The sequence below is a fragment of the Wolffia australiana genome, chromosome 2, assembly GCF_029677425.1.
Source record: "Wolffia australiana isolate 7733 chromosome 2, ASM2967742v1".
In the NCBI taxonomy this organism is placed as follows: domain Eukaryota; kingdom Viridiplantae; phylum Streptophyta; class Magnoliopsida; order Alismatales; family Araceae; genus Wolffia; species Wolffia australiana.
The window spans coordinates 12,478,646-12,622,824 of NC_135836.1; the positions used below are offsets into that span (position 1 = coordinate 12,478,646).

At 40.8% G+C, this 144,179-nt stretch overlaps 9 protein-coding genes across 12 annotated transcripts; 8 read left to right on the plus strand and 1 right to left on the minus strand.

Moving 5' to 3' along the window:
• The first annotated feature begins 12,969 nt into the window (after window positions 1-12,969).
• LOC144716890 (bifunctional protein FolD 4, chloroplastic-like) lies at window positions 12,970-14,967 on the plus strand. The gene is made up of 5 exons (XM_078592157.1): window positions 12,970-13,283; window positions 13,352-13,668; window positions 14,134-14,370; window positions 14,444-14,611; window positions 14,684-14,967. The coding sequence occupies exons 1-5, from the start codon at window positions 13,127-13,129 to the stop codon at window positions 14,852-14,854; spliced, it is 1,050 nt and encodes a 349-aa protein (XP_078448283.1). The 5' UTR covers window positions 12,970-13,126; the 3' UTR covers window positions 14,855-14,967.
• A 4,787-nt stretch (window positions 14,968-19,754) lies between these two features.
• RMR1 (receptor homology region transmembrane domain ring H2 motif protein 1) lies at window positions 19,755-22,174 on the plus strand. The gene is made up of 4 exons (XM_078592161.1): window positions 19,755-20,042; window positions 20,118-20,351; window positions 20,628-21,020; window positions 21,905-22,174. The coding sequence occupies exons 1-4, from the start codon at window positions 19,856-19,858 to the stop codon at window positions 22,000-22,002; spliced, it is 912 nt and encodes a 303-aa protein (XP_078448287.1). The 5' UTR covers window positions 19,755-19,855; the 3' UTR covers window positions 22,003-22,174.
• A 236-nt stretch (window positions 22,175-22,410) lies between these two features.
• On the plus strand, window positions 22,411-23,689 carry LOC144716894 (thiosulfate sulfurtransferase 16, chloroplastic-like). The gene is made up of 6 exons (XM_078592162.1): window positions 22,411-22,709; window positions 22,784-22,858; window positions 22,934-23,007; window positions 23,084-23,154; window positions 23,230-23,283; window positions 23,404-23,689. Exons 1-6 carry the CDS (start codon window positions 22,702-22,704, stop codon window positions 23,485-23,487), a joined length of 366 nt encoding a protein of 121 aa, XP_078448288.1. The 5' UTR covers window positions 22,411-22,701; the 3' UTR covers window positions 23,488-23,689.
• A 1,389-nt stretch (window positions 23,690-25,078) lies between these two features.
• PSAT1 (phospholipid sterol acyl transferase 1) lies at window positions 25,079-64,303 on the plus strand. 3 transcript variants are annotated; one of them, XM_078592160.1, is made up of 16 exons: window positions 25,084-25,521; window positions 26,227-26,362; window positions 31,373-31,517; window positions 31,884-32,053; window positions 32,151-32,227; window positions 55,154-55,367; window positions 55,473-55,542; window positions 58,284-58,383; window positions 62,135-62,229; window positions 62,467-62,518; window positions 62,604-62,675; window positions 62,793-62,961; window positions 63,027-63,131; window positions 63,509-63,593; window positions 63,668-63,769; window positions 63,854-64,303. In XM_078592160.1, the coding sequence occupies exons 1-15, from the start codon at window positions 25,315-25,317 to the stop codon at window positions 63,750-63,752; spliced, it is 1,782 nt and encodes a 593-aa protein (XP_078448286.1). In that variant the 5' UTR covers window positions 25,084-25,314; the 3' UTR covers window positions 63,753-63,769; window positions 63,854-64,303. The 3 variants fall into 3 exon arrangements, 2 of the variants coding, with proteins under 2 accessions (XP_078448286.1, XP_078448285.1); XM_078592159.1 differs by having other exon boundaries at window positions 25,087-25,521; window positions 55,154-55,542; window positions 63,854-64,299; XR_013585017.1 differs by lacking the exons at window positions 63,668-63,769; window positions 63,854-64,303 and having other exon boundaries at window positions 25,079-25,521; window positions 55,154-55,542; window positions 63,037-63,131.
• Window positions 43,433-45,491, plus strand: LOC144716891 (uncharacterized). The gene is made up of 2 exons (XM_078592158.1): window positions 43,433-44,815; window positions 45,172-45,491. The coding sequence occupies exons 1-2, from the start codon at window positions 43,774-43,776 to the stop codon at window positions 45,192-45,194; spliced, it is 1,065 nt and encodes a 354-aa protein (XP_078448284.1). The 5' UTR covers window positions 43,433-43,773; the 3' UTR covers window positions 45,195-45,491.
• Window positions 64,304-70,833: 6,530 nt separating the features above from the next.
• RPN10 (regulatory particle non-ATPase 10) lies at window positions 70,834-75,372 on the plus strand. The gene is made up of 11 exons (XM_078592163.1): window positions 70,834-70,950; window positions 71,055-71,168; window positions 71,323-71,428; window positions 73,052-73,166; window positions 73,246-73,455; window positions 73,526-73,814; window positions 73,901-74,027; window positions 74,550-74,653; window positions 74,739-74,807; window positions 75,049-75,119; window positions 75,223-75,372. Exons 1-10 carry the CDS (start codon window positions 70,939-70,941, stop codon window positions 75,094-75,096), a joined length of 1,194 nt encoding a protein of 397 aa, XP_078448289.1. The 5' UTR covers window positions 70,834-70,938; the 3' UTR covers window positions 75,097-75,119; window positions 75,223-75,372.
• Window positions 75,373-77,292: 1,920 nt separating this feature from the next.
• On the plus strand, window positions 77,293-89,216 carry LOC144716257 (uncharacterized). The gene is made up of 3 exons (XM_078591363.1): window positions 77,293-77,308; window positions 77,418-77,504; window positions 88,358-89,216. Exons 1-3 carry the CDS (start codon window positions 77,293-77,295, stop codon window positions 88,969-88,971), a joined length of 717 nt encoding a protein of 238 aa, XP_078447489.1. The 3' UTR covers window positions 88,972-89,216.
• Window positions 89,217-103,432: 14,216 nt separating this feature from the next.
• Window positions 103,433-105,542, plus strand: LOC144716896 (uncharacterized). The gene has a single exon (XM_078592164.1). It carries the CDS (start codon window positions 103,697-103,699, stop codon window positions 105,461-105,463), a length of 1,767 nt encoding a protein of 588 aa, XP_078448290.1. The 5' UTR covers window positions 103,433-103,696; the 3' UTR covers window positions 105,464-105,542.
• Window positions 105,543-127,424: 21,882 nt separating this feature from the next.
• LOC144716897 (auxin transporter-like protein 3) lies at window positions 127,425-130,971 on the minus strand. 2 transcript variants are annotated; one of them, XM_078592165.1, is made up of 7 exons: window positions 130,476-130,971; window positions 129,893-130,078; window positions 129,709-129,821; window positions 129,363-129,644; window positions 129,011-129,236; window positions 127,978-128,235; window positions 127,425-127,888 (listed from the first exon to the last, which is right to left on the minus strand). In XM_078592165.1, exons 1-7 carry the CDS (start codon window positions 130,647-130,649, stop codon window positions 127,625-127,627), a joined length of 1,503 nt encoding a protein of 500 aa, XP_078448291.1. In that variant the 5' UTR covers window positions 130,650-130,971; the 3' UTR covers window positions 127,425-127,624. The 2 variants fall into 2 exon arrangements, with proteins under 2 accessions (XP_078448291.1, XP_078448292.1); XM_078592166.1 differs by having other exon boundaries at window positions 129,011-129,218; window positions 130,476-130,960.
• Between the last annotated feature and the right edge of the window lie 13,208 nt (window positions 130,972-144,179).

The window sequence follows — 144,179 nt, forward strand, 5'->3', positions numbered from 1 at the left end:
ATTGGTTTTAGTATGATGGTGTGACCTCTGGCTTAACACCCCTTGTTTGTTCCATATCAAGAAGTCAAGCTTGGTTATAGAAAGGGTTAGAAAGTGAAGACAGTGCTGTGAGCAGCATGAGTCATCTATAAATGGCATTTATGACTTGGCATCAATGGGGATATCATCCTTGATGACCAATGTTGGAGAAGGTGATGCTAGAGTAAAGATGGGTTGGTGTGTTGCATGGAATCATCCCCCCAAAACATTTACAACTTGGCAAGGATGGGGATAGAAGTGTTGTAGAATAATCTTGTAGAGGGTTGATGCTGAAGTGAGCCCAAAATGTGAGACTATGGTGGAATTTCCAACTAAAGGATCAAGTTAATTTTATGGATTAGAGAAAACATGTTGAACTGACCCTAGAGAGTAAAGGGTTAGTTCACCATCTCATTTTGGAAGTCAATCCAAGTAGTCCAAAGTATAAATCCTGGAAGAAGTAAGATGCTGATGTGGATGCATGATAGGAATCCAATTCAGAAATTATATGTTCCTTAAGACAGCCAAATGGATAGGGATTAGCTACACAAAAGAAATGTGAAGAAGATCCATTCCTAGATTATCCTCAAACTTGCGATCAGAGCCACAACAGTTACTAATGTTGGTGAGGAACTTTAGGAGTTGTGGTCAACTAAAAATCCATAATAATGGTACTCCACTCTTCAATATCATATGTTCAGATTCCTTATGAAAATGCACAACAAATATGGACTCCAAACTCCAATTTTTAACTGAGATTATGTTCCAGACCTAGAGGAAATTCAAAATTTACTAGATGAAGAAAGATTCAGGACTTATGGGAATCACACGAGTAAGACTCGAGAAAAAGGCTTAAAATCATTAGATGGGCAGAAAGGTGCAGCCACAAAAAATCAAAGGAAATAGGGAGAATAAGGTTTTAACCAAAAGGCGTGAGGTAGTAAATCACAGTTCATGTCCAAAGTGAATTATTGAATTTCTCTTATTGTAAAATAAGGAATCATACTGAGGATTATCGCTGAGCCCTACACGGATAATATCCCACAACAACACATGCCTATGTCACTGACATGAAGGAATGTGAATATAGATCTAGAAACCCAAAAAAGTGGCGTTATCAAGACTACTCCTAAACCTAACTTTGAAGGTTTCAGTAAGCGCAAGGGAGAGTTTAAGAAGCCCAAGACTATGATAGCCTCTTCATCCATGGACTGGACTGATTGGATGCCCATTTAGTCTAATAATAATTTGTCTTACTAGATCATGGATACAGGTGCAACAGATCATACAACTCCCCATTATTGAAGGTTGTTTCAATTACACTTATTCTAAAAGAGACGGAAGAGTATTCAATGTAGGGGTAATCCTATCACTCACCAATTATGGATATGTAGACAAAAACATGCGAGCTTGATTGGCTATTAAGAAAACAGAACTGGCGATCCATAAAATTCCATTAATTGAGCAGGATTCATGTACATCCCAGTGGAAAAAGTATAAAAAAGGAGACAATGATCCCATCGGGTCCCCAATCCACCCAAAAAAGAAAAAAAATATATTTGAAAACTGTTGTATTGGGACTAGGTCTCTTTAACAATATTTTTCATGTATTTATTCTCACAGCACAGCTCATATCCTCTCTCAATTTTTTTAAAGATTTAAAAATTTTATGTGACTCTAGATGGTATTTTTATTTATGATAAGCCAAATAACCAAATAAGTTAACCTTATAAATGAAAAATGGGCATTTTTACTTCAACAATGAGGTTTGGAGAAGCGTATTGCCTTACCATGCTGCACATGAAACAAATTAGAGCAGATCAGCCTGATGCATTTTCACCCTTCGCATAAAATTTTTAAATCCCATGATTAGATGCTTGTAAGTCGTAGTCAAAATGTAGTCATCCATCCATGAGATATCCTTGGTGTCTCAAGTCAATTGACCACTTATACAACTGTGACATGAATCAAACTGATTGATTTTTAGGTATAATAACATCCAGGAATTCATACGGATCAAGTTAGTGAACTCTTTCTCCAAAGAGCACCCACTGTATGTCCTTAGTGTTGACACACTTATAGCCACAAGAGATATGCAACTTTCTAAGCATAAATGACACCCTTTAATCAAAGAAGTGAACTAAGGTAACTTAGTGATTATTTACATTGTGTGAAGCTCATCCTCTACTACTGACTTAACATTAGGTAGATGGTTCATTGTATTTTTTTATGATTTCACATGTTTGATGTGGATATACCTCTTAAAGTATTAATATAATGTCTCAATGGTGGTTCTGGACTTCTTCTATATGGTGAAGAATCAATTTGATACCTCAGAAGGCTACCCTAAGATAATGCAAGGACTTTTTATGTGAGATCCTTTCCCATAATTTGAAAGCACAATAATGTGACTGGTGAGTCTTCCTATGTGTATATGCCACATCAAAATGGGGTAGCTGAAGTAGGATATGCCATGTGACCAGTATTTATCGATCATTGCCTACCCACTATTTTATGCATAAACAATTTGGGGCAAAGCTTTGTCGAGTATGTGCATAGAATTAATACTTTTTATCAATATCATCAGGTTATAAAAATTCAGGCAAACATGAAGGTAAATTTGTATCCTCATAATCGATGGAAGTCTTATCTTGCACCATATATATTTGGGTTTCATAATTCATACATATTCACAACACTAAAGATAAATTCATTCCAAGATCTATGAAATTTATATTTTTGGGTTATTCACAAAAGGATACGATTGTCTTCACCTCTATTCATAATTACCTACAGACCTCATTAGAACAGCTTCTAAATTCCCAACATTAAGATTAGGAATTACCAACCATGGAATGCAAAGAATGTGAAGATTAGCCATCACCAGATATCCCATTTTACCCCAAATGAGGACGTTCCAAATAAAAAGGTAAGAATATAATGGATTGTTAATAAAGATAATGGATTGTATAAAGCCAAGGGTCAACCATGGGTTGTTAACAAAGATGATTGTATCCAATGGCCAATAGCCTCAAGGAAATGCATGAGACAATGTACTCAAAGTATCAGGTATCCTTTCTCCAATATAGGGCATATCACCAATTGGGGCCAATTATATGTCCTTCTTTGCACACTTACTTCCTTTAATACCAAAAAACATTATGATGCCAACAAATGTAGTAATTGGAAGAAGGTAACGGATTCATAAATGGAGGCATTAGTAAAAAATGGAACATGGAGATTACCCAAGTGCCACCTAGTAAAGTCTCATGGGATGTAGATGGGTGTTTACTCTCAAGTGTAGAGAAGATGGTAAGTTTGAGCGGTAAGAAACCCAGATAGTATCCAAAGGCTACACAGAATCCTAGGTGCTGATTTTATGGTGACATTTCCTCATGTTGAGAAGCCAAATACAGAGAAAATTATTATTGATCTAGCTACTAGCCTCGGCTGATCATTGTCACAATATGATTGAAAGAATGCTCTACTCCATGGTGATCTAAGTGATTAAATTTGTATGTATCTGCCATATGGAGATTATGAGAGATAATCAAGACAGATTATATAAATTGTACAAATCTCTTTATGGACTAAAGAAATTGTCAAGAGCATGGTTTGGGAGGTTCTCATGCAACATGAAGAACATGGGCTACTTCTAAAGTATTGAAAAACTTACACTCTTTGTGAAATATCTCAATCATGCTGACATTATCATTCTAGGATATGAGGATGTCATAAACTCTTCATTAATTGATACTTGTCTACGACATCTGAAATTAAGTCGCTTGGAGAAGTAAGGTATTTGTTGGATATTAAGGCAGTTCATGCTTCCCAAGGTATATCGATCTTAGACCCAGGACTGGTGAGAGAGGATAAAACTGATATCGATGGTCCAGCATTTCAGTATGGACAGGCCAATCAATTTGGACCTGGTTTTAGAGTTGAATAATATTGGGATGAAATTCTGTCCAATCATAGCCCCCGAGCTTTCTCACCACTCCCCACCTCTAACGCTCAGGCCGCCCCTTTCTGTTCTCCTCTCCACCCCTCTCCCCCCTATCACCCCTTGCTATTCTCTTTCTGTCATCCCCCTTGCCAACTCCCCCCCCCCATTATCTCTCCCCCTTCTCATTATTTTCTTCTTGTTTTATTCTTTTGTGTTCTTCTCCGCTTCTCGCCTTTTTATTTTTTTTGCATTATTTTATATTTATTTTAACTAACATCCTTTATAGCTGGGTTGTTGAGTTGATTTATGGCTAGTCCCGGAAAATCTCATTTGCAAGCAATATATCATGTGTAATTATATTTGAAAGTTTGTACGTGTCACAATATTTTCTTTCATTGAGATGGTGGCACTAATGTAGATAGATGCTGATAAACGTTCCACTACAAGCTAATGTGCATTTCTCAATGTGCATGTGATTTCTTGGAGGTGTAAGAAGCAATCAGAAATTTCATTTTCCATTGCTAACGCCAAGTACATAGCACTAGTCAAAGGTATGAATGAAATTCCACGGATAATAAATATTATTTTAGAGCTTGGGTTGACCCAGAACAAGCCCATAGTTTTGTGTTGAGAAATTGGTATTTCTCAAAATATTGTATTACCTGACGGAATGAACCATATTGAGCTGAACAAACATTGTATCGGGTAGAATATTGACCAGAGACAACTTCAAGTAAAATCTGTTAAATAAGCTTGTTAGTTTAGGTGGCCAAGGAATAACCTAAGAGGGGGGTGAATTATGCTCTCTATTTATATTATATTTTTATTTTTAATTTACCTAGGATTTTTCAACCTAAGAAATGAGATAGGGGAAATAGGAGACAATTATTTGCCCTAACTGAGGTGATGATATGCCCTAACTGAGTTTCTGTGAATGCCCCCCTAGAAAATCACTAGGAAATAGGGCTGAACAAGGATACCAAAAAAAAAAGTTGATGAAGCTTTGTCGTCCTCAACCCTCAAAGGTTTCCACGGAATGATGTTGCTTGATCTAATTCAACTTGGCCACCAAAGCCTTCTTCTTATGGCCCCCAAAGCCTTAACATGAGTGATCACAAAGATATAGCAATATTAGAATACTTATGAATAATGAATTCTCCTCAACAGCACTTAATATTGATGGCTACTTAAAATAGTATTCAAGACAAGGATCAATTTTAAGTATTTCAACAAGAATACTTTTATGTCAAAAATTTTAATCCAGAGATACGGATTCATAATATAACTATGACTTTCCGTCAGTAGTACCTCCTTGTTTGTGGTCATTCTTTCTTCAGTCCTCTTCTCCTCCACATTTTTCTTTGGATGAAATTCTTGATTCGTGTTTGACCTTTGATGCTTAAAACCCAAATATTTTATCTGTCCTGTGCCAAATGAAATGATTCAACCTGGAACATTTTCTTAGCACAATTTCTCACAACTTTTATCTCACATAAAGTATTCAAAAATAAATCAGAGAAATATCCAGAGATCAATCTTTCAACGTCCTTTTGTCTACCGTTCGATTCCTCTATGTCCAACTTTAAACCCATGTAACTCTTTCCAAACTCAACCAAATTATGCGATTCAAATTTCTTTGATTTTGTATGGATGTTAGAAACAATTCATATTTTGAACAAAAGTCAAATTAAGTATCAAAAATATACTAAAAATTATAAACTTATCACAGGGTTGAGGATGTACGAAGTTCGGATCCCAGCCTTCTTTTCTTTGAATCTTGAAATACCGTGCACCAAAAACTACGATTCTAAATTCTATGAACTTGGATTGATGTTAGCAACAAATCATCTATTCAAAGAATGCTAAAAAACTGCTTGAAAATTGCTCCAAGAATTGAGAGATCTCTCTAGCTTTTGGACTGCAATTTTCAAAGGGCAAGGAGAAGGGGGTTTGAAATTAGGACTCAAAACTGCATATATACCTGGAAATATTTCAAAAGTCCAGAAGTATTATTTATTTATTATGATTAAGCAATATAAAATTATAATCATTTTTATTTCAATTTTTTTTATATTTATAATTTTGCCATCAATTCAAAATACCTTTCAAGAGTTAAGAGCAAAAACTAGTCGTTATGCCAAGGACTTGAGATTTAAAATAATATTAAACTTTCAGATATGTTTACCACATCATTTAAATAAAGATATCACCATTGGATACTAATATCTTCATGTAATTAATTTTCATTAAATCATCAATAAATTCAGCCTTAAGTACTCGAAGGTAGTAATTAAAATTTTGAACAAGTTATTCAACAAATCAAATGAAGAAAAATTCACACAAACACCTGAACAGTGGTTAAAACTATATTTATCTTCATTTCATAAAAATACAAGTCCTAAATACATTGACTTGTTCAATGTATGGTCAAACTAAGTAGCCTTTTAATATATCTAAGGCTCTTGTTTTATCTTCACATACAATCAGTCAACTACTTGACTGAGGGCCTATTGTGATTTGATCACAACCCATATTCAGGCATGCATCACTTTCAACATTAATCAAAACACACATTAAAGCATTGTGCTAAAAATGTCCTTAAAGATTAATCTTCATATACATTAACGAAGCCATCTAAAAGGTGATTGAAACACTAGAAACATCGTTAGGTGAGTGTAACACATAAACTAATGAAAAGAGGCAATAAGACTTTCTTTCTAGGTACCATTGATCAAAATGATATTGTGGAAATGCTGCATATACTTGTATATATGGAAACAGAAAGATAATCATCTTGATACTAAATCGGATTGAGCCCAGGATGTTCTTGGAAAAGGGAAGATCTTGGATAGGAGGCCAACCTCCAAGAGAAAGTAATGCGCATGGACCATGTGAGTACAGATGCAATTGACTATGCATAGAGGTGATATTCAAAATATTGAGGATTCTGAGATGGTTGAGGAAACAAATGCAAAAATGGAGAATGAATGTATGACCCCCCTAAGTGTAAATTATTACACGCATTGAGGAAATTGATAATCATGTGGGAAGAAAACAAGCTGGGGAGGATAATTTAGATATATATATATAGATGGAAGGACAGAAAGATGTCTGCATTGAAAATATGATGAATGTGGAGGATTACAAAATGATTCTGAACTTTGAGAATAAACTGAAGTTTTATTTAATCATCATTTGAGAAAGCACATTCCTGGTCAACCTTTAAGGAATAAACAATCTCCTCAAATCATAAATAAACCATTTAAACCCAAAACATACACTTCCATGCCAATTTTTCCATTCAAAATTAAAAAATTATCACAAAGGTGGATCAGAAAACATAAAATGTATGAAATCCAACAAACAAAGCATGCAAAAAACAGTAATGCAGATCCAGATAGGTAAATCATATCTGATCAACTCAAAAGATAGTACAGTCATCCATCCAATATAGAGATCAAAGAAGACCACTCCCAAAGAAGACAGTCACCGATGGGTTATTCTTACACAAAACATATAAAGAAGCTCTTTTAAAACCAATACAAAAGTTAGATCTAATACCAGAATAAGGGAAAGTTTGCAACTTTATCCCAAAGTTCAACACTTAAATTCCTCCTAGAGAATGCATCATGCATAAAGGGTTTGAAATGATTAGTTTTTCAGATGAGGAAATCGTCCAAATGGCCTAGCCATTTGAGCAATCAATAATAAGTAAATTTACATATGGACGACCTGAAGGTAAATTTACATTTGAGGAATCAAGTAGGCGATGGAAAAGTTGTGCATTTTCACCGATACAATCTCTGTTACTGCCTTGGATGTGAGGCATGTTTTGATTAGATTTGGAAATGCGGAGGATTTTAAGAGGGCTTGGAGTAAAAATGTTTGAAGATTGGATCACATTGTAATGATAATCTTTAGATGGACACCTGATTTCTCCTTAGAAAAAGAATCTACCCGTATTTCACTATGGGTGGGGTTCGCAGGCCTTCGTCCTCAGTTCTTCAATCCAACACCCTTTAAATCTATTGTATCGATGTTGGGAACATTTATTGCTACATATGAAGAAGTTAGGATTTTTACACGACCAGTGTATGAGAGTGCTTGTGTGGAAGTGGATCTATCACAACCAATCCCTGAATTTGTTCTAATCCAGAATGGGTCCCTGGATATAATTCAACGAAGGATAATTTACTGAAAAAATCCTTTGTTCTGTTCACATTGTCATATGGTTGGACACAACATGAATACGTGAAGGAAAACATATAAATATGGTAAACAAAAATTGTATACAATTACAAGAAATAAAAAAACTCAACCCAGATCGGCAAGTATCCTTATTACATACATCATCATACTAACACTTTTACATCTAGGGAGAAATTCCAATGGGTTCCCAAAGTTAATACCGTATCTAAAATATAAAATGACATGGGAAGAACACAACTTCAACCTTACAAACCACACTTCCCAATGGAAAAAACATACGACACAAAAAATCAAAATTCATTTTCCACACTATAAATTCCATCTGATACCGTGACTTATATTAAGGAAAACAATATTTACTATATTCCCAACTAGTCCAGTCAAATTCCTTAAATAACTTAACTGAAAAAACAAAATCTCTTCAAATATGTAATGATAGGAAATGCTTAGAGAGGTATCAATATAAGGTTGACCCAAATAAAGTCGGCAAGATCCAGAGATCTAAGTCCTTAGACATCCTTCCTGCAAAAACATTTTGGAATATTGATGAGTATTTAGGGAACATCACATTAGATGAAGAAGAAACCCCAAATACCATAGGCACCTTATCAAATTCATGTGACAACTCATTGATAACAACTCAAAATAATTGTTACTTCAATAAACCAACTCAATTAGCATCCCAAAGCAGCTTAGAGGAGAAGAGGTCACATACACAAATTACTTTATGATAAATACACTCAGTTGGAAAAGTAGGGGTATATAAAGACAGAAACCCATTTATGTATTAGACAAATGATTCTACAGTATAAGATCGCCATTGTAAGAATTATTGAACCGATAGCTGAGATAGGGAGCGTATTGACAGAAATAGAGCAGAGATTGTACTAGGTAGTTTGGCACAACTAAATTGAAAGATATGGTTTTTTTGGAAAAATGAGACTAATTTACAAGTAATAGATGAATGCTCCCAAAGTGTTACTGCATCAATCCAGAGGCATGGATTTTATGTGATGCTTACAATCATAAATGCCCTAAGATGAGAGTAGAACTGTGTAAAAATCTATTTAGTAAATTTAGTAATGTGCCTATAACATGGATGATAGGAGGTGATTTCAATATTATTAGGCATGTGGGAGAAAATAAGGGAGGAAATGTTCCCAATACTAGAGAGATGGATGAGTGCAATAATATTACTATGCAATTACAATTTTTTGAGCCCCTTCGTGAGGGAAAAAAGTATCTTGGGCGCAATGGTCGAATGGGGATACATAGGATATATGAGAGGCTTGATCGAATACTAATGAATGTTCATATGCATAATCTTCCTGCATATGACATTAACTATCTTCCAAAAAGACTTTCAGACCATGCCCCAATGATTATTAGATTTAAACAAGTTCCAACCACAATATAAAAACCACCATGCTGATTTCAGGCTATGTGGACTACACATCCTAAGTTTTATGAAATAATCACTAAAAACTGGGGTAAGTTAGGTCATTCTGAACCCATGGAGAATCTAAGTGATAAACTTAGATTTTTAAAAATGGTGCTGAAGAAATGGAATAAAACAACCTTTGGAAATATTTACACTGAAAAAACAAAATTGATATGTTGGAAATGGAACAAAATCGATATGTCGTAATGTGGAAAATGAAGCTGCCTACTAAAATCCATTTTTATTGGAGGCTTTTAACGTATACATTACCATTGGATAGATATGTTAAGAGATTAGGAATTCATATGGCATATAAATGCTTTTGTTGCCTTAGGAAGCCACAAATTGAGGATCATTAGCATCTATTTTTTAAAGGAGAATGGGCCACGCGTACTTGGGGATCGATGCTTAAAGCTTGGGAAATTCCAAACAGGTCAGAATTCTCACTCTTACATTGGATTCAACATTTTCTATAATACTCTAAGAGAGAAAGCAAAGCCACTATTCTTAAATGTTATACTTGTGTATTTTTATTATGGGAGATATGGAAGAAAAGAAATTCACAAAAGTGGGAAAATGGAAATAGAGAATATTGGTCCATAATTGAATCTGTAAATTTATGGATTAAGACTATGTATGAGATTATCAAACCTTTGAAGATCACTTCTAAGACAGAGATGGTAGGATTACGGAATTGGAATCTTCCCATTGGTCATATCATGTATATTCATCAAGTTAATTTTATTTATTGGGTGTCACCTATTAAATCCATGTACAAGTTGAATGTAGATGGGGCATCCAAAGGTAACCCAAGGGTAAGTGCATGGGTGTATTTCACGAGATTGTAATCATAATTTGTTTTTTGCTTTTTCACATTATTATTCTTCAAGAACAAATATGGCAGCAGAATGCTGGGCGCTTTTTGATGGCATGATCATTTGTGATCAAATGGGAAATGAGCATATTATTGTAGAAACAGATTTGGCAGCTTTAAGCCATATGATAAGTAAGTGAGTCTGTAAATCATGGACATTACATTCGTGGTGGGTAAAAATGATGTCTTATCTCCCGAAAATATTTTGCATTCAACATATATTTCATGCAGTGAATTCTATAGCCGACACCTTAGTTAATCATTTGATTAGACAACAAGGAAATCAATTTTTTGTGGTTTATTGGAATTACCGCCCAATGCAAGAGGAAGCTATCGTATGGAGAGGATGGGGATCCCATACATGAAGCGTACTAAAATACTGTCCTCTACATTGCTGCTGCATTAACAAGCCTAATCGGACTCAAAACCATAATACTTGACATACCAAGTTGCAATCGTTTTATGCAAAGATCTTTTTCTGTGCTTATGTTACATGCCATTACAACATGATTTCATAATTCAATTTACAGAGCTATTATATAATTTTCATGATACATTATGACTGAATTACATGTATTATTTTTGCATTAGTATGACGCATCTAAATCATGACATCATCTGGTATGCTGTAATTAACATCTGGGAGTCAAGTTCATTGGATGTTTCCTGACTAGCCCTAGTGATCAAGTATCCAAAGAAGCATGGAATAAACTGCCTTGTTTTTCAAAATGGTACACTATTTTCTTTAATGTTCGCTGTATACAGTGTAAGCTTGTAGCCATAGAGTTTTTTATCAAGGCAGATGAAGGCAACTGGAGAAACCAACATATCAGACTTGGCGAAAAGGGAGGAGCTAGTTGATAAAGAACGAATGAGTAATATGAAGCAAAAAAATGGCATAAAAAAAAAACCCCAAAGAAAAATGATGTACCAAATAGCATAATGAATGCAGCCAAAGAAAAGAATAAAATGAAGCTGATGCATAAATATCTCAATGAGACTCAAGCACAAAGGGCAATATGCAAGACATCAAAAAATGTTCAAGCTTAGTTCTCAATATTCAGATTCTCTTTACCTTGAGGCATGGTTGATGCTAACCGCCATGGACTTCAGCTGTACCTGGAACTGACTTTGGGGGAACATGAATACACTGCAAAAAAGAGATAGAAGGATAGATAGATAGATATATAGATAGATAGATAGATAGATAGATAGATAGATAGAGAGATAGATAGATAGACAAACAGACAAACAGAAAGACAAACAGACATACAGACTGACTGACTGACTGATAGACAGACAGACAGACAAACAGATAGACAGACAAACATACAGACAGATAGATAGATAAATATATATATCAACTTAGAAGAATCATATCTTTGTGAATATAATGTCAAAAAATTAAGGAAAATCATATTGTGATTCAAAAAATTATTTAATTTTGGCATTTATGGTAAAAATACCCAAAAATACTTTAAAAATCACAAAATTCAAAAAATTATTCTAAAAATGGTTTTAATCATTTTAGGCTTGATAACAATCATATATAACCAATTTAATGCAAATAAATGTGTAAACATCATCATATTCACCTATTAATACCGCTTGTTATTAATCCCTATTTCAAAACCAGTTATCATGCCAAATAGCGCAGCGTTATACACAATAAGGTTCTCCATTTAAACGTCTTTGGTCCAACCATTCTTATGGGCAAGACAGTGTTGTCTAACATAGGCATAGTTTCTAGCTAAAGTCGGGAATTATTTATTTATTGCTAATAAAGTGGAAAATGTTTAATATTTTATCCACAAATAAGGATAAAATACTCATCACAATTCAATTACAAACAGGCCACTATTACATTAAAACGACATTAACATAATACATGAAAAATGATTAACAGAAAAATAATGTTAAATAAGTCATGAATCATAAACAGACTAAAATATATGTACCTTGCATTCCCTCAGTTCCTGGCAAAAATAAGGATGTAACCTTTAGCACTTCAGACTAAAATAAATGTAAAGAACACAGATAAACAGTAATATCGAATTACCTGAAATATTTATTACCGTGTAAACATAAATTATATTTAAGAGAGATGAACCTGGATTGAATATATTCTTCAAAAGGCTCACTTGATTTAAGTTTTCCATGATGCGCATAAACTATAAGGCAGAGTTGAGGATGACAAGTTCTTAGATTACCACATATACGGGTGTCGGATACAATACAAAACAGATATCATTACCGATATCCGACACCCATATCCATTTCGATGTCGGCATCCAAACGAGTGAACCCAAATGTATATCATCCTGATCTTAGTGGGGAATAAACTGGGAGATTATTTTAAAAGATATTTTTAAGACCTATGCTCCACACCATGAACACAAAAAAATGCTCAAAAGTCTAAACCCTGCAAATTTAATTGAAAAATGTGTAATCAAGTCCCACATAAACTGCTACTGATGAATTAGCAGAGCTGCTTTCCAGCTCAGTCGAAAGAAATCAAGCAGAGAGAGAGCACGCCAGCCACCAGCTGTCGATCTTCGTCGCAGCAAAACCCTAACAAAACCCGTTTCCATCGCCCTCTGCCGAAGACCCTCTTCAGATCCCGGCTTGGAGATCGTTTATGGCATCGACGGCGGTCGTCTCGTCGGACTGGTCCGCTTCCTCAGCCACGGCTCGCCTTCTTCCCTTTCGCAGGGTCCAGGCCCAAACCTGCCGTCTCCTTCACCGGCAATCCGTCTCTTTCCATTGCAGATCGCTCAAATGCTCTGCTTCCACGGGTATGGCGATCGACCATAGCCCATAATATATCTCCCTAGACTGTAAATTTTTGTTCTTGTGGGCTCAGCGGCGGGCAATTCGGCCAAGGTCATCGACGGGAAGGCCTGCGCGAAGGAAATTAGGGGCGAAATTGCCGCGGAGATATCGAGGATGAAGGAAGCGATTGGGGTTGTTCCTGGGCTCGCTGTTGTTTTGGTGGGATCAAGAAAAGATTCGCAGACGTACGTTCGTAACAAGCAGAAGGCGTGCGAGGGCGTGGGGATCACTTCCCTTGAAGTCCATCTTCCTGAGGATTCCTCTGAGGAAGAGGTCATCGAGCATATCTCGCGCTTCAATGGAGATCCTTCCGTCCATGGTATCTTGGTCCAGCTCCCTCTTCCTCGGGTAATTTCTAAAATCCTCTCTCTTGGTCTTGCTCACTAGACATGGTTGTTCTGTTCTGATCGTTTTAAACGAACAAAAAATTTCGCTCAAAAGAACCGCACAGTCCTTTTTTTTTGTTCTGTTCTTTTTTTTTCAAAAAAGGAACAAAATTTGCTCAAATTCGCACAAAACTAGAACAAAATTTGCACAAAGCGAACAAAACAACCGCACACGGGTCTGTCCAATGTTCTGTTCGAATTTGTTTTTGTTCTGTTCGGAAAACTGAACAGAACGAACAATTTGCACAAATTCGCGCAAAAAGAATAGAACTACCATGTCTATTGCTCTCTCAAACACGATAAACTCTGTTTATCTCCCTGAACAACTTGTTCTTCTTCGATTCCTCAAAAACATCATGCTGGGTACAAATTATTTTGTTGTGATGATCTCTCCGGGTTCAATTAAGTTCAAATACTTTGGCAACAGCACATGAACGAAGAGAGAATACTCAACGCCGTCAGCATTGAGAAAGATGTCGATGGGTTTCATCCTTTGAACATCGGCAGGCTAGCCATGCAAGGCAGAGAGCCGCTCTTCGTTCCTTGCACGCCGAAGGGATGCATGGAGTTATTGCACAGACTCGGCGTTGAAATAACAGGCAAGAGAGCCGTCGTTATAGGCCGGAGCAACATCGTCGGGCTGCCTGTTTCTCTTCTCCTTCAAGTAAAACCATTGCTCTTTCTCTTCTATGAATTTCTCTTGGTTTAATTTTTTTCTTTCTTTTTCTCAATTTCAGCGGCAAAATGCCACGATAAGCATTGTGCACTCGTACACTCAAAACCCAGAAGAGATATCCCGGCAAGCGGACATCATTATATCGGCAGCTGGGGTGGCTAATTTGGTCAGAGGGAGCTGGATAAAACCCGGTGCGGTGGTGATCGACGTTGGAATCAATCCAGTCGACGTGGGTGCCTTATGACCGTTGATTTTTGGGAGCAATCATGATCTTGGCCGCTGATTCTGTGTTTTTTTTCAGGATCCTGAGAGTCCTAAAGGGTACAAGCTGGTGGGTGATGTGTGCTACGAGGAGGCTAGCCAGTTTGCCTCTGCTATTACTCCGGTGCCTGGGGGCGTTGGGCCTATGACCATCGCCATGCTCCTCTCCAACACCCTCTTGTCTGCCAAAAGGATACACAACTTCACTTGATCTCCAGACTCATCATTCTGAGACAGTTCTTTTTCCTGAGTGAGTTGGTGGAGAGGATAAATTTTGGGATTTATTCTTGAATGAGCTATAAGATCTTGCTTCATTGAGGATTAGTGTTTTTGCTCGCCCTGTCTGGGTCCTATGATCTACCCTACATGTAACCAAGATAAGGTTAGGTGTAAGGCCCCAAAGTATGCAATATTCTTGCTCAGAGGATTGTGTGCTTATTGAGGGACATGTCGTGTATTGGAGTCATGATTGGAGATTGAGTTTTGAAGTGAGAACACAATGAACATGCACTGCAGGTGGTGACGTCCGACTCTGATCTTTGACGCCAAGGCCCTGATCTTTAACAGATCAGGGCAATGCCGCGCGGGGCCGCCAAAGGTACTCGCGCGCTTTGGACACGCAAGCTGGGCGATGGAGGCGCAGGAGGTGTATGGGAGAACCGCATGTGCAGGAGGTGTAAGTGTCGTGCATGCGTGTGTGCCTTGGGGATGGCATGCGCGTAAGCTCAACAAAGCTGGAGCATATTAACACCTGCTTGACGAATATGAGTTCTTCGAAGGTGGGATGGAAGAACCCATCAAAATCTCATCCTCTATTGAACATTTCTTCCTTTTTTATTCATCTTGAAAAGAGTTCTCCATGAAGAAAGAGAGGTGTCGAGGGAGAAAGACCTAGCGAGGAAGATGGAGGGAGAGGGGGGAAGAAGGGAAGGGAGGCGAAGGGGTCTTTGTTAGCAGCGGCTTTTAAGATAGTTATGTTGATAGTCTAACATAACTATCAACATGAATTTTGTACTTTGACATAGGCTTGTCAACCTGACCAGACAAGAACCAGACTAGGTACGAACAAGGACTGATGGGAACCGGACCAAATTTCTGTAAAGTTAGGTCTTTGCTAAAACTAGGACTGAGTGGGACTATTGAAGCCTGATAGACTGAGGATGATTGTAAGTATTGACAAAATAGTTTGGAATGGAAGGCACAGAGGCTTTTGTTCTTCTTTCTGTTCCACGATCGAGAGAGATGATTAATGACAAATCAAAATTAGTGCCCAATTTTTAGTCCTGGACTTTTGTTTGGCCTATGGTGAGTCTTTTTGCGACCATTGCAAAAATCGTGCAATGTGTAGTCCAGCTCGAATTCCCTACTGCACAACAAATACTTTGTCAAAAATTCCCTACGCACATCACACATAATCTTTTTCAGTGTGAAAATGTGTGAATTTTTCCAATTTTTTAAAGGAAGATAAAAAAGGAAAACAGCTTATGCGTTCAAAATCCTACATGACTTATATTCCAATATTGGATTCTTGTATGGGTTTTAAAGGATTGGTGTTGATTGAAGAGGGTACCGCCTGCACTTCCTATGGGTTGCCTAAAGCGCAGTCCATTGGTTACTGAAAGGTGAATGGCTGGATTGACATCGGTAAGATCAGTTTTAAAATATTGCTAATATTATTTTGCCATTGCTGTAATTAGAAATATCAGTATAGTTATGATTATGGGTTGTAAATAACATTTAGGTGATATGTGAACATAATGATTTTGAGGTTAATTGATGCATTGAGGAAACTGAAACTGTAATTTATATTAGTTTCCTTGAAGGATGTGCGCTTGGCCTTTGTTATTTAACTCCCATGTTTTCTTTACATTGTTTAATGTTGACATAATTTTAATGCAACAATCTTAAATTTAGAGATTCATTTCTCTCTGCCTCTTGTCCTCTTGCTTTTTATCTTTCTCAATCTTTCCTTCTCTTACTTTCTATCTCTCTCTGTTTTTCGATCTCTCATTATGTTTCTTTATATCTCTTGATCTCTCAATTTTTCCTTCTCACACTATCTATCTTAAATATTTCAGTCTCTCATTCTCTTTCTATCTATCTCCCCCAATCTCTCAATCTTTCCTTCTCTCACTCACTATCTCTCATCATGTCTTAATGGCTTGTTCGCTTGCTTTCTATCTCTTGCAATCTCTTGATCTTTCCTTCTCTCGCAATCAGTCTATCATTTGGAAAACAGAAATTCAAGTAAAACTTGGCTGGTATCACCGAAGACAACAGAAACTATCAAAACAACACTATACTTAAGAGACATCTTGAGAAGTTTCATCGTAAAGTGTATGTTACCCTAAAAGGTAAGGGGAGTCGAGTTCTAACAAAGAGATTAGTTGATGACTATTTTGATGCAACAACTAGTAAGAATTATCTATTATATTGCACAATAGGATTTACTAATCATTTTCTTTTATCTTATGCGTCGTCTGTAGTCACCACACGCGCCTGCGTAAAATTATGGCTCAATGATAAAAATGAACTGGGAAAAAATATTATTCATAATATTGTGGAAGAAGAATTGAAGCTAGTAAAACCTAAGTTTGATGAAACTAGACGCGCTCTATGTCGGGCACACCATAAATATTGAGTAGGTCATTATAGATGAGATAAATATTCTTGGGGTGAATGACAGTGAACAACTCAATGTGTACGATGACTTTGGTTCATATACGTCATACAACATTGTACTATGTCTCATGAAGATATTCACTTTTATATGAGGTTTGACCCAGTGTGAGAAGTGCTATGTATCATTATCCATGCAGTTGGTCTACTAAACCAAACATAAGGTTCCCCCTAGACTGCCCAGCAAGGTGGATTTCAACATATTACATTTAGTTGTCAATGTCGACGAGAGGGATGCACTTTTCATCATGAAATTAAACACAATGAAGAAACATATGTTATTTGAAAATGAGACAAATGAACAATTATTTTACACATATTGAAACACAACGTGATTTTTACTGCCCTAGTTTGCTAATGAATGCACAAACATCACAAGAAGTAATTGTTACCATCAGAGCTATAACGAGACATTTTGATAGTGTCCCACGCTGTATCATAGATTTGACCATGTTTCAAGTCAATGGTGTTATATCATCAGGACAACGAACATCCTTCTACAAAACTTTAATCATCACGTGCAACTATGCCTTCGCCATTGTGGCACTCATTGATCCATCCATGAAGCTACAATTAGTTGACCGCGACTACCTGGGTGAAGTCTTACCATACGTGTAGAACATATGAAATTCTCTTAGGGTCACCATTGATCAGAGCATGCTTTGGATATTTTCTTTTCAATGTTTTCATCTGGCTTTTTGTAGCTATTGTTTTTTAATGAAGCAGTGGAGAAGTAGTTTCCGAACACCAAGCATACACCCACCACTCATCCTGGGTACAAGCTTGATGTGTACATTGGCTCACATCCTGGGCACAAGCTTGACGGACCCATCACATTGATGGAAGGTAACATGTGATCACTCATATCTAGGACTAGCACTGGTTGTAAATGAATTCCTGTCAATCTTTGCGACGAGGGTGACCTCAACAAGACTTTCACGAATGGTCATACTTGTCATCAACTATAAGGAATCCAGGTTAACCACAAAAGTGCATCAACCTACTCATGACATTATAGAGTTAGTGGTGGGCAGATGACGATATCGACAACGATACACAGAAAATAATGAATATATCACTGAGGACCAGAGGGTTGATTAGGCTGAACCTTTTTTTTGTTTCAACATGCTGAAAAATTTAGACATTGTTTTATGTATTGATGGGCAATGAGCCCAACAATTCATCTTTCTTTTCGTAAAGCTAAAATTTGACATTTATTTCTACTGTGCATTTGATTTGCAACTTATAAACATTATATAAAATAATGCATGCCTGGGTCAAACCTAATGGTTCAAAATATTAATTGCAATGCTACGAAGTTTGCATGATATTATATTTATTGTCTTCATTGTAGCGAAGCTTAATAATTATCAATTTAATTTGTAACTTATACATTTTTATAAAATGCTGCATGGCTACGTTTAAAATTACAACCGTAAAATATTAATAAGAGGGCTATGAAGTTTTGAAAATATTATAATTATTTTATATGGAGTGGTGAAATTAAATAATTATAAATTTACTTTTCATTTTATAAATTTAAAAAATGTTGTACTAATACATTAACAGTTATGTCTGTAGGATGTTAATTAGAATATAATAAGTTTTCATAATTGTATAATTATAATATACATAATCGTGGAAGTCAATAGATATCAATTTAATTCAAGAATTATAAATATTTCATACAATACTGCACGCCTACGTTAAAACCAGTGGTTCTAAAATATTAATCAGAATGTTGATAAGTTTGCATAATAATATAATTATTATCTACACAGTGGTGGAAGCCAATAGTTATGTAATTAATACCAAACCAACAAATATTTTTTTAGAACAAATATCCAGGGGGACATGCGATGATGGTTCTTAAAATATTTTACTGTAACATAAAGCACAATACAAGCAATCATTTGTGCAAAATTGTGCGATGTGAATTTCCACACAAATTTGCACCAGGTCCAAAAATTTGCACAGGGTTTGGGCGGGTTTAGAATCTGATCCTCAATTAAACTTGACACAGACTTGCCCTCTTGGTTGGGCTGGTCAGGTCCAGAAATTAATGAACAAATTTAAAATGAAAAGGCAGGGTAATAAATAATTCGTCATAGTGATTTTTGTTGCAAATGTGAGGTATTTATTTTGAATAGCATGGATCATTTATTATGATATCTATACTAGCTTAATGAGGGAAAATCTCAAACCGTGGCCGACCCGATCCAAGAGTCGGTTCTATCGGCCCCCTCACCGAACACCGGAAATATGAAAAATACTCCAATTAGTTAGGAAATAGGAAAAATGCAGTAATTAGTAAGAAAATAGGAAATTAGGAAAAACTTCAAAAAAGAACGCGCCGCGCGTCTTCCATGGAGTTAATTAATTAATTGAAATATTACGGCAGGGAGAATATAAATCTGCAGAAAATCAGTTGCTTCTTCGGATACGCGATCTTCTACCTGGTCGGTGTGGTCTCTCGAGAGGGGAGACGACGAAGGGCGAAGCGGGGGAGAGCCATGTCGAAGAACCACCGAATATGAAGATTTGCTGTACGCCAATCGAGTTCTTCTCCCGGTTTTTTATTCATGGGAGCTCGCTGCAGCTTCTCCCTTGTCTATGTTGTTTGATTTCTTTCCTTTCGCTGATCCGATCGAGCTCCGGACTCGTTCATTTTTGGGGCAATTCCTTCTCCTTCACCTTCATCGACGCTCCTGCCCGATTCGGTGATGTTTTGAACTTGTTGATCCGTTAATTTGCTCAATTTGATCTTCAATTTGACTGTTGATTCTCTTCCTCAGCCGTCCCCGTCGATGGATCGGGTATCTGTGGAGCGCTCGACGTGGCGAGGCCTGCCAATGCTTGTTCAACCCTAGAGAGTGTAACCATCATGGAGGGGCAGGCAGGGCGCTTGAGGATCTTGCTGATCGCCCGGGGCTCCTGCAGCTTCGAACAGAAAGTAAGGAACGCTCAGGCCGCCGGTTACAAGGCCGCCATTGTCCATGATGATCAAGGAAAGAGCAATTTGATCTCCAGTTGAGTTCCGCTTACCTCTCCTTTCTTTGCGACACTAACCTCGATTAGTTCCCGGCAATAGTTTCACCATATTAACACAATCCATTGATTTCTCTCGAATTGTGCAAATGATCTCGTCGCTTAATTCGAGAAATTCGTGCCTGAATCAAGTTTAATTCGTGGGCGATATCATCCATCTGCTTGTTCTACGCTATCATTCCGAAATTAAGCTGTTGGGCATCTTTTTAACCTGATAATTATTGGAAATTCTGATTGTTCGTCGATTGTGGATGCAGTGGTGGGTGAGCCAGAGGGGATCTCGATTCCCGCAGTGTTCGTCTCGAAGATGGCGGGTGAGATGCTGAAGACGCTCGCTCACTCGCAGGGGGGGCAATGCTGTATAAGCCCATTAACAGAGGAAGCTGCTGGTACGGTTTTAGTTATCTCTTTCGTTTCACTACTCGTCATAGTGTCGGTCGTGGCGACCTTCATCTTTGCCCGGAACTGCCGTCCCCATCGACACCGAGCCCACAGCCAGCCGGCCAGCGTTAGTATGCAGCAGCTTGAAGCTCTTCCCCACTTCACCTTCAAGCCTGATTCCCACCACAAGCTCATGTCCGAGACCTGCGCCATCTGCTTAGAAGATTATCGACACGGGGAAACCCTACGGGCACTCCCTTGCCTTCATGGTGAATAATAATATCCTTGATTTATACATTTTTGTCTTGCGGAATAAGTTTTTTTTCATAGTTTTTTCTCTTGTGCTTGCGGAATAGTTTTTTTCTTCTAGTTTTTTCTCTTGGGCTTGCAGAATTGGTTTTTTTTCTTATAGTTTTTTCTCTTGGGCTTGCAGAATAGGTTTTTTCTTTTAGTTTTTTCTCTTGGGCTTGCAGAATAGGTTTTTTCTTTTAGTTTTTTCTCTTGGGCTTGCAGAATAAGTTTTTTCTTCTAGTTTTTTTATTGGGCTTGCAGAGTTGGTATTTTCTGATAGTATTTTCTCTTGGGCGTGCAGAATAAGTTTTTTCTTTTAGTTTTTTTCTCATGGGCTTGCAGAATAAGTTTTTTCTTCCAGTTTTTTCTCATGGGCTTGCAGAATAAGTTTTTTCTGATATTTTTTTCTCTTGTGCTTGCAGAATAAGTTTTTTCTGATATTTTTTTCTCTTGGGCTTGCAGAATAAGTTTTTTCTTTTAGTTTTTTCTCTTGGGCTTGCAGAATAGGTTTATTCTTTTAGTTTTTTCTCTTGGGCTTGCAGAATAAGTTTTTTCTTCTAGTTTTTTTATTGGGCTTGCAGAGTTGGTATTTTCTGATAGTATTTTCTCTTGGGCTTGCAGAATAAGTTTTTTCTTTTAGTTTTTTTCTCATGGGCTTGCAGAATAAGTTTTTTCTTCCAGTTTTTTCTCTTGGGCTTGCAGAATAAGTTTTTTCTGATATTTTTTTCTCTTGGGCTTGCAGAATAAGTTTTTTCTTTTAGTTTTTTCTCTTGGGCTTGCAGAATAAGTTTTTTCTTCCAGTTTTTTCTCTTGGGCTTGCAGAGTAAGTTTCTTCTGATAGTTTACTCTCTCGGGCTTTCAGAATTCCATACTGTTTGCGTTGACTCTTGGCTGTTGAAGTGGGGAACGTTTTGCCCTGTCTGCAAGCATGAGATGAGCGCAGGAGGGTGTGGTGCCTAATCGTAGTTTTCTCTTGCCCTTCTTTGTACATTGTGCGGTGCTTCATTTTCTGCACCAGTTTCGCCTTGAGCCTTTGTGTTTTGTAAGTGTAAAATTTCTCCCCAGAAGCTAGATTTTTCTTCCATATTCTGAATAACTTCGACTGGAAACTTCCCTGGTCGTTGGCGGTGAATGATGGTGTTCAAAGAATATCTGTACGAAAACATTAAATTTCTCCCCAGAAGCTAGAATTATCTTCTTCCATCTTAATAACAACGACCGGAAATTTCCCTTGTCATCGGTGGACAGTGATAAGGTTTCAAATATATTATTTTCTGGCACCTTGTATTTCCGTTAATATGAATTTTGACCCAGAAACTAGATTTTTTCTTCATTCGTCGTTGGTGGATAGTGATCGTGTTCGAAAAATATAGTTTTCTGGCACCAATAAGCCTTGACCCTTGTGTTTCCTAGTTTCTTCCTTTTTCTGAAGAAACTTCCCTGGTGGTTGATGGGTAATGATGAAAATCCAAAAAGAATTCATGCAAACACATTTTTGAGAGAAGGTTCCACTCAGACGGCAGGGGTGACGTCAGACGGCGTTGACCACGTCAGCTCTGACGTGGCAAGCTGTGCTGTCACGACAGCTACGTGTCCAGTATCGGCTATAACACGACCCCCCTGAGAGGCTTTGCAGTAGAGGTTTCGTCAGGCGGCGACATGGCGAGGTACATCTCTTCCCTCTTCATCACGTTGCCGATCACGCTGATTTCATCGATCTGACGGTCGAAAATTTTTGCAGTACCGATGTCACGACGGTTGACGTCAGCACCGCCAGCGATCTCGTTAGCTCCGGCCACCGCTATCTGGACGTCAGGTTGCAATCTCTCTTCTTCATCTTCATCTTTCTGATCGTTCTTCTGAAATCCATGGCGAGCGTTTTCTGCTGCAGAACGGCGGAGGAGTTCAACAAAGGTCATCCAGAGGGCGCAATCAACATCCCATACGTTTTCTTCACTCCCGAAGGTGATTGATTGATTGCTCAGGCAGACGAGTCGATTCCGGTCGGAATTGTTTCTTTGATGGAAGGAAAATCTCTCAGGGAAGCGGAAGAATCCGGAGTTCTTGGACAAGGCCGCGGAGATTTTCGGCAAGGATGATCCGATCGTCGTGGTGAGTTTGACCGCCAGGAAATCATAGTATATTCTTCTCCTGTTCTTCCGATCTTTGATTTCCGTGATTTGGCAGGCTTGCGCGGCTGGCGCTCGATCGATTCTGGCCGCCGGCGACCTCGTTTCCGCGGTGAGTTCATCGTTCTGATTAATGCTCGGTGATTTGAAATGAGAGACAAACGAGAGAGAATTTTAAATTTGTGAAGAGAAATTGGCGGGAAGCCGAACAAGATTGTTTAATTTGTTGCAGGGATACAAGAACGCGAAGAACATGGAAGGAGGCTTCACCGCTTGGTCGGTAAAGGGTTTACCCGTGAAGAAGCCTCAGTCGTGAGGACTTGAGATTGTAGTGTTCTTGGTCAGGACGGCCTGGTCGAGACAAAATCCAAACAATAACGTGGATGGTGTTGTCGTTCATAACGTCAACCGTCCCTTTGGCTGAAACCTCTTTTCTGGGTTTCCCTTGCTGTTCTTTTTCTGGACTTAATTTCGCTTAATGGGATGATAAATAAATTAAAGGACTTTATTTTTTGCAATGGTATGGATGGATGACGATCAGGGACGGCAAGCCCTGTTGCTTAGGGGACCAATGTATGATAATATGTGACGAAGTAGACATGGTTGTTCTGTTATGTTAGTTTGAAACGAACAAAAAATCCACACAAAAGAACTACACAAGGCCTTGTTCATTGTTGTGCTCTTTTTTTGTGCAAAAATGATCAAAATTCGCACATTCGGACAAAATTAGAACAAAATTTGCAAAAAGCAAACAGTAGAAACGCACATGGGTCTGTGCGATGATCTGTTTGAATTTTATATTGCTTTGTTCGGAAAACCGAAGAGAAAGAACAATTGGCACAAATTCACACAAAAGGAACCGAACAGCCATGTCTAGACGGAAGAAATTGAATCCACTTCGCCGGAAAGATTTCTATTGAGCTCCCACTTAACAAATCCGTGAATATAATTTTCTACTTTGACTTTGATATTGCTAGTCCACCTGACCGTACCGAGACCAAACAATGACAGACCAGCACCGGACCGAAGTTTAGGACTGGACCGGACCGGGATCTCACAGGCCCTCACCTCCCATCTTCGTCCTCTGAATGGAAGGCTTGCCGTCACACGACGTAAGGTCATATGAGCAAATTATTATTTTTCCTGGTGACTCTGACCGTCTGCCGGTGTCAATATCTTTCTTGGTGTATCTCTCTCTGTCTCCTCTCTTCATATCTCTTTCATCATTTTAAATTTTGCCTCCACCATCATACGTGACGGCTGTCCCATTACATCATCCGATCAGGCGGACACTGCCGCCGTCCGTCTTGTCCATCCTTCTGCACGAATATAGTGGAGGGACGTCGACATCACACTAATTTTGTCAGTGGACGAAAAAATCATCCCGTCCAGGACTTCAGATGACTGACGGTATGAAGAATCGTCTGCCCATCCCCGGACGGGATGATTGCTTCATCTACGGACGAAATAACCGTCCCATATGGGGCCTTGGACAGGGGGCAGGATGGTTATTTCGTCGTGTGGGAGTATATAGTATGCGCGTGACAGGTCCACCTGCTCGTTGCACGTGCTGTGCCGTGCGTCAATTTCTGAGTGGTCTGATGCTGAGACATGCCCTTTTTTGTCCTGGGATGCTGGTGTGACAAGAATTTCATGGACGGGACGGTATCGGACAGGACAGGACATAGACTAAAAAAATAGGGTGGGACAAACCCTGGACAGGACGAGTAAGACGAAACTCTAAAAATTGGGACGTAGGACCGAACGAACCTCGTCCAGCCCCGTTCATCGTCCACGTCCAGGACGATCCGGATGGACGGAACGGCTGGATGACGGCGTGACGAAGACGTCGTCTGTCGTCCTGTATCGGTGATCTGGATGACGTACGTGATCACATTTGAACTGGGTCACGTTTGTTCTTTGCAGGGAGCGTAACGGGCCACGTGAGTGCAGTTCCCGCGGATTTCCTCTTCCGAAAGCATCGGACGGTTAGAACTGGCCGATGACGTGGGGCTGGCCTGGCTGTTGGCTACATAGCCGTTCCGGCGAGGGCATTCAACTCAGTACCGTCCTCTGCCGGCTTCCTCGACGATCTCTGAAGCTTGCTGCGGCGAGGCTATGGTGATCGCGCCGTAGAGAGGCAATGAGGGCAGTTGTCGCCGTGGTGATCCTGCTCGTCTGGTCAAGCGTGGAGATCTTCGGATCGGATGAACTCGTCGGCGGGAAGTTGTCTGGGATAATCATCCCCGGATTCGCGTCGACTCAGCTTCGGGCTTGGTCTGTGCTCGATTGTCCGTACTCTCCTCTCGATTTTAATCCTCTCGACCTCGTCTGGCTGGACACTACCAAGGTTTGTCTCCTCTAACGTTTGTTTTCTCGGGATCTACTGTTTTCTGTTTGATGCGATGCTGGAAAAATTTGAAAACTCGCCGCCGATCCGGTTGTATCCTCGTTATTTTCTCGGAGGAAATTGAACGGCCTTGGATCCTGTTTATTTTCTCGGTTAGCTTCTCTGTTGTACTTGGATAATGTTCTATTTAGCTGGTTACTGTACTGTATTCTAAATCTAGTGGCGAAAACTGTTATCAAGGTAACGACAAAAAAAACGACAAAAAGTTCGACTTATCTTTGTGAATGCCATCAAGACAACGACAAAAAAACGTGGAACTTCGCAATGTGTTGGTGGTCTCGTTTCAATCTATGACGTCCGGAAAGTTATTACGGAAAGTTTCCATCGTAAACGGACATTTCGGCGCGACGCAGTCAGAATCTGTTGATGTCTTGTCGTTAAGTATAATCCAGTCAGGTTAACTGTATATAAAAGGTGTACAAATGGAGGATGGAGTGCGGAAGGGTTTCTTAGTTGGACGAAATTGGTTTTATCTCTGCAGGCTCACGTGATTATTTTCCTTTTTTAACCTAAATTTTAGACTTAGTCTTTCTTCAAAAAAAAAAAATGACTTAGTCGAAAAGATCGAGTGCTGGAAGTTTCAGTTTGGCCGGAGGTGAAGAACAATCAATAACAAAAGTGGAGTTTGATGTCTTTATCATGCAGCTTCTTTCGGCGATGAACTGTTGGCTCAAGTGTATGATTCTGGATCCTTACAATCAAACGGATCATCCTGCGTGCAGATCTCGTCCAGATGTTGGGCTTTCTGCTATTACAGAACTAGATCCCGGGTACATAACAGGTATTTCCTCTCACTCCATTTAACGAGGTTAAGGATTGTGAATTTTCTCAAGGTAAACTGTGCATAGTCTATTGCTCTTCCCTCTAAAAAAATGGAGGTTTCATTTTGAAACGTTGATTCTTTTTAACAGTTGTGTGTTAAGGTTCTTGCAGGTTGTGTGTTAAGGTTCTTTGAAAGAACTTTTGTTTTTTCAAAGAACTAAACACTGCAAGTACCTCTTCTGGTAAGAGGGTATTACCTCTTCTGCTCTGTGAGAAAGAGAAGCCTAAAGTGCTCCGTTCTGATGATGAATGGCTGGAATAGGAGATAATGCTTCCAGTGTTTCAAGGCCAGCACTACCGCTGTACGCTCACACTCATAAGCCAATTTCATTGGAGCCATAGCCAGAAAAAACTGTACTGAAGAACACAATGGGGCGGTCATCTTGAATAAGGACAGGTCCCACCCCAAAGCAGGAGGCATCAGTCTGTGCAACAAAATTCTTGAAATCTGTCGGCTGCAATACAAGAGCATGTACCAGTGCCTGCCTGAGTGCGTCGAATGAGGCTTGGCCGGTGTAGGACAATGCAAACTTGTTTTCGTTGTCCTTCAAAATTTTGGTCAATGGGTGCACAGAATTTGAAGCTTCGTGAAGAATGCCAATATTATTGTGCCAGGCACAAGAAGCTCCACAACTCGTCAACGTTTTGGCTCTCAGGTCAATCCAACCTGCCTTGAAGTTCTGCACATCTACCCCCTACCTCTTTTTGGAAATGTTGCAGCCAAAATATTGAACTTTTGGGTTGGCCGAATTAACGCTTGCTTAAGTTGATGCAAAACATGTGGGCTGATCGGAATGAAAATACTACATCAAAGTGCTCCTCGTCAGACTGTGCATCATCACTATAAAATTGAATGTTTTCAAAACATAACCAGTAAGAAATTCTGAAGATGATGATGGAAGATATGATAAATGAGGGTCGCAAACGTTGCCGGTGCATTCATCAATCCAACGGGCACGATAAAGAATTCAAAAGGCTGTCTTGTGCAGGTTTTTCTCTTTCTTTTGAATTTGGTGATACCTAGACTCCGAATTCATTTATGAAAAATATACTCAGCTTGCCTCTCCTCTACCAGCTCGTCGACAAGGCGAATAGGGTAGCGATCTGGCATGATGAGTTTATTGAGGGCTTGATAGTCAGGGCAGAACTGGCATGAGTTGTCCTTTTTCTTGACCAAAATTTCTGTAGTCGCACGATACAATCGACACCTGCACCTACGAACGTCGTCCTCGGCCCACCCAACATGGCAGCGGACCGGCCCAGGCGGCCCCAATAACCAAACCTTCTTATGACTTGGCCAAGACGAGAGAAGGACTTTGGAACATCGTAAGTAATCCCTATGATCTCTGTCTTCAAGACGAGAGAAGCTCATCGTTCCTTTCGCAGACGACCACTCCTGCAAGAAAGGAGCCATTGCTCAAGCAAGTGGTGTGCATCATCCGTCATTTACCACCGTGTCAACTCCCCCGGCCTTCCCTCTATCTCTTCACTTTCCTGTTCTACTGGCAGATATATTCCCTCCCAAATTCCCATTTCTCAGACAAGTATTTGAATTAATATCAAAAGTTTGGATTGAAGATACAGGGGGTTGTATCATCACATAAGGGCTTTGGTGGGCTTGAATGATACCTTGCTCCAACCGGTCGGGGATGATTTTCTCAATCTTTTTCTTCTGAATGTGTGAATAGAGATACAGCCGGAGCTTGATCAGTGATGCTCCAGCCACCTTGTGAATGGTGTGGTCAATGAACTGATGTGGTGGCAGCCCTTGGGTGGAAGCAAGGATGTTGAAAAAAGCTGCATGTAGTTCCTCCTTGAGAGTTTTTGCCAATGTCCCGAGATCCTGCCACTTGGCCCAAGCAGATATTTGGGAGAGCTGTTGGAGGGACATACAAGTTGATGTACCAGTCTCCCCATCGGCATCTGCAAGGTTGAGCTGATAGTCCCCTTGGAATCAGAGGATTAACAATGCCATGTGGGCATGGACCCAACCAACATATGCTCCCCCACAGTGAGATCTCAATCCCCAGTTTCATCAGCAACAGAAAATCCTACATCACCATAGTAATTTGGAAACGCACCGCCACATCCCAGCATATCCCCATCCCTTTGCTATCATGTCAATTCCCCATCATGATTGTGTATCGCTGCGCCATGACGACTGGAAGCCACAACTCCCTTCAGATAGATTTGCAGAGTGTGTTATGTGAGGCACCTATGTCAATCAAGACATTAACACCCTCTCCAAATGGTGGCCCAAACAGTCAACACCCATTTCTGCGGAACGCCCGGTGTAAAGTTTTGCAACAAGAAAGTCCTGGGGTCATTAATGGGCGCAGGGAGGTCAAGCATGTTTTTGTCCTAGTAGAATGTTGAAGTCCCACTTGTAATATTGTCTCTGGCTTGTGGCAACACCTGAGGCAGTGCTCGCAGGGGTGTTAGAGTTTAACCTTGATACGATCCACCAGCGCGTCTATGTTCGGAGGAAGGAACGACAACGGCCCAGGCCAATAATGTCAGCCCAGACCACGGGCGCTCCCATTTAAGGCCTCACTCGTGAGAGCAGCAAAGAAAAGAAGAAAACTCTGTGAGCCCTTCCTTCTCTCCTCTTAGCCTTTCCTATTCTCTCTTCCTATCCCTCTCCGTGACATCCTCTCGTTCTCGCAGGTGGACGTCGCCAGTCTGCTTGCGGAACGCTCTCCTTCCCTGGCGATCCTTCATTTCTCTCCTTACCATTCCTGTTCTTCTCTTACCCCCGGGAACCCTTCATCTTCTCTACCCTCCGTGGACATTGATCTTGAATTTGAATCAATTGCATTATGATTTGGACGAATTACATTGTGAAAGATACGGTCTTGAATCAGAATCGTATCAACCCTCAATCAACTGCCATTGTCAACAGGGAAGACGGAGTTTAGCACCAGGCAGGGTCCTGCAGGTCCCCAAGGATTTGGATACTCGATCAGTGGGGACCCCTGGGACGGGTTGGCTGATGGAAGGGGATGTTCCTCATTGGAAGAGTGACTGGCATGGAGGTATCATCCCAACTTTGTAGCCTTGGGGTAGCAGGGCCCCATGGAAAAATCCTGCTTGCTCTTCATTCCAAAATAGGAGCACGGTCCACCCAAAGCAGTGCGAATAGTATTGAGGCGTTGATCAGCTTGAGTGGAGGTATTCATGATCCCATTCAAGGATGAGGGGTTCAACGGCTCAACCTTTATGAGGAGCTTTGGCTTCACCCTTTTGAGGCAGGCCTGTTTGAGAAGTGGTTCCTGAATGTCTGGGATGATGGCAGTGCAGAGTTGGTCTGCTGCAAGTTTAACAGCTATTGGTAGTGCCGCCGGTTCACGATGGGCCGTACTGGGTTAGCAGCTGAGACATGAAGTCTGCCGAATCCAGGGGCAGGAGTGGTGCTGCTCAGAATGGAACTTTCTCGCAGAACCAATAGACCGGCCAGGCAGATCCTCTTTCTGGAGGATGAGGGAAAAAGTGGTGTCTATGCGTTCAGCAGGAGCACAGAGTTGATCTCTTTGCTCCATTAATTGGCTGATGTGATATTGGAAGTGTTGGGATCAGTTAGTGTTGGAGTCATGATAGGATCCTCGATAGGATCTTAAACCTATCTAGGGGTAGTTTCGTCATTTAACCCACTGGGGCATTTTAGACATTTGCTATTATGTATTTCCCTTTAAATAGGGATGCCCTCTCTTTAGGAAGGCAGCCAAGAAAAAAGAAGAAGTCGCTTGTCTCCCCTCTCCTCCTCACCGCATCTTCAGGCGGCTCGTCCTCGGCCGATCCCTACCCCCTCTGCTCGGCCTTCCCCCGACCATTCCCGTTTCTCCTTTCTACCCCGGGACGTTCTACCTTACCTCGTCCTCCAACCTGTTCCAGATACGAACCTAGATCAAGGTTCTTATCAAGTCACTCATCACCACATCCTTGAGGAGAAACGGCGGGTTGCTGCAACGAAGAGCGCACAGGTAAGTAATGCAATGATCCCCAATGTGAGGATGTCTAGGAAGGCCGGGGGGAAGGCGACATGCTGAATGACCCAACAGGCCGTCAAGGAATGGTCTTAGTGGAGAAAGAGTGGTGGGTGTGGAACATGGCAGAAAGTGCAAGCATGGTGAAGCATCCGACCTAGAGATAATTGCGGTCAATGAAGACTGATTCTCTGATACCAATGTCAAGATTCTGACAGGTAGCCAAGCCCATGAAAAGGGGACGGGAGCAAAGAGGTTGAAGCTAGATTGGGGGAGCCATCAGGGTGCCAGCGCTGTAGCTGTCCTGCCTCACGCCACCCTGGATGTGGCACAAAATATGCCCAGTCTCCTAATCTCAGAATATGCATTAAAACCTTCAAAAGAGTCACACTTTCTTATACCACTTATGGGGCATATTTCCCAAAAGACCAAAAATAGGCTTCTCCCCCTTTAAACTCAGCCATAGGCTGCACCATAACCCATGTATTCTTCCTGTGATAGCTCTGGTAATGGATCCTATCAGATTGATCATTTTTTTTCAAAAGTTCTATTGCTATATTTTATTGCAAAGGATCGAGTTTCTTTCCTTGAATGCCATCTTCAGGAAGTTTTTCTGTCTACTAGTAACTATTTATTGCCCATTTGAAGGGTGCCTGATTTATTTGGTACTGTTTTTGTCTTTCATGGAATCCTTTTTTTCAAACTGTTGATTTATTTTTGAAGTATATTCTTCAATTACTCCGATATTTTTAAAATGGTCAATGAAATATAAAATAGTTTTTCTCGTCCACATTAGAAACTATTTGGAGATAAGAATCTATCAGGACCATCCAGCTCGATCTGTTTTATCAATTTCTGTTATTCTTTCTACATCCTGAAAGATGCATCCCTGAAACTCTGGATGCTATTTGTTTTTCAAATCCATTAACTATATGAAATTTAATGGTAAAACATTCAGTCTGTTTCACGTCAATTTGCTCCAACAGGTCCACTTTCTTCTGTATGGAAGGAATGGGTAAAATGGTGCATTGATTTTGGCATTGAAGCAAATGCAATTATTGCTGTCCCATACGACTGGAGGTTGTCTGCATCCATGCTTGAAGAACGAGATCTCTACTTTCATAAGCTTAAGTATGGTTTTTTATTTATCTGTCTTATTCTTCGATTTTTTATTCTATCACTTTATTCATGGTTTGGTTTTTCGAGCACCTCTATTCAGTTGATATCTACTTGTGACAAATTTATGATATTTTGAATGGATTTATCTGTCGACTCTGCTAACTATTGCATGATGTCTGATTCAAGTTCATGTCATGGTTGAGTCGTTTATAAAATAAATGCTGGGCATAGTGGTGGTAAAAATGTGTGACTTTCCATATAAAGCTTATACTCTCTCTCTCTCTCTTCTGGCCAGGAGCAGTTATAAGTTATAATTACCAAGACACAATACTGTCACCAACAATTGAAGTCATTTTTACGTGGATGTTATTCGCGCAGGTTGACTTTCGAAACCGTTCTTAAGCTTCGTGGAGGTCCTTCTGTAGTCTTTGCACATTCAATGGGAAACAATGTCTTCCGATATTTCTTGGAGTGGTTAAAGTTGGAAATTGCTCCTAAACATTATATCCAATGGCTTGATGACCATATACATGCATATTTTGCTGTTGGTATGCCTAATTTTTATTATTATTTCCCTTGGGTTAACTTCATCAATATTAGTCCTTTTTTGTGTCAGAATCTGATGATGGAATGATTCAATTTTAGGAGCACCGCTGCTTGGTGCTGCAGAATCTGTCAAAGCTGCTCTTTCTGGTTTCACATTTGGTCTGCCAGTCTCGGAGGTCTCTCTATCAAGTGTCTTTCTCCTTCACACGCTTGCATAATCATTGAGTAATATTCATCCTTTTGGACTTTGGAATGTCATGTATTAACTTTCGTTTATCTCTATTTATCCATCCAAAGAATGATGGTTATATAAAGTGCAAAACGCATGTAGAGTGTAGTTCTTCCATGTCCCTTGTACTGTCCTCCAGAAGTTCTCTCAAGTGTGCTTGATTAGGGGATCGATGAGCAAGAGGAAGAACGAGGAAGAATCGGAGGAAAGAGAAGAACTGAGAAAAATACCGTTATTTTATAAGGGAGAGACCCCTTTTATAAAGTTACATATTGGATTCTGATCTTTAAACCGAACCGATTTACAACGGTAAAAAAATAGCCCTTACAGAAGGGCATATTTCTAAATACTCCAACGAAAGGGTTACATATGCAAAAAGAAAAACAGTGCAGAGTTAGCTTCCGAAATCTAACATAGGGTAACAGGAGAACACATCTATCCAGAATTAATTTTTGGAAGGAGGATTTATTTTCCTCTTCAGTGTGGCTTAAGAACATTATCGTGTTCTATGAGCCATCAGGTTTTATCTAAGCGTGGTTTTCCTCAATATAGTTACTGCTTATTCTACCATAGATCTGAGAAAAGGGTGGAGGAGGAAATTACAAAAATGAAGGAAAAAGGCAGAGAAATAAAGCCGTGGCCCTGACTTCCTAAGGCCCCTGGTTTATAAACCTGGGGTTACAAGCTAGTTATTGGGCATGCTTGATAACTTAGAACTGGAAAGGTAAGAATATCTGGTAGTAAAAAGAGAGACGGGGAGATAGATAGAAGGACAAGAGACAGAGGAGAAAGGCCAAGGGCTGCTGGCATCCCAAGTCCTTATTTATTTTTACATGTGTTGCTTAGTTTTTTTTCAAAAACTTGTGTTAGTTGTAACTCTTTGTTAGAAAGGGAAGAATTTTTTTTAGAAACATAATTACATTGGGAAGATGTTATAGAACTTCATATAGTTTCAGAATAAAAGAGACAAATCGTGAGAAAGATGTTCTTCAGTACTAGTTGACTGGTTAGTGAGAAAGCTATTCTTGACACTGCTGAGGAAGGCAGCTCGCCTTGGGGGTCTGTCGCCACCCTTAGTCCCAACCACCAACAGGTGAAATTGCTCTCCTATTCCTGCCTACAGATGTTCATGCTTCTTTAAGTCCATTGTCAATTGGAGTGACACAAGCATCTCATTCTTGATGTGCTCGCTTTGATTGTGAGCTCCATTAGCACATGTCTTATGTGTCTCTAACTCTAGCACATTTAAACCAGATTTCATGGATCTAAGTACACTCACTGACTATGTTTGGTCCATTGTTGCCTCTGACTGTGGTCGCCTCCCTGCTTGGCCTGCTGGTTGATGCCCCCTTTAAAGGCTTGGAGACCTGTTCCAGTGTGTTCCCGATGATCTCAGAGAGACCCCAACTCTCGTCTCCTTGCAAGGATGCCCTTCAGCTCCCCTGATCTCATCGGAAGCTATGACACTGGCTGAGGTAGTTGGAAGGACAGACGAACCTTGAAGGTTCACTCTTGTCCTCGAAGACTAGCCATTGGTGGCAGCGGGAGGTCTCCAAGTGTCTCCACTTCTAGGAGCATTATGTTGGGGTTCCCAGACTTCAACCTTGTCGATAGAAGTCATTGGAGCGTCCCAAATGTTCCATTCATAGTTTCCTTTGACCTCCATAATCTGTAACCCATGGGGACACCTCTAGCTTTCAAGACTATTGGACTTTGCTTCCCTCCTGATAGCCCATCTGTTGTGGGAATGTGTTGCAACTGTACCTTCGCATTCTCATTAATTGCTTGGTACCATCAACAAACCGCAACATATGATGCCATTGATAGCCCTCAAATGAAGAAGGCGCCTTTATTCAACTTCCAAAACTCTGCCTGAGCGAAGAATTTTGTCCACCTCCTCCCTTGGGAGACCCATAACTTCCGTCACAGGGCACCCCGGAAGGAGACTGCTGAATGGGTCCACATTCCCCTCCATTGCAGAATCCGCCAGAGGTACTCGGGACTCTCCTAATCCTTTTACTTCTCATCGATTCCCTTTCCCTTCTCTAGTCATTCTTAGTTCGGATAAACAAACAAAGAATCCCCATGCATCTGCGCCTATGGCAGATCAGAGGGTCCTAGCAGTCCTGCGCATAGTGCCCCTGCTCCAAACAGTTGAAGCATGATTCCCCCCCCCATACATGATTTGACCTTGTTGCCCTCCTTTAGGATGTGTTACTAGAGTGCCATCCCCCCTCATTCATGGTCATAGGAACATGACCAAAGAAAGGCTTGCAGAATTGCTGCCTCAGCTGATGGAGGAGACCTACCCCTGTCATATCTTTGCTGCCATATTTCTGGTCACCCTCATGGACTCATGATGGTAATTTCTGACAGTCCTACCCGTCCCTTGCCTGTGCCTGGCTGATCCACCCCCCTCTTTTGGACTCCTAGAATTTTATGGCCACGCCTTCTCAGGCCCACCGCAATAAAGTTGTGGTCAACCCCTCTCTACAGGATAATCCAAGGGACCGCTGCTGCCCGCATCATGATATGTGATTTCTTGCCCTCCGTCAACACACGGAAGATAGTCAAGTTTCCCACCTAAGCCGCAGCCACAAGCCGCAGCCGCAAGCCGCACCTGCAAGCCGCAACTCGCAGCCACAGGGCGCAGCTCGCAAGCCGCAGCCGCCGCCGCAGTCGCAAGCTGCAGCCGCAAGCCGCCCCTGCAAGCTGAAAGCCGCAGCCGCGGGGCAAAGCTCTGCCAGCCGTAGCCGCAGCTACTATTCATCGTCCCTGTAAGCCGCAGCTGAAGCTCTGTTGCAGCTCCGCAAGCTCCTCTTGTCGGCTTGACTTTAGTCTGACTTTGAGTTAGGTTGGGTCCTCTTCAGATTCGATACGTGGTCTTTCTACGGCCGCGCGCGCACCAATTCAAGTTATAGAATGGCCTCCAACGACTCCACCACTTCCGCTGCCACTCTGCCACCGGGACTGCCTCAACACTCATCTGAGTTGAATTCTTGGCACTATTCCATGCCAGATATGCCGTCTGAATTCCACTTTACTGGATTGAATCTTCTTCAATGGCGCCAGTATGTTCAAATTACCTTGAAAGGGAAGCTCATGAAGCATCTTGTGGATGGCCCGCCCTCTCCCACTGCCTCTCACTATGAGCACTGGCTTGATGTTGAGGGTGTAGTTCACAGGTGGCTGCTTGACAGTATCAGCCCATCTTATGCTGCTGAATTCTTTTCCTTAAACTCCGCCAAGGAGATCTGGGATGCCGCTCAAGAATCCCACTCGAAGCGGAACAACCTGGCCATTATCTATGACCTCGTCACTCGCTCCACTAACTTGATATAGGGTCCACGCTCTGTTCGGGCCTGTCATCTGGAGTTGTCGTTTCTTTGGGCTGAGTTGAACCACTTCGTTCCCCCTGACCCTCATTCGGTTGACCTTGGTTATGTTCTACAGCTTCGGGTGTTCAATTTCCTCATGGGATTGAATCCTGAATACGAGTCTTTACGCGACCAACTACTTCATCGGGAGAAGGTTCTTACCTTGAAGGAAGCCCTGGTGGCCGTTCAGATGGAGGAAACGCGCCTTGGCATCTTCCATTCCGAACCCGCCTCGGCGATGGCTGTTCAGCAGCTCGGGAGCTCACGGTCTACATCCGTTCAGGCGGTGTCGCCGTATATGTCCTCTCCTAAGGTGACGTCACCGAACATGAACTCCCCGGCCCAGCAATTGACGTCTACAGGCCATGGTGTTCCTGTTAATTCCTCTATTTTCTGCAACTATTGCAAGAAGCGAGGTCATACCAAGGAGACATGTTACAAACTCCAATAAAAGAATGCTCATCAAAGCCACTGGGTGACTCATCTTCCTCTCCCCTCCGGGCAGTTCCCGCCTCCTCCTACATCACTTCCTCCACCAACTGCTGCGACACCTCCACCAACTGCTGAAGCCACATCTTCAACGGGAACCTAGCTTCGACATGATGAAATTGACCAACTCCGCCAGCTTCTTCAATCCAAGTTAATGGATTCTACTTCCCTCGTCCATCAAGGTACACCTTCTTCCAATGAACAGTGGATTGTTGATTCCGGTGCCACCGCCCGTATGACTCCTCTCTCCCAGCGTTTCCTTACCTACACGCCCTCTCTTCGTCCTCATCAAGTCAGTACTGCATCCGGTGCTCTTCTTCTTGTTGCCGGTGTGGGGAGTGTCCAATTGTCCTCCACTCTTACCCATACCCATGTCCTTCATGTTCCTCGTCTTACCCTGAATCTCTTATCCCTTTATCACCTTGTCCAAGATCTTGGTCAAGCCGTCTACTTTACTCCTAATTCCTGCTTCTATTGTGATAAAGTGTCGGGGCAGACGACTACACTTGCTGAGGGGCACGGTGGCCTCTACGTTCTCCATCGTCCTCCACCTGCCTCTCCTTTGGTCCCTACCCTCGGCGTAGCTCTCTCCTCTACAGCGCCAGATCCCCTTTGGCTTCTTCATCGTCGCTTGGGCCATCCTTCTTTTTCTACCTTGAAGCTTATGTTTCCTCGTTTATTTCATGGACGTCCTGTGGACAGGTTTGTTTGTGAACCATGTCGGTTAGCTAAACATACTCGCACAACATATCCTTCCTCCGATCCGTCTTCACGTTCATCATCCCCTTTCTCTCTCATTCACAGTGACCTCTGGGGGCCTGCTCCCGTTCCGAGTGTTTCGGGCGCCTGATATTTGATGATTTTTGTCGATGATTTTACTCGCATTACATGGGCATATCTTCTCAAACATAAATCCGACCTTTCCAAAACTATCATCTCTTTCCATGCTTCAATCCAAACTCAATTTGCTCCTTCCTTCAAACGCTTCCGCTCCGATAATGCCCGTGATTACATTAATTCCACCCTCTCCAACTTCTTCACCTCTAATGGCATCGTCCATGAAACCTCCTGTCCATACACTCCTCAATAAAATGATCTTGCGGAACGAAAGTTTTGACACATCTTTGACACCACTCGTTCCCTTCTTCTTCACATGGACATGCCTAAATTTTTCTGGGGCGAGGCTTCGCTCACTGCCGTCCATCTCATCAACCGCCTCCCCTCTCGTGTCCTTTCCCATATTTCTCCTATTGATGCCCTCCATCACGCCTACCCATGGTTTCCTTGAAAACTAACCTCATTCCCCGCATTTTTGGGTGCACCTGCTACATCCCTAGCCGTCATCCCACTCGGGACAAGCTTGACGCTAATGCGCTCAAATGTGTCTTTGTGGGTTACTCCTCTCATCCTTCTACTCATCACTTCATTGTCAGCAAAGATGTCACCTTTGACGAATCCACTCCATTTTATGTTTCTGTTTCGTCTTCCTCTCCTTCTTCCCCTTCCTGTGCTGAATCCCCGGATTTCCTTGTAACCCTTCCATCTCTCTCCTTGTCTCCACTCCCTGCGCCATCTCCATCTTCTTCTTCTCCTTTGGTTCCTCACTCAAAATTTGATGGAACCATGTACCATCGCCGTCCGCGTCCCCTCTTACCTGTCCCTGTTTCGATACTTCCGCCAACATCCCCTCCTGAACCGACCCCTCCTCCTGCGGGTGATGACCTTCCTATTGCCCTCCGCAAAACCTTTCGCCGATGCACCTCCATCCCTTTATACCCTTTGGCCAATTATCTTTCTTCCCATCGCCTCTCCCCGTCCTACCCGTCTGGATTCCATCATCATTCTGAAGAATGTGGCTGAAGCGTTGGCCTCTTCTGACTGGCGACGCGCTATGGACGGGGAATTGGCTGCTTTGGACAAGAACCGGACGTGGGATCTGGTGTTTTTACCTTCTAGCAAGCGCCTCGTTGAATGTCGATGGATCTACACCATCAAATATCAGTCCGTTGGCATTCTCGAAAGGTACAAGGCACGCCTTGTGGCTAAGGGCTATACTCAACAATTTGGTGTTGATTATTTGGAGACATTTGCTCCCGTGGCTAAGATGATCAAGATTCGTCTTCTTCTCGCCCTTGCTGCTCATCATGATTGGCCTCTTCAGCAGTTCGACGTCAAGAACGCCTTTCTTCATGGTGATCTCCATGAGGATTTGCAAGCCGCGGCTCAATTGGCGACTTATCTTGCTAGTGAATTTGACATTAAACATCTTGGTGTACTCCGGTATTTTCTTGGCATTGAGGTCGCCTACTCTTCGAATGGGATTTTCCTTTGCCAACGGAAATATATTACTGATCTTCTTCAAGATTTTGGCAAGGCGGACTCCCAACCTCTTCCTACTCCCGTCAAGGTGAACCATTGGCTCTCTCTAGGGGATCACGAAGAGGCTGTCGATCAACGCTTGGTTGGGAAGCTACTCTATATCACTCACACTCATCCTGACATTACTTATGCGGTTGGCGTCTTAAGTTCATTTATGCATTCTCCGAAAGCCTGTCATATGCATGATGTCAACTGTGTACTTCGTTATCTCAAAGGTACCATTGGTCTCGGTCTTCAATTCAAGCTTAAAGGTGCCCTCCAGTTAGATTTTTATACTGATGCGGATTATGCTGGATCTCATGTTGACCGCCGCTCCACCACGGGTCACTGCACCTTCCTTGGGGGGAATATTATCACATGGCAGAGCAAGAAACAACCTGTTGTCTCTCGCTCTAGTGTTGAAGCCGAGTTTCGTGCTCTGGCACAAGGCATCTGCGAGGCATTATGGATCACCAATCTCCTCACAGAGTTGAAGCTGTCGTGTGATCAATCTACTCAACTGTTTTGTGATAAAAAGTCGGTTAGCAGCATCGCCCATGATCCGGTACAACATGATCGTACTAAACATGTCGAAGTGGATCGTCACTTCATCAAAGAGAAGCTTGAGTCCGGACAATTTTACATATCATATGTTCCCTCCGCCCAGCAGAGAGCTGATATCTGTACCAAAGGCCTGTCCGCTCCGCGTTTCCAAGAATTGTGCGGCAAACTGGGAATGGATGATATACACTCGCCAGTTTGAGGGGTTCTGTTGAATATGTTGTTTCTCCTTATTTTCCTTTTGTACCCCTGCTTTGCTCTATCTCTCTCTCCGACTCTCTATATATGTACTCCGGTTATGGAACCTTGAAACCTAATGAGAACATTTTCAGTTTCTCTCTCGACCCATCCCTCTCCTCTGGGTTACTTCAATACACACTAATTTTTATGGTGGTTTGGTCTCTCAAAGTCTGATTTATAAGAGGCATTGCATAAATAGTTTTGAGTTATTTACTAGTAGTGTACTGTTATGACTCCGATCGAGAAGGTAGAATTGGTTATGACCTCGATCGAGAAGATAGAATTGGGGCCCAATCTCTGATAGAAGAAATTGATGACCTGGGATCCAACATTGAAGATAATGGAGTCTGGCAAGAAAGATAGCAATCTCTACACAAACAATTCACTCGAATAGGGAATATGCATGGGAAAATGGAGCGGGAAGGAACAGGAATGCGACGAGGCGAATCGCTCTTGTCGCCCACCAAGCCAGAGGATCTCCAACTCGAGCTGAAGCACCAACTGAATTCCTCATCTGGACTACCCCACCTTCTTATTTATAGGCTACTTACCCGCTAAGGGTCTTCTTGAGAGTCGTCCGACGTGGCCGCTCTCGTTCTCCTCTTCTTTCTCTTTTCTAAATATGTCCGAGGGAGACTCGTATCAATACTTTCCCTCCCAAAAACAAAATTGTCCTCATTTTGAAACTGGGAAATTGTCTTTCCATTGTAGGGGCATCCTCCCATGTGGCTTCAGAAGGAGGTAGATTACGCCACTTCACGAACACTTGCAGGCAATTACGAATGAATCTGTATGATAATATTGCTTCAGGAACGACCTGCCATTCCCAATCAGCAGAGAGATCAGAGGTTAGTGGTAAAACCATATGATTATCACCTACGGCCTTGCGAAGATGCGACACATGGAAAACAGGATGTATTGCTGAGGTTGGGGGAAGGTCTAGTTTGTATGCCACATGCCCAATCTGTTGTAAAACTTTGTATGGTCCAAAATATTTCGGGGAAAGCTTTTCAGAGTGACGTTTAGCCAAAGTTTTCATCTTGTATGGTCTGAGTTTGACATAAACTGAATCACCAACTCGAAAATGGACGTCCCTTTGGTGTTTATCCTGTTGCCTTTTCATATACTCATGTGCCTTTGAAAGGTGTGATTTTAGCAAACTGATGGTTGCATCTCTCTTTTGGAGCATTTGGTCTAGTGAGTCAATGGGAGATGGTGACGAATCATATCTGATCAGTGTTGGAGGGTCCCTACCATAAACAACCTTGAAAGGCGACATTTTAATGGATGAGTGGTAAGATGTATTGAAACTGTATTTGGCCCAGGGTAACCATTTAGTCCATTGTTTGGGGCATTCGGAAGAGAAACAACAGAGATAGCATTCCAAGCTTCGATTTGTAACTTCTGTTTGACCGTCCATTTCAGGGTGATAAGAGGAGCTCATTTTTAGTGTTGTCCCTTGATGTTTATGTATTTCCCTCCAGAAGGAACTGGTAAATATGCTGCCTCTATCAGAGACAATGGAACGAGGAATTCCATGAAGTCTTAATATTTCTTTGATAAAGGTGTCTGCAATACTAGGCGCAGTGAATGGGTGTTTAATTGCAATGAAATGACTGTACTTGGACAACCTGTCCACTACCACCAGGATGGTGTTATAGCCATGTGATAGTGGTAAACCTTCAATAAAGTCCAACGAAATATCCTCCCAAATCTGCTGAGGAATGGGTAGAGGTTGGAGTAACTCGGCAGGACTAAGGTGAGAAGATTTATGTTTTTGACAAATTTGGCATTGAGAGACATATGTCTTGATTTATTTCTTCATTCCCTGCCAATGGAGTTGCTGTAAAATTCTTTTGTAAGTTTTCTGGAAACCGCCATGATCTCCCACCTTGGCATCATGAAATTCGTGGAGGATAAGTGGAATCAACGAAGAGTGCTTGGGCAATACTAATTTTTGCTTATAAAATAGGAGATCATGTTGTAGGTAGTAATGGGGTATTGCTGTCTTTTGTGAGCTCAATGCCTGTTTGATGGAGTGGAGCTTCGGATTGTCAGCATATTCCTTCACGAGTGTTGACTTATCTAACCAGTGTGTAGTAGAGATAGAATTGCAGTTTACTTGGTCATCTTCCATGGAACGAGATAGGGAGTCAGCAACCACATTCTTTTTCTCTAACTTATATTTGATTTCAAAGTTGAATCCCAGGAGTTTAGAGATCCACTTATGGTAATGCTGCGGAATTTTGTGTTGATCATTCAAAAATTTCAAGCTGAACTGATTGGTATGGATATAAAATTTCTGAAAAAATAGGTAATGTTTCCACTTACGTACTGCTAGGACCACAGCCATTAATTCTCTTTCATAGGCTGACCTCAATTTGGTACGAGAAGATAAAGCCTTGCTGAAGTATGCAATAGGATGGCCGTCTTGAAGGAGGACTGCTCCATGGCCTATACCGGAAGCATCTGTTTCTACTACAAAGGGCCTTGTGAAATTTGGTAACTTTAGGATAGGAGTGGTCGAGTGGGCTTGCTCGAGTTGGTTGAAAGCAGCGGTGGCCTCATCATTCCATACAAATGAGTTCTTTTTTAGTAATGAAGTCAGAGGTTGAGCCTTTCAAGCATAGTTGGTGACGAACCTTCTATAGTAGTTTGTGAGCCCAAGGAACCCCCTTAATTGTTTAATTGAAGACGGAATAGGCCATTGCATGATGGCATCAATTTTGTGAGTATCGGTGGCCACCCCTTCCTGAGATATCACGTGCCCCAGATAATCTATTTGATCCTGTGCTTTGGCATTTCTCCTGAATTACCCATAACTGATTGTCCTGTAGTACCTTGAAGATTGAGTGCAGATGATCTTCATGCTCAGTAGCTGTCTGACTGTATACCAATATATCATCAAAAAAAACCAATACGAACTTTCTTAGGAATATTTTAAAGATTGAGTTCATAAGACTCTGAAATGTAGCCGGGACATTAGTCAAACGCAAAAGGCATAACTGTAAATTCATAATGGCCTTGATGCGTCTTGAAAGCAGTCTTCGGTATATCGGATTCAAACATACGAATTTGATAATACCCAGACTTCAGATCTAGCTTTGTAAAAATAATGGAACCATGTAGTTCTTCCATCAATTCATCCACAACAGGTATTGGGTAACGACTGGGTATCGTGATTTTATTCAGTGCTCTGTAATCAATACACATTCTCCACCCTCCATATTTTTTCCTTATCATCAGAGCAGGACTGGAGAAGGGACTGGTTGAGGATCTAATAAAACCAGATTCTAACAATTCTTGAACCACCTTTTCCTTCTCATTCTTATGCAAGTGAGAATAACGGAACGGTCTGACATTTGGGGTTTTGGAATTTGGAATTAGCTGAATCTGATGGTCGATTTGTCGTTTTGGGGGCAGGCATATTCTAGGGGTGAAGACTCTAGGATAAAGTTCTTGAAATTTATGATGATGAGTATTCAGTTGTAGAGTGTGTACCCTTGGTAGATGAGGATTGCAGGCTTCATACAATTCTCTGAATTGTCGCTTGATACTTATGAATTCTTGGACAGATTAAATAGTAGCTACCCCTCGAGGAAGAAATTCTTGATCAGTCTTGAAGGTGTGAACCTTGCCTTCCCATAGAATCTTGAGATTTAATAATTTGTAATTTCTGTAGAACCATTCGAGAGTCTTCAACCACTGCACTTGTTAGTGAGATAGTCAGCCATATGGGCTAATGGGCCCTATTCTATAAGCCCATTAGCCCTCTTATCATTCTCTCTCTCCTAGGGTATATGTATACCCAGCCATGTACTCTATTGAGTTATGTCATTATCTTCTTCCTTCCTCTCTTGACATGGTATCAGAGCTCCAGAGCTCTTCCATCTAGGGTTTGACATCACCCTCTCGCTGTCTAGCGAATCCGGAGCGTGACCGACGGATCAGCCACAGCGCGAGCTGTAGCCAGCCCGCGGAGCTTCCGGAGAACCAGCCGCAGCCGCAGCCCTAGCCGGAACCGCAGCCGCAGCCGAGTGCCAGCCACAGCCGCACACAGCCGCAGCAGCCGCGACAGCCGCAGCCGCAACGCGCACAGCCGCAGCCGCGCACAGCCGCAGCCGCAGCCACGCGCCAGCCACAGCCGCGCACAGCTGCAGCCGCAACCGCGCACAGCCGCAGCCGCAACCGCGCACAGCCGCAGCCGCGCACAGTCGCAGTCGCGCACAGCCGCAGCCGCGCGCCAGCCGAAGTCGCACGCAGCCGCAGCCAGCGGCCTCAGCAGCCGCCGAAGCAGCAGCAGAAGTCGCAGTAGCCGCCGAAGCAGCCGCCGCCGCCGCAGCAGCAGCAGAAGCCGCAGCAGCCGCCGAAGCAGCCGCCGCCGCCGCAGCCGCAGCTTGCAGCCGTAGCCGCAGCACGGGCCGCAACCTCAGTCACAACAGCCGTCTCCGTAGAGACCACGGCTCTGATGTCGGAGGAACTTTACTCCACGGGCCAGACGCGTCAACCGGCCGTCCCAGGTGATGGCTTCACCGATGCAGACTTTCAACGAGAACCCTTGTCACACAAGGTTACTCATTCTCTGCCGGCGGTTCCCGACACGACGTGTCTCCAGGGCCCGAATTTGTTACAGTGGCGTCACTTTGTCGAGACTACTCTCAAGGCGCGCCAACTGTTCAAGCATTGCACACAAGCCCCGCTTCCATCGACCCATCCACACTATGCGGCGTGGGAAGCCGAGGAACACTTCGTCCTTGGATGGCTCTACACGACCTCCCTGGCACCCTCGTTCCGTGAAAGGTTCCCTCGCTGCGCCACCGTGAAGGGTTTTTGGGACCAGGCCAACAAATTCTGCGGCCGCGAAGGGGACAACTGGCGCCTCTTTATGCTCGTTGCTAAAGCCAGCAACTTTCGCCAAGGCGCACTGTCCATCTCGGACTATGCGCTGGAACACAAGAAGCTGTGGGACGAGGTGGACTACTACTTGCCGACGGATGATCCGACGTGCAAGTCATTCCAGAACACTCTTCGCCTACGCCTCTTGGGGTTTCTTTATGGCCTAAACAAGGAGTATGACGACACTCGGCGCCATGCCCTCCATCGCAAGGAAGGCCTTCCTTCCATTGATGACTTGGTGAAGGAACTCCAGGAAGAGGAGAGTCATTTTCATGTCATTGGCACTCTCTCCTCGGAGGCAGCTCGTGACTCGACTGCCCTCCTCGCCCGGCCTCCCTCGCCCGCTCCTGCTCCCCCCGCGGAGGCGGCCCCCTCCGGGCTGATTTGCTCCTATTGCAGCAAGCCTGGACATCTCCGCAAGTGGTGCAAGAAGCGTCAGTACGACAACCGGAAGAAGGAGGCTATCGAAGGGAAAGCTATGTTTGCCTCCTCCTCTACCTCTTCTACCAGCCCGGCGACTCTTGAGCAGCTCCAAGCCGACTTGGCCCGTCTCCGTGACCAAGTGGCTACTATGCAGACTCCGACTCAGTCGACGGCACATTTTGGTGGATTTGGTGCGTTCTCTCTCCCTCAGTCTGAACAGTGGTATTGTGGTACGGCTTCTTACTCGCCTCTCGTATCGGATACGAGCTGGGTTCTTGATTCGGGGGCAACCGAACACATGACCCCGTTCAATGACCGGTTTGTATCCTACGAAAGGCATAGTGGGGACCGTACAGTTATTACAGCCGGTGGTGGACGGTTGCGTGTTGCTAGAATTGGGGCAGTGTTTGTAGACGGCCTCGGAGTGGTCAGCAATGTTCTTCATGTCCCCGCCCTGCGAGCTATACTTATGTCTCCTCAGCGTTTGGTTGACAGTTTGTCCTGTTCTTTTCACCTCCAGCCTGACGGGATGTTTCTATCTGACAAGGTGGGTCGGACTACACCGATTAGGCGGGAGAACGGGTTGCTGTTGTTGGACGATGGGGGGCGCTCTCGGTGCTTCCTGCTTCACCGCCAACTCTGACCGGCGGATGTGCAGCGTATGGGACGTCTCCAATTGGCTCACCAACGGCTGGGTCACCCGCCATTTTCAGTTTTACAGCGTCTCTTTCCTTCGATGTGTACTGGATTGGACCTTCAGACTATCGTGTGTGATGCCTGTCAACTGGCGAAGCACCGTCGTTCATCTTTCTCTCCGTCCACCTCGCACTCCTCCACTCCATTATTTCGCATCCATAGTGATGTTTGGGGACCCGCCCTACAGGCTAGCCTAAAGGGCCACCGATACTTTCAGATCTTTGTTGACGAGGCCACCCGCTACACATGGGTCTACTTGTTGACCGCCAAATCTGAGGTTGCTCCGACGGTCCGTCACTTCTGCACCATGGTTCGTACTCAGTTTGGCCGAGGTATTCAGCGCTTCCGCTCCGATAACGCCCGGGACTTCGTCAACACCGAGCTGGCCACGTACTTTGCTGACCATGGGATTCTCCACGAGTCCTCTTGTGTGGCCACCCCGGAACAAAACGGTATGGCAGAACGTCGGATCGGGTATGTCACGTCGACCGCCCGTACCCTTCTACTGAACTATTCTGTTCCGTGGGCGTATTGGGGCGAGGCGGTCTTAACGAGTACCCATCTCGTTAACCGTCTCCCCTCCCAGCCCCTCGGGTTTGTCAGCCCACTGGATCGTCTCTCCACGGCGTTCCCCCATCTCTCACTGCGGACTGGACTCCTCCCTCGCATCTTCGGGTGCACGCGACGTCCCATGATACGGCTCCCACTCGCACGGCTTCGATGCTCGAGCTCTCGGTGCGTCTTCGTCGGCACGCTTCTCTCCAGAAAGGTTACCGTTGCTACCACCCTCCGTCTCGGAGATTTTTCATCTCGGCAAACGTCACCTTTGCCGAGCATGAGTCTTACTTCGGTGATTCTACCTCGCCACGCCTTCCGCTGGTTGAGGCGTCTTCGACTCCTTCCTTGGAACCCTTTCCGTTTGTGGGACCCATTCCTCCACCGTCGCCGTCCCCAGCCACCTTCTCTCCCTTGCCTCCTACCGTCTCACCTCCCGGTGCACCGTATCCTCCCCCTAGTGCACCTCCTAACCCCGGGCAGTCCACCTCTCACCCCGGGGAGCTACCTCCTACTCTTGGTGCACCGTATCCTTCTCCTAGTGCACCATCTTCCCCCGGGGAGCCTCCCCCTACCCCCGGGGAGCTATCTTCTTCTCCCTCTTTTGCTTCCGCTCCTCCGTCGGACGATGCGTCACCCTCGTCTACTGATGATGATGCTCAGTTGGGATGGCCTATCGCCCTTCGGAAAGGGGTTCGTCAGTGCGCTCGCACACCTCTCTACCCCTTATCTCACTATCTCTCTCTTGATCGGCTAAGCCCTTCCTACCGGTCCTTTCTTTCTCACATCGAGTCGCATCCTCCCCTCGCCGCCTATCCGATGCTCTTGCTTCTCCTCATTGGAAAGCGATGGATGAGGAGATGCAGTCCTGCTCAAGAACCACACTTGGGAAGTCGCCCACTTCCTCCTGGCGAGAGGGCGGTGGATTGCAAGTGGATTCATGCCAAGAAGCATCATGCTGATGGTACTCTCGAGCGCCTCAAGTCTCGACTTGTGGCTCGGGGGTTTACTCAGTCGTATGGCGTGGACTACTTCGAGACCTTCTCTCCTGTGGCGAAGATGGAAACAGTCCGTCTCCTCTTGGCGCTTGCGGCCCATTCCGACTGGCCGATACGACAGTTCGATGTGAAGAATGCTTTTCTCCACGGTGACTTGACGGCGGAGGTGTACATGCAGCCACCTCCCGGGTATACCCTTGGCCCCCCGGGCACCGTTTGCCGGCTGCGGAAGTCTCTCTATGGACTGAAACAGTCACCGCGGATGTGGTTTGGTCGGTTCTCTTCGGTCATGAAGACCGAGGGCTACACTCAGAGCAATGGGGATGCCTCCCTATTCTTCCGTCACAGTTCCGCGGGTGTCTCCATCTTGGCCATGTACGTCGACGACATCCTCATCACGGGTTCCGATTCTGCAGAGGCCGGCCGCCTCAGCTCTGCGTTGGCCAAGGAGTTCGAAATCAAGGCCCTCGGGCCTCTTCGCTACTTCCTCGGCCTTGAGGTGGCCTACTCCCCCCGGGGGATCTTTGTGTCACAGCAGAAGTATGCCGTTGACCTACTGGCCTTGACCGGAATGACTGAGTGTGCACCGGTTACTACTCCCATCGACCCTAACGTCAAGTTGGGTAAGTGGGAGGACTCAGCACCGGTGAACGCATCAGTACCAGCAGGTGGTGGGGAAACTCCTGTACTTGACCCACACCCGCCCCGACATCAGTTTCGCCGTCAACCTCCTCAGTCAGTTCATGCACTCTCCACGGGAGATCCATCGTCAGGCGGCCAATCGGGTACTTGCATACCTAAAGGGCTGCCCCGGGAAGGGCTTGTTCTTTCCTCGGAGTATGGAGCGGACCGTGAAGGTGTACACGGATGCGGACTTTGCCGGCTCAGTTGTGGACTGTCGTTCCACCACGGGGTACTGCACTTTTGTCTTCGGCAGTCTTGTCAGTTGGAAGAGCAGCAAGCAGGACAAAGTGTCCCGCTCCAGTGCTGAAGCCGAATACCGGGCACTTGCCGATGGGGCCTCTGAAGGCCAGTGGATATACGGAATTCTCCATGACCTTCGTGTGGAGTATTCCGGCCCGATCCACTTCTACTGCGACAACAAGTCGGCAATCGCCTTGGCAAAGAACCCTGGCCAACAGGGACGGATCAAGCATATGGAACTCCACCGCTACTTCTTCAAGGAGCGCGTGGACGAGGGCATCTTTGACTTGGAATTTGTTCCATCCGCTGATCAAGCTGCTGATGTCCTTACCAAAGGACTATCTCGACCTCTCCTGCAACGTGCAGTGTCCAAGCTCGGCATGGATGACATCCATACTTCGCTATGGGGTGTTAGTGAGATAGTCAGCCTTATGGGCTAATGGGCCCTATTCTATAAGCCCATTAGCCCTCTTATCATTCTCTCTCTCCTAGGGTATATGTATACCCAGCCATGTACTCTATTGAGTTATGTCATTATCTTCTTCCTTCCTCTCTTGACATCACTCCAAGGATAATTTCCATATGTGGAAGTGGGATCGATATAAGCTCCTGTGTCACCTGGAGCCCTTGCATTTGGGTAGGAACATTTAAACAAATGCCTGAAGATTGCTGGAGCACGCCATTTGCCAGAAGTATATCAAAGGGTGGTCCTTGAAATACCTTCAAATATAATGTTGTAACTAATTCCGAGTTGATGAAGTTATGAGTGGCCCCCCCATCGATTAATATTCTCTCTCTGACCTCTTTAATGCTTCCCCACAATTTTACCAACCCATAAGGGGAAGCAGACTCTGAAAAATGAAATGCAATTTGAGTTGTAAAAAGAGATCCCATGTTAATTGGGGTTTCATCAGTTTGCATATAATCTCCTTATTCCACCTGTTGACATTCCTGGTCTCCTTCTAATACCATAACCAGGTTTAAATTCCTCTTACAGCAGTGTCCGGGAGCAAAGCGTTCATTGCAGTAGAAACACAAACCTTTATCTTTGCGCTGTTGGAATTCCTTCTCTGTTAGTCTCAAGTGTGGTGTCTCCCAGTGCGACCTGCTGGTTGCTGTTGAGAAATTGCAGGTTGGTGCCTGCTACATCAGTACGCGAGGTGTCTGATGATAAGTTTGTTGATAGTTGTGATCATGCATGGGTCGTTTTCCTTTGATGTCTGGAGCTTGGACGTTGGGGTAACAGGGATTATTTTGCCAAGCTGAATATAGAATTCTGAGATCGATTTCTGCCTGCAGAGATAAATCCATTATTTCCTTGATTCTGTATGGTCTTGCCTTGAGAACCTCCCTGCAAATTTCTGGTTTCAGTCCTCTCAGGTAGGCATTCTCCTTGACATCCCTCTGGAGATGGGATAGTTGTGCTATCATGTGTTCAAATGCCGCTCTGTACTCTGTGACAAAACCAGTTAGTTGAATTTCAAACAGAGATTTATAAAGGCCACGAACACAGATGCTGTACCGGCTAGAAAAATGCTCCTTGAATTCATCCCATGTTTGCATTCCAAATTCTACTTCAGCATATTCAAACCAAGCTTGAGCTGCTTCATCCAAATGCAGAGAAATTAAATGCATTTTCTCAGCATCTGGCATAGGATATTGGCGAAAAAACCGCTCGGCCCTCTTAATCCAGCCCTCGGGATTCTCTTCCTGAAATATAGGTAAATCTCCTCTTTTAAAGATGGAATCCATGGCTAACCTGGGAGGTGGATGTCGATCTTCGGGAGGATCACATGGTGCTCTGGTTTCTGGCTGGTTCACTGCATTTGGAGAGGCTATCGCTTTCATGTCTGCCATCCGCATTCGAATATCTGCCATCTGCTCCACGATCCGCTCCAGAACCATGTTATTGCGCTTTTGGAATTCAGTATTGCTAACCCTGCCTTCCATGATTCTGTTATGAAATCTTGACAACACAATAGTATCACGGTATGCAAATTCTTAAAGAATCGAACCTGCTCTGATACCAGTTGTTACTACTCTGATCGAGAAGGTAGAATTGCGGCCCGATCGAGAAGATAGAATTGCGGCCCGATCTCTGATAGAACAAATTGATGACCCGGGATCCAACGTTGAAGACAGTGGAGTCCGGCAAGAAAGATAGCAATCTCTACACAAACAATTCACTCGAATAGGGAATATGCATGGGAAAATGGAGCAGGAAGGAACAGGATACGACGAGGCGAATCGCTCTTGTCGCCCACCGAGCCAGATGATCTCCAACTCGAGCTGAAGCGCCAACTGAATTCCTCATCTAGACTACCCCACCTTCTTATTTATAGGCTACTTACCCGCTAAGGGTCTTCTTGAGAGTCGTCCGACATGGCCGCTCTCGTTTTCCTCTTCTTTCTTCTCTTTTCTAAAAATGTCCGAGAGAGACTCGTATCATGTACAAAAGTTGTCAACATCCACAAACGAAGATTTATGGATATACTTGATCTTCTATGCTTGCACCATGATGGACAAGTATTTTGGGAGCAAATATTGCCTCCACGATTACCAAGTGATAGGGCGTTTAAGATTGCGACCAAGATTGGCACCAAACTATCATATACACGAGTGAGTAGGGGAAGGAGAAGGGTAAGGAAAAAACAGGCCTAAGAACCTTGGATCTGGACCCCGTGGTAACAACTTAGCCAATGACAAGGAAAAGGGTCTTACCTAGGGCATCATTTACAATTCTTAGAATGGTACTTGGAGAGGAGGATGATGCCTGTCTAACATTATGCACATATTGGAATCTTCAGACTAGTTTTCAATGAGAGCCAGGTGACCTTGTAAACTCTACATCAAGGATATCAATCCACTCGTAAAGCCTTGATGAAGTCTGATATGAACCTTGTCCTCATCGGAGTCTAATATGATCCTTCGTCGTACCTAGGGATAATTTCATTTTTCCTACCACTTAGGGCATTTTTTAACTTTCCTTTTCACATTTGTTCTCCCTTTCAGATAGATGTATCCCACATTGTTGGAGAGCATTAAAGAATCATTTAAGAGGTTCCCATAGCTGAAGTTCATTCCACCACTTGTTCTCTCTTCAAGTGAGGTTAGTTCAAACCCCTCGCCTTCTTTCCGTGCAATGTCCATTCCTCCAGGTCCTTTCCCCCTCTCTATTTTTTATGACAGTATTACTGCTGATATCCCCCTCCCTTCATATTGTCTACCACTAAGAACATCATGTTCTTATTAATGACATCTCAACAAGAGATCCCCATGACTTCAATATGGGCCTTATCAATGTCTATGGAATTTGAAAAAAAAATTGTAGGGATGAAGATTGAATCATGAAGGGTGAGGATCGTGTTGATAGAAAGTGATGTTAGGCTGGAGAGGCTTTGATTTGGTATCTTTATAATAGCTCTAGTGTTATTTAAAAAAAAAAAAACTCTAGAGTTAGGGAAATAAAATTTATAGCTCTTTTCTCTTCGGCAATCCTTCTAAAAGAGTGCTACAAAAAAGGAGCAAGATTTTTGATGAATTCTTCTTCTAAGTCAGAAGCACTCTACAGTTTTTGTATTCCTTCTCTTCTTAATTGACTTGGCACCTCTACGTTTAAAAAAGTCCTATGTATCTATGCCTAAGGTTATCTGTTTGAGATTTTTACTCGATGCTTTATAACTATAGAGACCTTTAGTTGTCCTTCCATGAGACGAAATCTTCTTTCAGGGAGTTGCATCGACATCATAGAACATTATGATAACAACCTTGATGTTGGATCGTATCAGTGAAGGGGGGATAACGGAATGGAGTAGATATTTCTAGTGTCGGAGAATAGAACATAAATGATCAGAGGGATCAAATGGAAGAGGCAGGAATTGACCCGGGACAAGCACAGGAAGACACACTTAGGGGTTGATGATCATGGGGACAGGGATCGTGAGGGGTAGGGACCGGATTGGGGGGGGAGGCTGGCTGAAGATCTGGTGAGAGGATCACTGGGGGTAGGCGATCGTTGGATAGTAGAGGGGATGCGACTGAGACAGAGGATCAAGAGTGAGCCAAGAGGCCGATCTTACCTTAATTCTTGTCTGCCCTTCTAAACAGAGGGCTACATGTATTTATAGAAAATAAGCACTTGTAGCCTAGTGGTAATGGACCTTGCCCATTGACCACTAGGTCTGGCATTCGAAACCCCCTGGGCGCAAAAACACTTAGGCGATGGGACGACATTCCAATACTGGAGAGATGCATGGGCGACACGGGGCAACTTTAGTGAGATATTCTGATAGACGCTACTCCAAAACTTACCGAAGAAGGAAGTCCATATCTGGTCAACAGACATTTGACCAGACCAAGTGAATGGGGCGGGAACATTCCGCATGGACCTATAAATAAAGGAGGAGTCTCCCAGGTAAAGGAGGATATCTTTTCTTGATCTTGAAACCTCTTTCTCGGAGGGGAGGGGCGGAGCGGCGATTGCGTGCTCTGCCGACATCTTGGAAAGGAGTCACGAGGAAGGGAGGACCGCCACGATCGAGAAGAAGCTCACGAGGAGGGAGCAGTCTAGATCAACTCCAAGATTTGACTACATTTCTGTTAATTGCATTGTTGGACTATACCATTTTCAATTGAGATCGGGATTGTATTGCATTTGATTTCATTGATACTCGTACCAGTATCATATTCCCCGGACTGTATGCACTCGCCAAGGATCAAAATGCCCACGTGCGTGACTGCTGGGAGGGAGAGTGGAACCAGATCATACAAGGGGCCTTATCAGACCAGCGTGTGTCTGAGTTCATAGATATGCAGCAATCCCTACTCCAATTACGACCAGAAGAAGGGGAACAAGAAAGTTGGGCATGGACAGATGGCCCCTTCTCGGTCCAGAAGGCTTATAGGATGATCGGGGAGGGGCAAGAGGAGGATATGGGATTAGTCAGCACATGCAGGTTCATATGACGCCAAAAAGTTACATTCAATGTGAGGTTTTTTGGGTGGCTGCTAGCAAGGAAAAGATTAATGACCAGAGTCTTTCGCAAAAGGCTCTACCCAGATACTTCGTTGCAATGCATGTTATGCTTGAATGGGGAAGAATATTGCAACCACCTTTTCTTTGAATGCCCCTTTGCTCGCACGGTGTGGGCCAGCCAGATACTCTCAAGGATGAAGGTGACATCAGAACTGGCTTTTTGGAACTCGGCACATAATTGCAAAGGAAGAGGAAAAAAGGAAGGTGGCCGAGCACTAGCGGTGTTATGGGCCATCTGGTTGCATAGAAACAAGGTGTTGTTCAGAGGAAGAAATGCTTCTACAGATGGAGCTATACATGAAGTGGAAGCTCTTAAGACAGCATGGTCCATGCGCATGATGGAAGGTGAAGGGAGAGGTTGGAGATGAGTGAAAGGAGGGTAAAGGGGCTGTAAGGCCTCGATGGGAGGTTCACCGATTCATTGGGTGGTCATCCCTTGTTATAGTTCAAAAAAAAATTATAGAGAAAGGAAGCAATCTAACCTAAAACATAAAATAACTAGCATGTGCCTAATGAGCTTAAATATCAAAAATACCCATAAGGTATAGGATCTTATCACATTGTCAGAGGCAACATAGTGTATTTAGTTTTTACATATATACATGTTATAATGCATAGATAGGATGAATGGGTTCCATATGTAGGTGGTTGCCTTAAGGTTCATATTGATAAAATACAGAAAAGAGCAAAAGTATGCAACGGGCCATGAAGAGTCATTAGAAATTCGTTGATTTTCCCTACAAGTTGGAGCACACAGATTATAAGCTCTATTGTTGACACAAGAATAACTAGTGAACCCATAGTCCCGTTAAGTTCATGACCGGTGGTGCTTTCAGATAATGGCACTTTTTATTGAAGAAACATTGATATAAATGCCCATAAGCTTTTACATATTATACCAAAGTCATGCACCATTATGTTAAGTGTTGTGGTTGGAGTTTTCAAATCTGATTTCAACCCATGGTTAATGACGTGAGGGTTATTCAAGCCACCCTGATATTCACAACACCTTTCAATAGTTCAACTCGGAGATCATGCATATATGTTCGAATTCAAAGCATCATAATATAAGTAATGACAAATGGTAACATCAACATTCTCAGGTTTCCTCTTATAAACTCTGTAGAAAAAAAGATTTATTTTTGCAGGAACCACAAGTTCAGTGGCTTTAGGAACAGCTTGATCATCTTACAATGCCACTCCTGATCAACCTGATGCTTAGTATGATCAATATGCCGATGAGAAAAAATTATCTTCACTAGGTTATTGCTTTCCATGACTCCACTGCTAAGGGACAGTTTTCTCTATTAATAAATGGTTGTCAATATGTGATGCTGTTTAGTGAAATCATTCTACATGATCTGATTTCCAGGAATATAACCTTGAATCAAGGATATATTTCAATTTTATAATATGTGAATGAGCTAATGAGGAGTTTGCAAGAGATGAATCTAATCCTTGGTCAGGCTGCAGACTTCTGAGTTCAGGACTTCAACTATATGTTACGAGGGAGAAGAATATAAAAACTTCTCTTATGACTAAATGTTCAATTTGAGATTACAAGGAAACAGCTCTTGAACAAAGAAAATGAGACGTTGCAGTATCAAAGGTAAGAATTCGAACGATAATATGGACTTACAATTGATTGTCACGCCAAGCTCCTGCTCCAAATATTCGTCGACTTTGTCTCCGTGTTTCCCGCAACCGAGCCCCAGATGAAGATCTGGCCGAATGCAGCTCGTTTGCTCCTCTTAGTTACTCGCTCCACGAGACCCCGAATCCTCCGTCCCCTTTCCCCTTCCCATCTCCTTTATTTATATTCCTCTTTATTGTCTTCCTAAGTTAACAATCAAGAACCCGGCAGTTATTTTTCCAGCTCAGCGCCAGTTATTTTGCTAGCTCAGTGCCAGCTGGCCCACTATCTTTCCGTCCTCGATTCTCTCTTATTTCATACATTCTTATGGGGATCGTATCAGAAAACCAAGTTCTCCCTCAAATATAATATTACCTCTGCCATCAACAAGGAAGTCTTTAATGACACTAATGGTATAATTTGTGACAATGTTTTTATCAAGTTCTAATGTCCCCATGGGTTTTACTTGTTTTTAAGGGTATGCCTACATTCACCGTACCTATCCATATATATATATATATTGAAAACACCTATCCATATATTGACAGGAATTTTCTTTAACTATGCTAATCTCTATCATATTTCGCACGAGAGAATTACCTAATTTCCATTGTTTCCCTTCAAAATATTAGGATATTTATCTTTTACTTGTTGTGACATTCCTGTTATTTTTTTTCATGGAAACCAGGGAACAGCAAGGCTGATGTACAACTCATTTGGTTCTTCCTTGTGGCTTTTTCCATTTTCTAAGTACTGCAGAGCTGATAACTCATATTGGAAGAATTTTTTTGAGGGAAAGGATGGTCATCAACATACAGAATACTGTGATGAAAAAGAGTTGCAGTCGAAGCACTCTGATTGGCCAGTCGATATTATAAATATTGAAGTTCCTTCCAGTCGAGGTGATGTAGCTTTTCCTTCACTCACAGAAATATCTCAAGAAGTTCTTTCAGGTATAGCATGCGGTCCTCCTGCTCAAATGGCTTTCTCTGTGAGAGAAGTTTCAGATGGCAGTTTATTCAAAGCCATCAAAGATTATGATCCAGATATCAAGCGGCTGTTACACCTGCTCAAAAAGTAAGTAAATTAGTATCAGTTAGTTGCTTCTCTTTTCATTCGAGTTTAGATTAAAATTGTCTTTGTAAATTAGGAATTGTACGGATCATTTTTCTTTTGTTATTTGCATTTCGCATCTTACATTTATTTATTTGATATGATCCTCGATAGAGAGATGTAGAGTTCTTCACAAAATTCTCACTTGCACTTTCAAAATAGAGATCATCAACTTTCAATTTGAGAGTGGGGAAAAGGGCAGGAGAGTAGAGACTGAAGAGAGAGAGAGAGAATCCCTGGACGGAGTGTGCCACTTGTCGCTGTGCCCTTGGGATGGGGAAGAGTTGCCTTGGTTTGACTGAGGGAAAAGATATGAGAGGATGGGGAAGAGACGGGAGGGTCTGTCATTGATGAAATCCTTTTTTTAACAACACATCGATCAAATCATACCTTCCTCGTTAGATGGAAGGCCCTTTTTAGTCTCAGTCCCATGCTCTCTTTTTCGGGCCTTTTTCCTCGCAGCCATATAACCAATGCATTCTTGAAATGTATCAGTAGATGAGAATCATTTCTTCAAAAAAAAAATCAGTAGATGAGAACCAATGTAATTGATAATTGCAATCAATCTTGATATTCCAACCAAATGAGTAGAGATAGGGAGAGAGAGAGAAGCCAACAAGAGAGATGGAGATAGAAAAAGGTAGAAATAGTAAACTAGACACACAATTCATTCTTCTTCGCTAGTCTCCTAAAAGGAGAGTGGCCCTATTAAAAGGGAAACATACATGGGAAGAAAATGACATAAATACCCCTAAGATACTATCAGAGTTGCACACGGAGATACCACGATGGAGAGAGACCTCCTTAGGGCACATAGAGGCAAAGAAGAAGATGAGAACAAGAACGATAAATTTTCCTTTACTTAAAATGCCAATATATACATATCGAGTACAACGGCCATTTTAACGGCTAGTTTAGGCTAAAGGTGTGTAGCACGTGAGCGTCATGTGCTACATCATAACACCTCCCCGCAAGCTGGAGAGCAGATATAAGCCAGGCCCAGCTTGGACACAAGGTTGTCATGCAAACTTGGTCAGCCCTTGATGAGAAGATCAGCTAGTTGGTGCTTGGAAGGGATATAGTGAACTTGAAGAATTGTTTCTCCAATTGTTGCTTGATAAAGTGGCGGTGCAGGTCCATGTGTTTGGTTCGTTCATGTTGAACTGGTCCATGAGCAAGCTTGATAGCAGACTGATTGTCATAGAGCTGCGTAGCAGGTTGGTCGAGAGGCAAGGTCATTTCATGGAGAAGATTGTGAATCCACAGAGTTTCACAGGCACATTTAACCAAAGAGAAAACTCGGCTTCAGCGCTGGAGAGAGACACAGCTCGGTCGGCAAGGGAGGGATTCCCTTGGCGGTGAGCATGGTGGCACGGATGGCAGAGGGAGAAGCGGCACGGACGGCACTGGCACAGTAGCGTGCGGGGGCGTGCAGCACTGCAACCTGTATGGCACGGCGTCGTGCGACGGTGCACGGGCAGGAAGGAGTAGCCAAAGTGGCCAGCAGCGGCGGCGTGAGGAGAGGCGGTGACGTGTAGCAGCAGTAGTTGGTGTGCAGCGGTGCAGGTGCAGGAAGGAGTATACGAAGCGGGCAGTAGCGGCGGCGTGTCGCATTCAGGGACGAGGCGGCGGCACTATGGAACAGCCGTGTCGGGCGGTTGCACGCTAACACTAGTGGCAGCGGTGGTGCAGTGGTGTGATCAGGCTTGCGACACATGGCGGTGGTGGCGACCAAAGTGGTGGCAAGGCACGCGATGGTGGCGGCGGCGACGGCAAGGCAGGTTAGGGTTTCCAAGATTTTTAAAATCACAGTGGCATTTTTGTAAATATCTCAAAAAGTAAAAAAAAACGCAAAAAAGAAAATAAACTCTTTTTTTCTTATTTTATTCTCTAAGTCAAGGAGGGGTGCCCCCCCTTACATAGGGGTGTCATATGGGCCTCCCTCTAAGGGAAGTCGAAAGCAGCCCACTAAAGGGGTCCTAGGGGTTCCCGAGACAGAAACAAGGCCCATACATATGAACACGTAGGCCCACATACACGGCCTTCAAAGCTAGAAAGAAGCAATAAAAACACGACAAAGATAATGGCAACCTTCGGCGGCCCGTTGACTAATCCAAATACTTAAAGGCTGAGTCTCTCCTTCAGCCCACGTTCGACGAGCTAGCTGAGACCAGTGTTCGGTGTTAGATGGTCTCCATCACCTTACTACAAAATTTTAGAAGTTAATATGCAGGAAATGAAAGAGATGAACAAGGGGAGAGAGTAGAACAGAGGGGAGTAAGACAGATAGAAGAGAAAAATTTGAAACTCAATTGCCATCTGAGGCTTTCAACATCTTACATAAGGACAGTTGCCCAAAGAAAAGGGAATCACTGGGAATCCTTCTGAAAAATGTAACTAGTGGAAGTAAAATTCAAATTTTTATCATCCTGTCCCATTAAATTTACTTCTGCATGAATAATGCCAAACATGTTTCATCAAGTTGTCATCTTGTCTCTTCCAGTATCTATTTTCTGCATATATTTTATCCCAACTGAAAAAATGGAAAGTTAATTCCTCCAAACTTCATGTTTATTTTTAAGTGCAAGATTCAATTTTGAGTATATGATTGTGTACTGTCCATCTGGGACATTATCTATCGTTAAGTTTTAAGGAGCCTCTGGCAATTGGTTCATTTATTTTCATGCATTTTATAATATTTCCAGGTATTATCAGGGGGACCCCGTTCTCAATCCTCTTACTCCTTGGGATAGGCCCCCTTTGAAGAGCATTTTCTGTATTTATGGCATTGGCTCAAGGACTGAGGTATGCATTTTACCTGGGTAAACCTGAATGTCCTAGCGATAAATTGAATGTGTGGATATCCTAGTGATAAACTTGAATGTCCCTGAGATGGGCGTTTCCAATAAAAATTGAATGGACGCTTGGATACTGAGAAGGCTGGACGGTTTCAGATGTGAAAGACCATGGGGAGATACTGTCTTTGATTCATGGATCTCTGATTCGGGAAACCGTATCCAAGCTCCATAGCTAGTCTGTGCCCTTTTGACGTACAAAACATAGTGAAGGGACCATATTCTTTTGATTAGAATGACTTCTGAAGAAACTCTTTATGTATCAGAGATAGGTCTACTATGATTTGTTGGCCGAGACAAATGATCTAGGGAGCTAAAACTTTGTGCTGCCCAAAATGGACCAGTCAGTACATATTTTGGCTTTTTGATAACCAAAACCATGTCATCATTTCTCAAGAATTGAGAGGGAGGCTGTGGCTCCAATGAAATCAGAGGGAGGCTCAACCCCCATAAACTGTTTTAGGGTTCATTACATTATATATAGAGAGGAGAGAGAATCCAAAATGGGCCTATGCTATGGGCCATTACAAAGAGATATAGGAGATGCTGGAAGAAGCCCAGCCAACTGTTTCAAATAAGCGGTGATCATCATTGATGAGATGCGGTCCTAACCAATGATGCTGGATCTCAATCTGAACTGTGATTAGATTGTCATCATATCTAGGGTTAGTTTAGTCATGTTAGCCCACTAAGGGCATTTAGCTCATGTTAACCTGTCAGTACAACTTATGTATTTCCTTTACATAGGGACGCCCTCTCTCTTGGAGGGAAGCCAAGAAGAATGAAGCTAGAGTTGTCTCTCTGGATGTTTAAGTTCCCGCACTATCTGTGATCCCCATCCCTTGTGGTTGTTTCTACCATTCTACCTCACCGTGTATCCAGGTGGCTCGTCCCCAGTTAATCTCTCCCTCCTCTGTTTGACCTCTCCTTTAATCATTCCCATTTCACTCTTCTACCCCACAAACATTTACACTTCAAATCTGCATGAGCCCACATCAAGGATCATATCAAAGTGCCATCTGAATCTTGAAGGGAATGGCGGTAAGCAAGTGCTTTGTATTCGTTGCTTAGATCAGGCTTACACCATGGTATAACTCGTAGATCTGGTCTTCTATGCCCTGTTAGGAGGAGTCAATAGAGAGAACATCAGATTGAAAGGGGTATCATCTCTAGAGGATGCATCTTTGTCTAGTTCCACACAGCTTATTAAGGTGCTTGTGATGGGACAGATGCAACTTCCCCAATGGCATAGCACATTGCAAGAATCCTCTTTTTCCATTTTTTACATAACTTCTCCTAAAGTTGCTTGCTCCTGCTAAAACCATCTTGACTGGAGGATGAAGATGACAACCTGGCTCTGATACAAAGAAAATGTCAATGACCAAAGACTCGCATGGCTGGTTGTAAGCCATGGTCGTTGAAGTTCCCTTCAACCAAGCATTTTTTAAGACACCTAAGTCGCTCAACTTTCCTGAATGCCCGCCACTGGCCCTTGTCCTTTACAGGTCATGATTTGTCCCTTTATTTCAGTTGTAGTGGTAGACGGGGAAGAAAGACATGAATGAATGTCAGAGGGGAGCTTAAAGGTTATACCATATCCGGGAACAGCGGTTCTTCTATGTAGGGGCAACCCCCCTCCAAAATTTGTGCCGTCGAGCTAAGTCAGTAATATTTACATAGCATAGCAGAATGAAGGCAAAGAATTGATTCTTTCCGATCACAAGCTCTTTTATTTTCGCTCCTCTTTCTTTATTTCTTCTTCATCTTCAATGACTTTGTAACATTCTTTGCTCCATCACATCTGCTCATAAATTCATGCCTGAATCTAAAGATACATATGAATTTACTTCCCTCCTAAAGTCGCACCTTGAAGAACTTTGTAAACGTAATCTTCTCGTCTCATATCTCAGCTAGGAACTCATAGAAGAGATAAAAGGTGTGACTTGTCCTAAAGTCACACCTCCATGCTCAAAGCTCAGCTCAAAAGGGAGGGTTATAAAGAAAAGGTACTCGCTAATTGCCTTTTGCTCGTCTTCTGCTCCTTTCCTTAAGTCATACCTTTCTTTGTTTGAAACCCCTCCTCACTCTTAAAGTCTCACCTCTTTGACAAAACCATTATGCTTCTGCTTCTCGCTCTGGCGCATTAACTCACTTTTACTAACGAACTTAAAATAGTGCGTAACACCTTTTGCTAGCGTTCTGCTTCCATTAGTAAGTATGTATATACCCCCATCCTTGATTGAAAGACTCGATGTTTTCTCCTCTTTGTTATTGATGTCATTAGTAATGTTCCATTAGATAGATTCCAAATTTATCACAGTGTATCTTTGACTTTTTCCGCTTTCCTCTTTAGTCTAAAAGGAGCTAAACTGGCATTATATCAGCAAAAAAGGCCCAAAGAGATGGATTCCATGCTGTTTGGCTTGTAAATTTGGGATTGGTTATCTCTGAGTTGTGACATTTACTTTTATGACCGTTATAATCCTATTGGATTTGGATCTTAATATCTGAACCCGTTATGTACTTTATGAAGGCCATTAGCCCTAAATATAAGAATGATTGGTTTTCACGTTTCTATGTGGCTCAAAATCCCTTTCCTCCTGCCCTAGTACAAGCCATGCTGTGATCTTCCAGAATCAGAATGCTGCTTTGGAAGTCTAAGAGCTTCTTTATTTAAGAAAGAAAAGACCCATGAAATAATAAGATCAATGGAAATCATGGAGCTCTTTGGATATTTCCTTGGAAGAAAATGCAAGCGTAAATACATGGACAAAAACCATAACATTAAGTCTTGTTAGATCATCACGGCCCAGTTAGGGCTAATTTTACTAACTTATGGGCCTGAGGCCATGTACGTGTAATAGACTAATCCTAGGGATCTAATGGAAAAACTAACCTAAAATGGATTTAAATAAAGGCCCAATAAGGGCCCATTAACGGCCCACTAAGGACCCATTAAGGGCCCAATAGTGAGGGGCCCATTTAGGGAATATATTAGGTCCATTAAGGACCTAATATATGCTGGGCCTGATTTATATCAGGCCCAGCCTCCAACAGCTATAAATATAGCTGTTGGAAGTCCTTTTTGAAAAAGGAATCTCTTCTGCAGCTTTTTCCAACGGTCAGTTTTTGACCGTTGGACAAAAGCATTAACCTCTCTCTCTCTCTCCGTGAAAATTTGTATAAAAGGGGCATCTGTTAAGTAATAAAGATCAGTTCATTTTTGCCCCAATTTTTCTGTCTCTTCTCCACATTCTCAGAAATTCTCTCTGCAGTCCACTATCTCATCTTTTCCTTCAATTTATTACAAGTCTTAAGCTGAAATACTTTTAGTTGATAGGGCTTGGTTAGGAATGTTTAGTGAGGGAGAGAGGACTCCAGACAGTACAGAACCTCCATTAACTCAAACAGCTCCAGGGTCTCTAGGTTTCCATAGGGGAGAAGCTTCGAGAGCAAGAGGGAGAGAGGAGCAGGAAGAATAAGAGCAAAAATGCACTGTTTATTTCATCAGGTGAAATATTTAATTTATGCACAATTATTGGATCCTCTACCGTTAGGGTGATCTGGACTTGGTTAGGAATAGGGTAGAACAGTGACAAATCATGCAGGGTCTTATACACAATTATACAAATCTATAAATCTATAAGAAGTCTTCTTGCCAACAGTTTCTGACTTCTAATAGTTAATATTGATTTGAACAGGTCGGATATTACTTTGCTCCGAGCGGAAAACCTTATCCTGACAACTGGATTGTAACAGACATCATCTATGAACAAGAAGAGACTCTATTTTCGAGGCATGTGCTTTCTATCGGTGCCACAATGGTGTCTCATCTGAAACTCAATTTTCAGTCTCCTGGACTTATAAATTAACTATCGATCTCTATTAAATTAACTAAATGAATTTTCTTTGTATCTTCCTGAGTCACTTTTTTAGAATGTTAATATTTAGAAAATGATGAAACCCAAGAATAGATTAAATATTAATGTTTAAAATTAAATTATCAGCAATGTAACATTTATATTTGTGTCAGATCAGGGAAAAGAGTCAGAGGAAATCCTGGAGCAACAAGTGGAGATGAAACGGTACGCTCAACCTTGACAGGAAACCTTTCAGTCTCTCTCTCTCTTTTATTTTCTTGTTTAGGATATAGAATGCTTCACATTACAGGTACCTTACACTTCTCTCTCTTGGTGCAAAACCTGGCTCGGGTCCAAAGTGAACATTACTAGAGCACCTCAGGTCCTCTATCAACTCAACCACTAAACTTCAACCAAGTTTAACGTTCAATGTACTAAAAGAATCAATGTTAATATATGTTATTCACAATAAAAACTAATTTCATTAAATGGTTGGCAGTCAGAACACGACGGATCCGATGTCCAGATCAGCCTGAATGTGGACCATCAGAAGGGGAAAGACATAGTACCAAACATGACCAGGACCCCACATGTGAAGTACTTGACATACTACGAAGACGCTGACAGCATCCCAGGGAAGAGAACAGCTGTTTGGGAGCTCGACAAAGGTAATTAATTTGTTATGAGGTATGATTTAGTAAATCCCCCTGAAGTGCTGACTTTTAATGTGCAGCAAACCACAGGAACATTGTCAGATCGCCAGTCCTGATGCGCGAGCTGTGGCTGCAGATGTGGCACGACATCCACCCAAACGCCAAGTCGAAGTTTGTCACCAAAGGTTTAATTCTGCGTATTTTCATTAAAGCTCATGGACGGAAAAAAAACAAAATGCGACAGAGTTGAATCCATCATCAATCATCCATCCTGACCTCGGAATGGAAACAGAATGAAACCCCTTACTGGCTCCCATAATGCTCCCTCTCCATTCTTCCGTGTTCCGTCATCAAACTCAATGCAGTCAATCTAATCTTTTCTCTTCCAGTCATTCTTTCTGTTCAGCCCCTTGAACAGGAACGGAACGGAATGGAAAGGAATAACAAGCCCTGTAATGGATGACTGAATGGAAGCCCATTTTGTCCGTTCCAAACCAGTGTCTGTCATCTGTCCAAAGGCCTTTTCATCATCTTTGGATCTAATATGTTCCTCAATAAGCAGCTAGAAGGGGTCCACTTAGAGACGTGGACTGCTACTGGGACTATGGGAAAGCGCGCTGCTCCTGGCCCGAGCACTGCGAGTACAGGTCAGCGTTTCCTTTCTCTTGTCTTTTTCTTCATTGTGTAGCTTTCTGGTGGCTGAGGATGGTCAACGTTGCAGGTATGTGTTTGGAGACGTCCATCTGGGGCAGAGTTGCAGGCTGAAGAACGCCTCCAGTGAACTTCTCCTACATTATGTAGACTAAATGGCATCGTCCCCAAGGTATGACTGATAATATAATGGCGGAATAGTTGGTCTTATCTCCGGTTCTTAATGCTTAGAAACCTGCTTCCATTTTTCTGGCAGGGAACTCCATGGTCAAGGGTTTAACAGAGACCAAGATATTTTAATTATATTAGATGGGAAAATAAGTCACAAGTTTGTCAACTTGTGCTGCATTTTCTTGGAATCACCTCCATTAGAAATCAAGAAGAAAGAGTGTGAGAAACAGTGGAAGAGGAATGGAAGGGAGAGAGTACGAGACAGAAAAAGAGAGGAGGTAAGAGAGAAATGTCGATTACACTGATGATTGTAGAGTGGAATAGATCAAGAAGAAAAGCACAATAACCTTTATTCAATAATTCAAAAAGTGTACATTACAATGGTACATATAACCTATTTATACTAGCCCTCTAACGGCTAGTTAACGGCTAGTTCGACTAGCCGTTAGCCGTAATTAATGGGCCTGATGGAGCCCGATAGTGGCTTAATGGGGCCCGATAATCCTCTGATTCTACTTGGGCCTATTTTAATGTATTTTTCACATAATTCTTTCAGCCCATATCTCCAACAAGAAAGAGAGAGTGGATGGAAGAGAGGATGAAAGAGAGGTAGTGAGTAGGAGAAAGATGAAGAGTAATAGATTGGGATAGAAACCGGGAGAGATAGACAAGGATAAAATGAGAGATATAGAGATAAAGCAAGAGAGGAAGGGAGAGATAAAAGGAGAGAGGTAGACAGAGATAGAGAGAGAGGAGACAGAGAAAAAGAGATATGAACAGATGTAGGGTAGGGAATTTCTATAACCAGACAGGAATTTCACGAATTCTTGAAGGACCGGACCTGTTTTGTCCAGTCCCTTTTAGTCCAGATTAGGGTTCAGCATGTACAGACGTGATGATGACATGATGGCGATAAAATCAACATGACAGTGTCATCATCAACAGCGTCTTCGTCTTTCACCATGTCATCCATCCCAATGGCATAAAGAATTCTGGTACATCACGAAGATGTTATCGTCATGTTAGTGGGAGCAGTAGGTGTCATCCACAGCTGTCATCTTTCTCTCTCTCTTGCTCTCTCTCCCGACTTTCCCTCCCACACTCTCGCCTGTCCTGTCTCTACTGCTCTCTCTCTCTCTCATGCCACCATTCCCCCTCTCTTCCCAACTGTCTCTTTTGTCTTCCATCCCTTCCTCCGGCCTCCATGGGCGAAATCCACCACCACTAATGTATATGTCTCTCTCTCTCTTGTTCTCTCTCTATAACTTTCTCTCTCTTTCGAAACAGAATGAGCATGTTTAATTTTTTGAATTATCCATATTTTGATGATAATTTACATTATAGTGAACAAATTCATCAATAAATCAACTAATATTTTATTGTCATTTCACATGTCCAGAGGATGCCACCATCCTTCACGTCACATCAATAGAGACTTTCATCATGTCACATCTTTGTTGACAATTGCTACAATGCATCAACCATCATGTCCTGATCGACATCATGGCATTCGTGATGAGTGTAGAACTCAGTATAGACCAGATTTTCTACCAAAAGACAAAACTAATCCTTTATTTGTCCCTTTCTTTCTCTCTCAAACTCTTTACTGTCATTGTCACAGCACTCGTCGTAAGTGTTAATCTCCATCTTTCTCTCCGTTGTATCATTCTCAGGCCATCATCATAGTCTCCCACCTTCTCTTCCAGCATCCGTCATTTCTCTTTCATTGAAACATTGGGCTCCTGAATTGTTGAACTACAGGGGGGGAATTCAGTAAATAGTTTAATACTATTTTTTTTCTCACAGCCTTGTCCAAGGATACTGCTTTCGCCTTTTGTCTTTATATGCATCCACTTTTCATATTTGTGTTTCAAATTGAATGAAGAAATGAAATTGAAACTCCTATTTGTGGCATTTGATCGCTAAATCTCCTATGAAAAGCTTACGGTACCAAACTATCAGACCTTTGAATATAGGAAATTGGAACCAATGAAAGTTACACCTAAATATAAGATTTGTGTATAACATATTTCTATACTTCACTACTCAAGATTATACCAACGGAGTAGTCATCATCCTTCGCCAGCAACCCAAACCTTTCAATATTGTGAGAAGGGAGAACCTACTTGGTCCACTAGACATATCTATAATTATGTCCATAAATATCTAGGTCTCCTTTATTTCAAATGGGATATCTCAATGTTGTGTCTGACTTAAAACTAAATAAGGGTATGTAATCTCTCCTTTTTAATAATCTAACCTATTGTCTTGTGTTTTTTATGAGTATCGCCGTATGTGTACATCTTTGGAGTAATGCAATGGTTCTTAGCTTTATATACGCTGGCAGCTAGCTCTAATTTCCCCACTCACTACTAGATTAGCCCCTGCTCTCAAGCTCCATGACCATTGGAAGTCGGTCCCGCTTTTCTTGTACTCAATGAATATAGACACATGCACAGCAACCAACAACCCATCAATGCAGCGGTTTTTGATTTTCCAGAGTTGACTATCAACTCATTTAATGACATGAACATCAATCTGTTCAATAGCATGCACACTAGGTCTGCGTTTTACACCTATCATTTTGGTGATATGTCACAACCTTATCCATGTAATCGTGCATTGACATTGTCATATCAGCTACAAAAGCATCAACATATCCACCATATCTTCATTAAAATTACATAAGTTCATCACCACATCACATTTTTAACATATCATCTTGTGGTAAAGTTAGCATCTTCCATGTCACCTTCGAGATGCTTATTTTCTTGAGATAGATATTGTCAAGAAAACATGGAGACACAATAATTTAAAACTAGATATGAAAGCCTCAACTCAAAATTCGACTGTTTTTATAGAGTTTGCACATATTGCACCGCATGGATGACTGGTAAAATAGTTATTTGATATGTGGACAAATCACATAAAAATATTTATCCATAAAAGAGTTAAAAAGGGAAAAGAGAACAAATCACAGAAGCAATTAGCTCCAATTTGATCAAGCAAATCAAGGCCAAATTTGGTGATTTTTTTTTGTCGAAAGAACATAGTATGTTAAGATTCAAACAAAATAAAAGTCACTACAATAATGTATAGACAAACATAAGTACTGGTAAGATTATAAAAAAGTGATCAAACTTGTCTCTTTGAGTAGAACAAGCTTGATCATGCACTAATTATACATCTCAAGAATGGTAAAACTCATCTCTTCCCCACTCCTTAAGAGCCTCCTTAAATCCTAGTGTATGGAACTTCCATTGAGAAACATGTACAGTGTCCCAGGTAATATTCATCAGTACAAATTATTCATTATGATTTAAGTGTGATGCTTATAAATAAAGTTCATGAATACACACAACTAGAAAGTAGTATAGTGATTACTAGTCTTTGAACACATCTTAATATTTTATTCAAAAGATACTCAAGATGGACATAGAAATATCTAGATGCAACAAAAATATCTAGTCTCATTCATGTGATGAGTATAGAAAATCCCGTAATCCCTATTTTGGGAATACTACATACATATAGTGGGTGCTATTGGGAATAGAGTTCACTAAATTGATATGTTCAAATTCTTGAATGACGCAATAAATAACATCAATTAGGTTAATTCATGTCACAGTTGTTTAAGTATTCCTTAGAATCACGACATAGAAGATACCTTGTGGGTGTGCGTTTGTGTTTTGACTATGACCTATGTGTATCTAATCATAAGATCTTAAACAATCTAAGCTCAAATATAGGAAGAAGTTTATGAAAGTGATTGTGTGACCAAGATGGTATCATCCACCCATGATATATAATATAAGTTTGACTCAAGGAAGAAGATATAGTTATATCACTTGCCTATGTCACAAAACTATAGGAGAAAGTGTTTTATGATGATCTCTGATTTATTCTAAAACCTAATTGGTCCAACTATAATGATTAATTAGGGAGTGATGGTTATGAACAGCTAATATTTTCTAAAACCTTGCACTAATCAAGGAGTATACATACATGAAAACTAATATCAACAAAAGTCTCATCAGAGAGTTGATATGCTCGTTGGTATTTTCTAGAGTGCAATGTATCATTTGGAACCTCATGAGCTGACATCTCAATCTCTAGGTTGAGTTATATAGATCCTTGATTTATTAATATATATGACCATATATATTTTCAATTTTTTAGATATTATCATATATCATACAAGTTGCATCTCCACACACTTGCATATAGAAAATTATGAATCAATAATAAACCTAGTGCCTTTTAAAATATACTTATATTGAGTTTGCCTTCAAGTAAATTTTAAATGCCTGCTTTAATTGGAAAACATTTTTATCATCACTTGATCATTTGGTGAAAGTCTAAAAGTTCCTAAATTGGGCCGCATATGAGATCGGGGTTGTTTATATTTCATGGATTTAATGTGATCTCTTATAATTGTCAATTTTTAAATTTTGGTTCTGGCGATCATGATTTGATGATGAATAGTTAGAGGATGAGTCAGATCTATCCAAAATCTGATACAATATCAGAGACTCCAGAGAGTGGATTATGCAAGGTGGGAGAAGTTTGGAGTTTGCCTTTTCTTATCCTTTTTGTGTATTTGGTTATTGAGTGGAGATCCTTTTAAAGTAGCGACTATTTCAATTTTTTATCATACTGGTTACAATCATGGAGTACACCATGGAAAAAGGTATCTTCCTTAGACTGTTTGATGCCATGTATCATAATCTTGAATTTAAAGTTCGATTGGGGCATTCTAAAGGGTTTTACAAGGTAGCCCAATTCAAGACAATTCTGTATAAATTATAAATAATAAAGCTTATGTAAATACCCAAGTATTTTAATTGGTAAAAATTTTCTATTACTTGTAATTAGTTTTGGTATTCCTTTATTTTATGGAGCTAGCAACATAAGTTAATTTTTGAAATTTCTTTCATAGCACTAACCATATTTGTGGATGCTCTCAGGACTAATGTACTTTAAGATAAAGGAGAAATGACAGAGTCATATCTTATGTCTCTCTTCTACGGATGATCCTATGAGGGGGTCAATTGGTCTTGAAGATCAACAAGAAACCCTGACACCTGAACAAGAGACATCAATCCCAAAGGGGTTTGGCCTGATTTGACAAATTCAAATGAGTTTACATACTTTTCTGAACTTCATGGGGATACGACGTTTCATAAGTTTGGTCCAACAAGTGAAACTGCATATATTTACTATACTAAGAATTTTTTGATTAAAAAAATGGTACTATGTTAAGATAGTTTTGTTCTATCTCTCTCTATATAGGGTGTGGGGATTGTAAGACATTTGCTTATTATATTTAATTTGAGAGATTTGAAGATCTTTGTCACTCCTCCATGTCACTATTAAGTCCCTCTTTAAAGGAACTGGATGATTTACTCTGGACTAAACCTGAAGAGACATGAAAATATCTAGGAAGAAAATAGCAGTATTTTCAATGGGGTCTACTGTTTACTGATGAAATCAAATTTTAAGGGGTTCATTTGTCTGCGGTAATTGAGTTAATCAATTGTTTTATATAAGACATGGATACCTAAAAATATGATTATATACTGATGAGAAAAAGTCACCTCCATAGGTTTTAATGATCGGGGAATTAATTTCTCTTCAAATTGGAATTTAGGGAACGAGAAAGGATGGTTATAAGATAATAAATATATTTACGCCCATAAATCTTGATGGATCATGGAAAAAGTTTCTTTATCTAGGCCTTCCAATGTAGGAGAATTTCTAAGATGATTTTTACATGGAAATGGGGGTTCTATATATAGAAGTATGAATGGGTAGAGAAGGGAGAAAAGTTGCTCTCAAAATTTCAGTTAAAGTCCTCCTAGTTTATTGGATATTGTTGTCTGAAGTTGGGTCATTATGAACCATTGATTTTCTCTGTCCTCATCAATCCATGCGTCAGATCACCATCTTCGCATGATAAGTTCCTCAACTTTCCGAAAATTCTTTGACAAATTTCTACCAGCATGAATCCTGTCAGCGAAAAGCACATTCTCAAATTCTGTAAAATGTGCACCTCATTTTATGTGCAGAATTTGTTTTAAAAAATCAGATTATTGTGATTGAGTGGCAACAATGCTTGAGTGGTGAATTTATTGTGATTTCAATTGCAATTTTTTATGCTGACATTTATATAGCTTTATTATCACATTTATAGTGATTTTAATCTCCAAATTTTGTAGTGTTGACATGCTTCGAAAGCTATATCTACATTTTCTGTGAAATACACTCCTGAATTTTTTCATCTCACCATGTATCCCTGTATGCATATAAGAGATAGTCATTGATTAGTGCATTGTAGCAGTGCATTAGCTACAACCACCAAGGCATCTAAGGCTTGCATCACTTTAAAGTTGAGGTCAAATTAATTCAAGAAATAAAAAACTACACTAATCATCCATGTCAAGCAGATAAAGAAAAACCCTTTGAGCTGGAGATAGCAAGCGTGAACATGTTGCTTCCCATATCTTTTCAAGATAATGCAGAAATTTCTATCCATTTCAGTGGCAACAATGCTTGCTTTGCGATTGTTCTTCACCTACCATATTTAAAAGATTAAATATTCACAAAATTATTCTTGTCTCCATAATAACTTCCAACCGCATTCCAAGTTATCGACACCACTGCCAGCTCCATTTAGGAAAAAACAAAAATGCCAAGGGCATGATTAATCTCATTTTTCTGTTTTATTATCTTTTCACTCTCCCCACCAGGAATCAATCAAATGATACGTCTAATAAACACTTCTCCGTATTCTTTCCATCACAATGAAAAATCACTTGATCAATAATCAATCACAATTTACATTTGATTAAAACCTTCCAGTCTATTAATTTACAATAGGTGGCTTCCAGCAGATGGCTTTCAGCAGTCTATCATTTTACACCATTTGGTGTAATGGCATCAATATTGGGCCTTTAGTTGGGCCAATATTGGGCTAATAATTGGGCCATGGAGAGGAATCTAGAGACTACCCACTTGGCCTACTAAAGGAAATATAAATTAAAAACCATCACCCAAGAATTTTAGTATTTGTTCTTAGTCTTGTCGCATTTCTTTCTCTTCAAGGAAGACTTGCTGAAGCAGCCATCCGTGATCTTCGAGCGTCTCGGTCGACAAGCCTTGGCAGCAACCATGGTTCTCGAGGTACCCTTCTGAGCTCTCCCTTCAAGGCATTTGCATGTCGGAAAGACGCCTCTTTGATGGATTTTAGGGTTTTCACGCCGCTGACATTGTCCTCTTCTTTGCAGTCGACGATGATATGTATCGACAATTCGGAATGGATGAGGAACGGTGACTACAATCCGAGCCGTTTCCAAGCCCAGACGGATGCGGTCAATCTCATCTGCGGAGCCAAGACTCAGGTGATGATTTTTTTTTTTTTGTAAATCGATTTTTTATTCTCTGTGTTGTTCTTTCCCCGCCCTGCCCATCGGATGCTCTCGAGCATTAGATTCTTTGGCGTTGTTTTCTTAAGGTGGGGATCGATGACTAATCATTTTTGGTGGGTGTGCGCAGTCGAATCCCGAGAACACAGTGGGCATCATGACAATGGCGGGGAAAGGCGTGCGCGTCCTTGTTACCCCGACCAGCGATCTGGGAAAGATCCTCGGTTGTATGCATGGTGAGATCTTAGATAAAGAATCCCTCTATCTGATTTTACTGAAATTGGTTCTCTATTTACTCTCGTTTTCCATTGTCTTGTTTGTGTTTTGGCTAAGCTCAGTAACATTTTTTTCATTATTTTATGAGGGAGTACTCTCTTCTATCTCTATGTCAACATTCACACGTTTTGATGCGGGCTTTAAAATATTGTAACTAGTATTAGTTTCGGAAGATATTTTCTTGGACTCTTTAACTGTGGATGTTTCATTTTCATGATCGCCACCTTGGATAGAGTTTCCATCTTTGACTTGCTTCGGTTTGCTTTGCTTTCCTCATTTCCCCGTTTCTCACCCTTGTCCTCTTTGTACGAAATAGCTTTTCGTTGGAACTCTAAATGGGTCATTCGGATGTTAAATATAATCCATAGCTGTGACATTCTTGTTTGGAACCTTCATTCTTCTAGGAAACAGTTCACTCAGTCCCACGCATCTGCTTTTAGGTTAAAGCATTTATGAATGAGGCAGCTTCTGGCATGTAAATTATGGCATGCATTGTATCATTAACCTGTCTACTTGAATCCGTTTCCCCATTTGCCCCTTCTTCTTCCTTTCTATAGTTTTAATTCCCTTTTTGCAAACGTCCATAATATTTTTATGATTTTATTTTTCTGAGCTTCGAGAGAAAAAAAATGTGTTCCGCCTCGAGTGACTCAACGATCATCTATTCATGGAGTGAGATGTGGAGGATTGCAAAGTTTGCTTCTTTGTTTCTTTGTTGGAGAGGCAGTGGGGGCACTTGGTTCATTTCTATGTTTCTGTTATGATCCCAACTCCTATCGGTGGTATTTCCAGCATTTTCCCAAGTAGTACTTTCCTATACGGTTCTTCCTCTGAATGAAATTCAATGGGGTCTGTCGAGACCATATTCTCATCCATAGGATCCCAGGTGCCCGGATCAATCAAAGTTCAATTCTCTCTGAACTACTCATTTTCAAATGATATCCGCAGTGTTCGCAAATATTCAGTCTTATCCTAAAATTTTTTACCCTCCTCTTTTGTTGATCGCTTGGAGGTTAATGCGATTCATTGTGAAAAATGACATGTTCATGGTTTTTGTTTTTTAATATATTTATGGGGTTCTATTTTCCCCTAAAGGACCCAACTTTGGAGGTGTATTTTGTGTTCTGCCTCGAGTGACTCAACGATCATCTATTCATGGAGTGAGATGCGGAGGGTTGCAAAGTTTGCTACTTTGTTTCTTTGTTGGAGAGGCAGCAGGGGCACTTGGTTCCTTTCTATGTTTCTGTTATGATCCCAACTCCTATCGGTGGTATTTCCAGCATTTTCCCAAGTAATACTTCCCTATAAATACATTTAGCACTCCCCTGAGGAGGGCGGTCAAGAATTTGTTGTGGAATTGGCTGGGAGATCCTCCTAGAGGGGGCACAGCTACATATACAGGCCTGTTCTCATTTGGTTTATTCATTCTCTGTCTCTCCCTCTCTATCTCTCTCTATTCCTCTCTATCTTTTCAACATCACTCTGGATGGAGACCAACCCAAGTTCTCGATTAGTTTCTCTTCCTTTGTCAATTCTTTTCCTTACATTTCATCTTCTTGAGCCTTCTATTTCTTCTGGATCAGGGTTGGAGGTGGGTGGCGAGGTAAATTTGACAGCTGGTATTCAGGTTGCGCAGTTGGCTCTCAAGCACCGTCAGAATAAGAAACAGCAGCAAAGGATTATAGTGTTCACTGGGAGGTAATCTATAGCTCTTGGTCCTCTCCAAATTACATATTGGATAAATAAATCTCGTCTAACAAGTTTATGTGCATGCCAGTCCACTTAAATATGAGAAGAAAACACTGGAGGCGATAGGGAGGAAATTAAAGAAGAACAGTGTAGCCCTCGACATTATCGATTTTGGGGAAGAGGATGATGGGAAGCCCGAAAAACTCGAGGCTCTTCTCTCAGCTGTTAACAATAATGGCAGCAGCCACATTGTCCATGTGCCGCCTGGCCCAAACGTGTTGTCTGATGTTCTCATTAGGTAATGATTGGTTTTTTGGCGAACAAATGAGTTTGCCGTCATTATAATACCTTTCTTATTTCACCTGCAGCACGCCGATATTCACGGGAGATGGCGAGGGTGGCAGTGGATTTGCTGCTGCGGCTGCTGCGGCTGCTGCCGGAGGAATGTCTGGCTTTGATTTCGGTGTTGACCCGAACTTGGATCCGGAGTTGGCCCTTGCTCTTAGACTTTCAATGGAGGAAGAGAGGGCCAGGCAAGAAGCTGCTGCCAAGAAGGCCGCAGAAGAAGTGGCCAAGAATGAGACTGCTGGAGAGCTAACGTCTGAAGCCGGGAGCAGCAATCCAAGTCTTCCTACTGAAAAAAAAGCAGATGTCATGGTTAGTTCATTTCAAATCTCACATACTCGAGAATGTTCTTAGAATATTTCAGTTAATCACACCATTGTACGTTTGAATTGGTGCAGGATGATGAATCTGTATTGCTTCAGCATGCGATTGCAATGTCAGTTGATACCCCTCCTGCCGGGCAGACCAGTGCTGCTATAGCAGATGCAAACATGTCTGATGCAGAAGACCCGGACCTGGCCATGGGTTAGCATTTTACTCACTTGATATGTGGTTAATGATTACAGCAATGTTGTTTTTGCTTTATGCTAATTTTAATGAATTCATCGGAAGATTTTTAAAAAACAAATATAAGTGTTGAGTTTGGTTATCTCTATGTAGTATTCTGCTGATTCTGAAGCCTATTACAAAACCCTAAACACTAAACCCTTGGCCTTAAAATTCTACACCCAAAACTTGAAACCCTCAACCCCAAAGCGCAAGTGCGGAATACCCAACACTGGATCTTAGGATCCTTAATCCTAAACTGTTACCCTGAAAAAATCCTAGCGTGTGGCGATTAATTAGAATTTATTGGTGGTCCTTCGTCCCTTACTGAAAGCTACTCATTTGAAAGCCCTCTTTATGGCTATGCTTCCTCTAAAAACCCTGCGATCGATTCTGATGTGTCATTGTGACATGCTTTAATAGTTATGCGTTCTAATTAATCACGTAACTTTTGACATTATTTATTTTTATTTTTTACGTTGGAATTTTTCTTATGGGCAGCACTTCAAATGTCTGTCGAGGATAGCGGAAAGGATCTGTCGGCGCAGGCAGACATGAGCAAGGTCCTGGGTGATCAAACGTTCATGTCTTCAATCCTTGCTTCGGTACTAATTCAGCTCATTTACTTTTATCTGGAATTTTGCAATTTTCCGTTTGGGTGTATTTTGATAATCAATGATTTTCCTGCAGCTTCCAGGAGTTGACCCCAACGACCCCTCGGTGAAAGATTTGATTGCATCCTTGCAAGGTCAACATGAGGTGGGAATCCTGCTTTCTCTGGCGTTTGCATGTAGTTTTCTAAAATTACCATTTATCAGATGGCGTCTTTGATGCTAGTCTTCATCTAACATGTTTTCGTGAAATTTTAATTTGATTAGAACTTAGTCATATTTAATCCGGAGTCAGCAAAGATGCATTAATGGGTCTTATCTATTTAGGGGCTTACCCCAAACCTTCGTCCGCCCTCTGACTATCCATTTTTTTCTCCTATTATTATTAGGAAAAGAAACCGGAAGAGGACAAGAACGACAAAGAGGAGAAGCAATGATTTATATTCCGAATTGCTTCAAGGTTTTCCCTTTTTCTCTGCGACTCTCGCTGCGTGAGAGAGAGATAGAGAGGAAGAGGGAGAGAAATAGAGAGAGAGGGTCTAATCTAGCGTTTTACTGTGCAGGGTCCAGACAACCGTCCAAGTCGATCAGATAAAACACTGTGGACTGTGAACTGTTTTTGCACTTAATTTGAAGCCATCTTCAATACCGAAAAAATAATAGTTTCAGTCTCTGTTATCCGTTGGCTCATCTAATTTATATTTTTACTTATAGCTTCACGCTTAAAGATGCAGTTTTATGACCCTTAGCTTCTTGACGTGGTTGTCAGTCGAAGTTGAAGGAGAAACCTAGAGGTAGATGGGGCTATGAGTCTGGATCGCCAATCCCTGATTATGAATTGGGAGTTAATTGCAACTTCTTTCTTTTATAGGACATATCCTTCAAAATATATAATAGTTACTCCACCAGAATCATATATTGGCAAACTGATTGGAACCAAGTTATCATTGCCCTTCATGTTAGACCAGTTAAACCTGATTTTTTATTTGATGCTGAAACTAGACATGGTTGTGTGGTGTGGTGCCAATTTTTGTACCAAGTGTGCCAAAATTTGATTGCACCAGACCCACTGTGTGCAGTGCGGCGCTGCCGATCTTTGCACCAGTGCCGTGCAATTGCGCACTGGGCAGGTACGACAAAGGCAATGGCATGGGGGCCGTGCATGGCGAGCAAGACGGAGAGGGCGTGCAGGGTGTGCAGCGGTGGCCTGGGTGTGGCTAATAGAAAAAGACGAGCAATATGAGATTTTTGAGTGCTCTGTGGGCCTGAGCTTCCCAAACTAACCTCCTGGGGTAGCGATCAGGTTATCCGAAGGTTCTTCAATAAGTTACTAGGCCAAAAGTAGCAGCCAAGGATTTGTTCTACCCTCGACTAAGCGGGGAAAGAAAATGAAATACCGGAACCTGTTTCATAACCGGAGGAAGGACGGATGCCCTTGGCGTGGAGGCCTAGAGGATCGGTCCGCTTGTTGAGGTGCCCACTGCCGACAAGCAATATGTGATGTTTTTCATCAGTGATTGCGGTGGACGTTGCTCTTTTTTAATTTTTATAGAAGTTGGTGCAATCCTCACTGCACAGAGGCCTATCTATGTAAGGTGAAACTTTGGCGTCCAATTTAGGAATAATACAAGATCTTAATAGGCTCCTTCAATTAGGGAACGGCAGCTGTCATCAGTTACATCACACGTCACAGTGATGGCAACGTGACGGCGACGATGATAAAATTAGGGGACTGTGATGGTGACAGTGACGGATGACGAACTGAGCGTGACGGTGATGTGACAGTGACAGAGGGCCTCGGATGAGTGACGTGATGAGACGGCCATCACGGATGATGGCCGTGACGGATTTTTAAAAATAACCCAAAAAAGCTTAAAATTCTTCAGATTTAAGCTTTTTTTCGGTCGAGATTTCGCCACGTGGTCTCGCTAACTCAATTCCTTGGCATTTTGCAGAAGAAGTCCCTGCATAAATTCACATGCGCAAAAGGATGCTGTCCAAAGATAATTGGAGATATGCCCCTCCAATTCTCTCTCCTCCGCATCGTTGTTTTTTCCGTTGCACCTCACGGTGATGCCGTCTGGTGACGGGGACGTGACGGGGACACTGCAAACCATGACGGTGATGCGAACGTGACAGATTTTTTCGAAATCCTCGGACGTGACGGGATGGCGACATGACGAAACTTTCGTCACATCACTGTCCGTCACGGATCGCCATCTGTCCTGTCACGTACGGGGCATCATGTCCCGGATGCGCCGTTCCCTACCTTCAATTAAGACGGCTGGACCAATCGAAGTTAAAGTCAACAATTGAACTTGGAATCAAAATTTCAGACTTAAAGTCAGACATTCAAATACCATTCTGTGGATAGAAAGTGCAGCAAAAACATTCCTCCAGTCTCTCATTCAACCATGGAGTCCCAACCAGGTACAAACAGAAACCACGCACAAGTTTCTTGGTAGCAAATCCATGCAAGGAAGTCAACAAAAGCCAATCAATTGTAAAACCCAAGTCATGGGTCAACAATTTTTTTTCGAAACTGGAGCTATATTAGGACATGAAGTTATGGGTCTTGTTGCAATTCTTCTAGCACAAAAGCACCCATAATCTGTTCCAATCTCCGAAGGAAAATGGGTGAATGCGAAGGTCGGATCGTTTGAAGTGATTCATGCTGGACTTCATGTTCTCTCGAACTGTTTATTTGTGAATTTTTCCCAATCTTAGTTTGTTTATTTGCTTTGAATATTGTTTACAGGAAAGGTTTTGTGGCCGGAACTCGTGGGAATCTACGGCGAGACGGCTGCAGGAATAATCGAGAGGGAAAACCCCCACGTTCGAGCACGTATTATTCTCGAGAATACGATCACTATTGGATTCGATTGCGATCGAGTATGGGTGCGGATTAATGATCAAGGCGTCGTGACTAGAACTCCAATCGTCGGTTAAAATCCTCTTAATCACGAAATCCTACAGTAATCCCGCCAAATAAACACATTGGGAAGAATGATTGTTAATATGTTAGATCATTTTAGTTCTTCCTGGTGGCTTTTGTCGATCCCAAAAATTAAACTTATTTTTTTTTTGCACCACTTTGATTGAGACTTGTTCCTCCCTTGCATATGGGGGCTTTAGGGTTTCTGATTCTGCTTGATCTAGGGACCAAAGCCTCCTACATGGGCAATGTCATATTACAAAGCTACCTATGAACATTTTGATAATTGACCTTGCTTTTACATATATTTGCACCCGTATTATTGTGAATATTGCCTTAATAACCATTGATGTACAATTATATGTGTTAGCCCACATATAAGATCCAATGCACATATGGTGCACGGATGCAGAGGGGACGGTTATTTTGTCCATGGACGAAATAACTGTCTCGTCAGGGGCCTTGGAAGGGGGACTGGACGATTTCTTCATCCTATGGAAGTCAAGTAGGAGCCAAGGGGGTGGGAGCGAGGGGGAGCTGAGAGCCTGAGAGGGGAAGTCGAGGGCGAGCCTAGAGCACTAGATGGAAAGCCAAGCGCGAGCCGAGTATGAGCCACGCGCGAGCCGGCCGCGAGCCGAGAGAGAAACTCAGCGGGAGCCAAGTGTTTATAAGGGTGACCTATTTTTTCCATTCTGGGCATCAAACAGGACGAGAATGTCTCAGATGGGACGCGTTCGGATGGGACAAGACATGGATGAAAGTATTTGGGACAGGACAAACTCAGGACTGGGCGGTTCAGATGTACCTCTAAAAATTGGGATGTGGGACAGGATGATCTTCGTCCTGTCCCATCCTTCGCTCCCATCCTGGACAATCGTGCACTATAAACACACATGCCCCAAGACATGATGGGTAATAGCCGTGTTATGCAACCAAGAACCGCCAAAATAGAACAGTTCAGCATAAAATTTGAATATTGTCAATGCCTCAAAAATATTACTTGTTGTCTACATAGCATCCAGTTTTTTTCAGAAATGAAGACAATACCCTTATTAATTGAAGTTACTCACGTTCTGGTTAACCTTATTGAATATTTATTTAATATATAATGCAGTAAATGCGGATAATAAAAAGATTTCCATTTGAGAATGGCAAATTACCACGACCAATTTAAATCCAACATGAAATTTAAACAAGCTGATCACATGGATTCAATGTTTATATGAGAATGTGAAAGGAATAGGCTTGAATATAGTCGTCTAAGTTGAGGCACTAAGATGGCAATGAAGAGATGGATTCATCTCAGTCAGAGGAAGGGAGAGAAAAAAGACAATGAAATGAAAATTTTCAGTTTTTTGCCTTGGTCAAGTTATTATGAAGTTTCATTGAAATCAATGGGTCTACTCATCGTGTGAACAGGCAACAAATGTTTTCATCACACATACTGAAGTCATTTTGATTCAATTTTTGTGTCACTGTCTACTGCAAAGAACCGAACATATTTCAAAGAAAAACATATCTAATGGTGCACAATGAGCTTCATAGGTTGAAGCATGTGTGGTCACTCTTGACTATGGCACACTAAGGTATATGCACTAAAAAATATTACATAATTGATCACCTATCACTGTATATCCAATCTGAATTAGAATTAACTAACAAGCTTCATTTTCTACTATAAATAAATATATATTAACTATATAAAAGGCATGTGAAATTTAAATAAATCATATATCTCTCAGGTTTGGATCCTCTTTCGAGCATTTGGTCGAATACCTATTAGGTGTTTAACGAAAAAAAGCCCTTCAACTTCAGAAATTGAACACAAATATATATATAATAAAATATTAAAAACATATATAATACATATATTAATTCTTTAATAAATATTTTACCTATATAAGTAGTATTCTATAATTATAGGTGATTTTATATTACTATGAATACTTCTTAGTTACTATTATTACCTCTTTATTCCTTCTTCATATCTCTCTATACTTATCTAACCACTTACTTAGTATATTATAATTAGATAATTACATATTTCTTCTTATACTTACTATCTTTAGTATTATGATTATAGCTTATTAACTAACAACTCAAATATCAAAAACATTTATAAAGTCCAGTCCTTGTGGAGACGGCCTTACTCTAACTATACATTTGAGTAAGTTTATATATTTCATCAAATTTATTTGATAGTAGGCAAATTAAATTTACAACGACATTAAAAAAATAACTATGCCATTTGCCTCCATCATGACACTATCTACCAAAAATTACTGCCAATTCAGGTTCTTATTAGGAGTTAAGGATAACATTCATTTTACAGTTATGCAAAACAACTATAATTGTGTTTTTTTACTTTGCATAAAGTAAGAGTCACATCTACAGAGAGAAGGCATTTAAAAAGTGGGTTTTGAGTTTTAAAAATATTTTTCTATGATTTTTAAAATATTTTTTCTATTTTTTTGGATTTTTAGATATTCACTATTAATTAAATTCAATATTGAGGAAGAAAAATATTATTAAATAATTTAGGTATTGGTTGAAAGTATTTTTATTTTTGAGTATTTATCTGAATTGTAGACACTGTTTGATTTTTTTTAGAATGAAAACCTTTATGGTTTGGTTTGGTTTGGTTAGGTTGGTCTGCTTGGTTCTAAACCAAAAATACAGATGGTGTGGGCTGCTATGTGACTGCAACAACCATGTAGCAGATGCGACAGTTTATTTAGTATTCTAATATCACTAGAAGGGTAGTCTTTCAACGTGGTTTGAAGTGTTGGAAATTTCCATAGATTGGTTATTTTTTTGGCTTCTAGAAGCCTTGACCTAGATGAACATGAGGATTCCACGCAGCAAAAGACACATAATAGAATCATAAAGAAATCAATAAAACATGAAATGAAGAACTTGTGCACGGATCACATCTATGATTTCTCAGATCCTTGAGTGAGAAGAGCCGAGCTGTTCATGTGTGCAGCCTCTAGACGTATCCATGCGATCCTCGGCACATCGAATATCCTCCTTCACCTTGACGAGCTCTGTTCACCCTACATCATCTTCGTTAGGCCATCCCGATCACATTAAGAGTGGAGAGGAGATGTGGAGAGAAAGGAGAAGAAGGGGAAGGCCCCTGAACAATTCTGGCCTGGGTGAATTTCGTTCAAGGCCTTCCCCTATTTTTACGAAATGGATTATTTTTATAAAAATCCCAAAACTTAAGAATATCTTCCAGCGTCCAAAGATCATTTGCATGTGATGCTCTAGGCCCACGTATAAGTCTAGGTAATGACTCGAGGGGCCCTATAACCTTTACTCACCTTCCAAATTAATTAACTATATCATTATATAGATTAATTAATGTCAGATCGATTTAACCCAATCCATAGGTTGAGTCTCCAACACATGGGGTGCCAAGCTACATATCATGCTCTAGGAGATACAAAGGAGTGTGTATCGACTCACTCATGAAACTTGTTGATCATCAGTTACCGTGTATGTATAATCACTCATCCACTTGACGCTCCTAGGATGAATTAGGAATGATTAACTGTCAAATTCTAATCAGTAATCTGCGTTAGTACTGATGTGTTCAGAAATCATCGGAGAACTCTTCTCTGATATTTCATTACCTTGGCCAAAGACTTCATCACATCATCTTCCTTGAGCTATCACCTCTTATACCAAGGGTGGACAATCCCATCTTGATTACGCATCATCTTTGTGAACTTCTTTATCCACCCAAACTAAGACTTTTCAAAATCCCATCGTTGGAGACTTGTAGGTCATAATAAAAGTACAACTGTCTATCCGCAAGACGTCTTTGGTGTCTGAAGTCTAAGGACCACTTACACAACCGTGATGTGAATCAACCTAATTGAAAGTTTGGTATAATACCATTCAGGGATTCATACATATCAATTCAGTGAACTCTTTCCACTAAAGAGCACCCACAATTTAATGGCTATGAGAGCGATCATACTCATCATATGAGTGAGGCTAGATGGTGCTATTCTATCTGGATACTTTGATGTCCTTCTTGAGTATCCTTTGAATGGGAATATTTAGAACACATAAATATTTAGAATACTGTTATAGAGTAATCTCTGTATTACGATCTCATTATAATTTACTAAATCAAATTATGTATTGGTGGACTTCATTATAAGCATCACACGTGCACTATAATGAATATGTTCTATTAATGAACAAGGAACGAAATGTGGAATGTGTGATTGGCTTCCCGACCACATTTATTTCCATCAATTTTCTAGGGTTAAAATCTGGAAAAGAGGAGAAAACAGGTTATCACACAGAGAAATTAGACTAACATTGTTGTTGTTCCCAGTAAAGGTCAATTTATGCTTCTTCTCCAACTTATTGATAGTAAAACCTGTAATCTTTAATCCTCACTCTATAACAGTAAAGGTTTCATGAGAGAGTTGATAAAATTTTATGGATCGTCTACTAGGCATAAGGCATTTGTAAAATTAATACATACTAAAAGACATGTAAATATGTGATATTACATACTGATCATCACATTATTAGAGACTAGAGAAAACCCCTCAAACAAATTTTGAGCTGAAGCATGAAGGTTGGGAACTCACATGTGGTCCTCCAGTAGTCTTAGAATCCAAAATTTCTTTGAGTCGGGTAGGTGGAACCTACTCAAGGCCCACTTGTTCAAGAGGATGAAATACGAGCCAATGTATGACGCAAGGTTAGGGTAGAGGAACCATTTAGTTTGGTCATCCATTTTCCAAATATAATTATTAATTCAAAAAGTTAATCCATTTTTATTTGTAAAATTTCCTGATTCATTTTACTTCATCTAGGTGAATCAAATTGTATCTCCAATCTAGCCTAGAAAACAAAACATTAGAAATATTTATGATATGTGTTTAAAGATAATCAATCAATATAGTTAAACATATGAATTTATTTTACTAAAAACTAAATAATGAAAAATAGCTGGGTGATGAATCAATTATCTTGGACCTTTTAACTCTAGGATTTAAAGTTAATTTTATATAGTCTGGTATGTAACATCTACTTTTCTCATGATTGTCTATGCTTTTTGGGTTTTCGAGTAATGTATAAAAAAAATTCTTCGGTCATTTAATATATAAATATTAGTATAAATCCAGTGTGTCAATTTTGCAGTCGATTAATTCAATGCATTCCTAATAAACCAACTTTATGTGTTTTTTTCCTAGAAGAGAGAGCATTGATTTTGTGAATATGTATCATACTTAGGGAGATTTAACCTTTAATTCCTTAGGTAACATTTGGTCATAAAGTTACCTCTGGTCTTCCACTAGCTTGCGGTTATCAAAAGTAGAATAAAATTATTGTCTAATACTGAGAAGAGTATTAGGAAACTGACATTTTAAGCACAAATTTATTATGAAACTTACATGATAATTTTCCAAGTCGTGTATGCACGAGTTAAGGCTGTTCACTTTGCATTTCTTAAGTCATTGCTAAACTTTCAAAGCCTATCTTTCTAATAGAATTACTTCTGATTCATAAAAATTCAGTTAATAATTTCTGAACATCAGTATACATTTATACGTCATTTTTGTCTCAACATTTAGCTTGGTTGATACCCAAAAATAATTCCATGAATATTTGATAGCTTAATACCATTGTAAAAAAATATCACGGTTCATACTTATTATATACTTTGTGAATTTGGTTATTAATATGTTTTCAAAAATCTAGCTAATATTAAATGAACCCTTTATGTCAAAGTTAAAATACAGGGAAGCTAATTTTAACCTCTTTTTGTATACCAAATATCAGATAAAAAATTACAATAAATTTAAAAATATAAAATATATCCATAAAACCTTCATACAATATTTATTCTAAACTTTTTTTCTTTGTAACCACCTCAATCTGACCACGCAAAAAGGATAGAATTGTAAACATATCATTAATTCTATCTATTCCATACAATCCCATTGCATCTAACTATGGTATAAATTCAGCAGTCATATTTTGAGAAGTAAAATAATTTTCCAAACGTCATTGGAAGGATATATAAATAAATAGTTTCAGTATTTACCTTCGACCTTGAGAATCTTGGTGCACTTCAATTTTGATTCATCTAAAGAGCATTCCCAGAGAAGGCCCAAGATCAAGTCTAGCTGGCACCTTGGTAAATGGCGTCAAAGTTGGGCACTAAAGCTGAGCACCAACTTATGAGGATATTCCTCCAATGCGATGAGACAAAAAATTGCATAGGAGTAATTTTGCAGGAGAGAGAAGGTATTTTTGAACAAATATAGCCATGTAAAAAATGATTTTTGTGATCTCTCTCTCCATTTAGAACTATTGCTCCAGACTTGAACGGGATGAGGACAAGCTGAGCTTTGGGATCTAGGGTATTCTTCTTTTATTGTAAGTTTGTTATAGTGATTTCTTCTTATTTTCCTCTTCATATGCCTCTTCTTCATAGTTTGGGTGAATTATTCAGGCAAATATTAGAAGAAACAAGGGAACTGGCAAACCTACATGAATTAAAATATGCGTACATCGACACTCATTTTCCCTTCATTCCAAATACATTCTGATTCTCTACATCATTTCTTCTCGCTCACTCTACACCTTATCATTCAAGTTTTCCCTTTCCCAGGTTTTACTTCATTTTATCTATTTAGTTGAAAAAGGTGTGTTACTGCTGATCACCCAAATTCCCAAGTTATTATCCTCTCTATCACTGAATTAGGATTTCCCCTTCTCTATGATACCACCTTCTCCTAATCATCTATTTTTTCAACATTCAAAAGATATTTGATTTTTTCATTCCTGTATGTGGATCGACCCTTGCTTAATGTATATTAACTTAATGAAGTTTAACTTCATATCATTATATTAGTTTGATAAAAAAATAATGATTACATGCGCACTAATTTTGGGTATCAATAATTGCAATAAAAATTGAAAGTAACACCTTATATTAAGTTCATATTATCCTATGATTCACATTAAATTTTACACACCATTAAAATGAACTTAATTCCTCTGTCAGTATAAATATGCTCGTAAAATGAATTAAAAGATACTAGACTATTAATCATCTAAGTTTTCTAAAAAGTATTTTCATTTTATAAAGGTATTTCAAGGATTTTGGAGCTAAAATAATAATTTGAATATATTACCAAATATTAAAAATTCAATGAAGTCCTTCTCATTAAAAATAATCTAGTTAGCCCTCTATTTATCATTTTCTTTTTTTGTATTTGAAATAAATATACTAAGCTAAAGTTGTATTTGAAATAACCGTACCCATTATTTTTCAAAGATTACTTGTTTTTCTAGAATGGATATTATGAGCTAAATATTAATATGCCACAGTAAATTAGTGAAAATCTTGAACATTAAACTTATTAGTTCATATGATGAACAGGATTTTGACTCATAAAAGGACACTCTATGCTTAAAACACACCCGGTACTACATGTTTATCGAGATTTTACTGGTTTCAAGAAATGCCCAATTGGAGAGTTACTACGCCTGCAAAAGTAGGAACCTAAGTAAAGGGAAAATGAAAAACATGTATGCAAAAGCTAACTTTATTTTAAAAATGGCCAAATAATCACCGTAATCTTTCTACTCCCCCAATGGACGTGAAGAAACACGCAATTTGGTCTAATTTTCTACTGGGTGCTATGAAGTTTTGATTAATTATCATTATTTTATTGTGATGAACATATACTTGTGTTCATTTCAGTCTTGAGGACTTGTGTCAGAGACTAGAGTAACATGAGCAAGCCTCCAGCTTCCTGCTCTAATATAATGGTGAAATGGATATAACAGTTTTCATACGACAGCTGTTTTATTTGTCCCCTACTTGCGGAGTCTCATGGTCTTGAGATAGAGAGAGAGGGAGAGAGAGAGAGAGGGAGGGAGATAGAGAGACAGAGGGAGGGAGAGAGAGAGACAGAGGGAGGGAGAGAGAGAGAGATAGAGAGAGAGGGAGGGAGAGAGAGAGACAGAGAGAGGGAGAGAGAGAGATGGAGGGAGATAGAGAGACAGAGGGAGGGAGAGAGAGAGATGGAGGGAGATAGAGAGAGAGATGGAGGGAGATAGAGAGACAAAGGGAGGGAGAGAGAGAGAGAGAGAGGGAGAGAGAGAGAGATGGAGGGAGATAGAGAGAGAGATGGAGGGAGATAGAGAGACAAAGGGAGGGAGATAGAGAGACAGAGGGAGGGAGAGAGAGAGATGGAGGGAGATAGAGAGAGAGAGGGAGGGAGATAGAGAGACAAAGGGAGGGAGAGAGAGAGACAGAGGGAGGGAGAGAGAGAGATGGAGGGAGATAGAGAGAGAGATGGAGGGAGATAGAGAGACAGAGGGAGGGAGAGAGAGAGATGGAGGGAGATAGAGAGACAGAGGGAGGGAGAGAGAGAGAGGGAGGGAGAGAGAGAGAGAGAGGGAGGGAGAGAGAGAGAGGGAGGGAGAGAGAGAGAGAGGGGGAGGGAGAGAGAGAGAGAGAGGGAGGGAGAGAGGGAGAGAGAGGGAGGGAGGGAGAGAGAGAGAGAGAGAGAGAGAGAGAGAGGGAGGGAGGGAGGGAGAGAGAGGGGGAGAGGAAGGGAGAGAGAGGGAGGGAGAGAGAGAGAGATAGAGAGAGAGGGAGGGAGATAGAGAGACAGAGAGAGGGAGAGAGAGAGATGGAGGGAGATAGAGAGAGAGAGGGAGGGAGAGAGAGAGAGGGAGGGAGAGAGAGAGACAGAGGGAGGGAGAGAGAGAGATGGAGGGAGATAGAGAGAGAGATGGAGGGAGATAGAGAGACAAAGGGAGGGAGATAGAGAGACAGAGGGAGGGAGAGAGAGAGATGGAGGGAGATAGGGAGAGAGATGGAGGGAGATAGAGAGACAAAGGGAGGGAGATAGAGAGACAGAGGGAGGGAGAGAGAGAGAAAGATGCAGAGAGAAGGAGAGGGAAAGGGAGAGGGAGAGGGGGAGAGAGATAGAGAGAGAGGGTATAAAAAAATATTCAGTGCAATTTCTTTGCGTCTTGACACAAGAAGGTTTATTTCCCCACGATTTCCCAACCTCGGTAGCTCCTTTTACGGAGAAAACAAAACAGGATGTCTTTTCCCTTTTTTCCTTGTCTTTCCATGATGTCAGGTGACTTCATAACCGTAGAAAGTAAAGCACTATAAATGCTCCGATGTCACGTGACATAAATCTCTAAAAACACCAAAAATCCTCGTAGACTTAAAAAATGTAAAATCATATGACTCATTAAAAAAGTGTAAAACCAACGAAATTCCTTACTCCTAGACAATCATAAGTCAAATATTTCAGTTAGAATAGAACCGTGATTTCTGTATCATGCAATCATTCACCTTTCGTAAAACTCATTTTCCTTAGTCTTTGCAACATTCAAATAAATGCATATTTGCCGTACTAGTTCTCTACTGGGGATTAACAAATATGGGATGAAAACCCACGATTTTCCTATAAACATCATAATACCAACTTTAAATTGAATTATATGCCACTAATTCACATCCATATGTATAGTGCGCGATCATCTGGGACAGGGACACTGGACGGTTTGCATCCCACCTCACGAACCGAAAACAATACTAGGGATCCAAAACGATAGATATAATTTTTAAAAATGGAGGAAAAAAATCATAAAACAAAATTTTAATATATTTGTCCTGTGTCCTGTCCAATGCCTGCCCACGAGACGGACCTCGTCTTGGAACGGAAAAAACGTCTCACCCTTCTTCCAGTTACAGTTCCGGATCGTCCAGGACGTGGACGATGGATGGGATGAGACGATACATAGAAGTTTTAAAATTGGAGGAAAAAATAATAAAACAAAATTTTAATATATTTGTCCTATGTCCCGTCCAATGCCTGCCGACAGGACGGACCTCGTCTCGGAACGAAAAAAACGTCCCACCCTTCTTCCAGTTATAGTTCCGGATGGTCTGGGACGTGGACGACAGATGGGATGGGATGATATATATAGAAGTTTTAAACTTGGAGAAAAAATTATAAAATAAAATTTTAATATATTTGTCCCGTGTCCCATCCAATGCCTGCTGACGGGACGGAACTTGTCTCGGAACTAAAAATTGTCCCACCCTTCTTCCAGTTATAGTTCTGGATCGTCCGGTACGTGGACGATGGATGGGACGGGACGAAGATTGTCCCATCCGACGTCCGGAATCAGTGCAGGGACTCAGACGGGACAGTTTTTTTGTCCGAGACCTCCGGACGGGACGGTTTTTTCGTCAGAGTGGAGGAAAACCATACTGTCCGGAGTCTAGAGACGAATTTTCGTCCCCATTTTCATCCAACCTCGCAGACGGGACGATTTTTTGTCATGGGACGAAAAACCGTCCCGTCTGCGTCCCTGCACTATAGTTCCAGTCAACGAATTTCCGTCTCGTCCGAGGCCCTGGACGGGACGATTTTTTCGGCGCCGAGAGGAAACATCGTCCCGTCCGCGTCCTCGGACTAAAAGGCCAGTTGTCGGGAACATTCGGGCCAACTATAGGCTGTCCGATCGCTGGTCCCCGGATTCACTCTTTGGCTCTTTCGGTGTGCCCGACGGCCGACGTGTCTTCAGACGATACGATATTCCGGGGTTTCTTTGTCACGCGTCACGAGAAAAAAAAATAAAAGCATTATTTAATAAAACAATACAACGGCGGATTTTTCATCGATAGGGTTGCGGGGCCCGCCATTCCGCCCTATAAAATCCCGAGCGTTCAACTGAGCTCTCAGAATTTGACTTGTTCTTCAAACCAGAGATCGATCCGAGCTCGCCGATCGATCCGAGCTCGCCGATCGATCCGAGCTCGCCGATCGATCCGAGCTTGAGCTTCGAGATGATGCCGGCGACGGGAATCTCGCCTTGTTCGTCGTCCTCCAGATCGAGCGTCTTCCGCGACAGAGCTTTCCTCCCAAATCGGCGCGGTTCAGCGTCGGAGCGAGGGAGAATCGAGGAATCTAGGGTTTTCTACCGAGCCGCCGTGACCGCGGGAGGCGGAGGCGCGGCGGAGACGCTGTACGACGTGCTGGAGGTGGCGACGGAGGCGACGACGGCGGAGATCAAGGCGGCGTACAGGCGGCTGGCGCGGTCGCGTCATCCGGACGTCGTCCGGGCGGAGGAGAGAAGGGGCGGAGCGGCCGCGGAGTTCATGCGCATCCACGCGGCCTACGCCACGCTGTCCGATCCGGAGAAGCGCGCCGAGTACGACGGGCTGATCGTGTCGTCTCCGCCGTCGGATCGGTGGAGATCGTCCTCTTCGTCGATCTACTACCCGCCCTATCCGGGGTCGCCGCGATCGACCTCGGGCTACCGTAGGAGGACGTGGGAGACGGATCAGTGCTGGTAGAGTTGTTCGATTACTGTGAATACGAAGGGATGTGGCGATCGATCGATCGATCGGAGGTGAATGTCCTTCGGTTGAAGATCGATCGGAGGTGAATCAGATGACGATCTTGAAAACGAGCGGCAAATCTTTTTCGTCACGCGCGCGGGCTCTGACTCGCTGAGCGGGCTTGTGGCGGAGAAGCGTTCTCCTCTGCCACGCCTTCTCTTGGTCAACGAAAATATCATTATCGTCTCTCTCTTTCTCTCTCTAATTATCTCTATAATTTATATCTCTCTAATTTATCTATTTCTATCTCTCTCTAATCTCACTTACTATCTCTCTAATCTCTCTTTCTCTTTCTCTCTAATTTATCCATTTCTCTCTCTAATTTATCTCTCTTTCTCTCTAATTTAACTATTTTCCTCTCTAATTTCTCTCTCTCTTTCTCTCTCTCTCTCTCTCTATTTTATCTATTCCTCTCTCTCTGATTTATCTATTTCTGTCTCTCCCTCTCTAATTTATCCCTCTTTTTCTCTCTCTCTAATTTATCTATTTCTCTCTCCAATTTATCTCTCTCTTTCTCTCTCTCCAATTTATCTCTCTCTAATCTATCTATTTCACTCTCTCTTTCTCTCTTTCTCTGTAATATATCTCTCTCGCTTGCCCTCTCTAATATACATATTTATATATGTATATATCTATATACTATCCATCTATCTCTTTCTCTCAGCTCTCTCTATCGACTATCCATCAATCTCTTTCTCTAATATATCTCTCTCTATCTACAATCAATCTATCTCTCTCCCTGGCTATTTCTCCTTCTATCAATCTGTCTATTTATATACCTAGCTATCTCCTCCTCTATCTATTAACAAGCTATCTCCCCTCCATCTATCTATTTATTTCTCCCTCTATCCCTCTATCTATCTATTTATATATATATCAATATATCAATATATCTCTCTGTCTATCTCTATCTAGCTCCCTCTATCTATCTATGTATCTCTCTATCTTTGTATCTATCTCTCTAGCTCCCTCTATCTATCTCTCTAGCTCCTATCTATCTCTCTATCTATCGATAAATCTATATCTCTATTGTATATCAATCTCTCTGTCCATCTCTGAATCTCTCTATCTCGATGTTGACAAGGTTGAGAAATCGGATTGGGAGTTGTCAAAAACCCTCCTAGTTTTGTTATTTATTGTTATGTGCTGTCCTGGGGTTCAAAAAAATATGGCCATCTAGCAGGCCCAACTGGACAAGAGGCAACATCGACTGGCTATATGACTGAGTCTCGTATTAGATGTAATTTGTTCATAGACTCTAGTACCAAATTTTAAACATGGAAATTGGATACAGTTATATTCGTAACAAATTGCTAGAATATCTAGATATCACTATATTTGTAAAATATTTTAAAGAATGCTTACACTATTTTAAATGAATGATTACATGGTCAGTATCTTTATAACTTCAACTCCACCTCTTTCACTCTTTTACTACCTCTATCTTTCAACTCCCACTCAGAATCTCCCTCTCCCTCTCACTAACTAGCCGTACTTCTTTCTATGGATTCATTTTTTATCTCGATATCTGTCTCCCTCTTTTGCTCCCATCTGTGATAGTAATGTTCACCGAGGGCCTAGAATGCAACGAGAAGCCACTTTGGGAAGAGAGATAATTCTATAGTCTGCCAATTTCCTCTATTGATATCATGCTACCCTAGTTTGGGAACCCAACAAGATTATTCCCAAAATATTGTAAGGATTTATCCTTAGCTACATGATACAGTCATTTTTCTTCATTAAAGGATGATAGCCAATGAATTAGATAAAATGTTTGATAAAAGGTGAAATCCCTTTTGTCATAAGTGACATGATCAGTGGATGAATTATTAAGTCAAATAAATGAACGAATAAATTCCTTATAAAAGATTTCAGCCAGGATTGTGGGATGGAAGTGGATATAATATTTCAGCAGCTTGGAGTTTCAGATCTTATAGTAAAATAGTTGTAACTATGAATGGTGAGAATAAAAAAATATCATACTATATGGTAATAAACAAATATATTATCATATAAACATATCATAATAACCTTTCACTCCAAGATTTTTCTGCTTGCAACCATATTATAAATATAATTTCCACATGAATGAAGACATATAGTTCATATATTTTATCATAATTAGTTGAATCTATCTTGAAGAGTGATATGTCTCACACAAAATATAATGAATTGCATGTTGCTAAAGGAAAAGTCAAACAAAACATAGGTGTGTTATAGATGCAAGGAGACATTTTGGTTTTTCCCTAATCGACATCTAAAATGGGATCACACATGATAAAAAAGAAGAAAAAATTAATTTTTTTAAAAATGAAGACCATAACATCCAATGATCATATCACCTCGTGTTGAGTTGAACTTGCTGACAGTTGGTTCCTCATATGAGTTTTTTCATGTCATTGAGATGTTCAGCCTTTAGATGTATCCCTAAAGTTATCAGCATGTCAGTTATCCTTGTCTTCTTCTAGATCAATACCACCAGGGATACTGGAGTATCTTCTCACCATTCCAGTCCCATTGGGAGGAGTGGGCACTCAAAAATTAAGGGGAAGAAGGTTTTGGGCACGAGAAACTTGCATGATGTTTCTCACTTTGAAATTTGTGTTATTTTGTACATAATACAGTTTCCACAAAAACCATATAATTTATGTATATATTCCCGTGTCTGATAAACCTTATGTGTGTGACCCTCAATGCTGATGTACCATTCTAGTGTATGACTTCAATAGCCAAACAAACACTTTCTGTGCCTAACCCAATTGTCTAAATACATTTAACATATGTATTAGTTAACCATGAACTGATTTAACCCAATCGATAAGTTGGTTGCGGGCACATAAGGCGTCAAGATACACTCGTGTGTTCTACATGATACAATGGGTTTAATCAATTATTTTGTCAGCAATTATTATGTTCTTTTATAATCCCTCATCCCTGCGATGCTATTTAAATCACATAGTTCATGGTCAACTACCCAACCTTGATTGAGCATCTCATTTGGGATTAATGCATTACAAAATCAATGAACTTACCTAAAGTCATTTGATCATCCTCCTTTAGTATGTCTCCTCTCATATTAAGGACATATGATCTCATCTTGATCAAACAATCACGTCATGGACCTATTATTGATAAACCCAAAATGAGGCTTGAAATGTTACATATGTAAATGTTATTTTTCCATGATTTTACTCATATATTATTGATTTTGATATGAATTCTCATTTCATGCATTAAACGGGCCATTCAGTTAAACAGATTTTTGTAATATAATTTTCTTGTATAATTTAGAAGGCCAATTATTTTCTAAAAAAATGTGTTTTGATTTTAATGGGCTGAATTCTTCTCTCTAGTAGTTATTCTACAATTTACATGGAACTAAAATTGAAGAAATAAATAAAAATAAAATGGCAAGATAAGAAGAAAAAGAGGGGTCTAATGAACTGCTAATGGCTGAACTAGATGCATCAGCGCTTAAACCAGCCTCGGGCCGACGATAGTAGTGTTCTAAAGCCCACCTACAATTGGTGAGTGCTGACACGCATGAAGCAACTGACGGGAAACAACGCAAGGAGCAAACACATAAGCCCAACCCACGAAGCCCCATGTATCGATGACAAGCACAGCGATAGCCTTGACACACGGGGCAGATGTTCATTTAATTCATTTCATTATTTTCTTGGCATTTATATGCTTGTCATTTTTCTATTATTTCCAATATGGAATCATATCTAATTGTTCCTTTCAGATCCACACTAGGACAGGCCGATAGGCAACAAGAGGGATATAGCCATCACACATGTTGCCTCCCCCATGTCATCGATACATGGGTGGACGTGCGGCTGGATTTGATGTGTGATGGCAGTAGTCGACATAGTAGGGTAGAGCTCTTGATGAAGCATGGTATGTAGTGGCGTTGGCTGGCACAATAGGGCAGGGTTCCTAGTTTGGGTAGGAGGTTAGTGGCGATAGCTAGAGTAATCGAGGGGAGAGCATAGTTTGCTCAACGATTGAGACCTTCAAAGCTCTGTTTGTGTGGCCATCAGAGTGGGTCTGATGTTGGCTAAATGGCCGAAGGCCTTTGCTGTGGCGGCAGTCATTGTGTGAGTTAGGGCATAGCCAGCCGGTACCAGGCTGACCAGATCCACTGACGATGGAAGGGCATGTTTGTCGAAACCAGTAGACCACCATGACAGATATGCCTTTGACCGACCAACGGGTCAGCGTTGCCTGATAGCCACCATTCAGGGGGATTCATAGCTACTAGTACTCATTAGGAGTGGGCCAGGAATCACATGAATTTATTGGTCGATGGGACCCATGTAGAGGCCCATTAATGCGATGGGATCCCAAGAGGCATGTTCTACGGGCCCGCAAGACCCAAGAGCTTTTGGTGGCAGATCATGGATCAAGGCCACTAACTGGCCATGAAAGGATAACATCCTTGGTCTCTCTTAGGGGACCGTTTTGGCAGGATCACCCCATACAGCTTTGGCGACCTTGTCTTATGAGGGGTAGTTGTGAATCCTAGGGTTTGTGACATCCCTCGTCGGTTGTGAATACACCACTAGGGGATGCTGAAACTAGGGAGATGATGGAGACTCAGGAACGGTGGTGGCCATGGTAGAGGCTGAGAGTGACACTGCATGTAGTAGGTGAGGCAATGGCGAGAACATATGTAGGTAGTGACAGTAGAGATGACGACATGGTTTGGAGGAAATGATGCAAACTCAAAGACAACGATGAGGGCATCGTCGTGGAGATCTAGCATAAAATTTGAAGATCACATTACGTTAGGATTGTTCAGCACTTACACCAAAGTTGATGCACGATAGTAGCAGCAAGCGGCGGTGGTGAGGGTGAGAATACATACGTGTTTATGCAGGTCTTAGTGCAACTGGTTTATTAGAGATAAACGTACCAAATTTTTTCCATCACAACGTGAATATTTGCTGATTTCTCTTTGTCTGGCTTATATTTTTCTACATGTGATCCAAGCTGGTTCAAGGGCTTGCAGAGCGTATTTTCCAAAACTAATGTGATTCCTTAATGTTCCTTTCAATCTTCATCTATGTTGTTCACGAAATCTGGTTCTTTTGGGGTTATAGTTGATGGATATTTTCTTATTCCATCTGGGACATGAGGGTTTCTTCTCATCCAGCTCTTCACAAAAGAATGAAGAAGCTCTTCACGGTTCAATATAGTCTAACAATATTATGTAATGGATACATGTGTTTTATGAATAATACACCAAATAAACAAATGGGATTTTTTATAGTATAGTGTAAATAAATCTACAACCCTGTGGAACTAATATGTGATTCTATTTACTAGAAATAATATTTATTACAAACAATATATTGTAATAAAAGAACAAATATATCTTATATAAGATTTATGTTTCTTTCTTAGTTTTTGTCTCAATTCTATATATTATATTTTTTATATAAAATCTCTAGGAATAAATTGAATATATATAAAAATATATGATTTGGGTTTTAATCAGGCAGTGCAATTTCTAGATATTTTGCATAATTCAACATATTTGAGGTTGAATCAATAACTTGGGTCGGTAATCTTTGCTCTTCTCTTTAGGTATCAGTTAAGTTAATTTTAAATTTGATAGTTAAAATTTTAAAATCCAGTTATGCTATATTTTGAATTTTAATTAAACACAATTGTATATAAATTTATGATTTCTCAAATCTTGAAATTTTAATTCACTTTATGAAATTAAATAAGTAAATGATGGATTAAAAATTATTATTAAACTTGAATTTCGAATTATATGAAAATTTAAGAAATCAAATATAAACAAATTAATAGGATTTCAATAAATAGTAATTTTTATATACAATTTAAAGACTATTATTTGTTGAACACGACAGCAATAGAGGGCACGATGGACAACTACCAGATTGGCCAAGGACGAGGCCACAACAGTGATGAAGGCAAAGTGCGTATTTAATTTTAGCTTCGTTTTACCTTTAATTTGCCTAAATAAAATAAATTTGTTGAAATAGAAAACTCACTCAGATGTATAGTAAGAGAGAGGTTGTCTCCACGGGGAATGGCCTTTAGAGGTGAATTTAATACTTGAGTTAGGGTGATAGAGAATTTATTATGATAATATTGGTAGTTAATGAAATTAGTTATAGTTGAATAATAGAAGTAATAATAGTAGAGAAGGTAGTGGAATAGTAGAAGATAAGTAATTAGAAGTTGGGAAGAAGTCTCTAATGGGTGAGAGAATTAAGATAATGCTTAATATTAAAGAATATTAAATGGTGTGAGAGAACTGGAGAAAAAGAGAAATAATATAGATATATTAGGGGTACTAAAGTAAGATTCCACCGAAATAGGAAAAAAGAAAGTGATGTGGCATGCGAAACAGATCTCACCGTCCAATCTTCCTTAAGAAGAGCTAACATGGATTCATTGTTAGTTCCTTAGGGCAAGGATAGTGGGCTTGTGATCGGCTTTTCTCATTGATGGCACGGCCCGGAGCGAAGCTGAAGAAAGCTAATCTTGACAATCCCATATCAGAAGAATTGAAAATAAAAATTACTATATAAGCGCCATTTTTCTCTAACCTCTGAATTAACTTTCCATCTTCCCCAAGTGTGTGTGCGCGAGCTCTGTGCATGCAGTTAGGCCCTTAGCCGAGTTCTGTCTGCTAGCCATCGGAGGCTCCATGTGTTGCGGCACTCGCCAACTCCTGCCCAGTTTGAATTGTGTGCGCTTGCTAGCTGATGGCTGGCTTGAGTGATGTCGGCTCCCTCCTTCAGCTGGCGGTTCTTGACCACTAAAGGCCCCTGATGTAATACGATGGCGTGCCGGGATCGGGCGGCTCGTAATACGTCACAGGATGACGATGAATAGATTCGTAATTAATGATTTGAAATGAATGACTTTAAAATACTATTAAATGAGCAATACGGACGGCCACGGAAGAGGAAGGATGATCAACGTCGTTCACTGGGGAAGATATTGATCTGACTAAACTCCCAATGACCCCTTGGACCAACTAAGACGTCTAAGGAGTGAGGGGCGTTTGACGGCCCAAAGGTGTTCGACGCCGTAGAATCAACGGTTAATCCTCTACCACAAGGAAATCCTACCCCTCGACAATGGTGGCTATCCTGTCGACGAATGATGAAAATCTGGCAAAGGAAGTGATAGAGGAGGACGACACTGGAAGACGTAATAATACCAATAATGGAGAGGAGACGAATAGGTACCTGATTTTGAAGATAGTCCATGACACGATTGATTACGCTGGATGCCCGATGACGAAGACGACTGACTGGCAAGTCCGTGGCAGGACGACGGCCTGCGTGTTGCAGGTTGAGCGAGCAGACGAGGCGGACGAGCGGGCAGGCGGAGGAGGCAGAGGCCTGGAGGCGCGTGTGGGGGCCCCGAGTGCCGGGCGCGTGCGGAGCCCCGAGTGCAGGGCGTGAGCAGGCGCCTGAGGACTCGCGGTCACCCGGCAGGGTTCGCGGTCACCGCGCACAGGTTTGCGGGTGCGGGGCGGTAGAGGCACCTACCAGGGATCGTGCGGTCGTCAGTCGACCGGCGCGCACGTGGGAAGCCCCACGTGCCGGCGAAGGCGAGCGCCTGGCGCTTGCGGGCGCTGAGGCCGGCAGGGTGTGGGCAGAGGCGGCCACACGGTTGTCGGACAGAGGGTGCGCGGGGGGTCGCGCGTGCAGGCGAGATGGCGCCTGGGTGCGCTGATGGCGGGTGCCGGATGGGCGCCGGTTGGTGGCACGCGTGCGGAGTCGCGCGGGACGGGTGCAGGAGGGCGCCCGGGCGTGCACAAGCAGCGGACGGCGATGGGCGGAGGCAGCTCGGCGAAGGGCACCAGAGGGTGGGCGTGCAAGGCGAGCTAGGAGGGTTGGAGAGGGCGGTGTGCGAGGCAGGAGCTTCCAAGTAGAGTCCTTGAAAGTAACCACCCAAGAAACCTTTTTGAGAATAGAGTTCTTGAGTTTCTTGGGGAGTTCGAGTATGGCGGTGGCGGGATCTTGACGGACAGTGACATCGGCGCTTCTTGAGTCCTCAATCACCTTTCGGAGTAATCTCGACGAAGGGGTCTTTCCGGCTTCAAGAAGTGACGAATCTTGAATCTTTAGACGACCTCGGAGTGATCTCGACGAGGCGTGGGAACACGCCTTCACGGAGTGATCTCGACGTGAAGGCGCGGGCTCTAATCACGGAGTGGTCTCGACGTGGGCAAGGATAGCCAATCCTCTCTACTCTCTAGCTACGATAGGGTGGAGACAAGAGTTGGAAACTTCCTTCAACAAATGACTCAAACTTTCACTTGGGCATGCTATCCCCTTATATAATGAGGATAGGTGCCAAGTGAGAACGTGGGGGGAGGACGAACCGTCGCGAGACGTGGTTTGGCCTCTGTTTCACGGTTACAATTGAAAGTAAAAACATGACAAGGACAAGGCCCAACACCGGCCCAGTCCATAAAATCCAGAAATAAAAATAACGAAAAGATAAAAAAAATAAAAGGGAAGATAGGATGCTTACGCAGAGTACTTAAACTCTGGGTCGCGAGCATCGGCGCGGGCAGCTCGTCGTGGCTGGAGGTGTCTGGGCTTGGTGTCCGCTGGATGGTCCTCCATCAGCCCCCCTTTTTTTGTTCTTCTCTTCATTTTTATTTAAGTCATTTATATTCCCTGATAATATACAATACCCGCTTGTGTGAGAATTAATGCCATTAGAGATAATAATACAAAAAATATTCTAAATGAGATAAAAAATGGCCTTCAAATATTAGGCAGAATTTCAGTAATAAGAAATTATGGTTTGAATATTTTATGAAAAAATGTATGGCATGGGAATTTAAAGGTAAATTAAAGATAAGACTAGTAAATGATGCATTGAGACTCTAAGATGTGTACATTTTAAATCTTTAAAATGACTTCATCAAGCAGATGGTGGATGCTAGGAGTCCTGCTTCCTACATGCCAGTACTGAGGGGTGAACATGGGGTGACACGCTCTGTGAGGCATTATCAAGAACATGCATAATGTGGTGAGGAGCAATGGCCAAGGTGGACAAACTCTTGGCAAAGCACAATGGGCAGTGGCGTGTACCGACTTGAAAACTAAGAGCGCATGAGAATGGCATGTGGAAGCTAGTACGCCAGTGGAGGTTATGGTGGAAGTGTTCACAGCTGGCTTAGCCATCAAGGCTGCAACCGACACCACCATGGTGCCATCATGGTCGATAGCCATCATTGGGGCCACGAAGGTGGTAATGGACGTGGCTGGTGTAAGGCTGAGATTATTTGATACTGCTTATCATGCATGTGTGCAGGGCCCATTAAACCACGTGCTACTATGGGGTTGAATTCTAAGGCAGCCTATCTTCCTGGTCTATGAGATTTGGCCCAGGTCAGTATGACGATCAGATGCGGGTGGTGGCACTACCAAGGCAAAAATAGATCTTGGGCAACAACAAAGGAGCATGGATAGCGACAGCTGTTGTGGTGGTTGTTGGGGAGGATGTTTAGAGACAACATACATGATCCATCAGCTCTGATACCAAAACTGATGCAGGACAATGGCGGGAGCATGTGTAGGTGGTAGTGGTGAGAACATATCAGAATTTAGTTGACGGTGGCAATGATCGTGTGATATGAGGATGGCCAGCTAAGTGGCCAAGGAGAATGCAACATTAGACGGTGGATTGTGAGAGGTGTGCTTGTTACAAGCTGGTAACAAGGAGTGGATGGGGGGCGACACGCTTGCTATCGGCGTGGCATGTAGGCAGAGGTGGGGCGACATACTCACTATAGGTGAGCACGTGTAGGGTAGACGCAGGCATCATGTGGGTGTCTTTCTAGGCTCGGTAGTGGCGATAGCAGCTACATGCTGCGGCGGTGGCGGCGAACGATAGGAAATTTTCATTTTTCTCCATATTCCCATACCAGATCTGGAGTATCTTGATTCACACACAAGAGCGCTACTTCTGCATCAAGATGTACATAGATAAATGTCTTATAGATGAGAAGGATTAGTAATATAACTCTCCCGAGTGGAGAATAATTTTACCCCTTCATGAAACGTAAAAGTCGTAGAAATAGAGAACATTGTTGCGGGATGAAAACACACATGCCCTTTTGAGTTTAAAAGTATCTCACAAATACACTTCACTGTCACAGAACATAATTTATCACTCGGACAATGATTATTAACAAATGTCACACATCCAATATCCTTGGAATGAAGACTATCTTTAAATGAGGTAAAGAAAAATGTCTCATCATCAAATCAAGAGGACTGTCATATTTTAAAAACTTCAACAGTAACCTGCTAATAATAAGTACTGCTTCTCCCAGAGATAATTTGGTACATCTTGATGCATAAGTAGGCTCTTGCAGTAGTCACCACATGATCAATTTTCCTCTCTGCAACACAATTTTTTTTGGGTGGATTTACACAATTCATGTATCACTCCTTGAAGTCTGAAATAGGTAGATAACACTTCATTCACTTAGTTTATTGACTTGTCAATTCTAAAACGTCTGATAGATGTGCTGAATTGATTCTTCACCATCTCTAGGAAATTCTTCACAACTTATGTTACCTCTGACTTTATGTTGAGGAGGTGGACCCAAGTTACTCTTGTCCATTCATCAAAAAATCTAATAAACCACCAAGACCCTGTTATAGAAACAATTATAGACCATCCCCACACATCACAATGGACTAATGTAAATGGATGAGAGGTATGTTCACTTCTCCAATTAAATGTGGCTCTCATATATTTAGGATACTATCATGTATCACATGAAAATTCCAAGGGTTCACAGAGTTTGACAAGTTTAGGAAACAAATTTCCCAACATCGCCAAAGAAGGATGATCTACCCAAAAAATGCCATAACTTTAATTCTTTCAGGTGTTGTTGGTGACATTCCCCTGCACTGCTCACCAACATCGAGCTAGCTCCTTGAACACCATTGGCATACACAAGCCCATTCCTCTCCTTATAATTTAAAATCTTCAAGCTCCTTGCCTTCTCAAATAGAAAACATGCATTAGACGTCAAATATAAAACATAGTCAATATCCCTGACCAACTTCATGAAGAAATCAATTGTACCTTCAGGTTAGGGATATGTAAAGTTTTTAACAAATATCTAATAAATTTGACTCCTCCAATCCCAAAAACCAATAGGACTTTCCCTCCTGCTTAAATAGCCGTACGTTGGCCTTGCATAACGCATATGTGTGTAATTTTGAACCATGAGGAGTCATGTGATCTGTTGCCCATGTATCCAATATCTAATAATCATATACACAAGATGAATGGTGGGGATGACTGATCTGATCGTACCATAAATTCTTTGCTCATATTTATGATGTCATCATCACCAGTATTTGCATAAATTCTAATCGTATCCTTGACCTGGAATTTTGGCTCTACATTATCTCTCCCCTATGTATGAGTCACATGTGTTTGGACTGGCCGAGGTGGATGCCCATGTATATCCCAACAGGTGTTCCTTGTATGGCCTCACCTTTTGTAATGAGAACATAATACATTTGACCTCTATTGTTGCATCCCTCCTTGTACCTTATGATTTAGTTTGTCACACTTCCAAGGCTTCCCTTTTGATAGAAATTATCTCCTCCTGCTTCGTTAGGAGGTTTGAATTGTTTGGTCTTGACCATAAGCTCGGCTTCTTCCCCTTCCACCTTTCCAAATCCAAGAACTAGTAATACACACATTAGAAGATTCTCTTATTCCATAATAATTTGCATCGCTTCTTCAAGGTCGGGTACCTTCTAGTGATTGAAAAGCTGGGTCCTTAGATCTTCATATGCCCTATTCAAACCCATAATAAACTTATACACATTATCAGTTAATGTATACTTCCATGCTCCAGACACTTGGTCAGAAACTGGTTGGCAGTGATCAATTTCTGCCGAGTGGCATGCAACTCATTCACATACTCCATGAGTGTCATCTCACCTTGGCTCAAATTTTTCACCTTCGTCAAAAGTTCATACACTCCATTTTTTATTCTTCGTGAAATAATTCACAAGTAGTACCAAATCTCCTTCATGATCTTGAAATAGAGGAACTTGAAGTAGCCCTTTATCCATAAACTTAAGCATCCATGGATGAACATTGGAATCTTCATGTTCCCCTTGAAATTTGGATGGCTGGGATATTCCATCCTTGTGATATAGTCACTCAGTCCTTCACTGTCCATAATAAGATCCACATATTTACTCAATATCAGAAGATTAAAACCATCAAATTTGACTTCTTCCGTAAACTATGGCAGAATATCTGCACGGTCACTTCTCACTCTGATATTGAGATGTCATCAGCAGGGGCATATACAGTGGCTTTAAACGTACCAGAGAATTCCATCTTCACTAGCTTTAAAAGGCCATCACATGTCAACAGTTTCAACCCAAGTGTTACTCATGCGCGGAAAACTGAACTATATATGCTACATTAATAGTCCTTCCAACAGGTCTAAGGTGACATATGTCGTCTTCCATGGGACCTACAATAACAACTAGCATGGCTCGGGCTTGTATGCTAAACCTATACAAGCATGGGTTCCAACAACACACATCTTTGTGAGCATCAATTTTTCCTTACTACATAGACTCAGCCAAACATGTGTACTTGGGTTTTATGTTGCGCCATCTTTCATAGCAGGATACTTTGTCACCACTCCAGGAAGTGGTCTGTTACCATGTCAGCAATGGTGCTGCTCTTGGAACTTTCATCTATGATGCTTCATGGAGAAATCTAATGTGGAGATTAAGAAACAAGAACTCTAACTTTCATCATACTCAAACGATATCCCCTACAGTATCATGTAGGATTACAATGTGGGTATTATTGGACCTTGTAACGAATGGCTTTTGCACTTGATACTTGTGAGGGTATAGACACAAATAAGAAAATATAAATGAATGAAAATAAAGGGACAAAAGGTCTTCGGCTGATAATAGGTATAATGAAGAAACATGAAAGTGGTCCTAAACAGAGGAAGGGAAGGAAGAGAGATGGAGGGTAGAAGAAAGGGTACTTATTACTTCAGATGGTTTTACTCCCAGGTGAGTGAGATTTAGATGGGAAAAAAAACATGAGACATATAAACTAGTGTAAAGGGCGGCAAGAAAACAAGGTGTAACAGTGACATCACTAATAAGGAAAAGAAAGACATTTGAAATAGACCCCATGATATATTTTTTTATCATTGATTATTATTGTCTTTGAAGACTTCTAATACTTTCCTTTTCATTTTTTTGTCAGGGTGTAGAACAAAAACGTGCAAGGTGTGGAAGAGTTTATTATATAAAAACATAGGTATAATAAAATTGAAAAAAGTATGATAAAAAAATTATTTCACAAAATTCAAGGGGGAAAAATGAAGTTCAAGGGGGACAACAGAATTAAACTTGGGGTTTAGCATCTCAAAAGTACATAGCTGGTCGTGGGTTCCTACAAAGGATAGGCAAGGCAAAAGGAGGGTTAAGCTTAATGATGAATTTTAAGAATAAAATGGATTAAAGAATAGGCAAGGATGATAGGGTGCAAAGGGCAGCTGAAGCTTTCACATGTAGTTTGACCGTCATTAAGGAAGCGAAAATATGTGCTTATGACTTGGATAAGTGAGGGCCAAGACACAAACATGATTGTCTGACAAAAGGGTGGTGCTCATACAAGTCACTTATATTCATGAACCATACTTCCCCACCCTACTCAGCTTCATCTAATAATAACTTTCACAACGGAACAACAGTTCTTCATAACCTATAATGATCCCCCTACATTATATACACAGACTCAATGCGAAAAAAAATTAAAAATGAAAATATCAGTAATTTCTGGGGGGAAGAATTACACCAACAGGTGGCAAAATCAGGAGTCAGGAGAATTGGACAAGTCATGGGCTAAATCTACTGTATCTAGCCCATGGGGTCTTCTCACATGGAAAATGACTTACCACCAGATGATAGGCCCCTCGAATATCTAGATTCCAGCCTACTGCCATTCAGTTGGGCAACTCCCATAGTCCAAGCACCTTTAAGAAGCTCCTAGATATAAACCAACTTTCCCTCCTTATTTGCCTCTTAAACTCCACTTTTTCCTCTATGATTCAGGGCTTCTTAGCCTGTCCAAAAGGCCCATCACATGCTACGTCAAGTGATGACAGGTCCTCTTTATCTTTATTGCACGAGTCTGATGCTCAACTTCTCTCCCCTGCAGCCATATCAAAATAATCAAATCAGAAACTAACCAAGTTCCTTAAATTTCTAAACTGCAGATGACGCAGCTCGGACGTTGTCTGGGGTGGCGTCATCCAGGCCATCTTCGTCATCCGGATGAGAGGGACATTGCAGAAAGATGCCGTTTTTGACCAGGTTAAACCCTCCGACCTACTTCTCCCTCCTTGTCTTCTCCGCGACCCAGATCAGATTCAAGAAAGTTGTGAGGAAAGAGCAGAAGAAGGCAGAAGGGGGCGCTTCATCACCACGCGTCTCGAAATACCCATCATTTTTTTCCGAGTTTTTTGATCGATTCTGGAGCGGATATAGCAGGTAAGACTCCCTCTCCGACGCCAAAATCCCCAATTTTCGACGGATTTCGAGGAAGATTCTTCGATCGGAGCGCTGTGAATTGGTGAGCGGCGATGGCGGAAGGGGTGAGGCAGGTGCTGCAGAGGCCAATCCAGATGGCGGACGAGGTGGCGAAGCTGGCCAAGGCGGAGCACCACCCGTCGTTCAAGGCGGACTTCCTCGACCTGGGCGCTAAGGCGGAGCGGCTGCTGGCCCTTCTCCGGCAGGCCGCGCGGGCGGACCTGTGCGAGCGCCCGACCCGTCGCATCATGCACGAGACCGAGCAAGTCCTCGAGAAGGCCCTCGCCATCGTCTCCAAGAGCCGCGCCGGTCTCCTGAAGCGCGTCTTCCAGCCCGCCACGCCTTCCAAGAAGGTGCACTCCCAGCTCGAAAACTCCATCACCGACGTCTCATGGCTTCTCCGCGTGTCCGGCGGCTCCGCCGGCGGCGACGACGACGACGATGGCTACTTCGGCATGCCCCCCATCGCCGCCAACGAGCCCATCCTCTCCCTCATCTGGGGACACGTGGCGCGCCTTCAGAACGGCTCCCTGGAGGGCCGCGCGGCGGCAGCCGCCCAGCTCGCCTCCCTCGCCTCCGACAACGACCGCAAGTGGAAGCTCATCGTCGAGGAAGGCGCGGTCGTCCCCTTGCTCAAGCTGCTCAAAGAAGGCAAGGCCGACGCGCAGGAGAGCGCCGTCCGCGCCATCGGTCTCCTCGCCCGGGATAGCGAGAGCGTGGAGAAGCTCGTTCAAGCCGGGGTCTGCGCAATCTTCGCCAAGGTTCTCAAGGAAGGCGCCATGAAAGTCCAGGCCTTGGTCGCGTGGGCCGTCGCCGAGCTCGCGGACAAGTACCCGCCTTGCCAGGTCGACTTCGCGGAGAACGGCGTGGTCCGGTCCTTGGTCACCCACCTCGCCTTCGAAACAGTGCAAGAGCACAGCAAGTACGCTATTCCCTCCAAGGGGCAGCTCTCCATTCACTCCGTCGTCCTCGCCAGCAACAAGGGGCAGCTCCAGGGGAACGTTAACCCGGGGGGGGGGGTTGTCACCAAGGGGAGGGAGGCCGAAGACCCGGAGACGAAGGCAAGGATGAAGGCCATGGCCGCCAAGGCCTTGGCCAGGCTCGCCAAGAACAACGGAGAGATCTGCAAGAGCATCACCGACTCCAAGGCTCTGCTCTGCTTCGCCACGCTGCTGGACAAGGGGCAGGACGAGGTGAAGCTCAACTCCGCCGTGGCTCTCAGCGAGATCGCCGGCGTGGCGGAGCGCGACGCGGAGCTGCGGCGGTCGGCGTTCAACCCGAGCTCGCCGGCCGCGAGAGCGGTGGTCGATCAGCTGCTCAAGGTGGTCGAGGCGGGGGACTCCGAGTCGGAGTCTCTCTTGCGGCCTTGTATCAGAGCTATCGGCTGTCTGTCGAGGACGTTCAGAGCCAAGGAGACGAGGATAATCGGGCCGTTGGTTCGGCTTCTCGACAAGGATGAACGGCTGACGAGGGAGGCGGTCGCGGCCTTGACCAAGTTCGCCTGCCCGGAGAATTATCTTCACGTAGACCACTCGCGGGCGATAATCAACGCGCAGGCGGCCAAGCCGCTGGTGCAACTCGTGTACTTTGGCGAGCCGGCGAGTATCAAGAAGGAGGCGCTGGTCCTGCTCTGCAATATCGTTCGGCACGCGCCCGAGTGCGAGGCTTTGACGGACGACGATAACGTGATTTCCGCGCTGAGGTGGGCGTCCAAGAATATCTTCGCCGAGGAGGAGGAGCAGCTGGACCAGTTGCTCACCGAGGCGAAGAGCAGGCTCGAGCTCTACCAGTCCCGCGAGCCGAGGGGGTTCCGCGGATGATTCTTGCGAGTTTTTGTTGTTTCCTCTCTTGGATTTGTTCTTGGGTCATACCCTTTTGGAATCGATATTTTCTTCTGAGCGTGCTGTCCGGAAGATAATCTGGGCTTCGACTTAGAATGCGCTGTCAAGTGTTGAAGTGGCTTGTGGGGAAAGATATATCATATGAGATGTGAATGAAAAGAGGGGGTCTGGATAATGGGAAACGAGAAGAAATAAACACGTTCTTACGACTTTTGTATAATGGGTTTCCTCTTATTGGTGATCTTAGGGGTTAATGTAAGAGAGATGCTCAAGTGTTTTTAGCGTGCTGGTTTTCTGTGGCACCGAATGGGTTTTGTGTTCTGGAACTAATCAAGGAATGTGCGACAACCTTCTCTGGAACTAATATTTTCGGTAATATTGGCCCAACACCGATCGATAGATGCACAATGGAAAAGTATGAGAAGACTTGCATACAGTAATAAACCGTTTCCAAAACTTTCCTCAAGATTGGCCAAGACCATCAAAGCCCTTTGATGTGATTCTTTAATATAAAAGCAAAGGATCAATAATGTAGCAGGATTGCAACTTCAAATGTATTTAGAGGAAAAAATTAAATATTAACCACCTTGTCATGAGAGGTTTCTAAAAAAAATTAGTCCACCAAATACACTTTAAATGGTGTATCAATGTATTGGATGTGTTCCAGCCTTCACAACAATAAATAACCAGGAAAGAGCCCCAAATCAATCGAGGAAGGATAAAAGGGGAAAATAATAAGGATCATGATTACTGTAGCCCTTGAGAGTTTCTAGTCACCACAATAGCGTAACAAATACACAAAGTAGGAATCCCTAAGAAACAAATTAAGTGGGCCTTGATAGGAGGGCTAGTTCACTGATAAGTTGAATCTTAGGGGAGATAACCTAGTCGATATGTGATTCCAAGACTTGTGCAATGAACTTATATTTTACCCTTTAATTCACTAATTACTAATGTAAATGGTGCGCAAGAGGTCAAACCAAAGAGAGGGACACATGGTGTAGATTGATTTTGAAGTAATTAAATGGAGACGAAATGGGATGGTTATATAATGAAGATACTAATTAGGATTATGTGATGAAAATGAGTGTTAAGTTGGATGTATAGGCTCTTAATTCCTACTCATAGGTATTAAGAACTTGTAACAGAGAGTAAAAGTGATGATCGAATAAGAAAGATTGACTAGATTAAAAACTGTTGATTTCCAACACCTCCTTGGCATGCCACATAGGCGCACCTGCCTGCAGGCGTGCCATGTCAGTCCCCTAGATCGTGGGCACCTTTTTGCACTGTTTGCCCTGTGAAATACTTTTAAAAAATTAATTAAAAATCCAGAAGAATTCCTCAAATTTGAAATCAAATATCTCCTGATTTACAACTCTTTTTTTAGATTAAAGTTTCACGAAATTAATTCTTTATAATCAACTCATCTTCTCAAATCATAATAAACCTCAACTTATAGTGAATTTTATTTAAGAATAAGTATTTGAATGGAATTATTTATTTTTGTTGAATATTACATCAAAGATATGATATCATGCACAAAGTTCACTTAGTTATGCTCTAAAATTCATGATTAAACATGAATTAACTGGCCTAATTTGCATGTTATCATTCACTTGTGGACAGGTCCGATGCACACCAATAACGTATTAAGAGGCTTTAAGCCGCAGGTAATATCTATCATTTTGTTGGAATGAACCATTAGGGACATCAAAACCTTCTAAGAGACTCTGGCTTGGTAGACACTCATCACACTCTTCAAATATTAGTGTTTTGTTGCACATTATAATGGAATTATATATGGCCTGTAAGTCAGTGGCTCATTCCACATCTTATATAGTACTCATTAATAAAAATATATTTATTATTATGCATGTGAAATGTTTATAATGAAGTCGAAGGACATAAACAATGATAAGTGAATTATGATGAGATCATAATGCATGGATCACTTATCTTTGAACATGTATTTGAAACATTCCTATTCATATGACACTCAAGAAGGACATCAAAATATGGATACCATCTTCTCCCACTCTGTGATAGTTATGGTTGAAACCATAACCATTAGTGTGGAGATTCTAAGGAAAGATAGTATGTGCTGTTTAAGGGAAGAGTTAATAGAATCGATCTAAATGAATCTCTAGATGATATTTTATAAAAGTCTAATTATTGGGTTAATATTGATATGTTTAAATCATTATTTGCATTGAAATGATTATCTACATGTTTATCAAGCACAGACCCTTATTTTTGACAAATTCTTATTTCTCACTATCACAATCACCATCCTCCACTTCTCACTATCCCCTTCATCACTATCTCCTATCTATTTTGTTTCATAATACTCTTTTTGATATTATTATTTACTTACTCTCATCCTCATATATCTCCATTACCGTCATTCACTATCCTCTATTTTAGACATATCTCATTTCATTTCCTTAATCGCCATGTAGAAAATATCAAATCCCTATTCATCATTCATTGTGGAGAGTACCCGATCTATTCACTTGCCAGAATTAGTAACGTAAGTTTCGGTTTTCTAAATTCCTATTGATTAAACTCCAAACCAAGGAATATATAAATTTCACCATTATTTTGAGTTTATCAGTCTTACTACTAAATGTTTTCTTAGTTGAGTCAAGCCATTGCATTGTAAGTAGTCATTACACATGAGATACCAATGATATATTGCGGATGGAGTATTCTGATATAAAAAATATATAAAAGTTGAATTCAGCATTCCTAATCACTAGATTCATATAGTCTTAGCTTGAATTTAGTAAGAAGCCCATAAAAAATGATTGTGTGGTCAGGATAGAACTGTCTGCCCTTGTCATAAGAGGGTACTAACTCAAGGAAGTTGGTGCAAGGAATTCCTTGGACAAGGAAGTGGGGATATTAGATAAATAGTTATGTGATGATTTTCCAATACATCAATCTTATTAAGGATGGTCAATTAAGGTTTCATGTAAGATACCACGGACACCTTATAGATGGAATAGTCTATTCTTACTCAAAACTCTGAGTGCTTAGTGGCAAGATTCAAAAAGGCTTAGCTTGGATGCAAAACCAAGTCAAGAGGATGATTGTGTGGTCAACATTGAATTATCTACCCTCAGGAAAAGAAGAAATTAACTCAAGAAAAATAATGTGATGAAGTTCTGGGCCAAGATAGTAGGGATATTAGGGAAGAGTTTCTCTGATAATTTCCCAATGCATCAGTCCTTGCTAGTTGCATTGGAAAATTGTTTTTGGGAAATTCTCTAGTAGTGACCATGCCCAAAAATTATTTTAGGACTGTCGTATGGGCTCACTATCTTCACTACATGGTGATTAATTCACAAAGTGTTGGGTTCTAGAGGCCTAGATCTGGATGAACAAATCAAAAATATTCTGCAGTGGAAGACTTGAGCGGAATTGAAGTACCTTTACATGGACCTCATTCGTGATTTCTTGGATCCTGGAGCAAGCCGAGTCGAGCTACTCAAATATGTTGCCTCTAGACGTATCCACACGATCCTCGGCACGTCGGATCTCCTCCTTCTTGTTGATGAGCCCCTTTCTTCATCCATCATCATCATTACGTCGTCCCGATCGCATCTAGCATGGAGAGGGTGTGTGGGGAGAAGGGAGAAGAAGGGGAAGGCCCCATGAACAATTCTGGCCTGGGTGAATTTTGTTCAGGGCCTTTCCTTATTTATACTAAGTGGGTATTTTTTCATAAAACCCCCGAAACTTAAGTATATCTTCCGACGTCCAAAAGACCATTTGCGTATGACCCTCTAGGCCCATGTATCTGTCTAGTCCATGAATCTATTGGCCCAATAACCTTTATTGGCCTTCCAAATTAATTAACTATATCATCATATGAATTAATTAATGTCGGATCCATTTAACCCAATCGATAGGTCGAGTCTCCAACACGTTGGGTGCCAAGCTACACCTCGTATTCTAGAAGATAAAAAGGAGTGTGTATTGACTCACTAATGGATCATGTTCATCATCAATTACCGCGTGCTCATAATCCCTCATCCACTTGATGCTCCTTGGACAACTTAGTGTATGGTCAACTGTCAAATCCTAATCGGTCATCCGAGTTAGTATTGATGCACTCGGAAATCATTGGAGAACTCTTTTACGATATTTCACTGCCTTGGCCAAGGACTTCATCGCATCGTCTTCCTTGAGCTGTAACCTCTTATAGCGAGGGTGGACGATCCCATCTTGACCACTCAATCATCTTTGTGAACTTCTTGATGTAGCTGAACTAAGATCGTTTAGAATCCCTTGATTAGAAACTCGTTGACCATAGTCAAAGTATAACCGTCCGTCCAGAAGACATCTTTGGTGTCTCAGGTCTAAGGACCACTTACACAACCGTGACGTGAATCGACCTGACTGACAGTTTGGTATAATACCATTTAGGGATTCCTACGGATCAGTTCAGTGAACTCTTTCCACTAAAGATCACCCACTATCTATCCTTAGTGTCTCCACACTAATGGCTACGAGACCGGCCATACTCATCGTATGAGTGAGGCTAGATAGTGCTATTCTATCCGAATATTTTGATGTCCTTTGTAGAGTATCATTGGAATAGGAATATTTAGAACACATCTTTAAAGACATGTGATTTTCGTATTATGATCTCATGATAATTCACAAAGTCTGATCATGTATTCATGGACTTCATTATAAGCATCACACGTGCACTATAGTGAATATGTTGTATTAATGAACATGGAACGAGATGTGGAATGTGTGATTGGCTTGCCATCCACATATATTTCCATCACAGAGTTTATATGAAAGAGTTGGTGAAGTCATTTCTACCTTTTAGAGCATAGGATGTTGCTTGAAACGTATCATTCATACCTTACATATTGGCGACTCAACCTATTTATTAGGTTGAATAAAAGATATTGATTAATATATATATATATATATGTTAAATATAATTGATTAATTGTTTTTGTCAATAAAAAAATTATTTTCCTCCTGGAGTCATTAACTAGAGTAGAACATAGGTCTAACAAGCCACCCATATAAGGTGTATTATACATTATAGGATAACTTAAATGATCTATTTTTATGAAAAACTGTAATTTAAGTATTAAAGTATATTGTTTACCTATGTCAGTCTGGGGTATGGTTATTTCACTAAGAGGATTTCCGTCCCAATAAAAATTTCCCAGATGTTTCAATCACCATTGTTTATGTGAGCATTCACAACTATTTATAAAGATCATCATGACTATTAAGGTATGAATTGTTAAGGCAAAGATGACTACATATGAATTCTTTGGAAATGATAAAAAGGTTACAAAGTCAATTTACTCAGCTTGATTATATGATTTGCACAAGCAGATATGCATATGATGATGCTACAAGTTTTGGACCAATCTTGATCAGGGAAGACAAAGACAACACATTGCATATGTGTAGGAAGAGGGCTTTGTACCTCCTAAAGTTGACACTGCTCCCTTGCCACAAGACTATCTCCCTTATTTTTGTTTCTCAGCCAAAAAATTCCTATATGATGGTTCATTGGCAATCATCGAATTATTGATCAAGCAATTCCTTCAGTATCCCCAACAAGAAAACCACTGGTTAACATAGCCATATTTGCTTTAAAAAATAATAAATAAGAGGGGTACACTTGATAAAGTGTGATAATAGACAGATTGGTTGTGTCTTGACAATGCGACCTCCAGAAAGTTCTGAATTATTGTGGCAAGTTTCTATGATTAACTATATCATTTCCACTTTCCTTTTTCTAGAAGAAGCAAAATGAAATTCCATAATAAAATGTCACACTTCTATTAGAGTTTCCGGACTCTCAAGATTAGGATTAATTAAATTTGAATTATCCAACCCCAATGAAGTTCACCAATGCAACTGTCTCTTTAGGAAACCCTTCTCTCTCTCTCCCTATGGATTCCCTCTACTCTCGATGTACTGGAATGATAGGAAGGACATCCCGTCCTGATGATTGTGCTTATCAAGTTGAATGTAATAATATTTAATGCACTAATGACCACATAAATAGGTCTAGAAGTTGAAGAGAAGTGAAGTTCATGATGACTTATTCAAGGTTACAAATGGTAGGGGATTGGATTATATGCAATAAGCTTAGATCATCATTATTTTTGCTCAAAATTTGTTTTGATTTGTTTCATTCATTTTATTCCATTGGTAAAAGCATTTCAGATCACCCATTCTATCCCTGAGTCTTTCGTATTCAAAATACCTGAAGTCCTGAAAGGCATGGTCAACACTAGGTAAGTATTATGACTTGGTTGAAATCATGGTATAGCATGTGGTGATTTTGATTGTATTTAAAAAGTTCAAGCATTAAAGTGAGAAATAATTTCAATAAACTGAAATGAATTATGTATAAATTATATTTATTTTTATGAATAAATTTAAGCTTAAACCATTTCTGAATGAATCAAAGCATTGGGATTTGAGATGAAGTTAATCTGAGATGGATTTCTTTTATACCTTGCTTGATTTTTCATGTGTTCAGATTTATCCAAATTCACTTGACTAATGAACTAATGAGTTCAATGCCCATATGAATACCTAGTTTTTGTTGGAAAAGATGTGGCCCACATTCCACATCTCATTCAATATTCATTGATGCTATGGACTCATTATATTGCATGTGTGATGATTATAGATCAAGTCCATGAGTACACACACTAAGTGAATTATGATGAGATCATAATATAGTGACAAATTATCCTTGCATATATTTTCTTAATGTTATTATTATAATGATACCCAAAATAGATATAAAAGTAATCTAATCAAAATTTCAATTTCTACCCTCCTAATTTATGATTAAGGATGATCCCGTTGCCATTATGCGGAGATATTTAAAGAGAAATATTGGATTTATCTGTATGAATGATTTATTGGTATTATACCTAATTGTTGATCAGGTTGATTCATCTCATGCTTGTGTAAGTGTCTCTTAGACTTGCGACACCATATACACCAATATAGTTTGGTATAGATTGATGGTTGATAAGTTGGATCTAAGGGGAGGCAACCTAGTCGCTGTTTGATTCCAAGACTTATGCAACTAATTAATATTTTACCCTTTAATTCACTAATTACTAATGTAAATGGTGAGCAAGAGGTCAAACCACATATAGGGATACGTGATGTAAACTAATTTTGAAGAAATTAAATGGTGAAGAAAGTGGATATGGTGAGAGAGTAAGAAAGAAGGGATAATTAGACATACATGATGATAATAATTGGATAATTAGTATGTATAAGTTCTCAATTCCTACTCTTAGGTATTAATAACTTGTAACAGAGAATGATAATATAAGTTTAGGATGAGGAAAGATGATAGACTAGAAGATATGGGATGGATATAATGAAGATACTAGTTAAGATTATATCATGAAAATTAGTGGTAAACCGGATGTATAGGCTCTTAATTCCTACTCATATGTATTAATAGCTTGGAACGAGAGTAAAAATAATGATAGAGTATGAGATATTGAATAGATTAAAAACTATTGTAAATATCTAGGACTTACCTCCCTCTTTGGTAGTCCTCCCATCCTCTAACCTCACTTTGTGAGCTAGTACATTTTTCCTCGGGCTTGGTGTGTTGCAGATGACACGAGGATTGATCAGAGAAGGGAAGAACTCACTCTTTTGAAGAAGATGAAAATCCTATAATGGCACCCTCAATTTCTTGTTTCACAAAGCTAACTCAAGGCAAGAGACAAATGGAAAAAGGCACCCTCTCTCGACCTTCTCGTGCCCTCTTTACCGTGGAAATCGGTTGTATACAAGAGAGATATCTCAATTTTTATTTTCTCCTTTGTTTTGGCACTTTTCCCTATTTTTCCTCATTTTTTCCTAGCCATTTGAACATCTCTTTGGAGATCGAAGCAATCCTCAACCGTTGGATCTTCTATTCATTAAGCGTGGAGTGGTTTCTGGCCATTTGATTGTCTTCATCAAATGTGGGATCACGATCAGCAGTCCGATTGTCAATGCTTTGGTTTGGTACATGTACGCCTGTCGAATGTGATGGACTCAAGGTCGAATCACGTGCGATATTGCCACATAACCTGCCTCATTAACCTGCCCAAAATGACAAAGATAAGAGATAATTGTACCACTTACCTGATCGTGATCCGGCAGTCTTGATGATGCCAAGTCACGCTCAGGTTCAGTAGTGAATTTAGTCCCACATGGAATAAATTTGGGTGAATTCCAGCTATAAATTTGGCGCCCGATTCACATGTTTGAAAATGCGTTCACGAGTCCCCTATCTCCTCCCACATGCGTGCCACCTGTGCGCCTTTCCAATGCTCCTTGGCATGCCACATATGTGTGCCTGCCTTGCAGGCATGTCATGTCAGCCCGGTAGATAGTGGGCCCCTTTTTTCACTACTTAAAAGTATATTAATTAAAATCCAGAAGAGTTCCTAAAATTTGAAGTCAAATATCTCTTAATTTAAAAGTCCTTTTTAAATTAAATTTTCACCAATCAATTCTTTTATAATCTACCCATCCACTTTAATCATAATTTATATTGAATTTAATGTAAGAATTAATTATTTGATATGGAATTATAGATTTTTGGTGAAATTACATAAAAAACCAAGATATCATGCACAAAGTTGACTTCGTTATGCTCTAAATGCATGATTACACATGAATTAACATGCTTAATCTGCATGTTATCAATGGTACTGAAATCTAGGCTCCATGAGGGAGTTATCATTCTCCATTTTGTGATGAAGGGCATGAAGTATAGCTTGATACCCAAAGACCAATGGCCAAACTAATCGATTGGGTTAAATCAATCTTTAATTATTTAATCAACATCTTTATATCATTAATTGTAAGGTCAACCACAAAACCTACAGGGCCTTTAAATTCATTGAATAAAATGAAACATGCACCTGTGAGCCACATGCATAAGATTTTACAGACATCATTGTATGTTGGTGAATTTTATGAAATTTTAGGGGGAGTTCTATAATTTTTTCCTAGAAATTATAAATAGGATAGGCACCCACTTTGACTTCATGACATCCATTAATATTGTGCAATATAAGGAATTAATATACTGTGATTCTATAAATAATGGTATTTACTGTATGATATCCATTAAACTTGCCAACATCACTTTGACCAAGAAACTTTCACCTAAATAAAATTTTCCCTCTCTCTCTCATTCCATGGTGTATATCCAACTCAACCGCCAACCACGCCTCTACATCACCCCATGTGAGGGTGATATGCATCTAAATGAAGATGCCATACTGTGTGATTCTTCCTAAAATCAGCTTGAATACAATCTTTATTTATGAAAATAAATTTCCCTTCTCCCTCATACCCTGGTGCATGCCCCAACAACCAGCCAACCCTACCTGAATTGTACCGCACATAAGAGTGATGTGTTGTTTAAATTGGGCTAGTAATATTCCAAGAGGCAATCATAAATAAACACTTGAAATTCTGATAAGCACGAATCTGTCGTTGCATACATGCATCAAAATGTCATAATTAAGTGGTAATTCATCCTGAGATGATAAAATTATGCCAATTCTACGGTGAAAAACTGCATTCATGCGAATTTTGAATCCTAACCCGAAAATACATCATTTAGTGCAATTATGTGCTTGTTTTGTGAGACTAACCCCACTTGACCTCTCCGAAGTCAAGCGGTTAACTTCTCACTCTTTTCATGAGTATTTGGATGCAAGGGAACATGAAAATGGCACACGGTATGAATGTAACGATACTGCCAATGATTAGAAATGTCATCGACTCTGGCGCAATGCCAAATCAGGTTGGCACTTAATTAAGGATCATCCTTTCACATTAGGATGATCTGTGAATTTAGGGAGTCAATCCGATCCACGTCTGTGCATTTTAGGTATTCGGACTGATAATTACGTTTCCAAAGATAAGGTTTGATGAAAAAGGAGAATACCAGTATTTTACTCGTGTTTTCAGACTTTTGATAATTCGATAGATAGAGGATCGAATTATGGATCCAATGAAGAAAGTTTGAAGTAAAAAAGGAGTTAAGATGAGAAAGTTATGGTGATTTTAGCGAATAGGGGGTTTTCCACAATTTTCCATTAAAAGGGATAAAATATTTGGTCCACGCCGACATCCAGGTATGCTACGTGGACTTGCGAAGGCGAAGATGGCGTGTACACGTGTGCACCTTTGGCGCACACGAGTAAGCATGTGAGAGAGTGAGGAGGGTGCGTCAAGGGCATTTTTTGAATAGTAAGATGAAGTCGAGATTATAATCAGGTTCATGTTTTATTTTTTTTACAAATGGGATTAAAGCCGACCGCACATCGAAGTACTTCTTTAAATGGTGGTTACTATTTTAATTTGACCTTTACGCTTGCAACATCGACTGATAGCCATCTTTGTAAATGGTTTGAAACATTGTTTTTATTTATTTTATGATTCAATCATTATTTCTCTATCCACTCTCACTTGACATGTGTCAGCGGCCAAGCCATCCGATTTCGATCAGACGGCCAAAGTTATAAGTGATCCTCCCGCTATAAAGAATTCAGGAAATTTGAAATCAGATGAACGTGGACCATCCGATCACGATCTTTGCGATCGGACAGTCCACGTTAATGCCTCTCTTGACTTTAAGGGTGAGGGATACTGTCGTACCCAATCAGGGCGTGACACCTGTCATTTTCGGTGGACCTTTGATCTAAATAAATGATCAAACGACTAATATTAACTCAAATTAAAACGTTAATATCTTTTGATCTACTTATCTGATTGATATGAAATTTTTATGAGAGCTTCCCTATGATATTATCTTTCATTTGATATGGTTCAATTTGAATAGAACATCTAAATATTTTACGAAAAATATTATGATCGAAAGGCCCTCTAAACCCAAAAAACCCTCTAATGCATTCTATTATTTTTCTCTCTCTTCGCATTTTTGTTCTCTTCTCAGCATCCGTCTACCAGGTACTCGAGAGTGATTCTGGAAGCAAGATTCAAGTGAGGAAACGATCGGCGCGTGACAACAGGATTTGTGTGAGGATTTGGGTTATTCTAAGCTTGTTTTACTTCCAGTTCATACTCTAGTTGTTATTTGATTTTCAGTCTAGTTTGGTTTCATCATTGCCTTATGAAAAAACATAAAAACATCTCACATTGTTTCTATCTTTATTTTCTTGTTCCTACCATTAACTCTTTCCAAAAACAATAAAAACACCTCCTAGTATACCTAATTACATATTAAACTAATCTCTATATTCTCTGTCGTCTTCTCAACGTTCAAAATTCTCCATCTCTCACCTAAAATCATATTCTTAATATATCAGATATTTCTCTCTCATCATAATTGAAATTACCTAATCCCAATACCTAGGCTCCCTGAGGATCGACCCTTAAGCACTATACTAAGTGAGCTAATATAACTTTATTTCATGAAACTCAAATCACAACAACGATTTAATTAAACCATAAAAATTGAGTTCATCAGATTCCAAGGACACTAGCCTGAAAATATCATAGATATTGGTAGAATTAAATGTGGATTATACATGTTCTCTCCCCAAAGTTTATGAAATTTACTTTCCTATCAAATTACTTGTTAAATATTGACTTAATTTTATAAAATTGAAATTTTTATTTGCATTAAAATTCTTATATATGAATGTATTAATAGATTAAAGTGATTAGGTTCATTTCTACAATCAGATTGTGATTTTTCTATATTTTATGGTAGTAATCAGAATTTTTTAATGTAGTTGTAAAGAAATATTTTGTAAGTCTGAAAATATTTTTATGAATGATTTAAAAGGGTTTTATCATGATTTAATGTCATTTATACACAAGTCATAATCACATTCAGTTCCATTAGGGCTAATTTTTTGCTATGCTGATCATTGTGAGTAGGCATCATTATGACATCACGATTTGTAAAGTCATAATGTGTGGAAATCATGGCCCTAACTCGTCAATTTGAATGTGTAGGGACACATGGAGGGATGAAGAATATATCCAGCAACTAAAATCACAATAAATGTCAGGGGACATGAAGATATGTTGTGAGTTATTATTTTCTGAAAGGATAATACACATTAGTGTGATGCCTTGTAACTCACAGTTTTACTTTTAGGAATAAATTTTTATTAATATTTGATTCTTAGTTTATTACCTTCATAGGGTTAAGTGTCAGAATGTGATTAAATATCACATTTTGGAAAGGATACTGAATCCATAGAGTCTTGTAGGGGAGCACAAAAATTGAGGAAAGCTTTATTTTGGAGTTCACCTCTAGCATTGGCTAGCCAGCAAGAAATTATGCATCAAGGGTCATCATTTGTGTTTGGAGTGTTAGTTTCTAGTGAGTTTCTTTTTTGTGATTTCATTCTTCTTATTTGTTGAAAGAGTCCAATCCTGGAAACATTATATAGGCTCCTAAATAAAATATTTATACAATAGTGTCAAAGATGGTTTTCATCACATTAAATAAAATAAAAAATGACCTTGTTGTAGTCTTGGTGTGTTTCTCTCTCATATCATTTTTATACACATCATTTTCTTCTCAGATATTGAATACCATGATCTTTTAAAGAAGATCAGGATCTTATAGCTCACCTCACTACCTTCATTCTATCTCTCTAACCTATTTAATAATCTACTTCCACGTAAAGTATTCCTTCCTTTACTGAAATGAAATTTATGAAATGTGATCCTCTTCCATGTGATTCGACCCTTGATTTATGATATTTAGTGATCAATGCGTTCCTATAAATGTTATTGAGTAAAGCTACACTTTAGAACAGCAATATATTTTTACCCATAAAATTACCTTATCCTTGCTCTATGCATCCTAATCACTATTTTAAATCAGGTAATTGTGATTTTTTTAGGTATTAATTGGTCGATCAGATTGACTAAGCTTGCCAATGGATTATGGAAGAATGCTAATGTATCATATGGAGGAGGTTTAGAGTGGGCTGGTTTGTTAAGAGGTATTTCTTGAAATGTGGGGTGATGTGATTGCAACAGATATACTATGACAGCCTACATGCTCAATTACATGATGCCTAAAAATTCTGATTCTTACTGAACCATCAATCATTTCTTGATTATTTTAATTTAACCCCTCCTTTATTTGAATGGTGATATACTAATATTTCAGACCCTACGAGACACCCAGAATGCTAAAGAGAATCTAACAGTACACAAATTGGTTGAGAATCAAGTGAGATTTGTTTAAATCCATTTAGGGTGTCAAATATATCGCAGCTTAAAATTTATATTTTCAGTAATATTTATATTTTCACCTTAAGCAATTAATAATTAGAATATACTTTGGGATCGAACCATATGGACAAGGATGTATAAATATGAAAGTAAATTTCAGTAAACGAGATAATATTTTAGGTCGAAGTAGGAATGATAATGATGAGAAGAATAGAGGAAAAGTAGTGAGATAATCAAGAAGATCTTGACCCTCTTTCAAATATTAGAATATTCAAGAAAGATAGAATAGAATGTAGGTTGATGATGATGGGGAAGCACCTTACAACCACCAATAAGAATTGAATTCAATGAGTAATAAAACCATGAACCCACTTTTTTACTCTCCTTTACTCTCTGCAGGCCCGCTAACCCAACTAGTGATTACTTTTTTCACTTCATGCAGGTTACGTTTTCCATTTTTACAAAACATTGGTAAAACCGGACCAAATCAATACCGTCGGTTTGGAAATCATGGGTTTACCAAAAGCTTGGCACTGATAACACTCTAAATTTGTTGTTTAATTCAAGTAATTAGCACAATTTTACCCATTAAAATAGTTTGAAATAGGGTTGTATCATGTATTTATATGTTAATTATTATTCCAAGTGAATTCTGATTTTATTCTAATTTTATGTTAATTTATGAATTTTGTGGAATTTATTTAAGCTTGGAATAACTCTATTTCAATGTAAATGGCAGGTGTAAAAACTAAATTTAATGTTAATTAATGTGGGGATGAATTGCTGAATTTTCTATATATTTTTTAGCATTTTATTGAATTCTTTGGGAATCTATTTCAGAAATAAATGACTTTTTAAATAGAAAAAGGATGTAATTATAAGGAAAATAGGAGTTTAAAGTAATTTCTAAAGTCAGAGTTTTGGTTGCAAATATACCCTTAAAACAGCTCTCGGTCGCGCGTTGCAGGCGTAAATATCTAATAAAAATATTTGAAAGGTCTGATTGAATCAATATGGATTTTTCTATGTTTTTTAGGGAAATATGGAGGAGAGAGAAGCAGAGGGGCATATTTGCAATTACTTTTGGGCGGCGTCGGTTTGTGCGCACGAAGAAAAGCAAGGACTTTTGCAAAAAAAGTTAAGAAACTGAGTTAGCAGAGCCACATGGCGAAATCTCGGCCGTCAGAAAGGAATCAATTGGCTTAAATACAATTGGGCCGAGGCACCTCATTTGGGCAGTAAATGCACCGCCCATGCTGTGCATAAAAAAATGCATGCACGAGAGGTGACGTGGCGATGCCTGAATGGGAGTTGGTGGTAAAGTGCAAATCAATATGTATGTTTATTGATTTATTTTATTTTCTTTTTTTTAGCCCAGGTCACGTGGCACACCGAGAGAAAACCCGAAAAAATTTCTATAATTTTTTCCAGCCAATCAGAAATTGACACGCGTTGCGGGTTTTTCAAAATTTGAATTAAATAAATGAATATTGATCTAACGACTAGGATTGGTCAATACTCATTTATTAATTACTCTTAATACTAAAGTCAGATTGAGCTGAAAATTTATGGGTTTGCTCATCTCGACCTCCTCTGTCTATCTATGGTTAAATCATTCAGATCAAGCCTACATCAATGGATAAAAATTAATTAATTAGTGGGGGCAAAATGATAATGTTTACCATTTAATCTAATTATAAAACAGATATTCGAGTTGAGGAGGTCATTCGGGAAGGGCTCTTTCACAGCTGAAAGACAGAGAAGAGAACCAGCCTTGATAAACTGCATTTAATACTTTTTTAATTTCATTGTATTTGAAATTAAATATTAGTGTATTTGGGATTATTTTTTTGTGATTTTTTTATTGTTCTTGTTGATCTTAGTCTGAAACTCTAAATCGCTTGGCTTGAGCAGCATGTACACGCCCTTACTAGGATTAACAGGAGTGGTTATTGAATTGAGTTAACTATTCCATTGGCACACTAAGAAAAAAAAAACAAAATAAAAAGAGATTAATTTCTATGTAAGAATAGATCAAGTAAATAAAAAAGTAGTGAATCAGTTTGGATATCCAATTCCACCGAAAACTAATTAACGCTAAATTTTCTTCTTAACCCTTCTACTTGAGTCCTTTGATCCCTTTTATTGGATCAAAGTAGTCAAATTAGAGATCCTTAATTCTTCTATTCTACCCATCTCCTCTACCCTCCTTTCTAAATTGTTCATATAATTAGGGTAATTTGATCCTTATTGAAGATTAAAATAAACCTAATTAGGATCAGATCATTCGAATAGATCACTAATTGAATCACCTTACTAGCTTCCCTTGGACATTCCCTATACTTATCATTATACATCTTAAGTTAGGGTTTTATAAATTTTAGAGCATAAGCTGAAATCAACAACGAAAAGGGATCAATTTGATCATTCACCCCTATTTTTGGCTTATCAATTGGTGCCGTTGCCGGGGAAACAATGATGAAGGATTAAAATTGGATAATTCACCCCTCTTTTTGGTTAATCAGGTACCAGGTTTGGTATCACGAGAAAATCAAACCAAAAACTGGACCAAGACTCAGGAGGTAAAAAATATTTATGAATGTTGAGGTTGGCTGAGATTTAAACCGTGGAGGTCCTCGTTCACGAGGACCTTTTACATATTCTCTCTTATGAATTTTTAAAACATAAATACAAAAATACAAAGAAGACATTTATATTTAAATAATATATACAAAAAATACATAAATATGCAAATAAAATAAATACACAAATATGAAAATGACACAAATAATATAAAAAATACACAAATACGCAAATGACATGGATACATAAATACTCAAATACATAAAACACAAAATGTAAATACGTAAATATTTAAATATGAAAATATGTCGATTGATGACCATATCAAAATATAAATATTTAAAGACATATATTCAAATATAAATTTCTAAAATTATTCACAAATACAGTTTTACCTTTGATTCTGAAGTGATTACATGACAAAATTGGAATATTTACCTAGTACAGTTTTTTATTTAACTGTTTGAATTAATATTTTTACCTAAATTTTGTTTCTGATTGTTAAAATTTCAAGATGATTTTTTTCGTAGGCACGTGACTGAACTTACATATATATATATATATGGCTGTTCAGGGCCATGTGATGTGTTTGTTACATTGTGCTAATTTTTAGTCCAGAGTAGCCCCATTGATCTCAACCCATTATGCCCATGCACTTATCCTAAGAGGCAGGAGAACAACTCTTGCTGTGACATTATATGAATGGTCATGACGGGATTCCACCTGCCTTTCCTCCTACACTCCTAGTTGTCTTGGATGACATTATAACTGATGTGCTCACATTAGGATTTGAATTTAAAAATTTTAATGATGTGCCAAAAGTGATAATCTCATGATATATATTTTAGATTATTTAATTCCTACAAATAAAATGTAATCAGACATCACAACTTGAATAAAGGGCTCAGCTGCAATGAGAAACCATTATAAAATTGATATGCCACAAATATTCATCAATTTCCTCACAGAAACCAAGAAACTTTTCAGCTTTATTATGATCAACTTTGAATCATTTTTAAGTTCTAAAAATAATTTAGATGTATCGGCATTTCAAAAATTTAACTCATCTCAATAGTTTGAACTTGTGAGAGATTGAAATACCTTCAATCTCTCATTTAAGTTCAATTGTGTTTTAAAATATATTTTTTACTCATACACATAATGTATACCTAAAACATATAAAATTATTTAAAAGTACAAATTTTATTTAGGATTACTCTCAATTTATAGCTCACCAAAAATGAGTATTTTCTATATGAGTTTTGGGCAATAAAGTTTACTGACAGAATAATATGGTTTTATGTGTTCCTGTTATTTTTAAAAAAGGAGGACCACAGATTTTAGTAACTAGAATATGGGCTAAAGTATAACATCTTAAGGCAAATATTTATACTGCAGCATTTATAAAAGTTTCCATATAACCGAGAAAGTAAAAATAAAATGCATATGGGGCTAGTAATGACAGATTAATTTTTTGTTTAAATATGTTTGAAATAAAATGTAAATATAACATATAGGTTTTATTTTTTTAGATTTAATATTTTATAATCAGTAAATTCAATTAAACATAATAAAACTAAATGAAAATTTTATTTAAATTAAACATATTATATAATTTAGTATGATTTTGAATATTTTTAATGAATTTAAAATAAATTAAAATACTCTTAGCCGGGCTCCAATGACAGATTTCTTGTTAGTTACACTAATCAGGTTGAAATTTTCAGGCAGTAGCACACATATGTGATACATCATGTGGTCGCAAAAAATTATAAGTTTTTATACATTATGATTTTTTAGTGTGGTTGATGGCATTTGAAATCATATCGTCTACGATATCCAATTTAAGGTTTACCTAGAGAAAAAGTGGATATTTCAAATAAAAAACTTATCATCACGCAAAACTTAAGTCACTTTCTCCAGGGCAACGGGGTGCTTTTATCCCTGAATCTTGATCAGAATTGGAATATCTCTCCCAAACTCTTGTATAAAAATAAATTATCATGCACTAGGCCTCCAACAACATCTTGGGAGCATAAATCTAAGATGAGATACAAAGAGAGCGTGAAGGCAGGTAAAGAGAAGTGTCGTGTCTGTCCCACCCCTTACATTTTATTCCCAGAGTTTAAGTTATATATATAAATATAACTTCATTTCAAGCCTAGATATGCGTCCTTAATGGTTCAAATAACCAAAAAAGAATTCCAGAACCAAAGTGCGGGTTAAATTTCCCAATTATTGCCTTTATTTGACCTGGCTCTTACAAATGGCTAAAATGGGCTTGAATAATGAAATTCTTGTGTACTAAGCCTATTTTTTTGCTCTAGGAGATGGATTTGGAGTCCTGTTCTGTTGTTAGATGTGGCTTGGACTTCTAGTTTTCTCCCATTGTCATCCAGAAATCACCATTTAATTTACCAAATACCTGAACTTTAATTAAAAATTCCAAGAATATGAGAGAAAAATACACTTGAGTCAAGTGGGATTAGTCTTGAAAATCAATAAAATAAAATATAAATTATAAAAATAAATTAGTATTATCTCTTTTGAACCTTGAATATGTTAGGTTCTTTAAGCCTAGATCTGGATGAACAGAACAAAACGATGCGCAGCGGAAGACTCTTTGTGAATCGAACGGCATCAACGAAAACATTAAAAAGAGGTGCCTTTGCACGAATCTCATTCGTGATTTCTTCGATCCCAGAGCGAGACGAGTCGAGCTGCTCAAGTGTGCAGCCTCTAGACGTATCCCCACTGTCCTCGATGTGTTGGATCTCCTCCTTCTCGTTGACGAGCCCCGTTCTTTCTCCGTCGGCGTCATTACGTCGTCCCGATCACATCAGGGATGGAGAGAGGTTGTGGGGAGAGTGGAGAAGAAGGGGAAACACCCCTGAACAATTTTGGCCTGGGTGAATTTTGTTCAGAGCCTTCCCCTATTTATACTAAGTGGGTATTTTTCATAAAAACCCCCAAAACTTAAGTATATCTTCCAACGTCCAAAAGACCATTTGCATGTGACCCTCTAGGCCCATGTATCAGTCTAGTTAACGACTCCAGCAGCCCAATAACCTTTATTGGCCTTCCAAATCAATTAAGTATATCATCATATAGATTAATTAATGTCGGATTGATTTAACCCAATCGATAGGTCGAAACTCCAACACGTGGGGTGCCAAGCTACACCTCGTGTCCTAGAAGATACAAAGGAGTGTGTATCGACTCACTCATGGAACCTGTTCGTCATTGGTTACCGTGTATGTATAATCCCTCATCCACTTGACGCTCCTTAGACGACTTAGGGTATGGTCAACTGTCAAACCCTAATCGGTCATCCGAGTTAGTACTGATGCATTTGGAAATCATCGGAGAACTCTTCTCTGATATTTCACTGCCTTGGCAAAGGACTTCATTGCATCGTCTTCCTTGAGCTGTCACATCTTATACCGAGGGTGGACGATCCCATCTTGACCACTCAATCGCCTTCGTGTACTTCTTGATGCACCCGAACTAAGACCGTTTAGAATCCCATGATTAGAGACTCGTTGGCCATAGCCAAAGTACAACCGTCCGTCCACAAGACGTCTTTGGTGGCTTAGGTCTAAGGACCACTTACACAACCGTGACGTGAATCAACCTGATTGACAGTTCGGTATAATACCATTCAGGGATTCGTACGGATCGATTCAGTGAACTCTTTCCACTAAAGAACACCCACTATCTATCCTTAGTGTCGCCACACTAATGGCTACAGGACCGGCCATACTCATCATATGAGTTAGGCTAGATACTGCTATTCTATCCGGATACTTCGATGTCCTTCTCGTGTATCCTTTGAATAGGAATGTTTAGAACACATGCTTAAAGGCGAGTTATCTCCGTATTACGATCTGATCGTAATTCACCAAGTCCGATCACACGTGCACTATAATGAATATGTTCTATTAATGAATATGGAACGAGATGTGGATTGTGTGATTGGCTTGCTGGCCACATATATTTCCATCAGAATAGAGATTAATGAAAGTGCAAACCCAAATCTAAGTGACAAAATAAAGTTATAAATATAATTTGGTGACCTAATTGGGTGTTATCAGGAGTCTAACTAGTTAAGGCTTTGTTAAATGTCGGTTATTGATTAAGATTTAGTTTGTAAACCCTTGTTATTAGATGGTAGTATTTGTTGAAGTAACATTTTTCTTAGCGTGGAAGCAAGTCTATCGAAGACAAAATGTTGATAAATAGAAGGCACTTGGAGAGGAAGAAAGGCATGTATCCCAGATAAATGACCACATATCATTCAGAAAATATATTTGGGGCATACTTTCAAAGAATAAGATAACATACAACAAAAAGAATAAAGGTTTGAAAAATGAGGAGTTTTTTGCCTAGATTCCAGTCTAGGTAACATATTAATAACATAGGAATAAATACAACTGCGTCCATATTTTACAGGAAATAAAAGTATGGTAAAAATGGATGTAATATTTTCAATGACTTGATGATTTTTTGCAGGTCTGTTTCCTTTTAAGTTAACTCTTATCTCGACACATAATGTCAGTTTTTTGCACTGTTGAAGATGATGATCAAGTGACTGAAATTAACCACCCCGTTCACTTTTAAACTACTAATAACACCATTTGTATGATTTTGTAGGAAGAACCATGTATGTTTACTAAATTCATTAATAATTTGATGCGTTAAGAGACACTTTGGTATGATTAAGTGATGAACTCCTAATCTTTTACTTGGTAATAATATTTACTAATCTTTTACAAAATATTCAAAAGTTGGGATATTCAGGGGATCATCCCTAGGAGACGAGATGGCGATATTTTCGTCAGAGAATATATGGATTCTTTGCATTGAGGAAATCAGTTGAGTTTTTCTTTGAGTAGTTATTTTTAAGGAGAAATTTTACTGCAATCTGATACTTGAAATGACAGTAAGACGGGTAATTTAAGGTGAATATTATGAAACCAAGTTCATGAGAAATTTTTGGAACACAATATTTTTCGGTTCCGAACTTCGGAAGATTTCAGAGAGCGGATAACTTTTGGTTGAAGTGGACCTACCGTTGTCCGTTAGACAAATCTTTCCAAAACCCAGGTAAATAACTAGAGCATTTGAAGTGTTGTTGTCTGGTGTAACACGGCGGTATGCTTTGCTATCGAGATACCAAGATGTTTAATTGTAGATGTCTTATAGTATTGTTATATGATGAAGCTACACAAGCTATGTGAATAGTGTTAATTTTGTCATGTTTTCTGATTGTCGCTGGATCATCCTAAACATTTCAAGTAGTGGAGACAGATTTAACAACACGGTACCTATTACCTATCTTTTTCTATAGCTTTGTGCTTCTCTACGTTTGTCTACCGACGAGCCGCTACCTCTGTGTGCTGGTTATGTACGGATGAAGTTTGCCATGGTCTTCAGAGATCCTGAAAATAATGATATCAGATATGATTATGATATTATTGGCAAGGTGCAAAGAATCTAGAGTTGAATAATACCCCCAGGAGACCATGCTGGTAACGAATGCTTCATATAAAATCTCATGAATAAAGACTCAAAAAGTACCGGATATCAACAAATCTCATGATGACTTCTGGATCATCAACTTAATGATAAATCTCACCAAATTTACGGATATCTGTGTTAAAAGTCTAGAAGTATTAATGTACACAAGAATTTCCTCGTTGAGCGCAACGTATTTTTATGTAATTGTCAGTAATGCTATTTTTTAATGTGATTGTTAGACTTCACGTGTGAAGTGAACGCTCGAGCCGATATATCCTAGAATGCCTTTAAGAGGTTTTGCCGATTACTATTGTATAAGCCCTCTTTTTGAACTGAAGATAACATGCGAAATAGAACCAGTTGTTTATTTCACTAGCAAAAAAGAAAATCTGATTTTCAGGCTGAATCCCTCTTCATGTTTGATAGCTGGAAAGTAGAAAGATTGAAGTTAGCGACACTTCGGCGCACGAGCAGACATTGCGAAGGTTTCTTCCATTTTCTTTTGATCACAAAGCTCAACTGCATTTTAAACCCTGACTGAGAAAAGAAGTGAAAAGAAGAGAAGAGAAGAGAGAAAAGTGTATACGAAGCATATCATAGAGAATACTTGTTAAATAAATAAGCTTTCACAGAAGAGATCTACGTTACGACTCTCTTAAAACTATTTCGCAATCTTTTCGTCCATCCCCTCGTTCAAATTAAGCCCTTCGATCTTGCATGTTTCAGACAAGGGAGGAAAGGGAGGTCGTCCAGTTCTGCCAAGTTAAACTCTTATTGGCGGTGGGGATGGCGCAGGCCGAGGGGAGACGGCGACGGAGCGGCGGCGGTAGCGGCGGCGCCGCCGGGCCGCAGCGGCGGGCACTGATAGCACTTGGCGAAGAGGCCGAAACTGTCGACTTGGCGAACAAAGTTGGTCACGCTGGCCCAGCCGCCGAACCCGAAACCCACCACGATAACCCACACGACGATAATCCCGTTGATAACGTACGCGCCGGCCCAGCTCCCCAGCACTCGCGGCGGAGGAGACACCGCGTTCTGCGAACCCCGGCGTGATAACGAGTCAGTAGATATCGCACGTCAACGTTTCACGTCATCCAGACGTGGGTTGAGGAGGAGGGACGAACCTGGCGGGCGGCGGGGGAACGGAAGACGGCCATGTAGGCGAGGGAGGGGATAACGTAGACGGTGAAGGTTACGAGGAGGGCTCCGACGGCGGAGTTGATGGGGCCGAAGAAGGGGAAGATGATGGCCAAGAACCAGATGGGGATCACCACAGGCAGCCGCGCCACCGCGCGCTTCGCCAGGCTGCCGCACTCGTGCACCCCGATCGCCTTCTCCCACACCAAGTACAGCGGCGTGCACGCGAACCCGAACGTGATGAACTATCATAGAAAAGAAAGATGATTATCCCCACGATACCATGATGATGATGATGATGATGATGATTATGATGGCATAACGGGACGAGCGTCGTTGGTGATGAGAATATGATACTTGGACGACGGCGGCCTAAGGAAAGATGACGATGAAGATGATGGCATCGTGAAAAGATATGATTACACGATGACATGATAGGTGTATAGTTCTGTCATTCGTTTGCTAGCCAGGAAGTGGACAATCCCAACAGAATCTTGAGAAAAAGAAGATGATAATATCTATGACGCACCTCCATCATCTTGATCTGCAAATAAGGAGAAAAACAAGAGGAAGAGGAAGTCGGTGTAGGCAATATGATGATATACCTGTCGCGTGTCGATCGCTTTAGCGAAAAGATGATAATGATGATGATATGATGGCGATATGTACATCCCATTTTGGTCACCTTATTCCACGCATGGTAGAGAAAAACAAGAAGACGAGGAGCATGAATATGATGTAGGTTTAATGAGGATATCCATGTCGCATCTCGATAGCTTGAATGGAAATAAACTTCACCAAGAAGATGATGACGATGATGATATCGATGTTATGATGATGATATCTATACCGCATCTTAGTCACCATGTTCCACACTTGGTAGAGAAAAACAAGAAGACGAGGAGCATGAAGATGGAGTATTTAGGATGATATCCCCACCGCATCTCGATTGCTTGAGTAGAAATAAACTTCAGCAATTAGAAGAAGACTATGGTAATTAATAGATGATGATGATGATACCTGATGGATAAGCATGAGGATGACGGCGGCGTCGCGAAAGGGAGTTTTAGGGAGGATAGCAAACGCGTTGGCGTGGTCGAGGAGCGCATCTCCAAATGCCCAGTACACCGACGCCGCGGACGGTAAGGTGAGCGTCAGCACGTACAGCGTCGCCAGCAGATAAATCGCCTTGAACTTCTCCGGCTTCCACATCGCATGCATGATCTCTCTGCCCAAAATCACACATCTATAACATTCCCATCAATTCTCTATATCACTCTCCGTCTATCTCTCTCTCTTCCCTTCATTAAAAACCCGAAAAGACGTGGTTTTCCTCCTCGAAAACGGCAGTTTAAGAGGAGCGGAGGCTTACACAGTTACGGCATGGCCGCCGAAAGTGTAGAGGATGTTGGTGGCGCCGGTGAAGTAGGGGACTAGCCGCGTTGGCCCGGAATGGACAACGCCCTCAGCCCGGCCGTGGCTTAGAGAAGCGGCGGTGAGATACCAAGCCGTGTAAGTGGTCATCAACAGCCCCAAGAACGACCATACCCTGTAGTTACGAAAGGAGGGGACGAACACCGTTGTGGCGCAGCACGCACCGAAGATGTACGTCCACGTCCTCTTGTCCAGCTTATCGTTGATGTAATAGATGTTACTGCAAGCCGTCTTACCAAGATTAGAGAGAGAAAGAAGAGAGAAGTGGGTTACGGGACGCGTACCTGGCGCAGGCTATTAGCTGGATGACGGACCCGAAGAGGAGGAACGTGCAGTTGAAGACCAGCCCAGCGTTTCTCCATGGCTTTCCCAGCAGCCCGTCCAGCACTTCGAACCACTGCCGATGTTTCAAACAGAGAGAAGTTAGAGAGAGAGAGGGTGGGTGGGTTGTGTAGACGGATGACGTGCCTGGATAACGTGGTTTCGGAAGTCGGCCTTGTCTTTCTCTCGCCTGGTTCGGTACTCAAGGTAGAGGACGCTGATGAGGTAGGCCGTCCAGCTGCCCAAAAGGCCGTAGAAGAGCTGGAAGAGAATGCCGCTGAGCATGCCCAGCTGCGAGAAGGAGTAGGGTAGCGTCAGCAGAACCTGTGCCACCTGTATAGAGCGGAGTTGGAGCTGAGAAGGAGGAGAGAAAAGAGAGATAGAGAGAGAGAAAGAAGGGGAGGTCGAGAAAGAAATGGAGGAGAAAGAAGGGGAGGTAGATAGAGGAGAGACGGAGAGAAAGGGACGTGGACAGAGCAAGGGAGATGGAGAGAGAAAGGGGGAGAGAGAGAGAGATAACCAGAGAAGGAAATGTGGAGAGAGAAAGGGAGATAGAGATGAGGGATGGTAGAGAAAGAAAGGGAGACGGACGTGAGGGGTGGTGGAGAAAGAAAGGGAGAGAGAGAATAGGGGTGGTAGATAGAGATGCGGGATGGTAGAGAAAGGAAGATAGAGATGAGGGACGATAGAGAGAGAAAGAGAGAAAGAGAGAAAGAGAGTGGGAGTTTGCCTGGTTGGAGGCACAGCTGAACCAGGCATCGTATGCGGATCCTCCGTGCCAGAGAAGGGAGGAGAGCTTCGTGCTCACTTCGGCGGATGCCTCTTCTCTCACTATCGCTACTTCGGTTCCGCCTGCGGCTGTCTCCACGCCTTTCTCCTCGGCGCCACCTCCCCTCGTATCCATTGCCACGAAGCTCCCTTTCCGAAACTCTTAATTTTTCTTCTCTTCCCAGATCCCAATTGCGAGTGCCTTGGCCTGAATTTATAACGTACACTGCTCCTAGAGAGAGAAAGAATAGGGAGAGACGGAGAGAGAATTAAAGGGTCGTCACTTGTGCGAGCGTCTTTGCTTTCGGCGGCAGCTGCTACTGTCCTTCACACCCGACGATATTATTCTGTCTGCTCTTCCCCTGCGCTTTGTCGCTCCACAGAGGGACACCCTTCTTTCACATCCCCAGAGTCGAGGAAGAGAGCCGAGAAAAAGAACGAGATAGAGAGAGAAAGACACTAACCCGCCACTGAAGAAGGAGAAACAATCGTCCCCTTATTTCTCTTTTATTCTTCGTCTATTCTCCCCTTCTCTCGCGACCTCTCTCTTCCTTTCTCCATCTCCATACTCCTTTTGGTTCTGTCTCTTTCCTCTCTGTCAATATACCTCTCTTTAGATTCTCCCTGCCTTTATTTCTCTCGTTTCTCTCTCTGTCTCTTTGGATTCTCCACCTTTCTCTGTCTCTCTCTCTAACCGGACACAGACAGAGAAAATCCTGCTTGCTTCAAAGCCGATTCCTCCATCGTTGCCCAGTCGCATGCCATCTCTTTTGACCTTCGCCATTAACGTGTTCGCAAGCCCACGGGCTCCTCTACTGTGCTGTTGGCGATGGCTTGAGATAACAGTGGAAACGAAAATACAAAAAATGAACTTCTAAAATGTGGCTTCTCATTTTAGAAAATTATTGAAGGCCCGAAAGACACGGTGGGAAATCATTTGGTCTGGCACTATCCTATTTCCCCTCCTCCTTTACTCCGCCGCCCGCCGCCGCCGCTTCCTTGGCGGCGCATTGAACCAGCCTCATTTAATTACTGATTTGAACTGACATGATCGGGCCATTCCATGTCAATCAAATCGTCAACGTCAACGGTTTCCTCTTCGCCAACGTCCATCGTCAATTCTGCTGCAGTCGCGGTCACGTTGACGTTAACGTTATTTCCCTAGGATGACGTTAAACTGTTAGATTGTTATGGGTAGAACGGATATTGATATTGGAGAATAGGATAACAGATGCGGATAATATAAGTTAATAGTTCCATGTTAGTTATCAAATGAATTTTTGGTGAGCGTTCCCAATTTTAGAATAATTTCTATTGGAAAATGGATACTAGATGCCAGATATTTAACTTTTAAAATAATTTTGGATATAATGCTAAAGATTATAAGATAATATCTTACATCTCATTAACTTATATATTCAGAAACACTTGCAACTAGGGAAGGGCACGGTCTGACAGCGGTTAGACTGGACTGGACCGTCAGTCTGCTTTTCTAGGTCTTATTATTATTATTACTTTTATTATTGTTTACCATTATTATACTTTAGAAAGTTCTTTATCCCCTTCCTGCTAGACATGCCACAGCCACCACCATTTTTGCACTCTCAGAGTTGATCTTATTAAGGAGAGAACAGTCGACTTTGCTTACAGACTGGACGACCGTTGCTTTTCCAACGCACTGCCATTTCAAAAGAGAGGAGCAACGGTCTACTGCTGCTATTTTTCAACTGAACAACGGTCGAAAAGTCAACGGTCATATTGAGGACTATACATACCAGTGTCATGCGTTTGTTCATTCAGGCTTTTCTTTCTATTATGTCTCCAGGGTGGCGGCTCCGCCCGTCGCCCTGTCCATCTTCTTATCCCTGTCTATCTCTCTTTCTTTCTATTGTTTCAGTCTGAACGGATTTTGGGTTAGGATTGTGAGATTGCCCCTCTATCTTCTTCTCTCTTCTTCTCAACTTCCCTCTTCTGGAATACATGGCATTTCACTTTCCTTAACAAATTTCTCATCCTCTCACTCTAACTCTCATCCTTCATCTCATTCTCACAAACTCTCATGCAATCTTTTAATCTCTTGTTCTCTTGCTTTCTATCTCTCTCCACCTCTTGTTCTCTCCTTCCTTATCCCTCTCGATCTCTCAATCTATTATTATCTTGCTTTCCATCTCTCTCACTCTCTCGATCTCTCATAATCCTACTGTCTATTTCTCCCACTCTCTCACTTTCTATCTATCTCATTCTGGCACTCTCTATTTCTCTCACTAAATCTTTCTATATTCATTATCTATCTCTTTCTCTCTCAATATCTCGTTATATAGTTCTCTCGCTTTTATCAATCTCTCACTCTCTCGAACTCTCAATCTCTCATTCCCTTGCTTCCTATCTCTCTCAATCTATCGTTCTTTCATTTTTTATCTTTCTCATGCTCTTAGTTTTTCTTTGTCTCACTCTTTCACTCACCCACTCTCTCATTCCTTCTCACTATTTCCCTCTCTTACTCTTTCACTCTCTCATTCCTTCTATCCCTATTGCGCTAAATTTCTATCCTAAAGTATGGTTCTAATTACTCTATTTTCTCTCCTGTATCAACATATTATTTTACGACACTAACTCATCTTCAATCATATCATAAATATTATTCTTCTTATATCATTATCACATTTAATATCACTATGTTACTCACTTTAAATTTATTAAATTACTAAATGCTTATTATCATTGTAATTATGATTTTAAATATCTCTTATCTTCTTCTCAAACTCAAAATTAGATATCTTTAAGCACTAGTTCATGTAGAGATGACCTCACTCCTCATGAGACATCCTAGGTAGGGAATGGCACGTCTGGGATGTGACGGGATGGATAATGAGTGGTGACAGATGAGAAAGTGATGAGGAGTGAGTTTCTCTCTCTTTGTCTCACTCTCTCCCTCTCAAGGACTCCCTCTCTGCCCATCCCATTCCCTCTCTATCACACTACTCTCTCTCTGTGACTCCCTCTCTCTGCATGTCTCATTTCCTCTCTCTCTCTCTCTCTAGGACTCCCTCTCTCTACCTGTCTCATTCCCTCTCTCTCTCCCTCTTTCTCCGTTTCCCTCTCTCTCTCTTTGTCTCCTGACCCCCTCTCTCTCGGACTCACTCTCCAGTCTCCCTCTTTCTATCTCAATCTCTTTCTCCCTCTCCATCTATCTCTGTCTTTCGGTCTACCCCACCCCTCTTTGTTTGAGAGGGAAAGAGTGAAAGAGAGAGAGAGAGAGTGCAAATTAGAGAGTAAGAGAGGGAGATGAAATGAGAGAGTGAGAGAGTTGAGGATTAAGGAAGACAGTAAGAAGGAATGAGAGAGAGTGAAAGAGTCGAAGAGGGAGAGAGTGAGAAGGAATGAGAGAGTGGGTGAGTGAGAAGTGGTAAACTCAAATATAGGGTGTTAATTTGTTTTTGGTATTTGACTTAATCAACAATGGTTTATAAACATTTACTCATAAAATAATTTGATTAGTTATTGATGAGCAAAGGTAGTCTCCACACGGAACATATATTAGGGTTTAAATACTGTTTAAATGATGATTCAAGAGGGATGACAGGAGATACGTATAAAATAGGATATAGTGATGTGATGAATACAAGGTGGTGAGAGGGTGATAATAATTATTTAATAAGGATTATATGAATAATAATATGAGGAGTATGTACGAGGAAGTGGATGGATCAAATGGAAATAAGAGAGTGAGGTAGATCAAGATGTTAAGTGATGATGAATGTAGAAGACGAATAAGATGAAATGGGTTAATGGATGTGAGTGGATGTGGACGAATGATGGTGAAATAGAATGATAAAAAAAATGACAATTATTTAACTGATGGATGTGATGGAATAACGGATAGGTGGTTTTGAGATGGAGAAGAGGGTGATGAACTAGATAATTTAGGGTTTTTATATGAGGCAAAGGTAACAAGGACAAGATCGAGATGGAGATCCGAGATGGCTGTGGTAGGTTGAGATGATGGAAGATGGTGATGAAAATGAATTGATGGAAATAAGGATGTAGATCTAGCTAAAGGGACATGAGGGAGAGAAACCAATATAAGACACGAGACTAACCATAGGTCCCTATGTTTAGCCAAAATCAAGGACTTTTATTGATGAAGATATACCTTTCCAATTCCCTCTTAATCTTCCTCAACCACTCAAGACACCAAGAATACACTTGACGGACCTTTAAAACTTCACTTTCTTTCAATGTGCCTCTCTAAGAGGAAGTGAGTTTAGAGATAATTCTTTTAAAAACATCTAAGGCTCTATTTATAGATCCAACTATATGGATGTAAAGATGCAGGTTAAAATAACTCCACTCAAAATTTCAGCCTGAAAATCCTTCTAGATTGTCAGATATAGCAATTTGAATTTGGATCATTCTCATCCCTCCAATTTTCTCTCTCCTTCGATTTTGGAAGACTACAAAAAACCAAGGAACCATTAAATAATTACAAAAAATAGATATTAATTCATAAAAATGTTAGAAATATATTTTTTGAATTTAAAATGATATCTATACAAATATAATGCCAAAATATTCACGAAAAAATATTTTGACTCAAAAATTATATTATGTCAGAATTTGATGTCATAAATTAAAAACACCTAAAATTCCATAAAATTAAAATATCATTCTAAAAACATCATTGTAGGCTTGATAACACACATATATAATCAGTTTATTCCAAATAAACATGTAAATATGATGATATTATCCTACTAAAATGTGTGTTATCAAGAAGTAATCAGAGAGTGGGAGCGAGAGTGTAAAAACGAGATGGTGAGGGTGGGTTAGTGTGAGAACAAATGAAAGGGTGAGAGTGAGAGGGAGGAAGAGTAAGAGAGGTAGACAGGGAGAGAGGGAGAGAATGAAAGTGGGAAGAAATCAGAGGTCTATAGAGTGAGAAATCAGAGGTCTATAGAGAATGTGAGAGGGAGAGAGCATGAGGAAAATAGGGTGAGAATGAATTCTCTTGAGATATTCTTCTAATTATCACTCCCATTTAATTTTCTATCTATTTATTTGATCATTTATCTTCATATCCTTTTGTATATTAAGATATAAGTGAAAAGAATTAGAAGAAGAAGATGGTGAGAATATCTCAAGGGAATGAGAATGTAGTTAGATCTATAAACTTAGGTAGTTATTTAACATAAGATTTATATATAGTTGAAGAGAAAATAATAAGGAAATATAAAAATGAAGAGTGACTAAGGTGTTTGACAAGATGCTTAAACCAACCTATCTCAAAGACTTCCTTGAAAGTAACCAATAAAAATTATTATGATCCTACTTAACCTAAAAATAAATAAATTTGACCAAAGGTGTTCAGAATTAACCAAATCACCCTGATTTCATGTTGAACAGGAAAGGGACATTGATCAATGCCCCAAACTATGCGATGAAGCACGCCCAAACGACATTGACAGAACGTTATCGCAGCCATCCTCGCCGTCAACAACATCACCGCCGGTCCGTGTCCAGCCCGATTGGCACGCCAAAGCATTTGTGGAGAGTCCCGGGTTTAAATACCCCAGGTAATGCACGTCCGCCCACGTGCTCGTGTTTTAATTCTCTGCTTTTCGTTCGCCCGATTTCATGTTTCATGTTCGTTACGGAGAGTACATCATACTCGTCTTGATGTGTCTGTATTGTTATGTTTTTTTTGTGTCCGTATCTTTTATTTTCACGTCGTTTAATTTATCTACTTTTATCTATGTTGTAAATGGGGGGGTCATCTAATGGGCCTCCCTGTTGGACTCCTTGTAAGGGGGCTATAGGGCCATGATGGGCACCACGTTCTTTTCAGATCTGGAAGTTATTTGTGCAGTTACCGTCATTTTGAGATCTCGCCCAAGAGAAGAGAGGAAGAAGGAGGAGGAGGGAGGAGGGAGGAAGAAGAGAAGGAAGACATGAGAACTGGGAGGGCAGGAAGGAAGCTGGCAGGCCCAAGTTGCCCTCTGAGATATCTCGGCAGAATCAAAAGTCAGACTGGCCATAGCCATCATCTAAGCGCGAGGATTCCCCCGTGTCCGGACAAGTTGTGGCAGAGATCTCAGAGACGGTTGTCACCACCTCGAACCTGCGCGCCGTACAGCCCCTACATGCCGAGCGTGTGTGTTTACTTGACGGCCTTCTACGATTCGTTAGTCGAATCTTTGTTCATGTACCTGCCACGCCAAAGGTGACTGCCTTCTGGTCAACGCATTACACGTTGTATTGTTTGGCGAAGGCGCGGTACATCCAACAAACATTCCAAAGTACAATGACAGTCATGCGACGTCTGGATTGATGGCGAGGGGGCGTGACGCGGCACCCTTGTGATGTGATTAAGAGCCCATCGAGGTCCACGCGGCGGCGACCACCCACACGATGCTTAGCGTGATAGCGCAGCCATCTCACGTGCAACGACCACGGCTTGAGCGTGGTGACCCGAGCTCGCGCAAGGTATCTATGACGATCGTGCTGTTCTAACCCACTACAGCTGAATAACTATTGAATTTCTGTGGAACTAAAGGGTACGAGCATGTCTGTGTAACTTACTGCCAGATAACGTGACAACCGCCTCCGCCCGTGTGAACTATCTCAGACACTTTGCCTGTGCTCGCACCCATCGTGGCGCCTTGCACCGCGGTAGTCGACGTCTTTGCCGCCTGCGCCCCTCACCCGTATTCACATCATCACCTTGTGTCGCCACTCCGATGTTGTCATTGTCTGCACACGGTGCCGTTGAGCTCTGCTACCGCTCGCATCAACCGCTCAACTCGGTCACGCCAATCCTTCTTAGGATATGCTCTCCGAATCGACTGAATGGTTGGGCTGATTCACCATCGACTGCACCTCCTCCTTGTCCTCGACTACCTCCTACACCACGCTCCAATGACGTATCCCGCTGCATGTTGAGCAACGCCGTGTGCGCCTCCGGCACGCCTCCACCAACTTACCCAAACCAGCCCTTGCATTGTCGACGACGTAGACGACGAACGTTGCCACCGACAAGGTACACCGTTCCCCTTGCTCGTCAATTAAATTACGTCTTCCAGTATATTTTCGGCTACACTCTACCGCGCTTGGGTTAGATTAGGTGAGAGATTACTTCGAGAAAACTGTGAACTGAGAGTTTTCCTAGGCACGGGCCGAGCCCGTCCGTTACGTGCGAGCACCTACGGAATTGTTCTGTTTGGCACCGTAGTCACCTTCGTTGCCCCGATGAGGGTCTTGAGCTCACCGTCACCATCATCGGCCATCCACTTGGACCTCGGAGCTTGACGAATTCCCCACAAATTGGGGCCTACACGTACATCCACGTAGGATTCATGTCATCACGTAGTTACATCTCCTAGTGAATTACCCATCGGACAACGCCATCGATGACGTCCAACATCACTATGGCATGCTTCCCTAACTTATGTACTCCATGCTGATGTGGATTTGAGAAGCCTAGAGCCTCTCTAGTGCCTGTATGGTTTTCTTGAGTTGTCATAGAGATATCACAACTCTCCTCAACCTGTCAAAACTATAGGTTGGATCTCCCCTCAATCTCAAAGTTTAAAAATTAAATATGCTATAAATGACCAAAAAATTAATTTTAAAGGTTGAGGGAATAGGGGTTTATGCTTCATCAATCTCGTGGACCACCTTTGGGAGTTCTCCAAGTGTCATACCACCGAATCTCAATACTCACCTCCCCAAAGTTTGTGGCACAGTTTATGGGGATGACTGCTACGGATGGAGATTGATAACTTTGACCCTAGCCTTTTGATCTCGTAAAAGGGTTGAACATTTCTAAATAAATCACACCCATCGATCCCCATTAGGATTATTGGGCATCCCATTCTACATCTGCATTCCTAGACAATCAGCATCCTTGAACTAATGGATTATGCTGTCATCTACAACCAATGCCCAATCATAAGCCTACAAAAAAATGACATCCAAACAAATAAAGGTAGGACTTTAAATCTTGATGTCTGATCTTCCTTAAGAAGATTCGATGGTTAAGATTATAATCTGGCACTTTCAAAGCATCATGTTTGTTAAACGTAGCTCGGCACTAAGATTAGGTCATTGTTGATTTTGAGTTTAATTAATAAAAGTTATAAACTAATACTCACTTAAAAATAATATATAGTGCCAGATCTTACGCATTTAGCTATCTCTAGATAGTGACTCAAGTTGAATGAGAAGGAATATATAAAGGTTAGGAGATAGTGATGTGACTAACCTTAGATCCCTATATTATGCTAGGATCAAGGAAATTTTTCTGGTGCAGATCAGCCTCCCCACTTCTTTGTTGACCTTCTCGAAACACTAAAGACACCAAAAAACTTTCTTGGATCTTCAAAATTCCTCCCTTGGAGGAATTGAGTTCAAAGATGTATTTTAAAAAGATATGGGGATCAATTTATAGATCCAACCATAAGGATAAGTAGAAGAGAGGAAGACAAAACTGTCTTCAAAATTTAAGCTCAACAAGGCTTCTAAATCCTTAGTTATGAGGCCTTGAATTTGGACAATTCATACCTATTGATTTAAACCAAAGACTTCTCCATCCTCAACCTTATCAATGCTGCGACAAAAGTTTTAGGGTTTTGTCTTTAGTTTAACATTGAATACAATGATTGGCCATGATTATCCCATGTCATCCTCTGTTAATGATGGAAGTATATGTGGCCGACAAGCCAATCACACATTCTACATCTCGTTCCATGTGCATTAATAGAACATATTCATTATTGTACACGTGTGATGCGTATAATGAAGTCCATGAATACATGATCGGACTTCGTGAATTATGATGAGATCGTAATACGGAGATCACTAGTCTTTAAGTGTGTGTTCTAAACATTCCTATTCGGAGAATACGCGAGAAGGACATCGAAGTATCCGGATAGAATAGCGCTTTCTAGCCTCCCTCATATGATGAGTATGGCCAGTCCCGTAGCCATTAGTGTGGCTGCACTAAGGATAGATAGTGGGTGCTCTTTAGTGGAAAGAGTTCACTAAATTGATCCGTACGAATCCCTGAATGGTACTATACCGAACTGTCAATTAGGCTGATTCACGTCACGGTTGTGTAAGTGGTCCTTAGGCCTGAGACACCAAAGTCGTCTTGTAGACGGACGGTTGTACTTTGGCTATGGCCGACGAGTCTCTAATCATGGGATTCTAAAAGGTCTTAGTTCGGGTACATCAAGAAGTTCGTGAAGATGATTGAGTGGTCAAGATGGGATCGTCCACCCTCGGTATAAGAGGTAACAACTCAAGGAAGATGATGCGATGACGTCCTGGGCCAAGGTAGTGAAATATCAGAGAAGAGTTCTCCGATGATTTTTGAATGCATCTGTACTAACTCGGATGATCGATTAGGGTTTGATACTTGACCATACCCTAAGTCGTCCAAGGAGCGTCAAGTGGATGAGGGATTATACATACACGGTAACCGATGACGAATAGGTTCCATGAGTGAGTCGATACACACTCCTTTGTATATTCTAGGACACGAGGTGTAGCTTGGCACCCCACGTGTCAAAGTCTCGACCTATCGATTGGGTTAAATCAGTCCGACATTAATTAATCTATATGATGATATAGTTAATTGATTTGGAAGGCCAATAAAGGTTATTGGGCCGCTGGAGTCATTAACTAGACTGATACATGGGCCTAGAGGGTCACACGCAAATGGTATTTTGGATGTCGGAAGATATACTTAAGTTTTGGGGGTTTTATGAAAAATACCCTATTAGTATAAATAGGGGAAGGCCCTAAACGAAATTTACCCAGGCCAAAATTGTTCAAAGGCCTTTCCCCTTCTTCTCCACTCTCCCCACACCCCCTCTCCATCCCAGATGTGATCAGGACAACGTAACGACGCTGTTGCAGAAGGAGGAGATCTGACGTGCCAAGGACCGCGTGGATACGTCTAGAGGATGCACACTTGAGCAACTTGACTCATTGATAACATGCATTTTAGTGCCTTATATTATTATATTTATGTGTCTTTATGCATTAAATTACTCATATTTGCATGTTATCAAGCTTAAAATGATTAAATCTATTTTTAGAACAAATTTCTGAATTTTCTATATTTTTAGAATTTTTCTAATAGTATATTCTAAAAGAATATAATTTTTTGAAAAAGAATATGATTATTCTGGAATTTTTGGATATTAAATTGGAAAGATATGATTTTTCTAATTCAAAATATATATTTATACGTATTTTTTGGGCTTTTATTTGATTTAATATGAAATTTTAAGTATTTTGGTTTTTTTATGGCATAGTGTCCGCCGCCACGTCAGCATTGAGAAAGATATTTTTTCTTTGTTTTTTGTCCTTTTGACATGTACATGTGTCACGGAATATGAAAAGTCGCGGAATACGAAAAGCCACGGAATACAAAAAGCCATGGAATATGAAAAGCCACGGAATACAAAAAGGCATGGAATATGAAAAGCCACGGAATACGAAAAGCCACAAAATACCAAGTGCTTTGACTTCTTAACAGGCACAAACTGATGACATTGATGAGGAGAGAGAAGAAATTAAAGGCTAGGATTGCTTCAACTTCCAACGGCCAACTTTTCATCTTCCCCTCCTCTTTCTATCCATACCCTCTAATCTATAAGTAGAGGCCTGGATCATCGTAAAAACCATCTTGAACTTGCTTCCCACTTTTGTGGGCTGATTGAAAGAGAGTGAGTTTTGAGATCCATCAAGAGTGTTCTTGGTGTCTTGGGTGTGTGGGAAGAGACAAATGAGAAGAGGGGGAGCTTACCGGCACTCACAAATCACCATTATCCTGGCGGAACGTAAGGATCTAAGGTAAGTGTCTTCGCCTTACGTTGTTTCTCTCCCAACATCATCATTATCATAGTTCTAGTTTTATTATCACCGTTTCATTTATCACTTCATACATTCCCATTCTCTCATCTCTCCATCCTTGTCATCGTGCCATTCCATATCCAACCACTATCCTCATTCATACAATTGTTCATTATCGTGTCCGTCACAATCACTTACTCTTTTATTTTAGTTAACTTTACATATAAATTAAGTACTTAATCGATATTACTCGCTCATATCCTTGAATTGTGTTTTTGTCGATCGCTCATTGATTATCACTAGTTTAATAAAGTAATTCCTTAATCATTGTTCCCTGTGGAGACGATCCATACTCATCACTAATTAAGTATTTTTAAGTACGGTTAAATATATTTTATTGAATAATCTCAATCACCAATGACAAATTTTAACCCTAAAATTGAGATTATCACTCGTCTCGCTCTGGGATTGAAGAAATCACGAATGAGATTCGTACAAAGGTACCTCGTTTCAATGATTTTGTTGATGCCATTACGATTTTGCAAAAGTCTTCCGTGTTTTATTTTTTCATCCATGTCAAGGCCTATAAAACCCAACAGTTAACAGCTCGTGTCACAACGCATGTCCCTATATCAAAAAGAAAAGGAGACAAGAATAACCATAGATTCTGAATAATCATAATGAATGTGTCTGACATGGCGTATGACGTTAGAAATTAAAAGAAAAAATTAAATATTAAGCCAAAAAATGAAACAAATATATTTTCAGACTTGGTAAAATCATGTATTGATGAATATAATGTCAAAAAATTACAAGAAAAATATGTTTGATTCAAAAAATATTTTATTTCAAAATATAATGTCAAAATAATCTCTAAAATACTTAAAAAGTCACAAAAATAAAACTCCTTGTAAAAATAGATTTAGTCAGTTTAGGGTTGATAACACACGTATATAATCAATTTAATCTAAATAAATATGTAAATATCATCATATTAATCTATGAAAAATGTGTGTTATCAATGTTTCAATGTGGGCCTTGGGACTCGGTTGGTTTGAAGCATGATATTTTTTTATATTATTTATTTAAGTTCATGGCTCATCGTGCCAGAATCCTCTATCTTTATTTTCTTCTCCCCTTTTGCCATCATGCCCTACACTCGCTTAGTCCACCTAGAAAAGGAAAAATACCGTAGGGACCTTGTTTACATGGAAAAGGTAAAAAAATGTCCTAACAACCAAGGCTAGCTCTTTGTTGTGCTGAAGAAAACACTGATGAGGCTGATCCTTGGCAAAGATAGGCACATTTGCATGTGGCACCCTTATAGTGGGTGTTGTCATGTGGGATGACAGTTGTGAAGCTCAACTTTTGTGGGCATGCACAAAAAATTATGATCGAGAGCTTATTCAGGACCAGCTCAACCCCTTCTTGATATTTATCTCTTTTATCTCAATATGAAGCAATAAAACCTTAAATGTCTCATATGATCTTTCATTCTGTTTCCTGAAAGAAAACGACTCATCCAATCCACTCGCATTTTCTTCTTCAATTAAACCACTAGAACATGATTCACTTCAATTCAGAGAATAATTAGACCAAATTTTATTCCACTTGACAAAGTAGAAAAATTTCAAATTAAACATGACATAATGACATTATGGCTGACAGATATTCAGGCTGCAAAACATAAAAAATCAAATTGGAAAATGTTAAAATAATATTATGAGGAAATTAATTCATGAGATGTAACTTCATATTAAATTGGAGATAGTATATACCAAAGTTATGCCAAAATTTATTTAAAATACATATGACTGAATGAATGATATTTTATTGTTCAACATTCAGGTGATATTTTTATTAAATAACAGTACCATATGACGATATTTGGTTGCAAGAATCCAATGTTGGCATTCATAGTAGAAATACCTAGATCTCATGTTCCACAATCTGCTAATACTAACTAGTTAATATTCATAACCATCTTCAAAGTATTAGATCATAGGGTACACCACCATCTTCAAAGTATACATAACCATCTTCAAGACATGTACCAAAGATGGTTGATATTTTTTATAAATCAAAAGTATTAGGCCATATGAATAAAAAATACCGAAGGCACAAAATGAGGGATGTAAGGGTCATGTGAAACATGGTGAGAAATTGGGTAGAGTGTGTGATAAAAAGCTAATTTGGTCATTAATATCCTGAATTTTCCATATTTATCTAAATTAAAACTATTAGGTAAATGTGTCATTATTGAAACATGGGGTATTGGTTTCCTCTATTAAATGGTAGTAACACATGGACGCATGATAAAAAGCAAGGAAATTATTGATAAATAAATATGATGGAGGGTATAGACACGAGTCAATACAATAAAATCCCGAGTTTTTAATTTCATTAAATACAATTTAAAATGATGAGAAAGATGTACATGTGTCGCAGCCATAAAGATTCAACAATTTAAAGTGCAATAAATATTATTTTACAGTCGAGAAAGCACTTACATGTGGCTTAACTTGAATGATTTTTTACTGTGAACAAGGATTTCTTCAAATGTCCTTCTTATCCAACTAGGGTCGGGGCAAGCTTGAAAAGTATTTTTTATTTGTCTTATTGGATTCTTAAATTAATAGACCAATATAGATGGATTTAAAATCGAAATAAAATATTATGCTTAAAATTTGGGCTTAATCAAATGGCTAAATCCAAGATATCCTGGTTTCTAATTAGCTTGATCTGAACCATTTCATATTTTTATCTCTCTTCCACACTGCACTAGGCGGATCAGGATCTATGCCCT

Coding starts and splice junctions, on each gene's coding strand:
- LOC144716257 (XM_078591363.1), top strand. Junction 77,505..88,357: donor AAACCCCCACGTTCGAGCAC/GTATTATTCTCG, acceptor CTGAGCTCTCAG/AATTTGACTTGTTCTTCAAA.
- RMR1 (XM_078592161.1), top strand. CDS start 19,856: ATGAAGATTTGCTGTACGCCAATCGAGTTCTTCTCCCGGTTTTTTATT. Junction 20,352..20,627: donor AAAGAGCAATTTGATCTCCA/GTTGAGTTCCGC, acceptor TTGTGGATGCAG/TGGTGGGTGAGCCAGAGGGG. Junction 21,021..21,904: donor GGCACTCCCTTGCCTTCATG/GTGAATAATAAT, acceptor TCGGGCTTTCAG/AATTCCATACTGTTTGCGTT.
- LOC144716897 (XM_078592165.1), bottom strand. CDS start 130,649: ATGGATACGAGGGGAGGTGGCGCCGAGGAGAAAGGCGTGGAGACAGCC. Junction 129,645..129,708: donor CAGCTAATAGCCTGCGCCAG/GTACGCGTCCCG, acceptor GACGGCTTGCAG/TAACATCTATTACATCAACG. Junction 127,889..127,977: donor GTTCCCCCGCCGCCCGCCAG/GTTCGTCCCTCC, acceptor CGGGGTTCGCAG/AACGCGGTGTCTCCTCCGCC.
- LOC144716891 (XM_078592158.1), top strand. CDS start 43,774: ATGTCGGAGGAACTTTACTCCACGGGCCAGACGCGTCAACCGGCCGTC. Junction 44,816..45,171: donor GGCACATTTTGGTGGATTTG/GTGCGTTCTCTC, acceptor CTATCTGACAAG/GTGGGTCGGACTACACCGAT.
- LOC144716896 (XM_078592164.1), top strand. CDS start 103,697: ATGGCGGAAGGGGTGAGGCAGGTGCTGCAGAGGCCAATCCAGATGGCG.
- PSAT1 (XM_078592159.1), top strand. CDS start 25,315: ATGAGGGCAGTTGTCGCCGTGGTGATCCTGCTCGTCTGGTCAAGCGTG. Junction 25,522..26,226: donor TCTGGCTGGACACTACCAAG/GTTTGTCTCCTC, acceptor TTTATCATGCAG/CTTCTTTCGGCGATGAACTG. Junction 58,384..62,134: donor GCATTGGCTCAAGGACTGAG/GTATGCATTTTA, acceptor TGATTTGAACAG/GTCGGATATTACTTTGCTCC.
- LOC144716890 (XM_078592157.1), top strand. CDS start 13,127: ATGGCATCGACGGCGGTCGTCTCGTCGGACTGGTCCGCTTCCTCAGCC. Junction 13,669..14,133: donor TCCAGCTCCCTCTTCCTCGG/GTAATTTCTAAA, acceptor CTTTGGCAACAG/CACATGAACGAAGAGAGAAT. Junction 14,612..14,683: donor TTGGAATCAATCCAGTCGAC/GTGGGTGCCTTA, acceptor GTTTTTTTTCAG/GATCCTGAGAGTCCTAAAGG.
- RPN10 (XM_078592163.1), top strand. Junction 73,456..73,525: donor TTGTCTGATGTTCTCATTAG/GTAATGATTGGT, acceptor TTTCACCTGCAG/CACGCCGATATTCACGGGAG. Junction 73,815..73,900: donor AAAAAAAAGCAGATGTCATG/GTTAGTTCATTT, acceptor GAATTGGTGCAG/GATGATGAATCTGTATTGCT.
- LOC144716894 (XM_078592162.1), top strand. Junction 22,859..22,933: donor CACCGCTATCTGGACGTCAG/GTTGCAATCTCT, acceptor TTTCTGCTGCAG/AACGGCGGAGGAGTTCAACA. Junction 23,284..23,403: donor CCGGCGACCTCGTTTCCGCG/GTGAGTTCATCG, acceptor AATTTGTTGCAG/GGATACAAGAACGCGAAGAA.